At 37.6% G+C, this 144,179-nt stretch overlaps 1 protein-coding gene across 1 annotated transcript; it reads left to right on the forward strand.

The window, feature by feature from the left end:
• The first annotated feature begins 5,830 nt into the window (after positions 1-5,830).
• LOC122005710 (protein ZINC INDUCED FACILITATOR-LIKE 1-like) lies at positions 5,831-105,371 on the forward strand. Its single transcript, XM_042560846.1, has 17 exons — positions 5,831-6,076; positions 8,849-8,889; positions 26,897-26,957; positions 27,083-27,185; positions 27,308-27,410; positions 27,512-27,565; positions 27,657-27,719; positions 33,364-33,413; positions 33,490-33,565; positions 56,149-56,361; positions 57,360-57,447; positions 60,090-60,175; positions 60,261-60,368; positions 81,255-81,299; positions 81,447-81,535; positions 104,551-104,594; positions 105,073-105,371. The coding sequence occupies exons 1-17, from the start codon at positions 5,926-5,928 to the stop codon at positions 105,162-105,164; spliced, it is 1,467 nt and encodes a 488-aa protein (XP_042416780.1). The 5' UTR covers positions 5,831-5,925; the 3' UTR covers positions 105,165-105,371.
• The last annotated feature ends 38,808 nt before the right edge of the window (positions 105,372-144,179 follow it).

Here is a 144,179-nt window from a genome sequence, read left to right on the forward strand (position 1 = left end):
CAGACGACTTGAGGAAATCTCGAAGCACAGCCGAAGGTGGGGTGAATCTGTTTTAAGGAAATTGCGTTCATTGCAGGCCTCGGTTCGCTCGGCTGTAAGTCCTCTTGCCTAGCCGTTAGTTCAGTCCGCTTGGATGAACACTCGCTCGCCCAAGATCTCGCCCCAGAAGTTCACTTTGCCCGCCCCGCCTCATCGCCCGGACGTTCACTTCACCCACTTGGTTGCATCGCCCAGCCGACTACTTCATAAGCTCGGGCTGCTAGCTTGCTCAATTCGCTCGCCCACTCGCCTAGTTCACTCTGCCATTCGACCGTTCGCCTAGTTCACTCAGTCATTCGACTGCTGGGCCTCCAACTCAGTTGGCCTTTTCGTCCAGTCGGCTGCACTCCCATCTGGTCGTTCACTCGCTCGGTCGTTCGACCGCTCGACCCTCTATTCACTCGGCTGCTCCACCCATTCGTCTGCGGCTAGCTCGGTCTGCTCGCCCGGCCGTTAGCTTGGATCGCTCGGCCTCTCTGCCTTTAGGTCGTCTTACCGTCCACTGTAAGGCTAATTGCCCACTCGGTCCGACTGTCAGCTCGACCTGTCTGCCCAATCGACCAATCTACTACTTGCCCACCCGACCCTTAAGTTTGCTCAGACTTTGCTGCTCGGACTCAGAACTCGATCCACACTCAGTAATTAGTAGAAATCAACCTCTGCTGGTAGTCTGAGATTATCTGCCCATTTCATCTTGACAGATAAGTAAATTTAATTTAGTATATTTAAATTCTGCTAATTCTCATAACTCCAACAGATTGTTTGTCCAACAATATACATGGTAAACTTATAAGTTTATGTGAGATAGGTCTTTCAATTTTAATTGAGTAATTAAAATGATTTGTCTAAGGTAGTTTGATCTTGTGTCAAATTTAAACTTAGCTTTGCATCCGTCAAGCAAGCATTTTTAGAATAAACTTCTAGGTTGTGGTGAGCTAAGGGGACATCGCTAAAGTAACCATGTGTCTTAGATAAGATTTTTCCAAAACATCTCATTCAAATGACTTAATACTAAGTATTGGTCTAATTAGTTCAGATTGAACTAAGATAACATTAGCTAGAACGACACAAATCAATTGCACTAGGCAGAATATTCATTATTCAACTTAGACATGTATTGAAAGAGCTTCTTTAGTCTATTAACTATCATCTGAACCCTCTCCGAATTATTGATTAAGATTGAATCCATTTTTTCCCCATATTTATCTTATCTATCTATTCTAAATTAAGTAATTAATATAAGAATAGTGTACATACATGTGAAATATGACATAATAGTTAACTGAAAACATGTATGAGAATGACTGATTACGGCCCAATTTTGTCGCGAATTGGGCATCAAATGATGAAGTACCAAACCCCTCCTACGCTAATGTAGCATAGGAATGACTCGGGTCGTCCGCCAACGAAAGTAACGATAGAATGGTAAACTTAGGATCGTATGTTATTTCTATTTTTTGGGGTTTTCAATATGGAAATGGGGTTTTGGATTTTAATTCTAAATCTAATAAATGAAAAGCAGAACAAGAAAGAAATTAATCTAATGTTGGAATGAAACCTAACTAAGTGCGAATAATTAATCCACAACACATTGTCACTCTACGTTATGGTTTAACTATCAACACAACTAAACTAAGAAATGAAATATCAAAGTATTAAATGAAACCTAATCTAGTAAATGAAAGACAATGCAAGTAAAGAAAATTATATCTATCCTAACTATCCATTGAAGATTTTCCTACATCGCATTGTCACACTACGATACAAGATTACCTATCAATGGGCATAACATGAAATAAAGCATCAACGAAACTAAGCATGTAACAAAACCTAAAGCATGAAACAAAACCTAGAACTTAACAAAATTGAACGAACAAGACAAAGCACAAATTAACCGAACTAAAATGCATCAAAATTGAACCTAACTACTGGTTGAAGCATTTCATCGAACATGTTGTAAGCATTAATCGAATTGAACTTACTACGTGCAACTTAAACATGGAAGATCAAGTTAATACAAGCATTCAACCACAATTCAACACAAACATCAACAATGAACAGAATTAAACTAAGTTAACTAAACATCAACAATGAAAATTAAACTAAATTAACCAAACCACAATCCACACTTCTTCTTCCGATACCAACGACTACCTCCGCCGTCACACTGAGACCCGGCTCGGAACCCCCAAAACTGGTGGACATAGCTCACTGCCGGTTGCTGCTAGCTTCAACGACGATGATGGAATGAACTAATCTTCCACCAGAGAACCCTCTGTTGGAAGTTGCTGGACTGTGATGCACTGCCAAACCTCCTCTGCCGCTACCGCCTTCTTCTTCCTCTACCCGTTAGAACCCCAGAAAGACAGAGAAGTCGGAAGGTGAAGAATCTCACCGAAGAACCCCTCCGGTGAGGTGGATTTGGTCGGAATCGCCGTCGTCGCCTGCTGCTCCCTGCCGTGTTCGCCTCTGCTGTCGCCACTGGAAATCACAAGGAGAAGGAGTATGGCTGTGGTTGGCCGGCCGGCGGCAAGGGAAGAGAAGAGATGCCGCTGGTCGGAGAGAAGGAAGAAGAAAGGTGCGGTGTGGAGAGCTGTGTGCCCTAGTCCGTGGGGAAGAAAACACGTAGAAAGAGGGATCAAGAGCTCTTTCTGTGCAGTCCCCGTGAACATCCTGTTTGGAATGAAATGGAATTCAATTCCTTTTAGAATTGGAATTGAATTCCATGCTTTGGAATGATTTTTTAGCTAAGAATTGATATGAAATTCAATTCCAATTCCATCAAACAAGGAAAAAGTAAATCACACCTCTTTATGTGTGATTTAGATAGGGAATTCAATTCTCCATATTATATCCATTGTGCCCTCATTCTCTCTTCTTTGTAAAAAAAGAAAAGAAAAAAGAGAGAAGGATAAAATGGTAAAACATAAGAATTCCATAACTTAAGTTGCAATTCATTCCAAACATGAGAATTGAATTCAATTTCTTATAGAATTCAATTCATAATGGAATTCAATTCAATTCCATGACTTAAGTTATTTCCAAACAGGGTGGAAAGGAAAAGGAAGAGGTAAGTTTCTTAATGGATTTTGGGTTTTGGGTTTGGGTTAATGAGAAGATCCGGATCCAATAAAAGAAGTGGACTTGGGCTTTTAGATTGGGCTTGAAGATTGGGTTGTGTTTGGATTTGACTCTTCTTGATTCAACTTGGAATAACATGAGCCCTTGGATTATTTGATCTCGATCAACGGCCCAGATTACTTTAAATCATAATGAAGGGCTGGATCACTTGATATGACTGAAGGGGCAAGATCTCTCTGGATCAGGATCAACGGTCCATATTAATTCATCTTGATCTCCCTCATTTGATCTCCAAATAAGCAAAATTTGATCTGGTCTAATCCATGGCTCTTTGAATTTCCTACAAAATCACATAAAAATATAAAATTAAATTATATAAGTTGCAGGAAATTTACAATTAAATTCAAAATGAGTCTATATTCACAAATCATGATATAAACACAATATTAAGTATGTGAAAAGGTATAAAATGCTAAGTATAAGAGCCAAAATAATACAGAAAAATACCTATCATCAATGACCATTTACACATGAAAAATAAAATAAATCATAATATTAGTTTATAATAATATATCAAATACTCCATTTGATATCTCAAATGTGTCAACCTAATTTGACTCATTTTAATTTTTATTAAGTTTGTTATTGGGTAAAAATCAAAATGATATTTTTTTTCTTCCAAAGGATGTACCACTTTGATTTTTTTATCAAAAGGTCACTTCAATGCCTTGTAAAATGACTCAACTATTTTTCATTATACTGCTCTCATTATTATTTTCTAGAGTTGTAGTAACTATGATTTAATAGTTGTTAAAACTAAGCTGCTATATGATTGTAGTGACTATAATTTCATAATTACTATACAATTATAGTTGCTATGAGTTTATAGCTACTACAACGTGAATATGAATAAGTAAACAATTAAATCTGAATAGCTTTTCTAAAATTGAGGCACATAAATAGCTTTTCCTCTCCTTCAATTTCACCAAATGAGTGACAGACACGAAGTGAGGAGAGATCGTCAACTCTTCAATGAGGTCTTCCCTTTATCACTCTACTTCTTTATATGTAATTCTATACATTGTAGTTTTTTCACCTTTATTTTTAAAAATTTTACTGATGATATGTTTACTTGATGTAAAATATATAGGAAAATCCTATTTTGATCTACATGACCACTTTTAATATACAATACAGATTAACTTACTTATCTAATATTATATTATAGCTATTACAACTATATAATAATTATAAAATTATAACTAATATAATTATATAGTTACTATATATTCATAGCTACTATAACATACTCCCGATTTAAAATTTAGATACAAGATAGTAATAAAAATAATATAATAACGTTAAATAATAGCCAATTCATCTCAAGACCAACATAGAGGAGGTAAATCACGGACGACTACTAATCTTTGGAATAATGACTAATACATAAGGGAGACATTTACCTCGATTTTACCGAGATTCGAACCCCAGATCTCATGATGATAACATTTTATGTGCTAATCACTAGACACATCTGAAGAGACATAATACCATTAAATAGGCAAAAAGGCGAATACGCTCGCCCCCAGCGCCCCCCGCCAACCCCGTCCCAGGGCCAACACAGAGGAGCCCCGTCCCAGGGCCAACACGAAGGAGGTAAATCACGGGCGGCTACTAGCCTTTGGAATAGTGACTAGTACATAAGGAATGTATTTACCTCGGCTTTACCGAGATTCGAACCCCAAACCTCATTGTGGCAACACCTCATGCGCTAGTAACTAGACCCATCCGAGGGGACCAAACTAAGGTAGGGTAAACTTTTTAACGTGACTGGCCCATCGCTCTGCGACCCCATACCCCAGAAACCCCCGAAGGGATATTTGGGGAGCCTCAGTACCACGTATCCGACGGATAAAGAGTTGATAAGAGAGTTCGAACGCGACACCTCAATCAACAGTGCCCAAAATAGAGACTTAAATTGATAAGAGCATGCGCAAGTGGGGGCTCGAACCTGACACCTCAGTCAATGGGTAACAACGTCATAACCAGAGTACCCCTAGTTCAGTTGTTTAAAACTAAGGTAGGGTAAACTTTTTAATGTGACTGGGCCCACCGCTCCGCGACCCCATACCCCAGAAACCCTCGAAGGGATTTTTTGGGGAGCCTCAATACCACGTATCCGACGGATAAAGAGTTGATAAGAGGGTTCGAACGCGATACCTCAGTCAACAGTACCCAAAATAGGGACTTAAATTGATAAGAGCATACGTAAATGGAGGCTCGAACATGACACCCCAGTCAATGGGTAAGAGCACCCCAACATAATACCATTAAATAGGGTACTATAAGGCGGTGGGTGATCTTTTCATAACAAATCAAATAATTTGAAAAATATAAGACGCTCTTATCATTTAGCCCTTAATATTTTGTATTGAAACAATTTTCTTACTCTTGTAGAAAGGGTCTCATATACACGATTTATGCTGGTAGCGGAATGCAGCCGATATTTTCACTATATCGAGTGGTGCAGTACAACCGACCCCACGCGGTGTGGTCAGCCCTGTCTTCTGTCGCGATCCCGCTGCCGACGGCATCGCAGTGACGTATGCCGTGAGCGAAGGATTTGCGTCTCCTATGGTCGGTGGTAGAGTACAACTTTGCTTCGCGTTCTTTCCTTTTCTTTTCTTTTATTTAAACCATTGCACCTTGATCTTGTCTCGCCTGCGTCTCGCTTTGTCTGTTTTTTGTTCCTTGGACTTTTGTACGAGGAATAATTTGGAAACGTAGTTGCTTTTCGAGGTGTTCATGGAGGATATGACGGAGAGAAGGACTCCGTTGTTGGAGAAGGTATACTTCGAAGGTTGTCCGGGTTGTAAGCAAGATAGGAAGAAGGCAGCTTCTAGTGGAATCCCCTACACAGAGTTCTTCTATGTGTGGATTGTCACACTCTGCACAGGTACGCATGGATTTGCACACGATGCAATGGTTTCTTGTTCAAGGTTTTGGTTGATGGGTGGAAAACAATAATTTCTTGTTCACTCCAGGGTGTCCTTTTATGCACGAGATGAGGTCACCCTGTCACACGGTCGCTTTGTTTCTTGCTCGAGTTGGTGCATAATAAGGGGAAAATTTGCTTCCTAATTTTTTGTTTTTCTTTTTGATGGTTACCAGAAACTTGTTGATTAACAAAAACAGTCTGACTGATATATCAAAATTTGGCGCATGTCGATTTAATCACCGCTATATCAATAACTTTTCATTTGCGCATCTTAAGTTGTAACAGACTGCATATAAAAATTTGGTACATGCTTTTAATAAATGATGGCTATACGCCAACAACTGTTCTTTTGCACTCTGAAGTTGTAACTCAGCAAAATGGAAAAGAAAGTTGATGAGCGTCCTAATGAGGATAGCTCAAACATTCTCAGAGGTGTTTTTATTGACCCTATCTTATACAGTCATTGGTGTAAGGGATGATCATAGCGATGGTAACTTGAACTTGTTTGTTTTAACAATTATTTGGAGCAATTCTTTCTTTTTTGAACAAAGATATAGCTTGATGGGAAGGTATATATATGCTTTCCATCTGAATAAGTTCTCTTCTTCTCTGCAACAACGTGGATGTCTAATGTAGATACATCTACAATGAGGTCACACCATTCTTTGTGCTTCAATCAAGCAATCTAAAATTTCACCAAGTTGAAGATGTCTTTAATAATAAAAAAGTGAAAGAGAAAAAAGATGTTCATTCTTCCTGCATCATATTTTACAGTGCAACCAAGGTAATATTGCTATCCTCCTATCTTGGTAAACTATAATGTGCAATCATAGAGAGAATGCTAAAGTTAATGCGGAAGATATATCAGATCTTAGTCAATAGAAATTTGTGTCAGCTGAGAGATGGTCTACATTTGCATTTCTTTAGTTTATCTAAATGACAGAAATATCCTTTTCATTTTGATACTTTGTTTCTAGGTTGTTTGGATCACAGAATACATAGAACTAGAACCTCCCATACTGATACGATCGATCTATTTTAGTTAACTTTACATAGGACTTCATTCTTAAAGGAATGGTCTAGTTTGGTAATTTGTTTAACTCCAATTATTAACCTTTTAAAATTTGATCTTATTGTGTTGGAATTAGGAATCTGGAACTTGATGATTCATTTTTTTAAACTTTCAATCAATATAGGAATGCCATGGATTAGACCTTTGTTAGTGTGAAAACATAAGTGCATGGTTGTCGTCAAATAATAAAATATCGTCCTCTTGGACTGCGTTGTTGACTACTAGCTTTGCACAAAACAGGTTATCTAGACGAAATCAAGATAAGGAAGTAGCTGTAATAAGAAATTAAATCAAACTCGAAAAATTGAATAAAAACAGATTAGGAAATCAAATCTTAAGACAAATTTTAGGATTTCGGTTTCACCATGATGAGTATCAACAATTCCATTATTATCTCCTCTCTTACAACGTTAGGTGAATTATCCTTAGGTAATCGATGTTTCCTCATGAAATTTAACGATGCATTTATCCTAATGCAACTCCTATTCTCATAGTACCTTTAAGATCCTTGATATTCAATGTTACCTCGAGAGATCTGAACTACTTTGTGATAAAAAACTCAAGTTCAATTTTATAGTTCCTAGACTAAGGTTCACCTCTTAGTTCATCCCTTAATTTCTAAGTAATGCAAACATATTGAGCACACTAAAATTGAATCAAAGATAATCATAATATTAACAAGAGAAGGAAATCAAAACTTAAATGTCGATATCTTATCGAGCTATTCCCTCATCCTAGAATAGAGAAACTGCTCCGTTGAAGATGCAATCCATTGAAATCAATAATAGCATTCTACAATATGGAAATAAGAACAAGGAATAGAACTCGATTGTAGATGCTTGTCGATGTTTCTCAAAGATCTCCACGTGTTCTTTGATGTTCGGAATCTCTTAGCTCTTTCAATGTCTTGGATGCGACCTTCTCTTTGATCTCTTGTCACCAGATGCCTCAAAACCACCACCCTTTGTTCTTTTTTATATCCATCGAACCCTAACAAATTTTCCTAAATAAAAGGGCAGCACAACCCTAATGATCCACGATAGCGGAACGTTCCACGGGTTGGTCGTGGATTGTGTTGTCTTGATTCTTCAATTTACTCAGTGGTGTCCATGGCAGGGGTGGCTACCACGGGTTGGCCGTGGATCATTCTGTCCATGCATTTCCTCCATTTTGCCATCTCTAAGCATGCTCCAACGTCAAGATCTCTTCTTTCTGTTAATACAAAATGCAAACAGCACCGTAGTAATCTGAACTAAAAAGATAAAATGAATGCAAATGCTAGAAGTTTACACAAAATATGCTCATGTGATGCAACAAATGCATGCTAAATAAGACCAAAAACATATGCATAATTCACACACATCAACCTTATTTTGTGAAACTTAATCTTTATATCTGTAGTATCCTTGCAATTTACTGCATGGATTTCATTTTAGTTGTTTTATCGCAACAAATGCATGCTAAATAAGACCAAAAACATATGCATAATTCACACACATCAACCTTATTTTGTGAAACTTAATCTTTATATCTGTAGTATCCTTGCAATTTACTGCATGGATTTCATTTTAGTTGTTTTGACCTTGTATTTTTTTTTTCCATTTTGAGGCAAGGTTTATAGTTTGATGACTGATCATTTTTCTTTCTTTCCTTTTCAGCTTTGCCGATATCATCATTGTTTCCATTTATATACTTCATGGTATGTCTACTTGTCCACAATTTATTGTATACACTATTATTCATACAAGTTGATAGTTTACAATGAATATGCAGATACCGTTTTATTTATTATTTTTCAAATCCAATTTGTTTGGTTTACTATATCTTTTGTGTCTTCAAGTGGTTTACCATGATTCCTTTGTTTTCATAATAGTCTACAAAACTAAATCAACAAGTGCTTTCTCTAAGATGGAGTGCTTTGAATATACTTATTTACTTTTTTTTAATGATTTTTCTACTTTAATAATTTCACATTATGTGCTTATTGTAGAACCATATGTAAGTATTCAAACTATAGGAGTGTATTATACTATATATATTCACACACACACACACACAGAGAGATAGAGAGAGAGAGAGAGAGAGAGAGAGAGAGAGAGAGTACCTAGGACACCCTTTAACATGAAATTAGAGTGGGTGCTTCTTCGTCCCTCTTGTTGCATAATGGACATTCTCCTTTGTCTATCTGTTGCATAATTAAGTGAGTCCACCTTTGTGTGTATCATCCTCTGCCCGCTCATCTTTAGTTTGTCTTATCATGAGGTCCTCATCCTTGTGAGCATTGCCAATCAAATTAGGGTGTGGCATAGTTATTTAAGGTCCAAGGTGCACTAAAGCGCCATAATGCCCGGGAATCTGAGGCGCAAGGCGAAACACACACTTTATTGAAGCAAAGCGCATTTGGCATAAATTTTGAGAATCCACATATATAAAGTGATTTACTATAATATCACATAAACTAATATATATTTCACAAAGATATCAAACAATGTAAATAGAAAATTCATCAATAAATAATGTAGCGTAAATCGTAGCTAAAGAAAAAACGATTCCATCAGGCATCATCATCATCTTTAGAAAAAAGGTCTATATAGATCAAAAAAGCATTAGTGTGCATGGTATAAATAAGGAATAAAACTTCAAGGTTCAAATATTCTAAATCATCAAATCCATCGACATCCTCCTTAACTATATCATCTTCATCATCTTTAGAATTTCCAGATTTGTATCCTTTTGAATCCTCATTGGTTTCACCAAAATTGATTTCTTCCTCCTCTTCATCAATAAGATGGCACGCAGTAGCTGTAGATCTTCTCTTTTACATGTTTGTAGTACATGTCCTTACTTCTTGTGTAGAAGATGAACCTCGACCTCGAGATCTAAAACCATAGGCATCTTCACCAACCTCAGAAGCTCGTGCAACTTCACTCCAAGTCAAATTATCATCATCAAACACGAGACCATTCTCATCATCACTATTATTATTTAATCCCCCCATCAACCATTCATTACTATCATCTATTTCATCTAAAGAAATAGGATCAATCCTGTCACGCATGTCATATCGACGCCTCAAAGCCCTATTATACTTGATATAAACCAAATCATTCAATCTTTTTTACTCCCATCTATTTCTGTTTTTTGGAATGAAGATGTTCAAATACACTCCAATTTCGTTCACAACCAGATGAACTACAAGTAAGGCTCAGAACTTTCATGGCAAACACTTGCAATTCGGGTGTTGAACACCCATAAGCTGAACCACCATTCAACTGGTGATTTTGTGGTTCTTTGTCTAATGGCCATGGGCATTGCAAAAAGTCCTTTAGCCCTTTCGTACATTGACAGCTGATCCATGATCTCATCTTGCAGTTGATCACTTCCACACATTCTAGATATACACTTATGCAAACCTGCTACAACTTCTGTGTCATTTTCTATATCATAATTCGAATAGAGAACTCCGGGTTTAAGAAATGACCAGCTGCATGTAGAGGTCGATGGAGTTGTATCGACCATCTTTATTAATTATGTAAAAAATATCTTTATACTTATCCTCCCTATTATCGAATGAGGCAGCAATAGCTTCTTTAGCTCGATCCATTATCTCGTAAATATAGCCCATTGGAGGCTTTTTTTCCCATAAACCAATCGAAGAAGTTTTACTAGTGGACCACCTACTTTAATAGGGTAAACAAGTATATTCCAAAATGAAGGCATCAATATAACCTCTGTTGCCCATTTACTTGGTGCCTCCTTTGCAAATCTATTGCTGGTCCATTTCTCAAATGTAAACATTTTTCTCAAACTCGCCTTGTGTTTTTGAAACCGTTTAAAAGTCAAAAAAGCAATTGCAAAACAAGTTTTTCCAGCTCTAACCATATCTTTCTGTTTCGTGAATTCTCTCATCAAGTTTGACACTTGGGGTCTATTATATATATATCCATTAACCATCATTGCCCTTTCATATACCTTCTTGAAGCAAGGAGTTTTAAATAAATCTTCAAACATCAAATCGAATCAATGAGCAGCACATGGAGTCCAATATAAGTGACGATATTTTACTTCCAAACGTTCCCCAACATTTGCGCTTGCATTATCAGTAACAACTCGAACAACATTCTTTTCCCCAAACATTTTCACACCAATGTGAATAGCTCGACCCATCCACAAATTCTATAAACACACTCCTCCCTCTTGGACCATTTATAAAAAAATTAATTAAAGTTCTTCCTTTTTTATCTGTCCAACCATCAACCATTAAAGTGCAGCCATATTTAACATGATCATCCTTGTAGTCTTTCAATAGTATTTTTGTATGCTCCAACTCCTTTTTTGAGTATGTAACTCTAACTTCATGGTAAGTAGAGGCCTTCATTCCAGAACCGAATCGCCAATAAATGGTCCAAAGCTATCATAATTCACTGCATTAAACGGAATACCTGCATCATACATCCATCTGTTAAACCTTTGCATTGCATCCTTCCTCAATTTCTTCTTATTTTCATCAAATAACTTTGTATCTTTTTTCTTTCCTTGCTTCACAATCTCATCAACATCTTGTCGGAAATACAAATCTATTGGGCCAGTTTGTTTTAGTTTCTTTTGAAAATTAGGTGCAAGATTAGAACATTGACCAGATGAAGCTGATATAGGTTGTTTTCCTTTTGCTGGGCCATCTTCTTCAACTTCCCAATACGCTTGTTGTTCAGCAACTTCATCAAAGTGAGGCATCGCATCCACTAGATTTTTCAGTTCTTTCTTTTTAGCCATATAAGAATTTATTTCTTCTTTCACGTACTCCGGACATTTTGAGCAAGTTGTCGTATTTCTGTTGCCTCCAATAAGATGTTGCTTATGTCGATAAATCCCTCCATTAGTTATTTTCCCACAAAAATTGTACTTCACTTTATTGGTATTTTGTGGGTCTACTACTATTGCATAATTCCATGCTGGACCTTTTCAAAAGCCTGATGATTCAGAATTTGACATTTTTATCGGCGAGAGTAGGCTTCAGTGGAGATTGGAGATTAGGAGAATCAAGAATGAAATTGAGATAAAACTGGAAGTAAACGTAATTGCAAATTTGCAATAACAAAAAAAAAAAGAACAGTGAGAAGAAACCTGTTGTTCTACGCTTATTGCTTGGTATTCTGCATGCAACTTAGAGTTTGAAGTTCTAGGGAAATCAAAAGTCTGCCGATACATGCATGCAGGGTTTTTTAATTATTTATTAGTTATGGGCTTAATAATTGGGCTTTAAAAATGGTTGGGCTTGGGTTTATTGGCTGACACTTCAATGAGTTGCACTTTTCTATGCCTAACCATCGCCTTGCACCTGGGAAAAGGCGTGCGCTTAAGCGTGCCTATTGCAAGGCATGCGCCTGGAGGGTTACCCAGGCTCAGCCTGTGCGCCTGGCTGCGCCTATCGCCTAGGCATAGCTAGGCACGCACTTTTAACAACACTGGGGGTGCGATTATGACTCTTCCTGGCCGTGTTAGTCTCTCATCTTAGGAGGAGCTAGATTTTTTCATGCTTCTCCACCAACCTCTCTTCTTTGATGCCCCTTTCGACCCCACCTCATGCACTCAATCCAAAGCCCACGCCTAAATCTTTACCCACTCTTCTTCTTTATGTGGTCTCACTCCAACCAAAGGACTAGAGAAGCTCTTTATGCTTAGGTGCTGTGTTTTGTGCCTACACCTCAGTATGTTCCCAACAGCACCATTCTTAAGTGGTGTTGCCACCATTTAGTTACTTAACAAAGAGAAGGATCACACTAAAGAGAAAGATGACGCCACATCTGGATACTTTCGTAATTATCTAACCATTTTCGTAGCCTATCTTCTACTTTTCAACCTACAGTGACTAATACACTGTTTTATAATGTTGGAATTCTTTGCCACTGTTTCGATGCCTTTTGTTAGTACTTTTCCTACTATTTTAGGTCCATGACCATCATGACAAAATTTAATAGAAGGAATCATGCCTAATGGGTTATAGTTCGTGTATCATTTGTGTCATGGTCAACTAGAATACCTTATTATACGAGTTATCAATTCCACTTGCTCATCGAGGGTACTGAATGATATTGTAGTCAATTGATTCTAGTCTTATGAGCATCTTCTACTATTATTTTGTCTTTTATAAGACGTGCAAGATTAAATATGGCTGACTAGAAGGGGTGAATAGATAACCTTTTTTTTTTTTTTTTTTTTTTTTTAAATACACAAATGAAATGATTAATCTAAATGTGTGTGCACGTCACGACAATAATGCTAATACGATAACATGATAGTTTAATTTGCTTTAAAGATGCAGAGTAACAACGTTGTTGTAACAACAACTGTGTAGTAGCTACTTAGTAACTTTTAAGATTTTGATTAATTTAAAGTGGTTTTGATGATGTTTAAATAATTTTCGCCAACTTGGTAAAGAGTATTTTGATATAATACTGCTCAACGTTTAGGATTTATGTTTCAAAGTTTTAGGGTTTAAGATTTTGAGTTTAGGGTTTACTTATAACTGTGTAGCAGCTACTTAGTAGCTTTTATAATTATGTAGCAGCTACTTAGTAGCTTCTACAACTATTTTAAAGTGTTTTTGACCAATTTAAAGTGATTTTGATAAAATTTATACAATTTTGACTAAGTTGGTAAAGGGTATGGAAGTAAAGTTGTGGAATTTACGGGCAAAAATAGAAGTGCGCACACATGAGGAAGGTCATAGGCATACAACCTTTAGAATAACTCTATCCTAATACTAACAAAAGTCATCTACAAGGGTGTTCACGACGTTGAGGTTGATAGTTTCTTGTACAACCTTTAGAGGTTTATCAATTTCAAGGGCATATGTGATGTTTTGAGGATCAATGGTACATCTATCTACTTACAACATATTGTGCAAATGTGGTGCTGTCATAAGTTTGATGATTAGAATAAGGGTTGTCACTTAATGGACACTTGGGAGGACTTCAAGAGGGAACTTATAATTCAGTCCAACCAAGTCTAAGGAGGCAAATGGTTGTTTATGATGACTGAAGCAAACTTGCTGTTAGGGACAATGCCAATTAGTTCCCTTCATTGTTATTAGTCATTGATGGCATCTTTGATAAAGATTCTATCTTCTACTTCATGGACGGATTGAAGGATTGTCACATGTAGAGTTGAAGAGATGAGGTATCCAAGATCTAGAAACTACTATCATCAAGGCTGAGTCAGTCATTGACTAGTCTTCCCAATCGAATGAAAATGAGTCCAACTATGGTAAAGGTGGGGGAGAGAAGAGTGGACATAAGAATTGTAAGTCCAGCAATGGTAATAGCACTAAAAAGCCTTGCTTCAGTTGTTATGGTCCACATTTGATGAGGTTTGCTTAAAGCGCAAAACCATCAATGCCATAATGAGTCAACATGAAGAAAGCCAACCCTATGCCGAAGAGTCCCAAGTTGACATGAGATCACTTTAAATACTTAGCGCTCTTAAGACAAATTATAACTCCTTCGACCAAGAAGGGTCTTATGTTTGTAAGCGCAACTATAAATGGAAAAAAGGTTCGAGGTTTATTGGATACAAGAGTAACTCATAATTTCATTGCTGAAGACAAAGCTAAACAGTTAGGCCTCAAGATTACTATTGATGGAGGCTCCCTTACCGCCATAAACTCGGTGGATAGGTCCATTACTGGCATTGCTAAATTGATTTTCTTCTACCAATAACTAATTCCCTCAGAAGGGGAGCCTTGACGCAACGACAAAGTTGTTGCTGTGTGACCAAAAGGTTACGGGTTCGAATCCTGCAAACAGCCTTTTGCAAAAAGCAAGGTAAGGCTGTGTACAATGGATTATTCCCCGGGACCCCGCATGGCGGAAGCTTCGTGCACCAGCTATCCCTTTTTTTTTTTAATAACTAATTCCCTCAACACACTTGTAGGAGAAAAGGCATGCATAGTATGGATGGAGTGTGCTACTGTTAGCCCCTTAGACTCGACGGCATGGCTGGGCGCAAGGATTGGCTCGTTGCTCCTTGGATCCAGCAAAGTGGGCATGTTCGCAAGACATGCCAAGCAGCGGGTGGACAAGTGGCAGTGCGCGGGCACTGTCGGAGCACAAGTCGAGCGGGAGGTCGACTTGGCGGTGGCAAACAGATGCAAAGAAGCGGACGCGCGGAATCAGAGCATTTGGCCAAGCATGGCTCGGAGAAATCGTGAGCCATGGCATGCAGCGGGTGCATGCAATGCAGCATACGGAAGGATGCAGCAAAATGGGCTATTTCGGCCCAAGCCCATGGAGCAGAACCATGGACAGCACAAGGGTGCAGGCTGGCTTTGACATGGCGCCAAGGCAGCGACGAGGTGGCTGGCGGTTTGGGACATGTGGCATGGCAGTTGAGCCAACTGCCATGCAACTGCTTGTAAACTGCCAAACCAACCCTGCCTATGCATTATAAATAGGCAAGGGGGTGGCAAAGGCAAGACACAAGAGAGTTTTGTATGAGCATTCTGCCAAGAGAGCCATTGTAATCCTTTGTTTGTGAATACAAAAGGTTGGGAGTTTCCTGTACGTTTGGCTTGTCTTCTTTGTGCGTGGCTTGTGCATTCTCTAGCACGTTGGTGGTGCAACTCGGAGGCTGAATCAAGTGCGGAACTTGACTGCCGCGCAGGAGTTTCAAAGGTGAAAATTTACCCCTGTGACAACTGGTATCAGAGCGCAGATTCATGGCTGGTGGTAGCCACGAACTAAGGGAAAGGCTTTCTGTTGTGGAAGCCTTGCTCGGTGCGGTGCCGGATGGAGAGGACGTTTGCGATCTGGTGGCAAGGGTCCTCAACTTGGAGGCAAGTCTGTTGCATATCCAAGAATCTCTTATGGAAGAGATGGCGACGATACGGAAGAACAACGAGGATCTTCGCTACGAAATCATTGTTCTGCGAAGAGCAATGGCTTCTAGTTCTGAAGCGGTGCCTCAACGTCCGTTGGTGAGAGTTCCCGAACCAAAGTCTTTCGGAGGCACGCGGAGTGCCAAGGAACTCGAGAACTTTCTGTGGGACATGGAGCAGTACTTTGTTGCTGCCAAAGTGCCTGAAACCGAGAAGGTAACAATCTCTAGCATGTACCTTATTGGCGATGCGAAACTCTGGTGGCGGACTCGCATGGTGGATGATGCAAATGCGGGCCGACAGAAGATTGATACATGGGATCGGTTGAAGAAGGAAATGAAGGACCAATTCCTTCCTGGCAATACTTCCTGGATTGCGCGCGACGGCTTGAAGCGTCTCAAACAGAGTGGTTCTGTGCGAGACTATGTCAAAGAATTCAGTTCTTTGATGTTGGACATTCAGAACATGTCCGAGGAGGACAAATTGTATAATTTCCTGTATGGCTTACAACCTTGGGCGCAGGTTGAACTTCGTAGGCAAAACGTGAGGGATTTGCCTAGTGCAATTGCTGCTGCCGACGCCTTGGTGGACCTTCGCATGAGCAAGGAAAATCTGAACGTGTCTTCATCTTCCAAGTCCAATTTTGTTCGCAAGGACAAGAAAGGAGATTGGAAGAAGGAAGGCAAGAAGGATGCTAAAAAGAAGGATCCGGGGAACAACCATGGCAAAGGGAAAGCAGAACATTCGGCGGTTCGAGGGAAAGATAACTCGAAGAATCAGGGTTGTTTCCTATGCAACGGCCCTCATTTTGCCAAGGACTGTCCGAAACGCGAGAAGTTAAACGCTCTCTTGTTGGGTGACCAAGAGGATGACTACGAACAGGAAGTTGCTACACTTGTCAATCCTTTAAAATTGCTCAACACAATTGTTGCCTATGAGCCCCTTGAATTACTAACCAATATGTCAGAGGACATGGTGCGGGCTCATTCTCAACTTCTGCACGTTTCTGTGATGCTGAACGGGAAAAGTGCATATGCAATGGTGGATACAGGGGCTACTCATACCTTCGTATCTGCCAAACTGGTGCAAGAATTTGGGCTGTCACTAAGCAAATGCCCGAAATATATCAAGTCGGTGAATGCCAAGGCGCAAGCAGTTGTGGGTATGGCTTACAACGTACCCTTAACCGTTGGCACTCAGGTGGGGAAAGCGAACATGATGGTGATTCCACTTGAAGATTTCCAAATCATACTTGGTATGGATTTCTTACGAAAGACGAAGACGGTGCCTATGCCTCACTTGGATGGAGTGATGGTAATGCAAGAGTCCAACCCGTGCTTCGTATCGGCTGTGCATCCTTACGGAAAGGGCCAGAACAAGGGGAAAACCAACATCATATCAGCCATATCCTTGGAGAAAGGCTTGAGGCGAGGCGAAACAACTTACTTGGCGGCCTTGATCGATGCAAAACCTGACCAGAATGTTGAACTGCCAGTTGGTGTTCAAGACATTCTGTCGAAATTTGAAGATGTGATGCCTTCGGAGTTGCCAAGATGCTTACCACCAAGGAGGAATATCGACCACAAAATCGAACTCGTCCCTGGTGCTGTCCCTCCTGCGAGTTCGCCATACCGCATGTCTCCCTTGGAACTTGCGGAATTACGGAAGCAATTGAATGAGTTGCTGGAAGCAGGACATGTGCGACCATCAAAGGCTCCTTATGGTGCACCGGTGCTGTTCCAAAAGAAGAAGGATGGCGACTTGAGGATGTGCGTGGACTATAGGGCCCTAAACAAAGTGACGGTGAAAAATAAGTACCCTGTTCCACTAGTGCAAGATCTATTGGACAGACTAAGCAAGGCATCATGGTTTTCGAAGCTTGACTTGCGATCGGGATATTGGCAAGTCAGAATTGCGGAAGGAGACGAGGCAAAGACAACTTGTGTAACTCGTTATGGTTCATACGAGTTTCTGGTCATGCCTTTTGGCTTGACCAATGCCCCTGCCACTTTCTACAACTTAATGAACGAGGTGTTGTACGACTTCTTGGATAACTTTGTTGTTGTTTACTTGGACGATATTGTTATCTACAGCAAGTCCTTGGAGGAACATTTGGAGCACTTGGGGATGGTGCTCGAGCGGCTAAGGAAGCATCAACTCTTTGTGAAGAAAGAGAAGTGCGAATTTGCTAGCCAAGAAGTCATGTTCTTGGGACATTTGGTCAGCAAGTGCAAGGTGCGGATGGATCCAAAGAAGGTGCTTGCCATTGTTGAGTGGCAGACCCCTTCAACTATTCCAGAACTACGGTCATTCTTGGGCTTGGCAAACTACTACCGCAAGTTTATTGCTGGATATTCAAAGAAGGCTGCCCCATTGACAGACCTCTTAAAGAAGAACATGCGGTGGGATTGGTCGGATGCATGCAAGGAAGCATTTGAAAGATTAAAGGCAGCAATAGCATCTGAACCTGTATTGCGACTACCGGACTTCGAGTTGCCCTTCGAAGTTCATACGGATGCTTCTGATAGAGCCATTGGCGGCGTGTTGGTGCAGGAAGGCCATCCCGTTGCCTTTGAAAGCAGAAAACTCAATGCGGCAGAACAGAAGTACTCTGCCCATGAAAAAGAGATGGTGGCAGTAGTACATTGCCTACAGGTTTGGCGGGTATATTTGCTGGGAACGAAATTTCTTGTTCGAACAGACAACATTGCTAACACTTTCTTTGCAACCCAAAAGAAGTTGTCTCCTAAGCAGGCCCGTTGGCAGGAATTCTTGGCTGAGTACGACTTTGCTTGGGAGCACAAACCTGGAAAGCACAATCAAGTGGCTGATGCATTGAGTCGGAAGGAAGTTTTTGCTACTTTCTACTCTATCTCTAGAGTGGAATCTGATATGATGGAAAGGATAAAGGCTGTTGCTGCAAGTGACACAGCTTATGGGAAGTTGGTGCAGCAAGTAAGAGACGGAGTCATTCGGCGGTACTGGATTGAGGACGATCTCCTAGTCTACAAGGGGGGGAGAGTCTTTGTGCCTGCAGCGGGTGGTCTGCGGAAAGAGTTGCTGAAAGAGACTCATGATCCACTATGGGCTGGACATCCGGGTGTCGAGCGGATGCTGGCTTTATTGGGGCGTTCTTACATTTGGCCAAAGATGGAAAATGACGTAGAAGCCTACGTCAAAACTTGTCTTGTGTGCCAACAAGACAAGACAGAAAGGAAAAAGGAGGCAGGACTACTTCAGCCGCTGCCCATTCCGGAGAAACCTTGGGTTTCTGTTTCGATGGACTTCATTAGTGGCTTTCCGAAGGTGGACGGCATGTCTTCCATCATGGTGGTGGTGGACAGATTCTCAAAATATGCCATCTTCATTGCGGCTCCTTCGGCTTGCCCCTCGGATGTCGCTGCGGAATTATTCTACCGTCATGTGGTAAAGTTCTTTGGCTTGCCTAATGACATTGTGAGTGACAGGGACACTCGATTCACTGGGAGATTTTGGACGGCCTTGTTCAATATGATGGGGACCGACCTAAAGTTTTCAACAGCAAATCATCCGCAGACGGACGGGCAAACTGAGAGAATAAACCATGTCCTTGAAGAATACTTGCGGCACTATGTGACAGCAAGTCAGAAGAACTGGTTGGGGCTGTTGGACAGTGCGCAATTTTGCTACAATCTGCACAAGTCCTCTGCAACAGAAAAGAGTCCATTTGAAATTGTGCTGGGCGAGCAACCTACAACTCCTATGGAGATAGCAAAACAAAAGTCTGGAGGAAAATGCCCTGCAGCCTACAGATATGCAAGGGAAAAACAGGAGTTGCTTGAGGAAGCCCAAGACAGTTTGAGGAAAGCGGCTAGAAGGATGAAAAAGTATGCTGATAAGAAAAGAAGGCCTTTAGAATTCTCTGTTGGGGACGAGGTATTACTGAAACTAACTCCTCAAATTTGGAAGAGAATAAGCAGCAAGAATGCTCACCGTGGGCTAATTGCCAAGTATGACGGACCTTTCCAAGTTGTGGAGAAGGTTGGGAATGTGGCTTACAGGTTGAACTTGCCTGAAAGGTTCAAGGTACATCCCACATTTCATGTAAGTTTCTTGAAGAAATATCATGCAGATGACATGGATCCCTCAAGAAGCTGTGCCAAGAGAGCTCCGCCTGTTGTACGGATGCAATTCAGTGATGATGTTGCGGAAATCCTGAACCACAGAACATTTGGCATGAGCAAAAAGAATAGAAGGACAGAATTCTTGGTGCTGTGGAAAGGAAAACCCAAGTCAGAGGCTACATGGGAAAGAGATGTTACTTTGTGGCAATTCGAGAAGCAAATCCAGGCATACTTACAGAAGCAATCGACGAGGGCGTCGACTTCTTCTGGTGGGGGTGGTTTGTTAGCCCCTTAGACTCGACGGCATGGCTGGGCGCAAGGATTGGCTCGTTGCTCCTTGGATCCAGCAAAGTGGGCATGTGCGCAAGACATGCCAAGCAGCGAGTGGACAAGTGGCAGTGCGCGGGCACTGTCGGAGCACAAGTCGAGCGGGAGGTCGACTTGGCGGTGGCAAACAGATGCAAAGAAGCGGACGCGCGGAATCGGAGCATTTGGCCAAGCATGGCTCGGAGAAATCGTGAGCCATGGCATGCAGCGGGTGCATGCAATGCAGCATACGGAAGGATGCAGCAAAATGGGCTATTTCGGCCCAAGCCCATGGAGTAGAACCATGGACAGCACAAGGGTGCAGGCTGGCTTTGACATGGCGCCAAGGCAGCGACGAGGTGGCTGGCGGTTTGGGACATGTGGCATGGCAGTTGAGCCAACTGCCATGCAACTGCTTGTAAACTGCCAAACCAACCCTGCCTATGCATTATAAATAGGCAAGGGGGTGGCAAAGGCAAGACACAAGAGAGTTTTGTATGAGCATTCTGCCAAGAGAGCCATTGTAATCCTTTGTTTGTGAATACAAAAGGTTGGGAGTTTCCTGTACGTTTGGCTTGTCTTCTTTGTGCGTGGCTTGTGCATTCTCTAGCACGTTGGTGGTGCAACTCGGAGGCTGAATCAAGTGCGGAACTTGACTGCCGCGCAGGAGTTTCAAAGGTGAAAATTTACCCCTGTGACAGCTACCATGGTTGAGTCCAAGGCACTATGGGCCCTATAATTTAAGTGAGAATTGAAATCAAATCCAAGGTATCTGGCCACTATCTGGGAGATGAATGGTAGGGAATTCCTTGCTAATTCCAAGGAGCTAGTTTTGGTGGCCATACAATAACGCTTGAAGCATTCAAGGATGAAATGGCACAAGAGCTTCCATAAAACTTCCACAAGGCATGAGGTAGATCACCACATTATGTTGGAGTCAAGTACTAAGCCACCAGTTACGACACCTTACACTTTATCATATGACACCTCCTGAGTTAGCTGAGTTGCAGACACAATACTTGCTAAAGCTAGGCTATGTTCATCCATCCAAAACTCCCTTTGACACTCTAGTATTATTATTTTAGAAGGAGGATGGGTCTCACCGCATGTGCATCGACTATCAAGTATTTAACAGGATCACTATCAAGAATAAGTACCCTATCCCTTTAATAGGCGTTCTTTTTAATCTGTTGGGAAAGATTGTAGCATAGGATGAGCCCAGGACAACATGTGTAACAAGGTACAATGCTTTTAAATTCTTTGTTATGCCATTTGGTCTTACAAATAGTGGCTACTTTTTGCACCCTTATGGATAAGCTCTTTTGCCTCTATCTTGTCTGCTTACAATTCTGGAAGACCATATGTAACACATTAAGCAAGTCTTCTAAGTGCAGTGTGAGAATGTCTTGTATGAAGCTGGAGAAATGACAAGAGGCAGAGTATTTTTACTATAAAATCTGCAATGAGGAGCTCATAATGGATAAAACCAAGGTAAAGGTTGTTCAAGTCTAGGAGCCATCCACCAAGGTTACAGAGTTGAGCTCATTCCTTGGGTTGGTAAACTACTGGCTATGTTTCATCGAGAGCTTTTTACTAGAGCCACACCCTTGATTGATCTCCTCAAAAAAGTTCGCTCATGACAATGAAAAGAGAAGTGCCACCTAGCATTTGAGGAGTTGAAAAAGGCTATCATGGAGGAACTAATGTTGGTATTGCTCGATCATACCAAACCATTTGAGGAACACACTAATGCCTTAGAATTTGCTATTCATGGAATCGTACGCAAGAGGGATACTCTATTCCCTTTGAAGGTTGAAAGTTAAATGAGACCGAGAGGTTCTATACAGTGTCTTTCAACATGGCATCATTACTTGCTGAGTTCTCATTTTGTCCCTTAACCAACAACATTGCCACAAGTTATTTTTAGACTCAAAAGAAGTTCAACCCCAAGCAAGCTCGGTTGCAAGATTTTTTAATGATTTTGACTACCAATTCTAGTACAATCGTGGCAAGACTAATGTGGTGGTTGACACACTAAGTAGGAAAGTGAAGGATGCTAACGTGAGTCAACCATAAGGTACACTTGTTGACCGAATCAAAGAAGGATTAAACCACGATCCCCTTACCTAAAATTTGCTAAAGTTAGCTAGAGATGTAAAAACACGATGCTTTTTGATAGATGATGTAACAAATTTTTTTTGCCCAAGTATGACAAGTTGGAGGAAATTATCAAGGAGTGTCATGATTCCAAGTGGGCTGGTTATGCGGGATACATGGGTATATAATTCCAAGTGGGTTGGTCATTCAGGTACGGCAAGGACCCTATCTCTTATGGTGACACATATTATTTGCCACGAGTGTGAGATGACATCGAGATTTATGTGCAGATTTGTTTTGTTTGCCAACAAGATAAGATGGAGCAGCAACACCCACCGAGGCTACTTGAGCCCCTACACATTCCAAAGCAGTCATGACAAAATGTCTCAATTGATTTTATCATGACCGTACCTAAGTCCAAAGGGTATGGAAGTATCATAATGTCTCATTTCCGTCTCATCAAATTCCACTGTGAATGAGTCAATATGCTTGTTCCTTCGACATGTGATGATGTTTGGGGACCTCCACAAAACGATGGAAAAACTGTTAGTGATGGATTTAAATCTCATTTTGTTAGACAATTTTGGACCGAACTTTTCAAATTGTTAGCGATGGATTTAAATCTCTTTACAAGTTTCCCTCCCTCAAGCGATGGAAAAATTAAGCGCATCATGCTACTTGAGCTTTACTTAAGGCGCTATGTGAGTGTTGGGTACTATGTGAGCACTTATGTGACAAAGTTGCTAAATGTAGCCCAATTCTCCTATAACTTATAGCAAAGTGATGAACAGGTAAGGGTCCATTTGAGACTATGATTGGGCAACAACCTATGACACCCAATGTTATTGCCTCGACTTATGAAGGGAATGTTAGGACCGGTGTAGTAGATGGTCGGATAGATAAGGGAGGAGTGAATAACAATTGATCTGCAAATAAAATTTATACTACTCTTGCTAAGGCTTTTGTAAGGTCACACAAATAATTTGTCTAGTGAAAATAAAAACATCAAGCAAGCCAATGCATACTAATGCTAACAAGGTAATGTAATGTTGTTTGGAATCCTCGTTCTTACTTCACAGCCTATAACTCCTTAGTGAGTCATTCCCGAAGGCCCACTATCTTCTCCTTCGCGGATAACCTTCGGAGGTTGATAAACCTCTTACAAGATGAACTATACAATAAAGATTGAGAGGAAAGCTTTAGAGTACAATAGATCAAGGCTTAAAGGATTTTACAATCACTATTTTACTAGCCTTCAAACGTCTCTCTTGGCCCCCTTTATATATCCATCATAGATTCCTATCTTCATTCGCTTCCCAATCACTTTAGGCTTTTGTTTGCCAATTACTACTTGAGGCAATTGGATTCACCATCAATCAACTATTCCAATGAAACCCTTAAGTTATTTGACTGTTGCAATGTATCTTTATCAAAACAAAAACCCATTTGATTGTTGTAGTGTATCTTTGTCAGAACAATGATTCCTCCCGGGGTTCCTATGACTGCCTTGTTGATTTAGTCACAAATAAAAATATTCTATTCGTTGTCTGATCTTCTCGAATCGACTTCTTAGTCAACTCAGTGCATTAATTGATTGGAATACCTTTAGTTGACTGGAGCCCTAACTATAATCATCTTAATAATCAAGCCTTTGCCTAAGTTCAGATTTACCCTCTCCCAAGGATATATGTCTCTCAACTCTCATAGTTGACACAATAACTTACCTATGTAGTTTGCCTTCTTCCCGCAACCACCAATGCTGTGCCTTAATGCTACTTGTCCTATGGTCCCTCAGATGTCTTATATCATTTTTCCTCTAATCTCTAGGAGATCTCGAGCCATTGAGCCAACTAATTTGGTCATAGCAAGTCATTTTCCACGAGCTACTCTAATACCACCTCAATATTTCTTGTTCTGTGATACCTTGGATGCCTCATTTAACCTTCTTTAAACTCCATTGGAGTTCCAAATCATTGAGCGTGTTGCCTTGGCTGCGCCATCATCCACACACAACCTCGTTGAGTCACAAGCTCCTCAAGCTCTATGTATGTCTCATCAAGTTTCTACATAACATTAACACATCAAAGACAAATGCACGTCTAACTTATACCCTTTGCACAAACATCAAAATTCAAGGTCGAACCCAATCACTTAGGGCACTCTTGCATCAACAGGAAGAGCCTAACAATCCACATGCTAGCCAAGGACTCACATTAGTAATCTACAATTTTGAGGGCTTATTTGGACAAAGATGTCAAGAAGATGAAGAAATAGGCAAATAAAAAGAGGCCATATGTAGAGTTCGAGGAAGACAACATGACACTAATAAAAAACCTGCCCTAACAATTTAAGTCCATATGGAAAGTGCACAAGGATCCTACCCCAACAATTTAAGTCCATATGGAAAGTGCATAAGGGGCTGGTAACACTATATGATAAATCCCTTCCCAATTATCAAATGTGTGGGTAAGGTATCTTACCAAATTTAATTTTTGCCAAAGTTCATATGAGTGCCTTATCACAAAGACAAGGATGGCAAGTTTGATCATGCATCAACAATCATTGTCACCTCCTTCGATAAAGATTTGTACATTGTTGCAGATAGGATAATTAAAAGGAGAGAGGTTCCAAACTACACCAAATAAATTGGAAGAATCTACTAGATAGTGAGGTGAGTTGGGAATGAGAGGATGCCTCGTCGCAATTCACTGAGCATATCAAGCACTACAAGAAAGAGATTGCTCGGGATGTCACACACTTAGGTGGCGGGAGAATTTCACAATCTATCAAATTTCAAGCTCCCAAGAGTGGTTATTATTTCACCCCTTTGGCTGACTCTTGGCTTATGGTTTTGGTTCATGGTCTTTCTCCTAGCTTTTTCCTTGAGATTATTCTAAATATTTCTCTAAAATATTCTCATCATGAAAATATTTTATAGAGTTTTCTAGACCCATAGTATACACCATTAAATCAAATTTATCGCAACATCTATTTGGGAGGAAGATGCCTATAAATAATTTCCTTCACTTGTAAATCATCTTTAAGAATAGTAAAGACTCTTTACTTACTAATCTCTTAGGCCCTCTTAATCTTTCTTAACTTCTCTTTTGTAGATCTCTAAGAAGTTAGACTTAGCGACTTTATAGGGATAAGTTGCTTTAAGTGTTGCACGAGTGGGTGGTGCTAAAATTAAGTCCATAACACTATGTTGGTTTCGATTTTGATGGTATCATTTCAAGTCCAATTCTAGTGGTGAATCAAGACATGTTGATGGACATGTGGAGGAATACATATCAATACCACATACCATATATATCGTGATCTATGAGGTTGATATTACAAAGACATTGCAAGAATCCTTGCTTCCACCAGATACATGACACTCCTTTTGCTATTCGTAAGGTGATATGATTGCTTCACTAAACTTATTCTAATTATTTGTGTGATTTTTAATTAGAGTTAGTTGTATTAAGTTCTTTTTTCAAAAAGAGAAATATATTTATTTGCCTTTATCTAACAATCTCAAGTTGTCCAAGACCTAAAAACTTACATAAAGATAATATAAAACTAAGTTTCGCAAAGAAGTATACATACATATATATATATATATAGAGAGAGAGAGAGAGAGAGAGAGAGAGAGAGGAGTAATGTAGATACTATATACTATATCAATAAGACAAAGCTAATGATCCTTATCCTCTCAATATACAATAGGAAATCTAATTTCATCTATATTCCTAAACTAAATTTAGTGGATACTTCTAAATATTCTTGAAATGTAAGATTTACATTAAATTTCTATGAGTAATTTAAAATTGAAACATCTAAATAAATGTAATATAAGCAATGCCTATGGTCATCAAATTCAAACTTGTGGCAATTGGAATTCATTGCACATCTAAAGATGTTGAACCAGGACCAATTGCAATGACCATTCTAGATTCAAGTTCTCATATTTAATGTGTCTGCAATGAAAGTGCCTAATCAGCACTTGTACCATGACTTTTATTTTTTCCTCTTTAGTCTCTTAACTGTGAGTGACCTCATTTGTTTAATATAGTGAATGAGAAAGGAATAATGCGTTGGCATCATATTGTTTATAGAGGATTGATTAGATTTAACACCTAGATATATGCATGGATGATAAATAGTCTTTTGATAATATGAATGACATTCTTTATCCTCATAATAGAAAATGAGTATTTGTAGCATGGGATTAATGAGGGATAGTTGAACATAATTGATGAAAGTTTAAAAATGCTTTGTACACATCTGAATAAGATTAAATTAGATTTAACTTCTTTCATTTTTGTTTATCCTCTTAGATAAGGGACTTGCATGTTGCCCAAAAAGAAGAAGATATTGGATTTTATGCAGGTTTTGTCGGTGAGTATCTTATAATTGTACAAGGGATTGTTTAATATATTGCAATTGATTGATTAAAGGAAATTGGGATGCATTTAATTTCAACATCAATAGAAGTCACTGAAAGTTTGTATTATGAATTGAAGGAGCTTCATTTATGCTTGGAAGAGCATTGACTTCCTTATTGTGGGGAATAATTGCCGATCAACATGGAAGAAAACCTGTTATAGCAATTAGTCTTGTTGCAGTGTTAGTATAGCTTAATCTCGTTACTGCTGATCATCATCTACCATGAAAGTATTGTGGTGGTATATTTTATTTTTTGCTTTGTAGTTTTTTCTTCCATTTATTTGTAAATCTTTCTACTTCAGGATAGTATTCAACACTCTTTTTGGGCTGAGTACTACTTACTGGATGGCAATTACAACAAGATTTCTTCTTGGATCACTAAATGGTCTACTTGGTCCAATAAAGGCATGTATGAAGAAATACCTTCATGGCTTTCATTATGTTAATTAAATTCTCACTAAAAACTAAACTGTGAATGAGATATTTTTGTTTTTTCTATGTTTTAGGCATATTCTATAGAAGTTTGTAGAGAAGAACATCAAGCTCTTGGATTATCACTTGTAGTTTCTTCATCACTTCTTGATTCATCAAGTATCTTTGCACATGATTCAGGAATATCTATGTTTTATTAATGATTATTATATATTTTAGGTGACAACAGCATGGGGCATAGGTCTTATAATTGGCCCAGCTATTGGAGGCTTCTTTGCTCAGGTGCTTTAGTGTAATTTTATGAGCATCTTAGTGCCCAAGCCAAAGTTTTGTTTACCACTTTCTCAAGTACTTATTGAGTTATTGTCATTGTCAGAATGTATCACTTGAATTTTCTAAAGGGAACTGTTAAGCTATGTGCACTATAAGTTATACTATGAGATAATAAGCACGGTTTTTGGATACTACAATATTATTTCAAATATCATCATTTATGACATTCCTACATTGCTTGGGCAGTGCATGAATCAGTAATTCTAAAGTACCAATGTCATGCATTTACATTAAGGAGGACCTTTTTGTGATTATGTAAAAATGCATAGATGAAGATATTATTTTAATTTAACACATACAGGTAGAGGAATGAAGCCAAGAAAGAAGTGAGTGAAGTCAAGAATGAAACTTTCGAGTGCTTGTATCAATAACTTGATACAAAAGAAGGAGAGAGACATTTATAGAATAGCTAAAGACAAAAAATCTTACCAAATAAGATGCATAAAAGATGAATCCAATAGGGTACTAGTGAAGGATGAATAAATAAAGGAGTGATGGAAGAAGTATTTTCATCAACGTTTTAATAAAAGTTTAGATGACCAACTTAGCTTAGACAATTTAGTAAATTAGAGAAATATAAAAATTTAAATTTGTATTAGAAAATTTAAATTTCAAAAGTAAAATAGGCGTTGAATGAGATGCAAAATTAAAATATATTCTAATAGAGGTATGCAAGTACTTAGGGAAGCAGGTCCCTCTATATAAAAACCAAGGAGATATATAAAATTGTGCAAATTATAGGAACATTAAACTAATGAGCCATATCATGAAATTTTAGGAAAGAGTGATAGAAACAAGATTAAGGAGACCAAGATGATCAAAAATCAATTTTGATTTATGCTTGAAAGGTCGATGATAAAAGTTATACATCTTTTTAGGGAATTGATCGAAAAGTATCATAAAAAGAAGCAAACATATGATATTCATTCACTTAGAAAAAGCTTATGGTAGAGTCCCGAGGAAAATTATGTGGAGAATTCTAAAAAAAGGAAGGTGTCATAGTGTATATTAAAATAATTAAGGATAGATAAGAGAATGTAATGACAAGAGTAAAACTCAAAGCGGATTAATTAAAATATTTCCTATCAAGATAGGGTTTAAAATGTGCCGATGTTTCGACCTCGTACCGGAACGATACGATTTCAGTACCATATAATGCCATGTCGATGTAGTTTCAGTATTTTTTAAATATAACATATTAACTAAAAATAAAAAAAAATAAATTTATTTAAGAAAGAAATATATATTAAATTAATGGGATAGTTTTATTAGGGTTTAATTAATCCTACTTAAATTATCCCTATAGTTAGGAGTTAATTGAAATTATTAACATAAGTTTTATTTAGTTAAAGGCTAATACCCCTCCCCTTCCTATTATGCGTCGCCAGTGCCCCTCATGCGATACGTCCTTGGCGACCACGGGGCCTCGGGACCTCAGAACCTCAGGCTTGTTGATGCTAGTCTATAGGAGGAATGAAATGTTTCGCTCATATATGACAGTTCATCATGAGATTTTAAACCATAGATAGGATTACATCATGAATTAAGTCTAAATCCATATTTTTTTACACTAATCATGTATGAACTCATTGAATACATTAAAGACAAGTTACCATGGTGTATTGTTTGTAGATGACATTGTTTTGATTGATGAGACACGTAAAGGAGGAACTGCTAAGCTCTAATCTTGACGAAAAATATTAGAAATAAAACTTTTTAGGTTTAATAGAGTAAAGACAACATATATAAAATTTAAGTTTAGTAGTAGTAGACTTGAAAAGATAATTTTTAAAATAGGAGATGATAAGTTATAGAACTTTAAGTATCTATGATAGTTTTGCAAAATGATAGTGGGGTCAATAAAAATGTTTTAAACATGGAACAAGCAAGACATCAGATTTTCTTTGTGATCATAAGGTACCTCAAAAGTTTAAAAGGAAGTTTTACAAAATGAGAGCGGCTATGAATCGAGCACATGAACAGAATATGCGATTCGCAAAGATGAGAACATTAAGGTGAATATGCAAACATATAAGGGTGAACAATAAGAAATGAGAATATTAGAGAGAGTCGAAATTATGCCTATTGAGGAAAAACTCCGAGAGATACGTTTAAGATGGTATGAACATGTACTAAGCACCGATAGATGCCCCAGTTAGCCAATGTAAGACTATGATAATTTTGTACATTAATCGAGGAAGAGGGAGACTAAAGAAGACTTGTTTAGTAATGATAAAATAAGATAAAGTTTATTTAAATATAGATAAAGCTATAATAGGGGATCAAACAGAATGACGAAGAAGGATTCATATAGCCGACCTGACTTAGTGGGATAATGGCTTGGTTGTTGTAACACATACAAGTAGAGGGCTCAGGGATAACTATCTATTTTTTCCCCATAATTCACATAGTATCACATCCCTAATTCTAGTTTTATTAGATCTCCATGACTTAACCTTGACCAAGCCGCATCTCTACATTGCGACTCTTCCTCTACTTGGATCATCTACTATAGATGTGTACTATTAATAGGTCTTTCTTCCTAGTGGTGCACCTCCTTCCTTATTCTTAGCGCGGACACATTCCATTTGCTCCCTGTTTTAGAAACCTCCTGGTTATTAGTCATCGGAGAATGTTCTTGTATGTAACTTTAGAAGTTCTTTTGTGGATTGAAGCAGTCTTTGAAGAATTGTTTTAGGAAATTCAATTATATTCTTATATATTTTTGCATGATCAACAAGTGTTATAGATCATTTAGTGTTTCACATCACCTCTCAATTTGGGAAGCTAATTTTCATCATCATTGTTTATAGAGATTATATAATCATCATATAGGTGATCACACTACAGGATTCATAAGGTTGAAAGGTTTTTTTTAGCACTTTTAGATTAAGAGCTTAGGAGACTTATTGTATATTCTAAGCATTGAGGTTGTGTGATCATGGTGGTCAGACTTCTATATATCGTGATTGATGTGATAAACGTGTCACATCTAATCGGTCTCAATATTTGAGATAATTATATTATCTGCATGCTTTTTTGGTAAAAATTCAAAATTAGAATTATTTTTCTACTTGTTTAGGAGAATAATTAAAAGAAACTAACGGTGATGATCAAGGAAGCTTTGTGACCTCAAGCTCCTTTATGAGAAGGGTAATGTTTACATGGTTTAGTGAGAAAAGAACAAAGAAAATTCTCCTTCTATGTATCTGTGATGCTGCCTGCCTTGCACCACCTTGCTATTGCGTGCATGCCACCCTATTTCTACTCATATGTCACAATCACAATTTGGTCTGCACACTGTACATAGTAAGTAGCGTAAGAAAACAATGAGTTGTGCTATTTCTCATAGTCCATGCTTATGCATGAATCTGCTTTGATGTTGTGCCTGTCCACTCTGCCCAAACTGCCTCTAACAAAGCCTAACTTTTATGTAAGTGACACTGTATAAGCAGATTTTGCTACACCAATCTTCACTATTAAATGCTATGTTTACTGTCTGTCCTTCGTCTAATCTGTGGATATTTGTTAGCATGAGGATCCTTAGCATGGAAGACATCTTGCCTTGTATGGACTCCCCTAAAAGGAAATAAATTTTAGTCTCGTTTGTAGCATAACATATATATGAACTGATGGAAAAATATTCTTTTGTGGTTGTTTTTCTCCACCCCGTTTCGAAAAACTTTACAAAAGGAAGGTAAAGAAGTTACCGAATTTTCAGGGAAAATAAGGCAAAAGGTGTTATCGAATGCATTGAATGGATTAAATAAAATGGAGAAATATATAACAAATGAGGTGTTAAATACAAGGTAGAGGGATGGAGAAGTATATGGTTGAGAGAAGTTATGGCTCCATTGATTCCATAGGAGATCTGAATAGGCAAGAAATTATTGTATGTGAGGTGTCTATTGGAAATGTGATTGTTTATTTCCCACTAGGTATGTCAGAGAATAGAGATACTTACCACTTGTTTTGCTGCTCTATGTCCTGTGGAGAGTGGTGATGTGCATAAGTCTCTAGGTATCTACTTCAGATTTTGCCAAAGAAGGGGAAGCTTGAGACTAGTAGTAATCGTGACTTCCAATTTCATGTCTAGTCAGCACGGGCAAATTTTACGGTTCTACCGGCAGATTGGTACCACGATTGTGAGGCCGTCATGACCTTGCAGCGGCCTCATGAGGTCGCGAAGGGTGCTGTGACCTTCGTGGTGGCTTAGGTGGGGGTGCGGAGGTCGTTGTGACCCTCGTGACCTTGTGGTTGCTCTGCTGGGGTGCGACACTAGCGCTAGCAGTCATGCTTTTTTATTTTTAAATTTTATTATTTTAATTGTAAAGGTTATTTTTTATTTTTTAAACAAATATTTTACTTTCCCTATTAAAATTTTCCTTTCTTAATTTTTCTCCTTTATCTATTAATTTTTTTCTTCCTTACTATTTTTTTCCTCTTTCATTCATTATTTTTTTCTCCATTAAAATAAATAAAGAGAAAAAAACCCTCTTAACGTAAATAGAGGGAAAAAAATCTCTTAACCTCTTTAAAGATGGTTATCCTTTTCCCTTATTAAATAAAAAAAATATAATATAATTTCTAACTTTATAAAAGGTATTACTACTAATAAACTAAATTATTATATATAAATTAGATTTAATTTTAAATTGATCAAAGTATATCTAAATTAAATATAGTTTAAACCTTTTTGATGGACTTAGTTAACTTAAATCGACTAACATTTCATAAGATAAGATCAAAACATAAACTCAACTTTCAACATCTCAAATATAAGTTAATAATAGATATCTACATCGATCAAATATTAATAAAAATATTTTATTAATAAATTTTATATTAAAAATATGTCGAAACAGTATTGACACGATATTATACCGAAACCGTATCATTCCGGTCATATATCGAAATACCAGCGGGTCGAAATTTTAAACCTTGATAGTAACTAGTAACCATTGAGGCAAAAGGATCTAAAGACAGAAGGGCAAGCAGATGAACAATACTTTGCGTGGATCTAAATGGAATGGTAACATATTCTTTGAATTAGAGCCCGCCAATCTCGTGTATGTAACTAGAAAGGACTGGAAAGGGAGAATCACATTTGGAGGAAATAGAGGAATCAAATATGAAGGTAATTTCCTTAGGTCTCGTAATATGCCATGTGAGACAATCCTTATTCTGGTTCAATTATTTCGATCCCAATTTACAAATGTAGATGTTACAGAGATTGCCACTTTGATTGTTGTCATCTTGTTAAAATATCATAGTAATAGTATTGAGTCATATGGTTTATTTGTGTGGTATCATAATGGAAACCATGCCAAGCATGTCTTGAAGTTCGAAAATGGCATGACATAAAGATCTTTTGTTAATACAACTAATGGGTTGATGACCAATAAGTGAACTCCAATACCTTAATTGTATTTATTTTTGTCCACTCATATGAAAAGTGATCCAAAATATGAATGGATTTAATCCCAATAATTGGATTATGATTTTTTTTGTTATAAAAAACATATTTATCAACATTATACTAGTATATTGTGTAATTAATATTATTGTTGTTTTCTTCTTTGATGTCTGTCAGCCTGCAGAAAAATATCCTGAGATATTTTCACAAGATTCTTTATTTGGAAGGTACTAGTTCTGGTTCATTCTAAGTTATATACTTCTATGCCTTTAATTGTAAGTTTTGTTTGTTTGATATTTGTAGGTTTCCATACTTCTTGCCTTGTCTTTGTATATCCGTCTTTGCAGCTGCAGTTTTTATAGCTTCTTTGTGGCTTCCTGTAAGTTACTTGATTATTCTTATTGTACTTTCCAACTCTCTTTTTAGAGAACAAACTTTTAGTAACTATTGTAATCAGATTTTGCAAACAAAAAATTTTCCCACCATATTTTGTCAGTTAAACCTACATCTTTATCATCTCATCACTTGAACCAAAAGTAAATCAAGAAGAGACTTTTGTCCTTGTCACTAAACTTGTCAACTACTCTGTCTTATGAATACACACATTAAGAAAGATATTTAATGAAAATGGGATGGTAAAAACTTACAGTTTTTGATATGTCACAAAATAATATGCTTTTGAGAGAACTACATTCTTGAATGTTGTTATATGTGTGGTTTTTTGATCATTGTAAATGAACTTTGAGTCCTTCAACATGAACTTTGTAGTCTTCTTGGTTATGGTGATGCTTAGAACTAGTTAGCAATACACTCCATTTGATAATTGCTATGAGATTATATTTGTAGCTCCAGAAGCAAAGGGATACGAATTTGGGAATAATAAAGAATAAATAATCAAAACAATCTTTTAGGCATTTTGTGATAGGTAAGGGTGTTTACAGGTGGCATGACACTATTTCTATCTTGGTTTGTTAATCATAGCTTGATACACCTAAAACTTGTTGAAGAATCTGGTTCCAGCAATTGTTATTTGTTTAATCACGTGGCTTTGATATTTGACAACCAATTTGAGTCAGTTTGGACTAATGACCTTGTCTTGTATACAATGTTTTGTCTTCGATGCAATGTTTTATCTCGCATATTATGTTAAATTTGAATGAATCTACTTAAAGATTAGTGTGAAGCTTCTTAAAATTTTCATCTTGTTGATATTGTTTTGAGTTTATAGGTAGACCTAAAACAAGCATCTATGATCAGTTATATTTACCTACAAAGCTTATTCTTGAAATCATCACACATATAGAATGGTAGTGGTTAAGTTCCTTGTTTTCTATGCTAAATATCGAGAACCACTCATGTTTAATTTAGGGAGTTTTAGACCCTTGTTGCAGATTTGAACAAATACACTACTAAGTGTTTTTGGAGTGTCTTAGAATTCTTTAGGAACTTTAAAGAGATATTTTGGGTGTTTCAGATTAAGCGACCAATACTTTATTTTGATCAATCAAAGATGAAATTGAAACTAGTCTCCACCTTGTATCACGCTTGGTTGACTAAAACTTTTGTTCAGTCAACTAAATTGGGAGCACTAGGAACTAGAATCTTATTAATAAATTTTTACGTGACTTGCACTATTTTAGGCAGCAAAGTTTACTCTTTAATGGAGAGTGGTTGACCCAAACATTTGTCAATCAAAAATTTCTCTTTGTTGGATTTAGGACTAAAGGTTGGTCACTATAGCTATTTGGTTAGTAGAAAAAAAGGACACATTTAGTTAAACTTCTCAATGAGAGAACAAAATTTGAATTCTAACTTGCAATGGACATTTATATTCGACTTTGGTGGCACAAAAATTTGCATAGTTGACTAAAAATGATCTTTGTTTAGATCAGATTTTTTAATAACTTCAGAAAATCTTTTCTATAAAACCTCTAGAAATCCGTGGGGCCGACACTAGGGGGGCCGCTAAGGTAGCGGATCTACCTTAGGAAAAGTCATCATTCTCATATGAAATTCATATTATGAAAAAGATTTTTGACCATATTTGGATAAACTTTTCTAAAAATCCTTGAATATTTCATCTTTAGATAAAACTATTATTCTCATTATAGAAAAAATGGTGCTTTTCAAGGTTAAAATCTTATGATAATCTAAGGTTCAAAATCTCAATCCGTGTCAAAGTTTCGGCCTTTACTGGAATGATAATTGTGCCAACATTAAAAATACATGGTGTTGGTGATGGATTGGAGGTTGAAGGAATAAAGAGATGATACATGGGAAGGAGACATTATTTGTGCCGAGCGAGACAATCAAAGTCATGAAGACTTTCAACCTCATATATAATTGTCAAACCTAAAGGACCCAAAGTGTCACGCCCCGGAGGTATATATGTTTGACAAAACGGACGACATCCCCTTGTGACAATGGTAGATACAATATGATACATAAATACATAGTTATACAAGTACAACCACGCAAGATAATAAGATCCAACTAACAATTGTAAAAATATACAAAAAACCATTCAAACATAAATTTAATAGACTACGTGCCAACACGACTTAAACATAAGTACATAACAACTACCGTAACTAATATAAAAAAAAATCCAACAAGACCATAATCCACACATAAGTCAATTATTATATGAAACTAGTTTGAAAAATCTAAAGTGCAAGCAAATGCAAAACGAAACAACATGAAAATCTCTCGAAGTGATGTGAGACTAGCGGACATGACCTCCAAACGACTCCTTTTATCCTCTATATGCTACTTGTTGGTTGCTACTCAGAATATCGTACTGGTTCTCTGTACAAAAATTTTGTACAAGTCCCGAACCTTTCCTAACAACCTATTGTGTTCTTTAAAAATTAAACTTGGAATCGCAAACAGAACTTAACATTATTGATTCCAAGTTCAACTTATCTGTTCTTAGAGGTTTAGACTTGGATCGCAAACGATGCTTAACATTATTAATCCAAATCCACCGATGTTACAAAGTTGATTAAATATTTATTTCAAAGATCGGCTTCTAGGGTAAACATGGCGAGGCACTAGGCCTTCTTGGTTATGGGATCATCCACCACTTCCTAGACAAAACCTTCCAAAGAAATTTAATATTTAATCCCCTTATAGTAACTCTAGGTTTCCACTAAAAACAATCAAATCACAAGATCGAAAAACAAAAGAAACACAAAATCGAAATATAAAATTGATTGCCTAAAACCAATAGCCTCTTGTGTTTGGTATTTCAAAATCCATACAAAGCAAAACTAGTATGATGCGGAATAAAACAACTAGTTATACCTTTCTTTGTAAACAAAAACCTCTTGATCTTCTATTGTATTCCTCTCCTTCTCTTGGACATCGTGTGGGCGACGATCTACCAAGAAGAAATCCACCAAAACCTTCTACTCTTTCAAGTTTCGGCCACCACCACAATGCTCAAGGGATGCTAGAAAACAATGCCTTCTTTCTCTACTTCTTCACCTCCAAACAACCGGCCACCAAGAGCTCCACAAGGGTTGATGCCGCCAGCCGCCAGCCACCAAGAAGAAGAAAAGGAGAAGAAGAGAGGGCCGACCACCAAGGATGGAAGAGAGGAACAATAGAAGAGGGTTGTATCTCTTGAAGGCATCCTTTACCTCTCTTTTATAATCCTTGGTGAATCCAAAAAAGGAAAGTTTTATAAAAAAATAAAACTTCCTTTTATTCCTCTATATGACCGGCCACAACATTTTTAAATAATCAAGAAAAGATTTTAAACAAAAATTAAAATCTCTCTTTTAAAACATCCCTTATGCGGTTAGCTATAAAAGGAATGTTTTATAAATTAAAATCTCTCTCTTTTAAATCCTTTTATGGATATCTATAAAAGATAAAATTTTTTAAAAATAAAATTCCTTTTATATCATGGTTACAAAAAAGAAAAGTTTTCTTAAAAATTAAAATATTTCTTTTAACATTATAGATATCTACAAATTAGGAAAAATATCTAATCTCTCTTTTAATCCTTTGTAGAAAACCTATAAAAGGAAAGATTTTAAAATTTAAAATTCTCTTTTAAAACCATGTGGATAAAAACATAAAAGGAAAGGTTTTATCAAAATTTTATTTTCAATAAAATTCCCCTTTCCTTTCCTTACTTGGCCGACCCCTTGCTTGGGCACCAAGCGAGGCTTGGCCGACCTTAGCTCTAGCTCCAAGCTTGGCTTGGCCGGCCTCTTGCTTGGGCTCCAAGCAAAGATAGGGGCCGGCCCCTAGCATGGGCTAAGAGGCTAGTCTTTGGGTGGATATAAGACTTCATATAAGAGGCTACAATAGGGACCGAGAGGAGGAATTGGTTTTGGTCTCCCGATGATCTTGAATTTCCCGTGTTCGCCTCGAATACCCAACTCAAGTTCATCAATAATACCTCATACCACTAAAGAGCTACTATTGAACTACCGCACCAATCCCAAATTACATTATGGACTCTCTCTTATCATGAGTGTGTTAATCAAGTGTTTAAGATATCGAATGTCCATTAATTAAATGAGTTACTGACACTCACTCAATTAATATCTAGCTCCAAAAATAGTACCACTCAATTTTATTGTCATGTCGGACTAAGTCCAACTGCAGGGTTTACATGACAATCCTTATGAGCTCATCTTGGGAACATCATCAACTTAGATCACTAGGACACAGTTTCCTTCTATAACCAATAACACATCATATAAATAATATTATTTTCCAACCTATCGGGCCTTTTGACTTAATTAGCTAAATTTCACCCATTGATAAGTCAAAGAAATAAATACTAAGTATACGTGCTTGTTGTTATATCGGGATTAAGAGTACATACTACTATAATAACTGAGGTTTTGTTCTTTTATGCAGTCAGTATAAAAAGAACAACCTCAAATGATCCTACTCAATGCACTCTAAGTGCACTAGTGTAATTTTATAGTCAAGATAAACTAATACCAAATTACACTACGACCATTCCAATGGTTTGTCTATTTCCATTTTGGTCGTGAGCTACTATTTATAATTTATAAGAAACTGATAACATGATCTTCTGTGTCACACCAAACACCATGTTATCTACAATATAAATTAAATGGACAACTACATTTAACATAAATGCATACATTTGACCAATGTGATTCTTATTTCATAAAATAAATGTTTACAAAAAGCTAGACTTTTAATATACACTCTAACAATCTTCCACTTATACTAAAAGACTATGCTGCCATATACACTACCATACATCTGATTCCCATCCCCTCAACATGCCGATCAAAAGTTCTCACCGGAAGGGCCTTAGTGAAAGGATCTGCCAGGTTATCTGTTGATGTAATCTTGGCGACAACAACTTCTCCTCGCTTTACGATGTCTCGTATTAGATGGTACTTGCGTTCAATGTGTTTACTTGCCTTATGGGCTCGTGGTTCCTTCGAGTTTACTAGTGCACCACTATTATCACAATAAATTGTGATAATTTTGGGCAAATCAGGAATCACATCTAAGTCCATTAGAAAGTTCCTAAGCCATACTGCTTCTTTGGCTGCCTCAGAGGTTGCCACATACTCAGCTTCCATGGTAGAGTCCGAAACGCATTTCTTCTTAACACTCCTCTATGATATGACTCCACTTTCCAAAGTAAACACATAACCTAAGGTAGACTTACTATTATCCCTATCTGATTGGAAGTCCGAATCCGTGTAACTCACAGAGAGCAAATCGTCTGCTTGGTAAACCAGCATATAATCTCTAGCCCTTCTCAGGTACTTTAATATATGCTTTACCGCAGTCTAATGTCCTTGTCTTGGATTACTTTGATATCTACTAACCATGCCCACGGCAAAACAGATATCTGGTCTCGTACATAGCATTGCATACATTAGGCTTCCCACAGCCGAAGCATAAGGAACTGCCTTCATGTCTTCTATCTCCTTTGATGTCTTAGGAGACATCTCTTTAGATAAGGGTACTCCATGCCTAAAAATAAGGGTACTCCATGCCTAAAAGGTAAGAAACCTTTCTTGGAGTTTTGCATGCTAAAACGAGCAAGGATTGTATCAATGTATGAAGGTTGGGATAAACATAATATTTTTTTCTTGCGATCCCTTATTACTTTGATCCCAAGAATATGTCCGCATTCTCCCAAGTCCTTCATATCAAATTGCTTGGACAACCATACCCTTACGTCTGATAACACCTTGACATTGTTGCCAATTAACAAAATGTTATCTACGTATAGTACAAGAAATACCACGACGTTTCCGTCACTCTTTTTGTATACACAAGACTCATTCGGACACTGAATAAATCCATAAGACTGGATTACTATATTAAATTGGATGTTCCAAGATCTTGAAGCTTGCTTCAATCCATAAACGGACCGTTTGAGCTTACAAACAAGATGCTCTTTGCCCTTTGTAATGAACCCCTCTGGTTGCTTCATATGGATGTTTCTTCAAGTCTTCCATTAAGGAAAGCTGTCTTGACATCCATTTGCCAAACCTTATAATCCATATGAGCAGCAATAGATAAGAGTATCCGGATAGACTTAAGCATAGCTACTGGCAAAAAAGTTTCCTCATAATCGATTCCCTCTTTCTGAGTATACCCCTTCGCAACAAGCCTTGCTTTGAAGGTTTCTATCTTCCCGTCTGTCCCTCTTTTCCTTTTGTAGACCCATTTACATCCAATAGCTTTTACACCATTTGGTAGTTCTACTAGCTCCTAGACTTGATTAGAATACATAGATTCTATCTCAGAGTTCATTGCTCTTTGCCAAGATGCTGCATCTTTATCTTGTAGTGCTTCATCATATGTTCAGGGATCAGGTTCATGTTCACTAGGGATCAAGTCCGAAGACTCTCCCAAAAACATGAATCTATCAGGTTGCCTCACAACCCTCCCATTACGACGAGGCACTGTCTGAAATTGTGCATCATTTGTGATACGTGTTGCAGTTTCTTGTGGTAGTTCATCTTGCACTGTTGGTACTAAGTTAGACGTATCCTCTCTAGTTTCCTCGAGAATAATTTTACTCGTGGGCTTGTGATTTATTACATAGTTTTCTTTTAAAAATTGGGTATTAGTGCTAACAATGACCTTCTGATCTTTAGGACTATAACATAAATCACCTTTCGTTCCTTTGGGATAACCCACAAACAAGCGTACTTCTGTACGTGATTCCAACTTATCAGTGTCTCCCTTCAGCACATGTGCTGAACTACCCCAAATCCGAATATGTTTCAGACTAGACTTACGCCCATTCCACAATTCTGTGGGAGTAGAAGGTACTGACTTAGAAGGTACCAAGTTTAGAATATACACTGCTGTTTCCAGAGCATATCCTCAAAACGAATTTGGTAATTCTGAATAACTCATCATCGATCTAACCATTTCCATAAGAGTCCTATTCCTTCGTTCTGCCACACCATTTTGTTGGGGTGTACCAGGTGCAGACAGTTGGAATTGAATCCCAGCTTCTGATAAGTAACTCCTAAACTCTCCTAAGAGATACTCACCACCACGATCAGATCGTAGTGTCTTGATACTTTTACCATGACGTTTCTCCACACCAGCCTTTATTCTTTGAACTTATCAAAGCACTCAGACTTGCGGCGCATCAAGTAAATGTATCTGTATCTCGAATAGTCGTCTATAAAAGAGACACAATATTCGAAACCACCTCTCGCCTGGATAGTCATAGGTCCACACAAATCAGAATGAACCAATTCCAATACATCTTTTGCTCTATACCCCTTGGCCTTAAAAGGTCTCTTGGTCATTTTTCCTTCCAAGCAAGATTCGCAGGTTGAAAAATTTTCCACCACCAATGAACCCAAAAGTCCATCGGCTATTAGTCTTTGAATCCTACTTAAGTTAATATGTTCAAACCTTAGATGCTAAAAATATGTTTGGTTCATTTCCAAAGGTTCCTTTCTCTTATTAGAATTAGAGGATGTGCTATTAATTTTCATTTGTTGCTTGTGGGAGTTATTGGATTTAGATTATATAAATTACCCAGAACAGATAACAACCCTATTTTTCCTGATAACCACTTTGTGATCAAAAGAAACAGAATATCCATCCAAAAATAATTTAGAAACTGAAATTAAATTCTTTCTAAAACTTGGTACATAAAAACAATTTCTCAAAATCAAAGTTCTATTCCTATCAAATGATAAGTAGACGTCTCCCACTGCAACAGCCGCCACTTTCGTAGCATTGCCCATGTAGACGGTAATCTCTCCTTCATATAGTCGTCGGGTTTCCTGGAATCCCTACAATGAATTGCAGACATAATCAGTGGCTCCCGTATCTACACACCAGGTACTAGTAGATAACACCACTAAACATGTTTCAACAACTAGAGAATAAGATATACCTTTATTGTTCTTCTTTTTACGAGGATAGTCCGCTTTCCAATGTCCTGCCTGCTTGCAGATAAAGCACTTGCCCTTTGGCTTCTTCACTCCTGCTTTTAGTCCAGTACCTAGAGATCGATTCACTTTCTTTGCCGAACCAGCTTGTTTCTTTTTCTTCTTCTTACCTTTCGATTTAGAAGTAGAAACATTTTCAGCAAAGTGAATTTGAGAGTTTCGACGAAATATTCCTTCTGCTGCTTGAAGTTATGTCAAAAGTTCCACCAATGAATAGATCCTTTTATTCATATTGTAGTTCAGGCGGAATTGCTCAAAACTTTTGGGCAGCGTTTGAAGAATAATATCGAACTGGGTTTCCCCATCGATTTTAGCTCCAAGGATTTGTATCTCGTTCAAGTAAGTCATCATTTTGAGAATATGATCCCTTACGGGTGCCCCCTCTAACATGGTAGCTATCATTAAGTTTCTCATAATCTCTTGCCTAGCAGCCCGATTCTGGTGTCTGAAGAGTTCCTTGAGATTGTGCATCATGTCATAGGCAGTGGGCATGACCTGATGTTGATGTTGCAACACATTTGACATAGAAGTCAAAATGTAATACCGCGGCATCTCATCTGCCTTAACCCATTTTCAATGATGCTCAATCTCCTCTTCACTAGAATCGCTATTAGGCTCATTAGGGCAGACCTCTAACAGTACAAACTTATAGTCTTCAGTAGTTAGGACAATGTCCAGGTTTCTTTTCCAATCTATGTAATTGGGACAGTAAGTTTGTTCTCTTTCAGAATAACAGCAAGTGGGTTGAAAGTCATTTGAAATCCTAAGAATCACAAAATAAGTTTTGGTCAAAACTTAAGAATTTAGAATAATATTGATTCCTCAAACAGTATCATTTAAATTCACCAACACCTCAAAACATCGTGAATTTTGTATGCCATGATAGTGTGGACGTATACAAATTCAAACATTTGTAAGAGGAGGTTTTAACCATTAATTTTATTCTTGTCAACCTAACTTTATGACAAATAAAATTAATAGTTGGTATTACTTTGGTCACACAAATAATAGCAGTGACTCCGATGGGGAGGATACTATTAAATGTGCCTAAGTGTATACCATTACTTGATACTTAGTCCATTAAATAAGATTGTACCCCTTCAGATGGAGAAAATCACACGCTCCTAAATAATTTTCTATAATCATACATAAAGGAAGTTTGATCTAGTGATCCGTAAACAAACTCATCCGATGTTAAGGAAGACACTCAGAGCCTACGCACAAGTTTATTTGCATCACTTACAAACTAGTAATGGAGACCGTTGAATTTATTTAAAATCCCTCTCCCACTTAGTTATTTAAAATGAGGAATTTTATCATGCAAGCACACATGCACAGATCACAGCAAATAAAAGCAATAAATATGGAAAATAAATTTTCAACTATTATGATCTCTTTTATCACTGTTCTTCGTGTGCCACCAACCCTAGTAGTCGTCAACCCTAGCCGCCAGTCCTAGAGCTCATGTCGTCATGCCCATCGAGCTTCATTTTCCGCTGCGCCTCTGGTCCTCCAATAGCACCACGCCTCGCAAGGATATGATCCGCGACAAAAATAGAATTTTACATTTATCGATCCTATATTCACGAGGGAATGTACATATAATCTAGATCGAAAAAAAATATAAAATCCTAATAACTAATACAACTCCTGCTGTATTTAATATTACAATCATGCACACACATAAATGCCCTTGACATACCCAAGGGTCCAATCACACACAAAACACAATAGGCCATAATAGTTGGATCTAGGATGCCTGCAACCATAGAGTTAATATATTTGCATATCCTACTATTATTATGCCTAAATTATGTATGACATGTGCATAATTAAACTGAAAATCAAACACACAGAGGAAAAGTCCTAACTCTGATATCAATTGTTGGTTGCTACTCGGAATATCGTACTGTCCCTGTACAAAAATTTTGTACAAGTCCCGAACCTTTCCTAACAACCTATTGTGTTCTTTAGAAATTAAACTTGGAATCGTAAACAGAACTTAACATTATTGATTCCAAGTTCAACTTATCTGTTCTTAGAGGTTTACACTTAGATCGCAAACGATGCTTAACATTATTAATCCAAATCCACCCATATTACAAAGTTGATTAAATATTTATTTCAAAAATCGACTTCTAGGTTAAACATGGCGAGACACTAGGCCTTCTTGGTTATGAGATCATCCACCACTTCCTAGATAAAGCCTTCCAAAGAAATTTAATATTTAATCCCCTTATAGTAACCATAGGTTTAATCACTAAGAACAATCGAATCATAAGATCGAAAAACAAAAGAAACATAAAATCGAAATATAAAATCGGTTGCCTAAAACCAATAGACGCTTGTGTTTGGTATTTCAAAATCAATACAAAACAAAACTAGTATGATGCGGAATAAAACAACTAGTTATATCTTTCTTTGTAAACAAAAACCTCTTGATCTTCTATAGTATTCCTCTCATTCTCTTGGACGTCGTGTGAGCGATGATCTATCAAGAAGAAATCCACCAAAATTTTCTACTCTTTCAAATTTCGGCCACCACTACAATGCTCAAGGGATGGTAGAAAACAATACCTCCTTTCTCTACTTCTTCACCTCCAAACAACCGGCCACCAAGAGCTCCACAAGGGTTGATGTCGCTGGCCACCAAGAAGAAGAAAAGGAGAAGAAGAGAGGGCTTACCACCAAGGATGGATGAGAGGAACAATAGAAGAGGGTTGTATCTCTTGAAGGCATCTTTTATCTCTCTTTTATAATCCTTGGTGAATCCAAAAAAGGAAAGTTTTATAAAAAAAATAAAACTTCCTTTTATTCCTCTATATGACCGGCCACAACATTTTTAAACAATAAAGGAAAGATTTTAAACAAAAATTAAAATCTCTCTTTTAAAACATCCTTTATGTGGTTAGCTATAAAAGGAATATTTTATAAATTAAAATCTCTCTTTTTTAAATCCTTTTATGGATATCTATAAAGATAAAATTTTTAAAAAATAAAACTCCTTTTATATCATGGTTACAAAAAAGGAAAGTTTTCTTAAAAATTAAAATCTTTCTTTTAACATTATAGATATCTACAAATAAGGAAAGATATCTAATCTCTCTTTTAATCCTTTGTAGAAAATCTATAAAAAGAAAGATTTTAAAATTTAGAACTCTCTTTTAAAACCATGTGGATAAAAACATAAAAAGAAAGATTTTATCAAAATTTTATTTTTAATAAAATTCCCCTTTACTTTCCTTACTTGGCCGACCCCTTGCTTGGGCACTAAGCAAGGCTTGGCCGATCTTAGCTCTAGCTCCAAGCTTGGCTTGGCCGACCTCTTGCTTGGGCTCCAAGCAAGGATAGGGGCCGACCCCTAGCATGGGCCAAGAGGCTAGACTTTGGGTGGATATAAGACTTTATATAAGAGGCTACAATAGGGACCGAGAGGAAGAATTGGTTTTGGTCTCCCGATGATCTTGAATTTCTCGTGTTCACCCCAAATACCCAACTCAAGTTCATCAATAATAACTCATACCACTAAAGAGCTACTATTGAACTACCGCACCAATCCCAAATTATATTATGGGCTCTTTCTTATCATGAGTATGTTAATGACCCTGTGTTTAAGATATCGAATGTCCATTAATTAAATGAGTTACTGACACTCACTCAATTAATATCTAGCTCCAAGAATAGTACCACTCAACTTTATTGTCATGTCGGACTAAGTCCAACTGCAGGGTTTACATGACAATCCTTATGAGCTCATCTTGGGAACATCATCAACTTAGATCACTAGGACACAGTTTCCTTCTATAACCAATAACACACCATATAAATAATATTATTTTCCAACCTATCGGGCCTTTTGACTTAATTAGCTAAATTTCACCCATTGATAAGTCAAAGAAATAAATACTAAGTATACGTGCTTGTTGTTATATCGGGATTAAGAGTACACACTACCATAATAACTGAGGTTCTGTTCTTTTATGCAGTTAGTATAAAAAGAACAACCTCAAATGGTCATACTCAATACACTCTAAGTGCACTAGTGTAATTTTATAGTCAAGATAAACTAATACCAAATTACACTATGACCATTCCAATGGTTTGTCCATTTCCATTTTGGTCGTGAACTACTAATTATAATTTATAAGGATTTAATAACATGATCTTCTGTGTCACACCAAACACCATGATATCTACAATATAAATTAAATGGACAACTACATTTAACATAAATGCAGACACTTGACCAATGTGATTCTTATTTCATAAAATAAATGTTTACAAAAAGTTAGGCTTTTAGTATACACTCTAATACTACTGGGGGAAAGAAAACATCAATGTGTTCAACCGTGTATAAAACAATGAGCGATGATAAGTAATGATCAACATGGGAACTACACAACGTAAGCATATACAAGTGTAAATATCATAGATAAATCATCATATAAGTGAGAAATTGCTCTATCTCAATAAATATAAATGACCAAGACATCTAACTATTTAGTTATAAACTACGGGAGAACGCTTTACCATAAATGACCTTGTGAGCAGTTTGAAATGTCAGATCCTTGTCTGCATGAGAACGCTCTACCACGAATGACCTCGTGGGTAGACAAGATGTAGCTATCTAGCTACGGATTGCAAGAGAATGCTCTACCACGAATGGTCTCGTGGATAACCCAGGATATAACAATCACAGTCTGGGAGAGGAATGACAACCACAGACAGGATATATACATTAAAGCAATAAACAAGTAGTACACATGTGATAATCATCACATAATAATAATAATAATAATAATAATAATAATAATAATATATGCATTTCCATACAGTGTATACAATCACAACTAGCAAGGTAAACTATCAACCATACACATCACACGTGTGTAAACTACAAAATATGGATAGTCAAAATGGGACTGCATGGATATCAAATTGATCAACTCAAAGATCATGCAACCATGTATTAAACTCTAGCAAAGATAAGAATAGAATCAAGGTAGTAAAGCTACCAATCCAACATAACTCATGCACTAAGGAAAGAAATACTCGCCTGATATGTAGATCGTGCTGAATGTCTTCACGTCTAAAAGTCTGCTTCAAATCAAAATCCTACAATGTAGAACACAAATTATAGTTAAATTCTATTATAAGTCTAGTAGTAGCATCAACCGATTTATTAGATAGGCTAATCGATATAACCAATTAATTGAACCAGTTAATTATTGAAATACTAGCTTAACCATTAAACTGATTAGCATGGGATCACTCATCTAACTAAGCTTAACTAACCAATTTAATTTAATGATTCTGGTTAACAACAATCAAGGAATCATCTAAGTCAAACCAATCAACTAATTACTAACCTTGATTAATTCGGGTTAATTACCTTAATCCTTCTCTTCTATTAACAATCGAGATTGGCTAGTGGTGGGGAACAAGAATCGACGATCGGCTACCGAAGGCGACAGCGACATTCAACTATGTCTGCCTTCTAGGACAGTAGTGTAAGAGGGAGGAAAGGTGCGGTCATAGCCATTGGAGGCTGGTAGGGATGTCAGAAAAGGAGGCAGGTAGCAACGACATTGGAGGTGGCTAATTGGTGATCCTCTTTCAAGTTCTTGTAGAGCTTGGCGACGGTGGTGAAGCCGATTTGTCGAACTCATCGCAGTAGGTGATGGTGAGGTTGTGGAAAAGGGGGAAAATGAGAGGGGAAACGTTGCGCTTGCTTGTGTGAGCAAAGGGGTAAGCCAGGGCACCGACGCCTCATGAGGTGGTGGTGACGGCGCCACAAGCACACATGAGGAAGGAGACTTCAGCCGACGACGGTGACTGGCTGCACGACACCGTACACGAGAGGGGAAGGTAGAAATGGTAGGCGCGGTGGGAGGAGAGACTGGGGAATAGGGATGCGAAGAAATGAAACCTAGGTTTTTATATTTATACTTAGGTTAATTAATTATAACCTTAGGTTAATGAAATCAATCAACTCCCAAGTTAAGTGATATTCTAAACAGGCTCACTCAAAGCCCAATATATTTATCCCCTTAAAAATGTCATATGAATTAGGTTTAAATCCCAAAAAATTCCTAAAATGTCCCAAAAAATTATATAAAGTTATTTCTTAATTAACATTTATTATTTTATTATTATTTAATTGTCGTATCTAGCATTCTCTTCCACTAATAAAAATTTAGTCTCCAAATTTCCTGCTTAAGTGCGATAAGTAAGCAATACCATGTTCAATCAGTCCAAGTACTGAAGGAATTACACGCACCTTAAGTAAATAGGTGAGAGTATCGAGCTTGGATCATTTCTTCAAACTCCCAAGCGGATGGTTTTGTTCCGTAATTGACGCTTTTTGTGACCCAGAATCCGCACAGCAACCTCTTCATAAGTTGCATCTCGCTGGAGTGGGATCAACACACCCTTCAAAATGTGAGTAGGATGCAACATATACTTCCTCAACATGGATACATTATGTATACCGGCAAGGGTAGGTGGTAGTGCCAGTCGATAGGCTACTCATCTATCCTCTTCAATATCTGAAAGGGCCCGATGTAGTGAGGGGCTACCTCTCAGTCCAAACCTCTTAACCCCTTTAATGGGTGTAACACGCAAAAACACATGGTCATCTATTATAAACTCCAAAGGTCTCCATCTCCAATTTGCATAACTCTTTTGTCGATCCAGGGCTTCCTATATTCTTCGTCTAATGGTATGTACTAATTCTGCATCATGCTGAATGCTTTGTGGTCCCAAAATTTGTTGTTCTTCAACTTCTTCTCATAAAGTAGGGGATCGACAAGCCGCCATATAAAGCTTTAAAAGGCGCCATCTGAATAACAGAATGATAGTTGTTCTATGCAAATTCCACTAAATGTAAATGATCTTCCCAACTGCCTCCGAAATCTATTACGCACGCTCTTAACAGAACCTCCCGTGTCTGTATGGTGTGCTTTGATTGCCTATCTGTCTACGGGTGAAATGTTATACTAAAACGGAGCTATGTACATGGCTTATTAGAGACTTTGTCAGAATCGCGAGGTGAATTGCAAATCTCTATTAGATATGATACTCGGAGATATATTGTGTAGTCTGGTAATCTAACGAGTTCGTTTGAGCAGATTTGGTTAATTTCTAAAAATCCTTGGATATTATATCTTTAGATAAAACTATTATTCTCATATATAAAATAGTGATTTTCATGGTTAAAATCTTATGATATCCAAGGTTCAAAATCTCAAATCATGTCAAAGTTTCATCCTTTAAATGGAATGATAATTATGCCAACATTTCGATATATGGTGTTGGTGATAGATTGGAGGTTGAAGGAGGAAGGAGATGAAACATGAGAAGGAGACATTGTTTGTGTCGAGCGAAACAATCGAAGTCATGAAGACTTTCAACCTAATGTATAATTGTTAAACCTAAAGTACCCAAAGACTCATGCGGAATGTGTTGTTGTAATCTAGGATCTTTTTTAGGTAGATTGATTATATGGATATTTGATAACGTAGGTAAACATTACCTTGAGCTTATTATTTTCAAGTATTGTCATTTAGGTGTGTTCGTGAGTTATGTCTTTATCAATGGATCAGCTCTTGAACTATTGGGTAATTTAAGGAGTTCATAGTCTTACTAAAGGCTGCCTAGATTGGATTAAAGTGATAACCAATTGGAATAATTGTTTCATTCAATAGGAATACTAGTTTTTGGAGAACAAGATATTTTTATTGGAGTTGCAATTGACAAGATTATTTGTGCAGTCAACTAGGAGACGATAGACAACTTGGAACTCTTTTCAATCAATTAGAATATTGCTATTGGATATAACCATGCTTAAAAAACTCGTGCTGAATTGCTCGGTACGGGCGAAACATTTCGTTTCGTCCGCCGATTGTCATTCTCGAGGTCCTGAGCCTCATGGTCACCACGGAGGGGTCACGTGATCCTCGCGGCTACGGTGGACGCGTCGCACGAGCCCCGTGATTGCTGGCGACAGAACGGGAAGACGCAAGAAATTAGCTTTTAATTAAATAAAACTTAGATTAATAATTTTAATCAACTCCTACCTATAATATGGATAATTTAAATAGTCTTAATTTAACCCTAATAAAATTATCCATTATATATATATATATTAAAAAAATTATTTTATTTTTATTTTTTAAATATTTAGATTAATTTTTTTATTATTAGTTAATATATTTTATATTTAAAAAATAATGAAACCATATCGGCACGGCACGATACCATATCAAAATCATATCGTTCCGGTCCAAGACCGAAACCTCTATATGGGTCGAGATTTTAAACCATGGATGTAACATTTATATATTTTTAATATTTAATCTGGACGATGTTTTCATTCTACTAGAGTAGTCATTTTTAGTTCTATGTGAACATTAGATCATTGTATATAAAGCTTTGGATGGTGTTTTGGACATTTATCCATATTTGTTTATAGCTTATTTTGACCATGCTTCATTGCTATTGTGCCCAAAACATATCCAAGAACTTGTATCAAGATTAAAGTTTTGATTTATTCATCAGCTCTATGGGTTACTCTCTTCTCTTCCTTGTGTTTCATTTTATCTCTTAAGGAGAGATTGATGATTTTGAGAGTGTGCTTGCTTGTAGAGGGCATCTAGAAGCTTTCCTTTGTATTGGATTGTAATTGCTTGTTAGAAAATTTCTAACAATGATGACGGGAGTTCTCCCAAGATGACCAAGATAGGTTGTGAGAAATGAACAAAGACTCCATGGTTCGTTTTGGTATAGGGTATCTATCTTAAAGGTTTCTTAATTTAAAGAGGAGTCTAGACCAAAGGCTAACTTGACCAAGGAGAAGTCTCGTCAAGCGTGTCATTATTAGGAGTTCTAATGCTCTCTCATACTTATTGTAAGGGCTTACTCCATCAACTCATTTAAATGAGTGGATTTAGGGCCATGCACTGGACTTGTTGTCAAGAGATATGGAGTAGGGAGAAAGATCTCTTAATTATATTATATCAATTGTTTAGCAGACATTTCTTTTTTGTTATTAATTACACTGCATATTATCACTTGATATTGTTGACAGACACATACTTGCAATTTTAATTTTTTGTATTTAGGTTTCGTTGAAAAGAAAAGTTAGCCAAACCATCAATGTTGGCAATTTTTTGTATTTAGGTTTTGTTGAAAAGGTTTCGTTGAAAAGAAAAGTTAGCCAAACCATCAATGTTGGCAATTTTTTGTATTTAGGTTTCGTTGAAAAGAAAAGTTAGCCAAACCATCAATGTTCCAACAATAATTGTTTTAGAAAATATTATTACTTTTCATTATTTAGTTGATTTCATTTAGAAACACTAAAATTCCATGATTCCATTTTAAAAAAGGGCCAAGTCCAACTATTTTTTTAAAAAAAGAAAGAATAAATAAATCAGAATAAGAAATATTTACAAATCATGTAAATTCTTGAAAAAAATATAAAAATTAAAATAGTAGATTATACCCCATTAACAAAGAGGAAGAGTAATTAGTGATGTGGATGAGGAGTTGGAAATAAAAATTGTAATTTGATAAGGATCATTAAAGATGAATGAAAAGTGGGGTATTTATAGCTGTAAATGACCAAACGTTCATGAACAAGCTTGGTGTTCGACTTGGTAAGAGCTTGCTTATGTTCCTTCAATGCACAAGATCGATTAAATGAACCTACTTGAACAACTCATTAAACTCAGTGTTCTAAATGACGTTGTAGGCGATCGCCTAGGAGGGAGGCAGAGCTCACCCGCCTCGCTTTTGTCGGAGGCGACCTTAAAAGGCAGGGTAAAACACAGGTTAAAAAAAAACCTTTGTCGCCTTCTGCTTTCTTTCGCCTGCTGTCGCTTCGCAGTTGCCACCCACCGTCACCACGGCCCGTCGCCTACCGCTATCATTAGGTAAGGTTTTCAAACACCTAGATTTCGAAGTTTCTCCGTGCTTCCATCCGAGGCTCGCGTGAAGGACGCTTTGTCGGGCATAGACGCGTTGCTCAAGCTGGCGACTGGCGACTGGCGAGGCATCCGTGCACGCGCGACAGGACTGGCGAGTGTCCGTCGCGTGAGCCTCTTACGGGCAAAAACGTGATCATTTAGGATTTGTTTTGTTTTGTTTTTAAACTTAGGATTTAATTGAATTTAATCGAATATTTTATATTAATAATTTTTATCAACTCCTACCTATGATTGAGATAATTTAAATAGACCTAATTAAAGCCTAACTTACACCGCATACCCCTAAAATATTTTTTTAGTTTGAAAATTTTTTATGCTTAATACTATAACCCAACTTCTAAATCCTAAAGGCAAAATCCTAAATGACATATTTGTAAGCTAAAAAAATAAAAAATCTTAAATGCACTGATCAAGTGGTATACCTATTACATATTTAATTTTTTTTAATATTTAGATTAAATTGTTGTTCTAACTTTTATTTTTTAATTTTTTATTTGATTATTGAGGATTAATGGCAAAAAATGAGAAACAACCGGAGGTGGAATTGAAGCGGAAGTCTAATGGTATTGTTTGGAATTATGGGTGCAGTATTGCAAAGAGGAAAGAGATTGGATCACATGCGAATTATGTAAGAGACTTTTTAAGGGAGGAGTTTATCGAATGAAATATCATATTGCGGGGATTGTAGCACAAGCTGAAGCATGCCCTAAAGCATCTGATGAGAGAGTTAGAGCTTATCTTGAAAATAACAAGACTAAGAAGTGAGAAAGAGTGGAAAAACTAAAAGAAGAGAGGGTGGAAGTAAATATAGGTGTTGATGTAGAGGATGAGGATTTTCATGTGGAGGGAGATTTTTCTTAAAAAAGCCAAAGCATCTCAGGCCTTTTGATAAGTGGACATCTGCAATCGATCCAACAAAGGAAAGACAACAAAACATAAATGATGCATTAAAGTTAAAGTTTATAAATGATGTGCATGAATACCTTGCAAGATGGATTTATAAGGCGGGGATTCCTGTTCATGCAATTGACAACCAAGGCTTTAAACAATTTGTAGAGGCAGTTGGCCAATTCGGTCCAAACTACAAACCTCCAAGTTAATATCTTCTAAGAGAGCCACTTTTGAAACAAGAAGTTGAGAGAACCAAATTATCTCTAAAAAAGCTTGAATAAGAGTGGATGAAAAATGAATGTTCAATTATATCCGATGCATAGGTGGATCGCAAGAGAAGTATTATGAATTTATGTATTAATTGCAAACTAGGTACTTCATTCTTTGGTTCTATTGAAGAATCCATGTAGGTATATACCGACACTTACATCTTTGAGTTTGTGGAAAAATACATCAATGAAATTGACCCTCAACATGTGGTTCAAGTAGTGACAGATAATGCGACACACAATATGGCGGCCGCGGAGTTATTGAAGGTTACACAACCTCGAGTTTTTTTTTTGACCTTTTGTGCGACTCATACAATCAATCTCGTGCTTGAAGCAATTGGAATACTTGAAAAAGCAAAGGCTCTAACAATATTCATCTATGCATATCATAGAACTTTGACTATTACGAGGAAATATATCAATAAGAGGGATATTATGAGGTCCGGGATGACTAGATTTGCTACTTCATTTTTTAGAAAGTCTCAAAGGCAAGAATGATTAATTGAGACTTATGTTTACATCTTAGGAGTGGAGCAAAACAAAATTAAGGAGTAGTGCGAAACAGAAAGCGGCGGAAGCGACGGTAACAAGTATCTCTTTTTGGAATGGTGTTTTTTTGACTTTGAATGTTTTCACCCCATTAGCGAAAGTTTTACGCTTTGTTAACGGCGACAAAAAGTCCTCAATGGCCTTTTTATTCGGTACACTTAAACAAGCTAAGGAAGAGATTAGAAAGACTTTTAAAAAAGAAGAAAATGTCATCCCTATTTTGAAGATTATTGATGAGAAGTCTAAAGGTAGAGTTGATAGTCCTTTGCATTATGCCGCTTACTTGTTGAATCCAATTTTTTTACTTCAAAGATCCAAGCATATAAAATGATATCAATGTTATGAATGAGTTCTTAAATTGTGTTGTGAGAATTTTTTCCGCTGACAAGAACATACAATCTATCATTTCTAATGATGAATTGTTGAAGTCTAAGAGTAAATCTAGAAACTTCGGAAGAAAAATGGCGGTCATGACATATTAGAAGGTGGATGGGTATCATGACTTTGATCCGTGTTTTTATGTTACTTATTCTTTATTTTTATTATTTTTAATAATTTTCTAATTGTTTAGATACATTCTAAGAAGAGTAATAGGCTCGAGACATGAAGATTGAATGATCTTACATATGTCAATTCAACGCCAATTTTACGAAGAAAAAGAGATAGAGAAATGGGCGGACATTTGCTTTTATCCTCTCAAGCTAGTGAAGCTCAAGGTTGGCTTGTTGATGGTGGTGATGAAGATGAGGTCGTACCGGGTTCGAGATTTACTTTGAGAATGGTGGCGGAGGCCTTGGGAATGGATGAAATGCTACAACTAAGGAGGAGCACAAGGAACATCTTCATTAGAGAACTTGATGAGGATTTAAATACATCGGAGGAGGAGAATGAAGAAGATGTTGATTTTGAGTCTAATGATGAGAGGATTATGGATGTAGTTGCTGGTGCATGTGTAGATGATTTAGAAGATTAGTTATATTTAGTCTAGTCCTTGTAAACTTGTTGTCATATTGAATTGAAACTTTGAATTTTAAACTTAGACTTTTGGTATAAGTAGTTATATTACTTTTTTATTATTAATAATGGTGAAGAATTTTTTTTAATTATCTTGTTAGGTTATCTTTTTATATTATAGGAACCCTAAAAAAAATTTCAATCGCTTAGGCGGCTGAGGCGGTAGGCTGTCACTGACCACCCCGCCACCGCCTACTTCTTTTACAAACTGTCTATAGCTCGTTAATGATCGTGAAGAATGTTTATTAATAAAACTCTTATCAGTATACTAAATAAACGAAAATAAAGTTTCAAAATGAATAAACAAGTTTGCATTATCAAACTCAATAACCAATCAAACAAGTTTAAAATGTAAAAGTTTCAAACAATCAAACAAACTTGAATTGAGAGCTCGATAATATCTAAACGAACCAAGCTCCAGTCAAGTTTAAGCCAAACTCCATTCAAGCTTAAGCCAAGCTCTAGTCAAGCTTAAGCCAAGCTCAAGCTCGAGCTAAGCTCAAACTCATAAAAAATGAACCAAGCCAAGCTTGAACAATCATTTCAACGACTTGGTTCATTGGCCTCGGCTCAGCTCGGTTACCTTATCAAACAAGCTTGAACACTATAAAGCTTGGCTCGGCTGGGCTCGTTTATAGATTCATAGGTAATTTTCTATGTTTTTGTAAATTCAAAGTGAATTCTATAATTTTATAGCCAAATAACCATTATACCTCTATGTATGTTTCTAATTTTTTCGTTGTTTTGGAATACAACAACAACAACAACCGAGCCTTATCCCACTAGGTGGGGCTGTTTTGGGATAGAAGGTCAATATACCCATTCTTAGGCTATCTTGTGGGTACATTGTGTATCATGCTTAGGTCAATTTTAGTCATACCAATTTTGGCACAAGTTTAGTGTTCCAGCTCGAAAAAAGTCAACAAATTATTCTATGTTGATCACAACTCAACCTACAACATATGACCGACTTATCCTAATTGACACATCTATTTTTGTGTCAAATCTTTATAGACTACATGTTACCAAAGTTGTTGTCCTTATATTCGTCTCATGTAATTGAACTCCATTTCCGACATCTCTCATACTCGTTTAATTTCTTCCATCGTCTTTTTATATGTCTCTTTGGTTAAATAATTTGTTTGAATCCATTGTATATATACAGGAAGGTTTAAAGGCATTTTCTTATACTATTAGCTATGAGATTTACTGATGTGAATACTAATTGTGAAATGGTATTTCATTCATGCTTTGAAATCTCACACAATACTAATCAACATAGGTAATTTTTGTGCCACAAGTGCCAATCATGTCTATTGGTATTATGTTGAAACTACACCATTTTGGTCAAGATGGAAACCTCTACATGAAGGATAATTTAAACCTTGCCCTAGATGCCCCAGATATGTAGTTGTCTGTTTTTTTTCTCTATCTCCTTTTGTAGTAAAAAATAAACTCTAGCAAGGTTTGAGATTTCAAAGCTTGCTTTCATTATAGTGTTGAAGTAATCTTATTGACTTATATAACCTAAAATAATTTTGGCTCAAATCATCTTTTGTTCTATATATTTTGTTCTAGGAAAGTTTAAGTTATATTGGTCTCTTCAAATTTTATCACTGCCACGTGTTAATGGATGCAGAGATCCTTAATTACGCACTCTCAGTCTCATGATATTTCGTGTACAGAAGTATCCTTCTATTCTTTCAGCTAATTTATTTTCTTAGTGACTAATCCACTAAACCGTTAGCATGAAACCTAACTTCATCTATTTGCTGAGCTGACAGTATTATTGATGTGGTTATGTAGGAAACAGTGCATAAACATGATTCATACAAATTGGGGGATGCGACAATTGAACATATGGAGTCTTCTCCATTTAGCTCTGATGTAAAAGGATATGTTGATGAATGTGAAAAACAAGATTCACATCCAAAGAAGAGCCTTTTTAAGAATTGGCCATTAATGTCATCTGTCATCGTCTATTGTATTTTTTCACTTCATGATATGGCTTACACTGAGGTGTCACTTCTGACATTCAACTGCTTCTATCTATCTTTTTTCTTCAAATTTTTACTATGCTTGTTACATGTGCTAGGAATTTTTTTTTCACATAAATTTACTAAAAAGAATTGGAGCATATGAAATTTCCAGTTACTTTCCTCTGTTTCTTACCAAATATTTGCTTTAAGCTGGATGTTAAAGTTTGTTAGAAAACATTTTATTATAACAACCATTTAATATAAAAATTTGAAAATCTAGATGATTACTATGAATGTTTATTATTTTGTACAATCAATAATTTATCTTTATTCTTTGTAAACTAGTGGTTTAAATTTGTTGAAACGTGCTCAAATTTACTCTTAGATAGATGATTAGATTTAAATGTGCCTGATTGGGAAGAACAAGTCTTTGTTGGCACATTCAGGTTGTTCTTACAAGAGACAAAAAAATTGCGTCAAGCTTCCTAAGTGGAGGGTAAACTTTTTGAAGACAGTTGTTCATGTTAAAAATTTTCATAGAAAAGCAACAAACTGATAGCTGTGCAGAGATTTAATCATGCCAATCATATAATAGGAACATGATGCTTGTCTGGTACATGCATAACTTTAAAAAGAAATAAAAAATGGAAAACGAGTATATTGTGTGTATTCTTGTTCTGTGTTCGCTTTCCCACTTGTACAAATACTTGCATGTTTTAGTCAGTACATAAGATTCTAAATCACTTAATATACACGAGATGTTGAATTGTTAGGTTTCCTCAACAAATTAACCATACATTTTTTCTTCTTGCCTCTTTTATTGTATGTATTCTCATTTTGTGTCGGCTGTCACTCTTGTAGAAATACTTCTTGCTTGTTTTGGTCTGTACACGAGGTGTTGGTTTTCTATTATTTTCTTTCATCTATTGGTTAATTTGTTGGATTATGTGTTTCCAAACTAGTTATTTTATATAATTCTAGTGATGCCACTTTTTTCTCAAATGTTTTCTCATCATGGGTGTATTGAATCATTTTCAGATATTCTCTTTATGGGCTGTTAGTGATAAAAGTTATGGAGGATTAAGCTTTTCATCTCAAGATGTTGGTGAAATTCTTGCTATCTCAGGTTAATATGGATCTTGCCTTTTAATTCCAGTGACAGTTTATTATTTTGTTGTTATAATTGGTTGTTTGACAAACATTCACCTCAAATACAAGGTGATGAAATAACCAATGAGTTTTAGGTAGCTTAAAATTGAACAGAGAAGTGAAGCATAGAGGTTCAAGAGATTGATTAGTTCCTATCCTAGTTTATCACTTGATTGGTATTTGAAAATGAATGATTTAATTAATCCAATTTGAGGCACTTGTCCTGACTGCAATATATTAGCAAAATTATGCCTACATGTTCGCAGGGTGATATTGTCAAGGAAAGATGATTATTTGATTCTTATAGGAGACATTTGAAGTTTGTTTAGCAGATTCTAGTATTTTTTGATATTTTTAAAAATATTCTTTAGATATTTAGATAAGTGATCACTGAGTTAAACACAATGTGATATACTAGGAGATTATGTGCTAAATTCTGCACTTGTCTCAGTATTTTAAAATAGCACCCAACTAAGTTAAAGTCAGTCCATGTGATGGACTTGGTCTATCTTGTTCAGTCCAATATGCTCACCCATACTAGAAATAAATTGAGATTTCACTGATTGCTTTTATAGTTTTTGGGATTAGCACTCATCCAATCAAACTCAGTAGAAGCTAACCTGTCTATTGATTTCTTTTCTGGATAATAGCATGTTCCTTATATTTCAATTTCCAATACATGATAAGTAGTTTCCATGTAATTATAATATCGATCAACAACCTTGTGCTACCACACTTACATGATCGATTGAATCTGCACAAATTTGACATGCTGCAAATTTCAATTTTTCAATGAAGTGTTAAATCAAATCATGTCTTTCACCTACGTGTTTTCTTTTCTATTTATCCAATATTTTTGTGTATGTTCAGTTGGTAACTGGATATTATTTCTTGTAGTCAGATTAATTCTCTTTAATTTATGATGGCGATGAATCTTATTTATATCATTTCCTTATTTAAGATAAGATTCTAAATCATTCCCTTATGTTGTACAGAACAGCAGATAATGAGATCCTATATCATGTGCCACCTGTCTTCACTTTGATCTAGTTTTGTCAAAAATGAAAAGAAAAGAAAAGAAAATTCCTCCCTTTTAATAGAATTCTCAAAGAGGGGTTCCATCTTGACATACCATCAAAAGGACGGCCTCTTTTACCTTTTTCTTTGTTTTAATTTTTGTTAAATCTTAAAGAATAGATTCTGTTGAAGTGAATGTGTACTATTCTTCCTCTCCACTTCTGTTAGCACCAAATAAATCAAATAACAAATTCGTTTTGGCAGAATCTAATGTTTAAGTTCTAGACGCATTCATACAAGTTTAGAGCCTAATTTATAAAGTTTCCCACAAGTTGTATTTTTTTCATTTTGCTTCCAAATTGAATTGATTTCATTCTTGGTCTCTCTCAACAAGTAACTTGTATACTAATTAATTCAATTTGAAGTTGATTAGCAACTCTTCAATAGTTTTGAATTGGGTTCCAATTTTTTCTTTCAAATTATTTTCTTGATCGCTTCTGTCATCCGAAGGGGAGCCTTGGCGCAACGGTAAAGTTGTTGCCATGTGACCAAAAGGTCACGGGTTCGAATCCTGGAAACAGCCTCTTGCAAAAAAGCAGGGTAAGACTGCGTACAATGGATCCTTCCCCGGGACCCCGCATGGCGGGAGCTTTGTGCACCGGGCTGCCCTTTTTATCACTTCTGTCATCCAACAATTTTTTAAAACAAAACTGAACAATTTTTTAAAACAAAACTGATTTGAATTGGATCTCAAATATTTTTTTTATCTTAAGGTAATTTTTGTTAAAACAATTTAAAAAGTAAATGATAAACATATGTTCGATGGGTTTAAGGGAATCTTTTTTTATTCGCTATATCAAATTTTCTTCATTTTTTACCTTTATGCTTGAAAGCATATTTTATCTACCTTTTTATCTACCTCTATATTCTATATTGTCCCATGCTTGTACCATTTATTTGGAGACCTAATTGCAATTTAACAGGGACCTGATCAATCAGTTCTGGTTGTGAAGAAGGTATTGCTTGAAGGCTAAGAAAACTAGGTTGAGGAAAATCCTTTTTGGCTACTGTTTTAGGTCACAGAAACTTGCAACATAACTTTCTCTAACCTAAAACAGAGTCAGAGGAGAACAAGGATCAGCGTGTAATACTCATCTAATCTATTCATCCAATATAGTAAATGCTTGGGGAATTCAGAATGATAATATAGCCTCTGTCAGCCACTAGTTAAGTCTTGATACATTTTTTTTTATTATTCAAAGTTTGTTTCCAAACACAGTGGCTATATCTCTAATGAGCGATGTATTAAAACTCAGTTCTCAATAGTTGACAAAAGTCCTGGAGTTGAAAGCTAACAAGATATATTTAAAAGAATATATTTGATGCACTAGGTGACTTTCCTATAAGCATTGAATCAATTATACTAAGTTACTGACCATATTAATTCTAATCATCTCTTGTTTTATTTCTTCTAACTTTCAACCTATGATTCTGGCATTGCTTCTTAACAATGCTGCTTTATGAATAAGGACTCGTTCTTCCACTTTCTAAGTTCTCTTGCAGCATTGGAACATAATATGTGAGTATTTGTTGTATTTAAAGGACTTGGTCTTCTGGTATACCAACTTCTTGTTTATCCTTCAGCTGAGAAATTGCTAGGACCAATCAAATTAATGCGTGCTGCTGCAGTAAGAACCAACCTTTTCTAGCTTCTCTTTTCATAACTGGTATATACTTGCTTTTATTTAATCCGTTCTATTCTGTAATATTCAGGCTTTATCTATACCTTTGCTTGCGGCTTATCCCTTTATGGCTAAGTTATCAGGACTTCTACTTACATTGATAGTGAACTGTGCATCTTTGATGAAGAATGTTCTTTCTGTGAGTAAATCTAAATTTAATCTCTCTCTCATACTTATATTGACGCCAATAATTTCAATGCTATCTCCTCTTCATGTTGATATTAAATGATTTTCATACTATGTCCTTTTTATATAGCAGATTATGTTGATATAGGTGGATGTACTGGTGGTATCTGATGTGACACGATTAGGATCATTTATAGATCTAATAAGAGTTTTCTTATTACCACTTGTCTTAGTGTAATCTATTAAATTTTTAAGAAGATTGATAAAATCTACTGTGATGCCCTACTATAGTAAAGCTATTTCCTTAATGAAAGGGGATAATAAGATCTAATTTATTTTTATTATATGACAAAATCATTCTACTTGGAACTTTCAATCAATGGATGTTTTCTATATAGTATGAGGTTCTAACTTGCACCTTATCCTAGCAAAAAATTAACGAGCAGGCCCATGCACACAACTATCCTCTGAAAATGAACAAATTAAATCTCAACAAAGCGATGCATCTTCAACTACACATCATATAAATTCAAATTTATTTGGAATACCACAGACAATGGTGTTGCTGCTACATGGACCATTCTCTACGTATTCACATTTGTTTTCTACTTTTCTTCTTATCTAGGATGTCTATCTGGAAACAAGAGGCATTTGTAGGATCAGGTTGTAAGATTGTAGCATAGGATCATAAGATCCAAAAAAATTAATATTTTCTAAATTGTATTTGTCATTTATTACTTAGTATAAGTATTAGTTTTCAGTAAGAACATTTCAAACTTTTCATTGAGTGCAATTAAACTTCATTTACACAATAAACATAATGATAAAGCCTAGTGCACCATAATATCAATGTCATATAATTATTGAGATTGGCATTCAATTAGTAGTTTAAACCTAGAATGTACTACTATTTAGATCTTACTAAACTCTAGTCATCAAGGCAGTCAAGCATATATTATTATTAATAATCAATATTAACAATTTTTATTATTGAAAAAATTACATACCTACCAAATAAATATATTTTTCCCATTTTATTATCATTTCTTTAGTGATTATATCAACATAATGTAGATGATTGATAATTCTAGATGTGTCTCGATTTTTTGTTGCTTGCTTTGTGAATAAATGGTAAATGTTACCTATTTGTAGCTTTTTGTCCATGTTGTCCTTAGAAAGAACAACTTATATATATGGGCTTTATTGCTATAAGCACATCTATAATGTAATCTTAAAATCTGACACATATTATAATTTTTATGTTTGGCTTTCCAATCCTCAAAGGTGACATAATCCTTAATCAGACATTATTTGGGATGTCTTTAATAAGAGGAATGGAGTTGTAAATGTAGTTGCTCCTAGTTATAAAATACTTCCATTAACAAATTTCCTCATCAATCAATGAATCTAATGATGATTAGAAAGGAATTTTAGGAATGATTGCCTCTTTTTTACTATTTCACCATATTGAGTGTATCAATATATGTCATCATTGAATTATTACAGTGTGTTACGCAAGGTTTAAAATTTCGACCCGTGCCGAGGTTTCGGTCTCAGACCGGAACGATACGATTTCGGTATCGTATCGTGCCATGCCGATACAGTTTCGGTATTTTTTATTTATCTATATTAATTATAAGATAAATATATTTATTATGTATATAAAAATAAATTGTATATTGATTTATTATAAATTCTCAATTATTGAATAATTTAATATTGTTAGAAAAAATAATTAAAAATAATTTTATTTAAATAGAATTGATATATTAATAATTCAAATTAAAATGGAAGTATCTATAATAATAATAATAATAAGTATATAAATTAATACAAGATATTACTTTATATTAATAATAATTATATAAATTAACTATTTATTCATTTAATTAATTATTAATTAAATAATATATATTTTAAATAGTAAAAAATATCAAGTAAAAAAATTTTAAACAATAAAAAAAAAATCAGAATATAAATATAATTTATTAGAATTTTTTAAAAAATTTTTTAGAATTTTTTTAATTTTTTTTAAAAATTTAAATGAAATTTAAAACAATAAAAAATATATTAGAATATAAATAAGAATTATTATATATTTTTTAAAATTTTTAAATGAAATTTAAAATATTATTTTTTTTAGAATATTAATTAATAAAATTTATTTAATTTATTTTAATTTTAAATATATTTTTTATATATTTATTACTATAATTTAATTAGGGTTTATAAAACCCTCTTCGAAATATCACACATCTTCCATACATCCTCCTTGGGAATTCTTTAAATTAATAAAATAAAATAAATAATTATTAAAAACAGAAAAAAAAAATCGCGGCAGTACGCGAGATCGCGCCGCGATGATCGCGGGCGATCCCGCGAGGGGCGTCCGGCGGTCCGGCGGAACGGTAAAAACCGTTCGTGCCGGGCGGCACAAAACAACATTTCAAATACTGGTATTACGTTTAGTGTCCAAGATAATGATAAAAGTTTTCACTATAATAACTTTCCAACACTTTTAAAGTTGACATTATTATTTGTGACCATTTACACTAAATCTTCTAAACCTATGTCTAGAATTATACTATTTATTAGATAATATATGTTGGATACTAAGACCAGACTTTTAGATGTTGGACACTATATATGTTATGGACGTATGTCTTTGTTTGTTGTATCAAATGGAATTTGATTAAAGTGAAAAAATTGGCATGATTGTTGGATATCTTATTCTCCTTTTTGTGGCCATGCCTTTGTCCTATGGATGGTGATACGGTATGTTGTGAGCGGACCGATGTGGCAAGTGATGTGGTAGTCAAAGTTGAGATGAGGTGGTGGTCAAAGTTAGGGCGAGGTGACAGTCAGAGTATATACATCTGAACGAGTTATTCTTACCAGGGCTTAGCTCCTCACCCTCAGTGCTATAACCCTCAGCATGAAGTCGGTGGGCCCAGAAGTCGGTCAAGCTAGGAGCCGGTTGGGCTTAAGGGACTTAGTGCTCTACTTATCGATATCAAGGTACCTAACATATAGCCGACCAGCCCTAAAGCCGGTCGGACTTTATGGGACCAGTTCCCTATTCTTTGAGCACAAGTCTCACAACTTATGGTCGGTTGGCCCTAAGGGCCTATCGGACTTGAAGGACTTATCGTTCCACTCAGCACCAAGATATACAGAATAAACTTGAACGACTCTAATGTCGGCCAGATATACGGGATTTAGCTCCCCATCTTTTAGAAGCAGTCTCCCAGCATAGCAAAGGCAGTTTCCCAGTTTCCAGCCGGATATACTAAGATCCGGTCAAACTTACAGTGCTAAGACACTCATCATATAGTTGGTTAGCCCTACAATATAACTTTCAGCATATAGCCGGGGTGAACCTTCGGAGCTCAGTTTCCCAATCATGTGCCAGTCTCCCTTCATGCAACCAGTCGGGTGTGCATACAACCGGTCAAACTGCCTCCAGGGGACAACATTGTCAAGGAATCGTAACAACCTGTCAGAGAATAATAGCTAATCACCAGGTAATATTATGATATTATGACACATACCTGCAATGGAACCTTCTTATGAGGGTGGCCATACAACTTTCATCATTATTGTGGAAGTTACAAAAGACTGTTCACTAAAGATTTCTGGGAGGATGACTACACATCTTCTAGACTGTACAATTTTCATTACCAAAATCTTTTGATAGCAAATATTCCTTACCATCTCATTATTACGGAGGTTATGAGAGGTTGTATAAAAAGAGGGGTCTTCTTCGGTGGCGAGATATGCAATACATTTTACAGACTTTATATCATGCACACACATCTAATGTTCATCTTCTCCACCTTTTGCTCGGCTACCGTACTTACCTCCTCCCCGGTTCTCACTTTAATATTCCCTTTGCTCTCTCTCTTTAGTGTGTGCAAAGAGGAAGGAGGTGCCAGGAGTCCTTTTCCCTCCAGTTCGAAGTCTTATTCCAATCAACAACAGAACCACGTGCCCAGCGCGCCATCTCTCCCGATTTTAGATAGGATCAAATTTGGTGCCGTAGAACTTTTGCCTGAATTTGAAATGCAGAGATGGAAGAAACTGGATGATTCACCACTGCCACCTTGTCACCAGAAGATTTGGAGTTGTTAATAGCTATCCGGGTGTAGAAATTGGTAGAGCAACAACAAGTAGCAGCCGACGGTACTTTATCGCATAACCTAGCTGCGCTAATGATGGGCCCTCACATTGAACGGGGAGCCTGAGTGGAAGGCCTAACAGGGCTCTAGGCAATTCTTCCGACGGCTGTCTTTATACAGTCGTCTATTCAACCAATCAACCTCCTGCCCGTGCCACTTTCACCGGTTGCATATCACCGGGCATTATTCCGCACTCCATTTGATGAGGCGGGCTGAGTGGAAAGACCATAAGTATCATCTTATGGAGACGCACCCACGCGGGCTTTGTGCAAGGGGAAAGCCCTAATGGCTAGCGGCTCCGTTGAGCGGATAAGCATGTTGTTCTCCCATGAAATATTAGAGGATAAATTGCCGAGCCACTTCCAACCCCTGACAATAGGGGCGTATGGACGGGCGGTGGACCCAGAAGACCACTTCCTCAAGTTGGAGAATGCAACCTTCCTTCATCAGTACACGGATGACGTGAAGTGTTGAGTGTTCCTCACCGTCTCCTAATCGCCAGCATTATCAACGATCGAATGGACCACCTAGGAGGGATCATCGAGACGTCGAGTGGCGCTAAAGAACGCCCCGTAGTAAAAGAACTGGGGTTAGGCCCTCGCCCTGGTACAATAGGAGCATCCCTCGATGTTGCAAGAAGAAAACTGCAATAATGCCGCTTGGGGAGATATTGGTATGATAGCAGGAGGCTCCAACCGGCCTCGCAAATTGCATGCTCGCCAGTTGGAAATTCATATGGTCAAGTGTAGCTGAGAACCAGCATAGGGCTTGAAATCAGTTTTGGGCCCAAGGATTTGGAAGGGGTGAAAGTGTCCCATGATGATACTTTAATAATTAAGCTTGTTGGTCAATTATAATATACACCGTACCTTTGTGCTCAGTCAACATTATCTTCAAGAAGATGTTCGAGCAGCTGCAGATTGAAAAAAGCAAGCTCCAACCAATGATGACGCCTTTATATGGATTCATTGGTAATGAAGTCTAGTCGCTCGGTCAGATCAAGCTGGCTATATCCTTAGGGGAGGAGTCCCTAATGAGGACGCGTCGGTCGACCTTCATCGTGGTGGATGCGCCCATAGCATACAACGTAATATTGGGCTGGTCAGCCTTAAATGAGTTCTGGACGGTTGTCTCAACTTTTTGCTAGAATATCAAATTCTCCGTGAATGATCAGGTCGGGGAAGTCAAAAGAAATAAACTAGTAACGCGTAAGTGCTACGTTGATATTATCAAGACTGAAGCTAGTACTGCTTGGAAGAACCAAAGAATGGAAGTTAACCTCATTTAGGATGCACCCCCCACATTGGTTTATAAAGAAAAGGAGGTATAGATTCAGCTAGGCCGGCCGGAGGCTACTACTCAGATAGCTATTGACCTAGCTCCAGAGCCTAAAGCTGAGCTCAAGATTTAAAATTTCGATCCTTGCCGAGGTTTCGGTCCTGGACCGGAACGATATGGTTTCGGTACCGTATCATGTCGTGTCGATATAGTTTCGGTATTTTTTAAATATAAAATATATTAATTAAAAACTAAAATATTTAACATAAGTATTTTAAAAATAAACAAGATAAAAAATAATCTTTTAAAAATGAAAAGATATGAAAATAGATAAATAAATAAATAAAAATTTTATTATAATTTTTAAATTAAAATAAATGAAATATAAAATTAATTAGATAATTTTATTATAATAAAGTCTCTTTAAATTATCTCTAACATAGCTAGGAGTTGATTAAAATAATTAATCTAATTTAATTAAAAAAAATCTGAAATCCGACACCACGAGGCAGCACGACTTCGGAGTTGTCGCGGGGTTGCGCGACCAGCCATGGCCGCGGGGATTGCGTGACTCCTTCGGCGCGACTACGTTGGTCGTGCGACCCCTCTGCAGTGACCACAGGGTCGCACGATGCCTCCGCGACGGCAACGGAAAGGTTATGCGACCCCTCCGCTGCTGTTGCAGGGTCGAGCGACCCCTCCGCTGTGACAACGGGGTCGTGCAACACGTCGCACCTGTTGTGAGTCTGGTGCTGGGGTCGTACCGGTGGCGGTCGCCGAGCGGAACGAGACGTTTCGCTCGTTTCGGCACGACACTTTAAACAATAGCTGAGCTTGTCGTGTGCTTAACGTGTAATAATGACCGGCATATCATCTGCGGCCATGGAACATATGCTCTACGTCCGCCCGGATGCCCGACCTGTCAACAGAGGAAGCGGGATTTTGAGGCCGAACAGAATAAAATCATCCGGGCTAAATCATCCGGGCTGAGGTGGATAAGTTGCTAGAGGCCGTCTATATCCGGGAAGTACAATTCCCGAGTTGGTTGGCCAACGTGATCCTAGTGTCTAAGCTAGGGAACAAATGATGAGTCTGCATTGATTTTAGGTATTTGAATAAGGCATGTCCCAAAGATTATTATCCCTTGCCTCATATCGACCAAGTGGTGGACTCGACATCCGATTGTGAATTGATATGCATGTTGGATGTATACTAGGGCTACCATCACGTCTCGTTGGCCAAAGAAGACCAAGAAAAGGTTAACTTCATAACTACTGAAGGAACTTATTATTATAATGTTATCATGTTCAGACTAAAGAATGTAGGAGCAACTTATCGACAACTCATGAACAAAGTGTTCCGGAAGTAGATTGAGCGGAATATAGAGGTTTATGTGGATGATATTCTTATCAAATCTCTTCAAGCGATCGATTTATGCGCTGACATAGATGAAACCTGCCAAACATTAAGGGAGTACGGACTCAAGCTCAATCCCAACAAGTGTATGTTCGGAGCTAAAAGTGAGCACTTCCTGGGCTATATAGTGATAGAGTGAGAAATCAAAGCTAACCCAAACAAAGTATAGGCTCTTTCAGAGATGGCTCCCCCATGTAATCTCAAGGAAGCACAACGTCTGATCGGGCGAATCACTACGTTATCTCGGTTCCTATCGAGATCGGTTAACTGGAGCTTGTCCTTTTTCAAGATATTCCGTCGGGCGACCAAATTTCAATGGGATGCTGAGTGTGACAAAACTTTAGAGGAATTAAAAAATTATTTATTCGTCCTGCCTGTAGTTGTCAAACCCATAGTCGGCGAGCCCTTGTGGGTGTATTTGTCAGCTAATGAGAATGTCGTCGGATTTTAGTACGGCAAGAGGGGAAGAAGCAATAACCCGTGTATTTTTTAAATCATTTATTAAAGAATGTCGAGTGTTGCTACATCACACTTGAAAAATTGGCTTATGGACTAGTTTTAGCCCTTGGAGGTTACACCCCTATTTTCCCTCACATTCAATCATCGTATTAACTAACAACATCTTAGGCCGGGTGATCATTAACCCGGAAGCCTTTGGAAGATGGATTAAGTGGACCACTGAGCTTAGTGAATATGATATACAATATAAACCCGAGCGGCCATCAAAGCTCAGGCCTTAGGATATTTTGTAACTAAAATACAAAGCATAGAGCCAGAGGAAACCTGGAAAATATATGTGGATGGATCGTTCACTCCGTATGGAAGTAGAGTGGGCATTCTCATGATATCACCTAGGAGGACAGAATATAATTATTCTTTCGGCTAAATTACCGAACTATCAATAATGAATCAGAATATGAAACATTAATGGCCAGCCTGTGGGTCGCAAGGCATGTGAGAGCCGCTTGGGTCTTAATTTATTTAGATTCTCAGTTAGTTATTCAGCAATTGGCAGGTAATTTTGAGATTAATAATGAATGACTCAAATTATATGCGAAGACATTCGAGAAGTTAAGGACGGGATTTCAAGAAGTTATTCTACGGAAGATACCTCGAGCGGAAAATCAGAAGGCAAACGAGTTAGCCAAATTGACTGGTTCTTTAATCGCATGGACTCTGGACAAGCATGTAGAATCTAACAGCTCTTATTGAAAGACCGAGCTGGAATTACAAACTGGTTGGAGAGTATCATTAATTTCGTTTCTCCAGCAGGGGGTCTTGCTAGCCGATTGGGAACAAACATTTATGATCAAGAAAAGGGTCGATCGGTTCACTCTAATTGGGGATCAATTATATAGGAGGGCTTTCTCTCGCTTGTTACTCAAATGTGTCAGACCGGATGACGTATAATTTGTTTTACAAGAAGTTCATCAAGGTTCCTGAGGAAGTCACTCAGGCAGTCAATCACTCGCTCGAAAAATCTTACTGGCTGGGTACTTTTGGCCTACTCTACGGGCTGTTTCCTCTCAGTTGGTAATAACTTGCCTATCATACCAAAAGCATCAAAACATTCAACATCACGCTACTGAGCTATTTAAAACTTCAAATTTTTCCTTCTCGTTCGATCAATGTGGTATGGATATCGTAGAGCCCTTTCCTATGACGCTCGCTCAGAAAAATTCTTGCTAGTTGCTGTGGACTACTTTTCCAGGTGGGTGGAGGCTCATTGGCCAAAATAACTGAGCGAATGGTCATCAAGTTTCTCTGGCAAAGCATTGTGTGTCAATTCAGGATTCTTTACAAGCTTGTCTAAGATAACGGGAGGTAGTCCCAGGCCTAGAAGATCCAGGAATGGTGCTCAAGTTACGATATTAAACAAATGTTTACATCTGTGGCATATTCTCAAAGCAACAATCATGCTGAAGTCATTAACAGAGAAATTATCAGAGGACTCAAGACTAAGCTTGATCATGCCGGATGAAGTTGGGTTGATGAGTTACCTAGTGTGCTGTAGGTTTACCGCACTACTCTACAAGAAGCAATAGGTATAACCCCTTTTATTCTTGTTTATGGTGGTGAAGTAGTTGTCTCGGTCGAAGTGGTGATGGAATTCGATTGGAGACAACTCTACGATGAAGATAATTTCGGGCGGCGCCTCATGGAGCTCGATTTGATATAGGAAATCAGAGATAAGCAACAACTTGGCTCATAGCATACCGTCAGATGAAACAAAACTACAATAGATGAGTTGTTCTAAGATTTTTTCAGGTGGAGAACTTAGTCTAGAAGTGGAGCAAGCCGGTCGGGGATGTTAGCAAGATGGAGCCACCGTGGGGCAGACCATATAAGGTGGTGTAAAAGCTCACCTCGGGCTTCTATTATCTCCAGGGTACAAATGAAAGGAATTTGGAGCAGTCTTGGAGTGTGAATCATCTACAACCCTATAGGATTTAAGAGTACACTTGTAATGAGTTAATGTATCGTATTGTATATTTACACTCAATGAAAATATAGGCAAATTTATCTCAAAAAGCCCTATGTCCCAGACTCTCGAGTCGTTCGGTCGAGTTATAAGCAAGTGTGCTCTTGCGCTATGGCCCCGACTCTCGAGCCGTTCGACTGAGTTATAAGTGAGACTCTCGAGCCGTTCGAACGAGTTATAAGCGAGCGTGCCTATATTCCAGACTCTTGTGTCGTTCGACCGAGTTATAAGCGAGCATGCTCTCGAGCCGTTCGACCGAGTTATAGTTGAGCGTGCTCTCGTGCCATATCCCAGACTTTTGAGCTGTTCGGTCAAGTTATAAGCGAGCGTGCCGAGTTATAAGCGAGTATGCTCTCGCGCCATGTCTTAGACTCTCGAGCTGTTTAGCCGAGTTATAAGCGAGTGTGCTCTCGCCCCATGTCCCAGACTCTCGTGCCGTTCTATCGAGTTATAAGCAAGCGTGCTCTCGCGCCATGTTTTAGACTCTCAAGCTGTTCGGCCGAGTTATAAGTGAACGTGCTCTCGTGCTATGTCTCAGATTCTAGAGTCATTTGGCTGATTATAAGTGAGCGTGCTCTCGCGCTTATATTCCAGACTCTCGAGCTGTTTGGCCGAGTTATAAGCGAGTGTGCTCTCGCGCGGTCGTGTCCATATTCCAGATTCTTGAGCCGTTTGGCTGAGTTATAAGTAAGCGTGATCTCGCATCTATATTTCGACTCTCGAGCCGTTCGGCCAGATTATGAGTGAGCATGTTCTCGTGCCTATATTCCAGTCTCTTGAGTCGTTCAGCCGAGTTATAAGCGAGCGTGCTCTCGCGCCTATATTTCAGACTCTCGAGCCGTTTGACTGCGTAATAAGTGAGTTACTCTCGCGCCTAACTCTTGAGTTAGATCGAGTTATTAGCGAGCTTGCTCTCACGTTTAAGTGACATATTCTCACTCCGCCCGACCAAATTATTCTGCCTGGACTAATTCCACTCGGCCAAATTATTCTGCTCAGCCGGTCTATCAGTGTTATCGCTTACTTGTTTAAGTTCCTGACCGGCGAGTCACTGGATATTGCTTATAAAGTGGCTTCACTTGGAGCTCATCTTAGAAACCTAATTGCTCAATCAACAATAAAAAGCATGAGAACATGCAAAAATAAGGTATGACATAGTGAATTGTCAATATATGTTTACAATTTAATTTTTTGTTCCCCCAGAGGGCTCAGGGCATAAATATGGCTACATTGTACAATTAATCAAGCTTCCTGAAGAGGTCTTTTGGGAGACCATCTATAATTTGTTGGTGATTTATGAATCGCTTAGGAGGATCGACCGTTAGATATCCTGCTTCGCGAATCTGCTCGATCGTTCCTTCGGCTCCATATGTAAGTATCCTTATGGTGCGTTGGTTGCATTGCAAGCCAAACTCGTGAGACTGGAAGTAGGCTTTTTGCTTAGCCTTAAAACGTTCGTCTTCTCTTACTTTATAGGACGCCAGTTCGGATTTGGCCGATTCTAGTTCACCTTGTATTGAATCTATCCGAGCCTCTTGTGTTTCCTTTATTGCTCCAAAATATGCAGATCTTTGGCTGATAACTCTTTAATTTTCTCAGTTGATTCTGAGGTATGAGAAACCTTCAGTTCCTTAGCAGAGTGGTTTTCTGTGCTAGGTCGGATATTGCCTCGTCTTTTGCTGCAGTTTCTGCTCGGAGTTTGGCTTCACTAGTTTGCAATAGGATTTTCAGTTTCCCCTTTTCCGCTTGTTGGAGATCCTTGAGACTGCCTTATAGTCTTCTCTTGCTCTAGAGAGCAGCCCGACCTGAATGTCTACTTCTTTTTGCAGGTTGACCACCTCGGGGATCGGGACAGACGTAGAAGGGAGTTCTAACTCCTCTACACGCTCTTTCAAGATCTTGTTATCCCCCACTAAATCCACCACCAGATGACTCAGGCTCAGCCTCAACCCGGCAGAAATAAGCTAAGGAATAAGCTAAGGAAAACAATGTTAAGAAGTTTTACTTGCTAAAGGGAAAAAAATTAAGAACTTACTGAGGTCGCGTCCTGAGCAAATTCATCTGCACGCTCAAAAATAGAGAAATCCTTCGATCGTCTTGTCGCACTCGTCTAAGATTCGGCCAATGACCCTCTTAATTTCACCACCCCGAAGGGCGGCGGGGGATTAGAACCCATCCCCTGTTTGGATGGCAAGCCAAAGGAAAAGCAGAATTGACACTCAAGTCTAGGGAGTGTGCCAGGCCTCGAAGAAGAGATGCCCGAAGTGGGATCCGCTGCCTACGGTGGGTGTGTGGAAGACGATGGTTCATGAGTTGGATCGGCTAGCTGGGGCGACCGCGTGGATGTAGATGGTGCGGAAGTAGGCCCAGTCGGTCGTGAAGGAATAGGCTCGGTTGAGGGACAGTTAGTTTCAGTCGGGTTTTTTCCTCGAGCGGAAGGAGCCTGGGGTGTATGATAAGTCACAACTGTCACTTGCGCAAATCAAATTAACAATTTCTAATCAACCGAAACCCCTCAACTTACACTAAAGTAGTATAGTAAAGGCCTGGGTCATCTCTCACGTGGAACCAATGACAGGACATTTGTTTTCAGACAAAATCGAATAAAGAGATTTCTAAAGTTGCTTTTGTAGCTCGCTCAGTTGGTCGATTAGGGTCTGAGCTTCCTGGGATGATAAAGCGGGGGTCGAAAAAGATTCCGCTTCTTATAGTCGCCCCTTCAAGGTCTCGTTCTCTCGGGCCAGGTCCACCAATGATTGGGCTATGTTCATCCCGACTCCCTAAAGTTGCATTCGAATCAACATCAGAAGTGTGCTAGATAAAAAAGGATTGGCCAGCTGTCACTTACCATGGCTAAATCATGGGTAAACCCATCAACCTTCTCCGCTATCGTATAGTCTTCTGGTCGGCTTATGGCTAGCTCCTAGGCCTCTGTTAATTAGCCCTTTAGTAATATTCGGTCGTAGGCTTATAATGGATTCGAGGGAGACGCTACCACTTGACTGGAATAAGAAAACCCCCGGCTCTAATTTCTTAGGATAAGAAAAATAGTGGAAGTTATGTGGGGTCAAAGGAATACCATACAGACGGAACAAATGGTACATTCCACACATGGTGCGGAAGGCATTGGGTGTAAATTGTTGGAGTGGAAGGTTAAAATAGCGATTTATCTCAGACAAAAAACGGGAAAGCATAAAGCGTAAACCCGCTAGAAGGTGATGTAGCTAGGAGGAGGACGAAATGCGAATACGAATGCGAAAGTTTTTAGGTATTTCTAGAGCTAGACGAAGCATTTCTAGGTCATAGTTATCAAAATCAGAACAAGTAAAGGTGTACCGAGGAGCAAATGTTTTTTGGGCCATGGATGGATGAGGGAAAAAGAAAGGAAGATCGGAGAAATAACTTACTAATGCAAGTCGCAAAAGAGGGAAGGTCGTTGACAGAAATCTCCAGAAGAGAAGGTTGAAGAAGATGAAGCACAAGTGATTTTTTTCTGGGACGCTTAGAGTTTTTAAACATAAGCCATAAGAGGTTTTTCATTTCAACCATCCAATTGAAACGACTTGAGTAATTGGTAACCGTTGGATCGGAGTGGAGGGAGGGCAGCTGGTTTGTACGAGAAGGCATGCGACAGCTGTCGCTTCAGAGAATGAGGTAGTGTGACACGCGGCAAAATGGGCATTTGTGATGGATAAGACAACCACATCATTGCTGAAAAACACCCTCTTGTGTATCATAAGCGTATTACCTGGCATATCAAGCGTCTGACATGCGTTTTTCCAAGAAAGATAAAATTGACTGCTTCATTAAGCGAGAAGCATGGTTGTTCAGTGTTGATTCAGTGGAAATAAGATTTGGGTCTAGTTAGTTGGCCACGAACCTCCTCCGACTAGACTTGAGAGGGAGGCTAGTGATGCGGTATGTTGCGAGCGGACCCAGAGGTGATGTGGCAGTCAAATTCAAGATGAGGTAGTGATCAAAGTTAGGGTGAGGTGGTGGTAAGAGTCAGAGTATATGCATCTGAACGAGTTATTTTCACCGGGGCTCAGCTCCTCACTCCTTAGCAATATGACCCTCAGCATGAAGTCGGTCAGCCTAGGAGCTTGTCTAGCTTAAGGGACATAGTGCTCCACTTCCTGACATCAAGGTACCTAGCATATAGCTGGCCAACCCTAGAGTTGGTCGGACTTTATGGGACCTAGTTCCCTATTCTTTGAGCACAAGTCTCTTAGCTTACAATCGGTCGACCCTAAGGGCCGGTCGGACTTGGAGGACTTATCGCTCCACTTTGTGCCAAGATATACAAAATAAACTTGAACAACCCTAACGCTGACCAGACATACGGGGTTTAGCTCCCCATCTTTCAGAAGTAGTCTCCCAGCACATAGCAACGGCAGTTTCCTAGTTTCCAGCTTGACGGACTAAGATCCGGTTAGACTTACAAAGCTAAGTCACTCGACATACAGTTGGTCAGCACTACAATATAACTTTCAGCATATAGACGGGCAGACCTTGGGGCTCAGTTCCCTAATCATGTGCTAGTCTCCCTTCATACAACTAGTCGGGTATGCATACTGTTTAAAGTAAAACCTAAAATCTCGTGTCATTGGAACCCCACGAGTTAGGCCTTTATATAGAAAAGAAGATATACACCAAAAGACACAAATACCCTTTTACTTATTCTAACACTCCCCCTCAAGCTTGAGAATATAGATCATATATACCAAGCTTGTTACATATGTAGTCAATCCGGGGACCTCTAAGTGATTTAGTGAATATATCTGCTAGTTGATCATTTGAGTTGACAAAACTAGTAGATATTTCTCCAGATATGACTTTCTCTCTGACAAAGTGACAGTCAACTTCAATATGCTTTGTTCTCTCATAGAAGACTGGATTTGAGGCAATATGCATAGCGGCTTGGTTGTCACATATGAGTGACATTTGTGTAACCTCTCCAAACCTTAGTTCCTGAAGCAACTGTTTTAACCATATAAGTTCTTGACTAGCAATAGTCATAGCTCGATATTCTGCCTCTGCACTGGATCTTGTCACAACATTTTGTTTTTTGCTTTTCCAAGAAATAAGGTTACCTCCGACAAATATACAAAATCCAGAAGTGGACCTTCTATCAGAGGGAGATCCTGCACAATTTGCATCAGAATATCCTACGACTTTAGTATGTCCTTTGTCTTCATATAAAAGACCCTTTCCTGGTGCACCCCTGATATATCGAACAATGCGAGTCACTGCATCTCAATGTTCTTTGCATGGAGAGCTAAGAAACTGACTTACTACACTCACTGCAAATGAGATATCCGGACAAGTGACAGTAAGGTAGCTTAGTTTCCCTACCAATCGCCTGTACCGTTCAGGATCTGAAAGAGGCTCCCCCTGATTTGGTAGGAGCTTGACATTAGGATCCATGGGATTGTCGACTGTCTTTGAGTTTAACATTCCTGTTTCTTCCAGAATATCCATTGCATACTTTCTTTGGGATATAATGATCCCATCTTTAGACTGTGCCACTTCTATCCCTAGAAAATATTTGAGTTTGCCGAGATCTTTTGTCTGGAAATGTTTGAAAAGATGTTGTTTTACTTGTGAAATTCCAAGATGATCATTACCTGTGATGACAATATCATCAACATAAACCACTACATAGATGCAACCAGTAGATGAGTGGCGATAAAAAACAGAGTGATCAGCCTCGCTTCGAGTCATGCCAAATTGTTGAATTATGGTACTAAATCTACTGAACCATGCTCTGGGTGACTGCTTGAGACCATATAAAGATTTCCGCAAGCGACATACAAGACCAGAAGACTCCCCCTGAGCAACAAAACACGGAGGTTGCTCCATGTAGACTTCCTCGAGCAGGTCACCATGTAAGAATGCATTTTTGATGTCCAACTGATGAAGGGGCCAATGGCGAATTGCAGCAATAGACAGAAAAAGACGCACAGAAGACATCTTGGCAACAGGAGAAAAGGTGTCGCCATAATCCAATCCAAATACCTGAGTATAGCCTTTAGCGACAAGACGAGCCTTAAGCCGATCAACCGTGCCGTCTACACCAACTTTCACCGTAAACACCCATCGACAACCAACCACTGACTTCCCAGGAGGTAGAGGAACGAGGTCCCAAGTCCCACTGCTCTGTAGGGCACTCATTTCATCAAGCATAGCCTGTTTCCATCCTGGATGGGCAAAGGCATCACCTGCAGTCTTTGGAACAGAAACAGACGACAGGGAAGACAGACAATAATAATAGGATGGGGAAAGACGATGATAGCTTAAAGAAACATAGTGAGGAGAAGGATTACGAGTGAAACGCATACCCTTTCGAAGTGCAATAGGAACATCAGAGTCAGGAGATGGGACCGGAGGAAATGACGAAGGACTTGGCTCCACAGATGTGCCCACAGCAGTGTCAGTGTTGGTCGGCGGCAAAGCAGAACGAGGACGACGCTGATAAACCTGCAAAGGAGGAGACGAGGCAGGAGGTGATAGAGGCGCCTCCGGAGGATAAAAGATAGTCATTGGTGCAGGTGGAGTGGGAGAAACTTCGGCCTGTGAAGCGGAAGGACCAAAAAAAGAAACCGACTCAAAGAATGTGACATCGATGAAGTACCGACGAAGAGTAGGGGAATAACACTTGTACCCTTTCTGAGACCGTGGGTACCCAAGGAAGACACACTTATGAGACCGAGGAGAGAGTTTGTCAATGCCAGGATCAAGAGCATGAGCAAAACAAATAGAACCAAAGACCCGAGGTGGTAGAGGATGAAGGGACTGATGTGGATAAAGCACCTGATGAGGTATTTTACCCCGGAAAGTGGATGAAAGCATGCGATTGATGAGATAACACGCAGTAAGTACCGCATCACCCCAAAACTGATGAGGGACATGAGAATGGAGAAGAAGAGTCCGAGTGATTTCAAGGAGATGACGATTCTTGCGTTCTGCAACCCCATTCTGTTGAGGGGTATAAGGGCATGACGTGCGATGCAGCACACCATGAGATGTCAAGAAGGTACGAAACTGAGTAGACAAATACTTGCGTGCATTATCACTTTGCAAAGTTCGAAGGGAAGTACCAAATTGAGTTTTTATTTCAAGGAAAAAGGATTCAAAAATAGAAAACAATTCTGAACGATCCTTCATTAGATATAACCATGTACAACGGGAAAAATCGTCTATAAAAGTAACAAAATACCTTGACCCCATTGTAGAAGAAACACGACTTGGACCCCAAACATCAGAATGAACCAAAGAAAAAGGAGACATAGTCCGACTCTCAATACGAGGAGAAAAAGAACTACGAACATGCTTACCTAATTGACACGACGCACAAGATAAAGACTCTAAATGAGAAAAACTAGGATGTAAATGTTTCAACTTATTAAGACCTGGATGTCCCAACTGAGCATGAATAAGAAGTGGAGATGCCGCCGCCGAACCAACAAAAGAGGGTTGGTGAAGTCGATATAGGCCATGAGATTCACATCCGAAGCCAATCATCCTCCCCGTACTCCGGTCCTGTAAGGAAACAGACGTGTTAGTAAAAGAAATGACACAATCAAGAGATCGAGTAAGTTGACTTATCGACAATAAATTAAAAGGAGTGTCGGGAACATAAAGAACATTATGAACTGAAAGAGATGAAGAAGGATGAACAATACCAATACCCTGGGATTGAGTTTGGAAACCATTGGCCATGGTGACCATTGGTAAATTACCAGAAGTAGTGAGAGAGGAAAAAAGAGATTTATTACCAGTGATATGATCGGTGGCCCTAGAATCAAGGACTCGAAGAACGAGATATGCCAGCAAAGGAAGTACCAGCGTTTGCAATGGTAGCAGTGGAGCCCGAAGCCTGTCGATCCTCAAACCATTTCAGAAAGTCAGTATAGGAAGGTGTTGAAGTCGAATCAGGTGTTAACTGTGAAGTGGAAGCTGAAGGAGCAACAGAACTCTGAACAATCTGAGCAGCACGAGGAGGACGACCATGTAGACTCCAGCATTTATCAATCGTGTGTCCCGGTCGGTGGCAATGATCACACCAAGGGCGTCCTTTGCCACCCTTGCGAGGTGGAGGTCCTTTGTGTCGAGAGACCAAAGCTGACGAGTCAACAGGAACAGTTGAAGGCATCGTCAAGACTTTGGCCGGGACACGGAGAAGAGTCGCCCAGGTGTTTTCCATGGTGGCTTCTGTGGGGCTGCCCAGGATCTGGTCACGGACATGAGAATAATCTGTGGGCAGACCATATAAAGCCAAAGACATAAAAAATTTCTTTCGATTTTCAAGCTCTTCAACAGGATCAGCCGCAGGTGGGAGCAGTTCATTGAAGTCACAAAGAAGGTTAGAAACTGAACCCAGATAATTTGACATTGAATCCTTAATCTGATTGGCGCTGAGGATAGTCATGAGATCTTCACAAACTTGATAGAGTCGCCGAGAGGTGTTTGTAAAGAGTTGTTGAGCTTGTGTCCAAACAGCTTTGCAGGTTTTGTGAGTACGGAATACATTCCTAAGAGATGAATGGATGGTGGCTCGGATAATACAACACAACTGAGCGTCAACCTTCTTCCACAGAGGACGATCGGCGTCTTGAACATCTTCTTCAGTTTGAGTGAGATGTGTCTCATATCCCTATCCAACAAACCAAAGTTCAATGTGAGATGCCCAGGAGATATAATTTTTACCATCCAACTACTCGGAAGAAAGGGGTGCAGTAATATGGTTGGTAAAGATTGAGGTATCTGGCTTTGGGGCGCCCGATGTAGCCATGAATAGAACTGTGAACCGGACTGCGCTTGCTTCTTCTGCCCAATCGGATGAATCTGGAAATGAGAACAGCCACTGGAAAACTCGCAGCAGGGTCGGATGAGATGCAGAAGCTTCTTCGGAGATGCCCTACTCCAGCAGGAACTCTTCGAAGCTTGCTGATGGACGGGGAGGAACTGGAACGCCACTGCCGGAGTAGAGGATGTACGGAACCTCACTGTCGCCACCGATTCTTCTCCTGCCGCCTAAGAGTTGAGCTTGAACAGGGAACGTCGCCGCTGTCACTTTCAGCCCGCAGCACTCGTCGCCGTCCGTCGCCGCTGGAGAAATCGCGGAAGAGAGATTCCGGCGTCTGGCGTCGGGCGTCGGGCGTCGGGGAGAAGAAGAGAGAACAATGCGGAAGAAATCGCAGAAGAGAGATTCCGGCGTCGGGCGTCGGGCGTCGGGCGTCGGGGAGAAGAAGAGAGAACAGTGCGGAAGAAAGGCGCTTGCGGAAGAGAAAGGTGCACTCGTGCGGCTGGAGAACTCGCGCGGTAGAAAGGCGCTTGCGGAAGAGAAAGGCGCCGTTGAAGATCTCGGCAGAAAGAGACGACGCGGGTAGAGGAAAGAAATTAGGGTTTTAACCTCGCTCTGATACCATGTTTAAAGTAAAATCTAAAATCTCGTGTCATTGGAACCCCACGAGTTAGACCTTTATATAGAAAAGAAGATATACACCAAAAGACACAAATACCCTTTTACTTATTCTAACGCATACAATCGATCGGACTGCCTCCGGGGGGCAACATTGTTAGGGAATTGCAACAACCTGTTAGAAAATAATAGCTATTTACTAGGGAATATTTTGATATTCTGATACATACCTGCAATGAAACCTTCTTATAAGGGTAGCCATATACCTTTCATCAATATTGCGGAAGTTAAAAAAAGACTGTTCATATATATGTAACGGAAAATTCCTCGGAGGATGACTGTACATCTTTCAGACTGTACACCTTCCATTACTCGATATCTTTTGACGACAAATATTTTTGGTCATCTTATTATTGCGGAGGTTATGAGAGGTGGTATGGTATAAAAAGAGGAGGTCTTCTCCGGTGGCGAGGTACGCAATGCATTTTATAGACTTTGCATCACGCACACGCATCTACTATTCATCTTCTTCACTTTTCGCTCGGCTACCGTATTGACTTGAACAGAGTTCTTGCGCGAGCCCCTCCTTGGTTTTCGTTCTAACATTCCCTTGCTCTCTCTTTGGTGTGCGCAGAGAGGAAGGATATGCCAGGAGTCTAGTTCGAAGTCTTCTTCCCTTCAACTGAAGAACCACATGTCCAGTCCGCTTTCTCTCCCGATTTCAGATGAATTAGCAACAATTGAGCCACTTTTACTAGCACTAGCTGTCACATAAGCATGCCATATTTGTTAAACGATAGTCATATTCAGCTCGATGCATGAAGAGTAGCTAAAAATATTATTGCCACATCTTTCAAATTCATTGTAGATGGGTTCTCCAAAAGTTCGTCTATCAAACTTTTCACATTTAGTTCTTTGTATTCCACATTTCTTTGCATTTTGTTGCTCCTTGATTGCACGATGAATTGTTTTAAGAAACTTTGGAATTTCTGAATATCAACTAACAAAAGATGTTGCTTGAAGCATGCGTTGCACCCAATCATATCATATAATATTTTTTTTCTTTATATTAATTAATTAGATAAAATTTGCATAAATTAATTATTGTTTTTTAATATTTTATATTATTTAAAATTTATTATATAATTTAATTATTATATTAATTAATATAGTCTATAATTAATAATATAAGATTATGTATATATGTTTTGTTGTATTCTCTAAATTTTTTATTAGTTATATAAAATAAGCAAACAAATATATAATATAATATAACAAATATATTATATATGCATAAAACATATATTATATAACATATATCTGTTTATAATATATATAATATATTAAATTGTATATAATGCATCCCACATGGATGGGGCTATCCTCGTGAGATGTTTGTGATTTCTATGCAGCTCTTCGCTCCCTCTCCCCCTTTGCCAAACTGAACCACTTGCAAGGCCCGAAACTTTGTTAAATTCCCTTCGACTACCTTGCTTTTTGTTCTTCTCTTTCAATGCCATTGGATTTCGACCTATCATCCACTGTGAATCTTCCTTCAATGCTCTAAGCCTTCAACAATTTCATCTGGACCAAAATGTCTGCTCTCCTTGATTTTGAGTTTATAGTCTCTCCCTCTCTCTTCTCTTCCCGTGACCAAAAAAATAATTGTGGTCATTATGAACAAATTTGTATAGTTTATATTCATGCTGATTGAGGCAAATGACTGTACTACCTAGCTCTACTGAGTAGGGTGACACTATTCCATCATGAGAGAAATGGTGATTAAACCCTATGTTGCATACTTTTGTGTCTCAATCTTTCAATGAAACAAAATATTTCAGTCATGTTGTGCAGCACAACTCATTATTTCAAACATTTGTCCATAACGTTGCATGAGTTGAATTATCATTATATAAGACTGTTGAGGGACACTATATAAATGGTTAATCATCTCAATCCTATTGTTAACAATGTGACTTCCACCTTGCAATTCGCAAGTGTAAAGTAATTTCTATTCTTTTTGAATTTTAGGTAGGATTGTTGTGAGATTCTTTAAACTTATTTTTAATTGTAAGTATTTACTTTCCTTGTTTGATCATAAGTAATTCCTTGTCTTATCAGGTATCTATCATAATTGGATTGTTCATTTTGCAAAACAATGCTGTGGTAATTCTCTCAGATAATTCATATATATGTTTCCTGAATGTTGCTAAATTTTTCTTGTTTTCTTATTTGAAAACTTAGCCAGTATAGAATTGAACCATTTAATTACTTATGCATTACATGATGCTCTCATATCACAAATTATTACAGTCTCAAGAACAAAGAGGTGCTGCAAATGGCATAGCAATGACTGCAATGTCCTTGTTTAAAGCAATTGCTCCAGCTGTTGGTGGTGCTATGTAAGTACTAATCTTATAAGAAAATACTTGATGCGTGAATCCAAGATGCCATGTAGCTTAGTGAAAATATTTATTTGCAAGTCATCCTCAATAGAAAATTTGGTCATCTTAGGCTTGAAATATTATCTAAATAGTAGCTGATGGAGAAAATAAATTGAACGTTCCAATCTCTCTCTAAACCCTTCGTGCTCCAAATGAATCCTCACAAAAAGCACACAAAAGCCCCCGTTTTCCTATTACTGGACCATAACCTATGTTTTTAAAGTCTAAACTCCTCTTGGAGTTTGGCTTGTAGATGCTAGGATATTGGCCCAACATCTTGTGGAAACCAACAAAACTCTTTCTTAGTAAGATGCTTAATACTGCTTGAATGTTGGTATTAACTTAGATGTTTTTAAAAGAATAATGTTTAAAAATTTGAAATTTTTTATTGTCAAGAGATGTTTAAAGTTTGTGATATTCTTTAGCAATAAATTAGGCCATCAAAAGTATATTCTAATTTTTAGAGAGATAATTAGCCTTTTTATGATTATGTGGTTCTATTTTGATCCTATAAAAGAGGTTAGAATCTCATATAATATTCAACTTCTAGTTTAATAATATTTTCTCTTTGTTGAGTTGAATTATTCTGGGTGCTATATCAATTAGTATCAGGGTTGGATATTTAATTTGGTTATACAAGTTCTCATCTTTGTTGTGTCTCCCAACACATTCAATGTGACTTGGCATTGTCCCCTAGTGTAAAAGTCATGAACTCAAATCCTCGCCCTCCATCTTTTTTTACCCATGACATCTTTGTTTATTCCTTGTTGACCTGCTTGGTATTATTGTTGATCTTCTCTCTCCATAGCTTGCAACATCAAGATTTTTTTTTTTTTCAGATGAGATTTATTGTCTTCTTACATTGGCGCGAATGCTCGAGACCATCACCTTCCTATTGCTCAGGAGAGACCTATCATCAACGTCATTCTCTTAGTGTTGCTAGAAGCCTTGTGATTCCCCATCCATGGTAAACTCGTGTTATCACCCATCCCACTACAACACTATAACGATTCTTGTCAATAAAGTCGTCTGCTTCTCCACTTAACGAACCACAACACCTTTGTTGAAGATCCTGGCCCCACATGCCTTTTGATTGTCATATCCACTCCACCCAGCATGTTCCATTCATCTTCTACATAAAGGGATCTATAGCCAAATAAGTGGAGATTGAGAAGACTTGCCATTGTCATTCATAGCCAGATCCACTACACTCAAACTCATCGAGTTTCTTTCATCTTGCTATGTACATCAGCCATAGAGCACCCCATGCATTACACTCCTAAGGCATGCATCTAGGGTCGTCTCAAGGTTCCATGAAACCCTAAGCAAAAAAAAAAAAATTGTTTAGGCCTTTAATATATTTTTTAAAAAATCAAAATTTTCCCTCACCCCTTTTCATTCGGACTTGGGACCGACAACGGCTGATTTAAAATTTTTATGATAAAAAATAAAATATTAATTGAAAAATAGATTTTTATATAAAATATTAGTTTTCTAGCTTTTTGCAATACAAAATTATTAATCTTCTTGATCTATTAAGTCGTCATCGTCTTCTTCTTCTTCTTCTTAATTACTATTATTTTCTTTATTAATATTTGATGAATTAGATTTGTAATCAAGTTCTTGACCGATTTTTTTTTATCCTGAAGTATTATCTTATGGTGAAGATTTAATTAGTTTTTTATTTAAATTTTCAATTGTATTATTTTCTGAGTTTTGATTTTGAATCATATTTTTTTAGTAGACATATTTATATTCTAATAATAATAATAAAGAAAATATAAGTCCCTACTATTATCAAAATAAAATTGCTTAAAATTAAATGAACAATAAAACCTGATTTATGCTGTGCAGTTTCTATTTGTAGATATCCTTCAGACCTTCACCCTCCAAAGCTGCAGAATCCTCGAGAAGAAGAATAGAACAAAATAATAAGAGTCCCAATCAAAGCCAAATGCGCAGTCAAGCACCGAAGACAAAGAACATAGGAACTTGATATTCATTGGATTAGGTAATGGGTCTTATAAATTAGTGTGGTCTAATTACAAAATATGGTGGAAAGTGACAAATGTATAATTAAATTGTAGCCATTAAAGACATAGGTGGAAGGTGTAAATGGGGCCAGGAATCGAAGCAGCATTGCATGCCCCCATGCAACATTAATGACTTGGCAATTAAATATTTTATAAAAATAATAAACAAATATTTGTAACCATAATGGCCCCAATGGAAGGTCTAAATGGGGCTGGGAATTGAAGTAGCATTGCATGGTCCGCATGATGCAATTGCAATGTTAATGCCTTAAAATAATAAACAAAGATTTGTAATCTAATGGGCCCCGATTTTATTGGGACCCTAGGCTTAGGCCTTAATGGCCTATGTCTTAAACCGGGCCTGTATGCATCTCCTTCCCTTAAAGAAAACAATTGCATGAAGGATGGACTATTAACACCTACTAGTTCTCTTAGCGTGTTAGCTTGTGAATCTCAAGCAAGAGCAAGAAAGGGTCCAACTCAAAACTCTATCGAAAGTACTTCCGCACTGCCTTGTGCATTAACCCAACTGACAACAAAACCACTAGTTGCCCACCCCTAAACCATAGCATCCGCATTACGTAATGACACCCACCTAAGAGGCCCTATTATATATCCTCTTTGTTGCAATTCCCAGTCACTACAATGACTATATGCAAGATCAACTAGGTTTCTATTCTAGACCTAAATGGTTTCCCTCTACAAGAAAGGCCACACCTCTATCAACTAAAGCCTCTTTGAGAACAAGCTCAAAAGAAGCCTCCCTCTCTCTGGTAATATTAAATCATTTATTTGTAGCAAAAGGTTGCATTTTGATTGTTCTTAAAGGGAAAGGAGTTTTAAGTGAGGCCCCTATCAAAGTTGGTTTTATTGCAACACTATGGATTTGATCCAATATTCATTGCAAAGAGAACTTATAAATATATTTAATGCAAGGATGACCCCCATTGATTAAATCTCATTGCAACTTCATCATTAGATTGGTTTACATGGTTTGAAATCTCATACCATGTTGGGTGGTATGGTCAAAACTTACATTCTGATATATTACAAAAATTTGATAATATTTAGCACGCAATATCTCCTGTTATTGTGCAATTATGTCGATGAATATCTTGTTATGCCAACAGTTGAAACCCCTTTACATGCTATAACACAAATACAAATCAAGATGAATTAAGATAATGTTATTATTATTTTGTAGCTTGTGTCCATACAAGATAATATCAAAACCATATCAATTTTACAAGGAACACAAACTTCGAACTTATGTGCATAGTTGTCTTATCTTCTTTTTTTCTTCTTCATTTTCTTCTTCCTTCCACCTCTAATTCAGCATCGATGTTATACATTTGAATGCCAACATGATATTGAAACAATATCATTTCATTGAAAGAATGAAACTCTGATATATCTCAAGATTTTGGACATTGGTTTACATAATTCTAGAAAATAATTTTCGCTACTTTAAATGACTCTTATTTCATTAGTTGGATTACTTGCTTGCATTTATAAGCTTAAATTGTCTCAGTTACTCTTTTAACTGAAAGATTTTCCATTTTACCTGTCTAAACTCATGAGGTATCTAAACACATGACATGCTTAACACCTCATACCTCATGTGTCCTTAGTATGTTTGCAAACAATAATTAACCTTCCTATTATTAGCTACTTGTAATGATAACCCTCTAAATCTAATTGGCTTAGTGACGTCAAATTCCTTATCTTTGGAACAAAGATCTATTGCATAATCCCTAAGTCCCTATGTAACTAAGTTTAATTATGGTGATGTCTTGGGCCTGCACCTTGAGTAATGACTCATGCTTGAAGTCATGCTTGCATTGAATGTCTCAAACCACTCTTTTAGTTTAGACACACAGCAAAAAAGTTGAATCCAAATACTATACTACATTCTTTTCCTCCAAAAGGGACAAGAGCAACAATGACTTTAGCCTCAGTTGTCATATTGCCCTAAGTGTGTGCCTTTTTCTTAGGATTTCCCTCCCCTCCTATAGTGGCCAAATGCCTTGCACTTGAAGCTCCAAATATATTAAACATATGCTGGATCTAAGTCTGCAGTGCTGAATTCTTGACACAATGACTACCTTTCTTTGTCCAAGCATCATATAGCAATAGCTTCATTTGTTACCTCTTGTAATTATCTTGTTTCTTTGCTTCTTCTGCCAATTTGGAGAGTCTCCACAAGATAGACAAATCATATAGCAAAATAATCAACTTTTGAGCCAACTTCGCTATTTAAGATTTTCTCACAACCATGTTTGAAATCTCGTACCGTGCAAAGTAAAATGGCCAAAATGTATCGTTTCGGTAAATCATTGAAACTCAATACCACTTGGCGCTAAGGTTCAAAATCTAGAGTTGTGCCATAGTTTCAGTCTTCGACTTGAAAATATTATTCCAGTATCGTGTGACGTAAGGTGCTAGTGACAGATGGGAGGTTGAAGGAGGAAAGGAGATGAAGTAAAAGTAGGAGACATTGCCTATGCTTAGTGGTATCAAGTTTCGGTAATTTACCGAAATGATATGTTTTAGATTGTTTCGCCCAAAATGATATAAGGTTTAAAATCATGCTCAGCATAGACTCCTTCCTATTCTTCATCTCCTTGCTTCTTTAACTCCAATCCATTACCAACACTATGCATCGAAACATCCGCACGATATTGAAACAATATCATTCCATCGAAACTTTGGTACAGCTCCAGATTTTGATCCTTGCCCACAACCTAGTTAATTCATCCACAATGTTCGAGAATATCTTTGTGGGCTTCATTAAGTCTTAGAGATCTGCCATATGTAACCAATACACGCTCCTCTAATCATGGATCTAACTATGACATGACTCGAACACTCATCTCATCTTTTAATGACGATAAATGTGGTTGTCTGACAAGCCACTGAATATACAACTTTATGTGTAGTTATAATCAGACATAATCTTGATGATGTTGAATCTTTTTTGCTCCATCTCCCAATCGCTCTATCTCATATATGATGGCTGGCTCTTCTTTCTTCAAAGTTGAGTTCCAAGCAATCCCTACTATGTCCATATATTGGCATCCTTGTTCTTGATGATGGGAAATTGTAACCTTTAAATAGATAACCCTTTGATATTTGTTTAAAGTCCTTACTATCCTCGTATCACTTGTCTCTTGTACTAATTGTGTCATCCACTATCAGCCCTTGATACACCAGCTAAACATCTGACAACTTGAGCTCCGTTACTAATTAGAATCACAATTATCCAATTACCACTTGTTTGGGTTAAAGGCAACTTTAGCATTGTTTATTTAAATCAGCACATCAAATATAAAACCTTGTAGGTTCAAAGTAGTGCTTAGATCTAGTGCCTTAGCCTCACTCCCACAAGATCAAGATCTAATATTTTTATAATGTGGAATCTCATCCACCTAAAATCCACATAGTGGAATCTTCATCTTCCATGCATAACACACAAAAAGATGGTGGAATCTTCCACTAAGAAATCAAGTATATATCATATGATAATAAAAGTACAATGAAACTTAGACAAATCACTAGTCACACCTTATATATGAACCTTTTAATCAACCTTAGACTCCTCTCTCAATACACCTTAGACTCCTCTCTCAATACTAATAGAGAAAATAAGAAAACCTGCGTCTAATATTTCCACCAAAAGTTCTTGCCTAAAAGAAAACCTTTTCTCTATAAGGACTTTGGTATTTTTGGTTTCTACACTCTCTAAGTTATCCTCTAGCCTTGGGTGAAGGAACCCACAACCTCCTCTTGTTCCAACTAAATTTTTTACAAAAATTCTCTTAAAATCTTAAAATAGGGTTTTGGACCAGTACTAGGTGTTTCAAGGTATAACCTAGTCTATCAAGCCTCCTATCAATAGGATATTGGCTAAAAACTCATAAAACCAACCTATCTTGCAATATTTTGTACTTAATACTGATTCCAAATTCATTTTATCAAGGTCAGTTAGTTTCAATTTATTGTCTGTGAAATTTATTTTGGTCTCTTGGACTTACTACATGCATACCTAGCTATGTCCTTAATGAGTTTTAAGAAAAGAAAACATCAACGATCTTATAACATCATGCACTTGATGTTACTCTTTCATTTAGGTTTTATATGCTTTGTTACTTGAAGTCTGTGATAACTTTCTCATACCCATGTTGACATGACACCACATGGATACATGAACATTGAGTCCAAGTTGCCATACTTCTTTGGAAGAATCAGAGGAAGCTTACTTGCCTCTTATTGGTCATAGGTAGCACACATCACGGAGAGAGGTAGAGGATTTTGATGGCATCACACATTTTGATGGTGTTGCGCATGAGGAGGAATAGGAGTTTGATGACATTTCCACAATAAGGGAGGGGAGTTTTGAACTTGACAGCATCATGCAAGAAGGTGGAGTCTCATGCCCACATCATTGGGTAGGAGGAAGATGACCCAGCTTGGGAGAGGGAAGGTGGATTTGCTCATTGGAGGAAAGAGACTGCAATTAGGGTATTAAGTTAATAATTAAGTCTATAAGTTGTGGAACTTATATTTATAAATTATATAACTTAGACTATAAGTTATATTATACCTATATTGTATCATCTAAATTTTTAGGGGTTATATTATAAGTTCTATAAATGTACATAACTTATATTATACCTTGAGTTGGGGTTAGATTCATGACACTATGTTATATATATTATAAATGGCATTAGATTAATAGGTAATATACCTTAGGTTATATTATCAAGTAAATAAATTAATTTTAGTTATATTGGATTATATTATCCAATGTTTAGACCCTTCTTCAACAAAAAGAAGAAACATATAAGGACAAAAACAAGAAAAAATCTGATGTATTATCTGATATTGGGCATATTTGTGGCATAGCCACCACAATCTTATAAATACACATACATAATTCTAGAATGACATTAGTTAATACCAAATTAATTTGGTCATCATTTACTAGGTTCATGAAACCACACAATACATGCATATGCATTAATCTAAAATTTAATTTTTAATACTTTCTCTTAATTTTGAGAGATCTAGCACTCCAAGCTTTTCACGTAAGTACAGAAACTTTTCAATTGAAATTAGCTTGGTGAAGATATATGCTATTTAATCTCTAGTCTTATATAAAGTTTGTACGACCATGAAAAAAGGTTCTTGGCCATTGCAATGGAAGAAATATTGTCACATAAGAGTATGGTTGGTGCAGATTGATTTTGCTTCATATCCTTGAGAAACTTTTCAATTGAAATTAGCTTGGTGAAGATATATGCTACTTAATCTCTAGTCTAATATAAAGTTTGTACGACCATGAAAAAAGGTTCTTGGTCATTGCAATGGAAGAAATATTGTCACATAAGAGTATGGTTGGTGCAGATTGATTTTGCTTCATATCCTTGAGAATTCTCCTCAGCCAAACAACTTCACACATTATGCCAAATGTTGATATATATATTTAGCCTCGATAGTCAACATACCCATAGTGTTTTGCTTCTTTGATGACCAAGAAATAAGTTTCGTTCCTATGAAGAAAACATAGCTTGATGTACTCTTGTGATTGTCTATTGAACCTACCCAATCAAACGAGTCATGCAATTTATTATCTTCATCAGCTTCAAATATAATTCCATATTTATTAGTTGCTTGCACATATCTAAGAATATGCTTAGCTGCTATAAGATGAAGTTTGGTAGGTTCACTCATAAATCTTGAAACAACACTAACAGGATACACAAGATCCGGTTTTGTATTTGTGAGATAAATGAGTGACCCAACAAGTGTTTTGTAGATAATCTCATCAACCTTATTTACTCCATTTTTTAAAACTTATCATTGACTACAATAGTAGTATAAGAGTCTTTGCATCAAGTCATGTTGACTTTCCTCATTCAATAAACATGTTTTTCTTGAGAGACATATTCTCCAATTTGTTTGCTTCACTTGCATCCCAAGAAAATATCTTATAAGCCTTAGATCTGTCATCTCAAATTGGCTTATCATGGCTTTCTTAAAATGTTTAATCATCATATTATTGCCCCATATGTATCAGATCATTAACATAAATGCATGCTATAAGGAAATTTGTTGTACCACTCGTCTTCACATACAATGATGGCTCACTTAGACTTCTCTAGAATCCATTTTTTGAAAATAATTGTCAATTTTGCTATTCCATGCTTGTGGGGCTTGCTTTAACCCGTAAAGAGTCTTTTGAAGTCAATACACCATGTTTTCTTGGCCTAAAATTATATATCGTTGTGGCTGTTGGATATATACTTCTTCAATTTCTCCATTCAAAAATGTTGATTAACATCTAGTTGATTAGCAACTTGAGTTCAGTAGCAAGAGTCATGAACGTAAGAATAGTTTCCATACGAGTGATTTGTGCAAATGTCTTGCTAAAGTCAATTCCAAAGTGTTGAGTATATGCCATGGTGACAAGGCAAACTTTATGCTTTTGAATATAGCCATCTTCATTGTACTTAGTCTTGAATATCCATTTTAAGCCGATAATCTCTTTGGATGGTGGCTTTTAAATGAGCTGGCAAGTGTGGTTCTTCTCAATCATCTTCATTTCTTTATTCGTGGCTTGTACCCAAACTTCTTCTCCGATGGCTTCCTCATAGCTTTAGGGCTCACTAATAGCAAAAACAACATCACATGCTTCATATAATTCGTGCAATGAACGAGTCTTTCTTGACTGTGAGTCGTTGTATCTAAAACCAAATGATTTGTTGATGATGAAGAGCTTGGAGTTTTTAGATTTTGAGAAATCAAATGAGTGACTTCACTAGCTTGAGGAGGTGTTAGTTGTGAATCCAGTTCCTTGTGTTTCCATTCCCATCTACTTCATCAAAAATCACATCCTTTGAAATGATCAACTCTTGAGTGTTGGGATTATGCAACTTGTAGCATTTTGGAATGATCACTTTAGCCAATGAAGGTGTGTTTCTCTCCTTTTCCATCAAACTTTTCTATGTTTTGAGGAAGATATGATAATAAGCCAAACAACTAAAGATTGTAAGATAATCCGTCCTTGGTTCTTGTTGGAACCATGCTTCATAAGCGTCTCTGTTGGACAACCTTTGTTGGAGATGTGTTCAAAAGGTGTATAGTTGTATTAATAGCTTTTGCGTAGTAAGTGTTTGACAAACTTTTGACTTTCAACATACTTTAAATCAAGAAATGAAATATCGTGTCATGCCGCTTGAAACGAGCAGTTTTTACTGTTATGACACAGGACCGACACCGACACAACGCACGCGATAATTTTGCATTCGTCATCGTGTGTGTCATGCGTGCACAATAGAGGGAAGAAGGAAGTAAATTGGGTGACATGCCTTATGTTGTCAAGCATCAGAGAGATCACTAGTAAAAGATTAGAGGTGAGCGGCGGTGTGGCGATTGCGCGATTGCGAGGCGGCGACGAGGCGATTGCGTGACGAGGTGAATAGTGCGGAAGGGGAGGAGGCGGTAGGAATCGCGTAGTTTTGAGGAAAAGTAAGGTTTTATAAAAGTTTTAATTAAATCCATATATTATATATATAATTTATAATTAATTATTATATAAATTATAATTATATATTATATAAATTAATAATTAATTAAATAAACTGTTAATTAATTAATATAATTATAATATATTATTTTATTATTTTATAAAAAAATATAAAAAATTAAAGTAACTAAATAGATAATTTATATAATATATAGTTATATAATTTAAAATCAAACTTTAAATTATTTTTATAAAATAAAAATAGATTAAAATTTTATAAAAAATATTTAAAACAATTTTAAAATTTTATAAATAATTCTAAAAAATTTAATTGTTATGAAAATTTAAAATATATAAATTTTTTAACTAAATTTGATTTTAGAATGCAATATATTTAGAATATTTATTAACTATAATTATATAAATAAATAAATAATTTATATAATTATTATATATAAATTAGGATTTTGTGTTAATTTATATAATTATTATAGATACCAAAAATACAAAATCTTAGAATTAATTTGAGATTTGGAACCAATATTAATATACTTAGCTTTCTACTTTTAGATTCTTACTTCCTAAAGATATGAAATACATATATTTGTTGATATGAATATCTGATCTTTACGTGTAGGAAATATTTTAGATTACCTATCCTTTATTTTGGAAGTTTTAAGAAAAGTATGTTGAAGGTACATAAAATTAATATACAACTTATTTTTAAATTATATATAATAAACACACGTGTATATATATATATATATATATAAATCTCAGCACGAGTCGAAATTTTAAACCTTGCTTCAAACCATTTCCACAATGTTGCGATTTGTACACTCCGTAATGCCATTTTGTTGAGGATTTTGTCGAACGGTAAACATCCTCTTTACTTTTCTTTGCAATAGTTCCAAAATGGTGTTTAAATGAATTCTCCTCCATGATTTATTCTCAAGCCTTTCTCTTTCAACATAAGCCATGTATTGAAGAAATTAGAGAAAACTTTAAATTTCTGCTTAAAAAATAGACTCACATCATCCTTGAATAATCATCAACTAACAAACAAAAGAAAATATCTTCTATTATTCTAAGAACAAATTCTAGTTGGACCACATATATCCATGCAATAATTCCAATGGATCTATAGCTCTCCATGAGAATCTTTGACTCATTTATGACTTTAGATTTCAAAACCAAATTTTCTTTATGAGACACATTGGGAACACTTTATTTGATATTATAGGTACTATAGTTATTTCTTTTAATCCCTTTTCTTGTCAATAATTTTGCATTTATCTTTGTCAAATGTGATCATATAACCTGTTTCAACCAATTGATTGACACTGGCACTTGGGGCCAGCATGGGGTCACTGAGGCGTTGCGATCCCAAGGGACCTTCGTCGGGTCGAGGAGGTGTCATTCTGCAGTGACCTCCATGGGGTCGCGGAGGTGCTGTGATCCACCGAGGTCGCCCTAGGGGAGCAACAATCCTATATATTTTTTTAATTATTTTTGTATTGTTCTAAATATTTAAGTTAACTTTTTTATTTTTAATTAATATATTTTATATTTAAAAAATATTAAAACTATATCAACATGCCATGATATAGTACTGAAACCATATCGTTCCGATCATAAATCGAAACTCCAATATGGGTAGAAATTTTAAACTATAGTGATATCACCTTTTACCTTCACGTACTTTCCATCTCTAAGATTCACTTTGGATTAAAATGAATCATCGAGGTAGATAAAACTGAACTTCATTCTTGTCATGATGATTGCACGACTATTAAGGTACCATGTGCCTTGATTTTCTTGTATACTCATGCAACAGTAGAACAATTGTTCTGAGAATTCATTATTTTTAGTGAAGTTGGCTTGACTCTTCTACTTCTTTAGGCAATTGATGTAAGGATTGCCAATGTCTTTACAATTGTTATATGATCTAAACCAATAATTTTGCTTTCATGATTGCTCTTTTTGCATATATGGCATCGTTTGAAATCATTGTTGTTAGATTGATTTTTCTTCCAATGTTTGCCTCTTGAATTACCTCTTGAATTGGAATTCCGATGCTAGTACTTTAGTTATCTCGGTCGGTCTTCATTCTTGCTTCCTATCACATTCATCTTGGATTTGAGGGCTTGCTCTATTGGTTCATATTTAGCCATTTAATTTTCATGAGCTTTAAGGGAACCCATTGGTTCATACATAGTGAGTTTAGAGAAGTCTTTAAATTCCTCAATAACAATAACATGTTAAAATTTTTTTAGTAAAATCCTCAAAATTTTATCAACTATTTTCTTTTATCAAACTCTGCCCATAACGAATTACTCTGCCATGGTCAGTCCCAAGCTCGGATAAAGGAGGATGGTTGTGTTAGGTTGCTAGCCAGCGTTAAACTATGACAAATGTTCAATAAATGAATCTATTAAACTATTGTGCTAATGTTAGGTTGTTCTCCGAAAGGAATGAGTTGTAGAGTTTGACATATCTAGAACTCGGGTGTAGTGTTAAATATACAAGAATTCACGTTGCGGTGTAGTGTTGAATAGACAAGAGTTCTCACACCATAGGTTGGATAAAAATAAATATTATAAGAAAATTAATAGTTTAAGATTTGGAACATGGAATATAAGAACCCTCACTCGTAAAATAATGAAGGTAGTAGATACGGTGATTAAGAGAAGAATTAGTATTTTGTGTGTACAAGAGATAAAATGGGTAGGCGAGAAGACAAAGATGATAGAGAAATGAGGTTTTAAGTTATAGTACACATGAAAGAGTAAAACAGAAAATAGAATGAGTATTGTTGTACATAGTTTGTTAAAAGATGAAGTTGTAGGAATAGTTAGAAAATGAGATAGAATTATAGTTGCCAAGATAGTAGTGGTGAACGAAACTATGAACGTAATTAGCATATATGCACCTAAGTAGGATTAGATGAAGATACCAAATCAAGATTTTGGGACGACCTAGATGAAGTATTACAAAACATTTCGTCAAATGAAATGATTTTAATAGGAGATGATCTAAATGAGTATGTTAGAGTGAAAAATGTGGAATATGAGAGGATGCATGGAGTTATGAGTTTAGAACAAGAAATGAACAAGGGAAAACTATATTAAATTTTACGATAGCATATGACCTTACATTAACTAATACGTTTTTTAAGAAAAAAGAACACATTCAATAAGGATATGTACGGGGTTATGAGTTTATTATAGAGTCCCAAGAGAAATTTTATGGAGAATTCTAGAAAAGAGATGTGTTAGTAGATATTGAACTAATTAAGGATATGTATGAGGATGTAACGATCAAAGTGAATACTTTAGGCGGATTAACTGAAGCATTTCTAATATAGATAGAGTTACATCAAAGATCGACTCTAAGTCCCTATCGTTTTACACTAATCATGGACGAATTCGCTGTACACATTCAAAATGCAGTATCGTGATGCATGTTGTTTGCAAATGATATATTGTTTTGGAAGATGAGATACATGAAGGAGTAAATACTAAACTAGAATTGAAAAACTTTAGGCTTAGTAGAATAAAGACAGAATATATAAAATTTAAGTTTAACAATATTAGACATAATGAAACAATTGTTAAGATAGGAGATAATGAATTGTTTTGAGAACTTTAAGTATTTAGGATCATTTTTGTAAAATAATGGAGAGATTGAGAAAAATTGAGAGAGATGTCTTACATCGAATACAAGTAGGATGGTTGAAATGAAAGATAGTGTCGGGTGTTTTATGTGATCGTAAAGTACTTTTAAAACTTAATGAGAAGTTCTACAAAATGACGATTAGACCTGCTATGTTATATGACGTTGAATGTTGGGCTATGACTTGAGTATATGAGTAGAAGATAAAGTTACAAAGATGAAGATGTTAAGTGGATGTGTGGATATATGAGGATGGACAAAATAAGAAATGAGAGCTCTAGAGAGAAAGTCGGAGTTGTATCTATTAAAGGGAAACTTGGAGAGACACGTTTAAGATGATATGAACATGTACTTAGGCAAACAGTAAATGTCCAAGTTAGACGATGTGAAACTATGACAAATATGCACATCAAATGAGGAAGAGGAAGATCAAAAAAGACTTGGTTAGCAACAATAAAATAAAATAAAATTTATTTAAATATAGATGATGATATAGTAGGGATAGAGCTCAATGACGCAGAAGGATCCATATATCTGACCCCACCCAATGGGATAAGGATTGGTTGTTATTGTGGTTATTATATTTTCTTTTATCAACTATTTTCTTTTCTTTTATATGTCACCATAACTTCTAGTTAAATTAACTGTCTCAGCAACTTTTGAGAAAAATCATACCCTTTATTTTTCTTTATAAATTATCAAAATTGGTCCATATATTCCGGAGCTTGATGGCAGTAACTTTCTCTAAGACTTAGAACTCTTTTTTGTAGAACTTCCAAAGCATTCTTAGCCTTTTTTTTGCGCTAAAGATTTGAGGGCAAATTAACTTAATTCCTGCTCTAGATGTATTATAGTGCATTGGCATCCTTTTTCACATTTTCTTTATATTGCCTTTGTAGAGCATTTGTCCGCACCAAAGGGGTTTCCATTGGTGGTTCTTCATAACTTTCTTCAATTACTTCCCAGAGATCCTATAACATGAAGAATATTTTGTCTAGCTACTCCAATAATTAGGATTTGACCTGCACACTATTGGAAGAGGGTATTTGCCATCCGAAAACAAAGAGAGTATCTAGAGGTCTAATGTTGTGATACCACTCATGCATATTTAAGCAGAAAAGGAGAAATGTAGGTCAAAAAATAGGGGAAGAAAAATTATTGGGCATATTTGTGGTAGGATTACTGCAATCTTATAAATACACCATAGCTAATTCTAGAATGATGCTAATCAATACCAAATTAATTTGGTCATCACCTACTATTTTCATGAAACCACACAATACATCATTTACTAGGTTCATGAAACCGTGGCATGGTGCAGTGGTAAGTGACGGGGTATTTCTCTGGCGAGGGTTCAATCCCTAGCAAGAGCACTTGTAGCGATTGAATTTATAGTGTGCATGGGTGCCACGTCAAAGAGCTGGCGCGTTTTTTGGATTTACTTGGTGGACGGAATGTGGGGTCAGACCGTCCATTCTAGGATTAATTGTGTTGTAAGATCTGGATACCTGGTATAAAAAAAATGAAACCAAACAATACATGCATATGCATCAATTCTCAAAATTAAGTTATATGCATTAATTCTCAAAATTAACTTTTAGCATATATTATACTTATACTGTGTCATTTAAGTTTTTAGGGTTATATTGTGTGTTCTATAATATATGTACATAAATTATATTATATCTTGAGTTGTGGTTAAATTAATAGCATTATGTTATATATATTATAAATGACATTAGATTAATGGGTATATAGAATTAATATGCTAAGCGACTCTTCATGCATGACCGTGAGCGTAATCCGACGTGGGCAAAATTCAATTTTTTTAATCCCTCTTTTTCATATGTATGCAACAACTTTTCTCTCTTTCTTCTTAAATTAAAATAAACAACGTTTCTCTCTCATATGATTGTATGCAATAATCACTGTAGTGCTGATTTTTAAAAGTGGTGTAGCTGCTACAACATTGTAGCAACTAGTACACAATAACTGCTACACATTGTAACCACTACTATATTGTGCTACACATTGTAGCAGCTGCTACATAGTAGCTGCTATAATATGTAGCAGTTATTGTATAGCTACTACGTTGAGCAGCTATTATGTTATAGCTGCAACAATGTGCAGTAGGTATTGTGTAGATACTGCGTTGTACCAGCTACTGCACCGTCGTAGCAGCTACTGCACGGTTGTTTACTGCACAGTTGTAGCAGTTACTATAACTGTTACAAGTTATAGTAGCTACTGCATAGTAACTGCTATAAATTGTAGCGGCTACTGCACAGTTGTAACAGCTACTGCATAGTAACTGCTACAAGTTGTAGCAACTACTGCATAGTAATTGCTACAACGTTCTAACATCAGTACCACAATGATTGTTGCATGTAATAATAGAAGAGAGTTGACAAAATTTTATTTTAATTTAAGAGGAAAGAGAAAAGTTGTTGCTTGAAGATGAGAGAGGGATTAAAAAAATTGGATTTTGGCCACATCAGATAGCCCACGTCGGATTTCGCTCACGGTCGCACACGAAGAGTAGCTTAGCATATCAATTCTCAATGGGTATATATCTTAGGTTATATTATATTTATATGTTTATAATTTATCATGGTCCTATACTTGTGTCCAATATTTGGAACCTTCTTCAACAAATGCCCTTGCCTCCGTGTTAAAAAAAATCAATACATATCTATGTTGGATACTCATATCCAAATTCAAGTAGCCTAAATTGTGTCAATTTGTTTTTGATCTTCTGTATATTGGACCATAATCTGTAAATTGTTCTGGACCACTAATATAATTGTTACTTCCTATATTCATATTCACTTGATGTATCCATAAATATCGCCACATTAGATTTTAATTTGTAACTTAAAGAAAAGAAGAAGATACGTATTTCTATCTTTCTATTAGTCATTGATGCCAAACTTATTAGGACTGACAAGGCTCAGAGTAGACTCAAGGATTGCTTGATGTCTTACAATGAGATATGACTTGCATATATAAGATTACAAAGAGGAACCGGGTGCTCATTGGGCCCCATCGCATTACCTCTTGTCCTCTTAAAGCATATTCTTTATGATATGAAGCACATTGACTAACATAAAGATCATAAAGCTAAAGCACGCCGACTGACATAAAGCTAAAGCATAACTTAAGTATGAAGGTAGTGGTGGCAGTAATTCCCCCCCCCCCCCCCCCCCCAACCCCGCGTTGCGAACGTCGGAAGGTGGCCATCAGCGTTATTGCATCTTTGATTAGGTTGACAGTTGTTTCCAACTGCGTATCAATTTGTTGCGTAGCTGGATACCAATCTCTCCAAAAATTATCGGATGTGCTTAGCCTTCGACAGACCTCTAGTTTCAAGTAATGGAGTGCCCGAAGCTGTTGCAGGGCTTGTACGACATGGTCTGCTGAATGTTGCTGGATTTGGTGGAGTTGGCCTCGAACCGTGTCAAGTTCGGCAAGGGACATGGGTAACTGCGGGGAGTGATGCAGGAGGTGTTTGTATTGTTCAATAATTGTTGGAGCGTGAGGAATATTTGTGTGATCTGATCTCAAGCATATTTGCTGGGTTTGTCCTGCACCTGTTGGAGTGATATTGCTGCCAGCTCGATTTTGTTCAGGTCTTTCTCCTTCGGCCATCCTGTAATAACCAGACAGGAAATTAGTCGTGATAGGGCATCAGCTAGCTGGTTGTCCTATCCATTAATATGTTCGAAATGAACAAGAATTCCAATTCCAGTACTATACTCAGTGAAGGTTAGCCAACGGATTCTGGATGGCTTGTTGTTAGGGGATTTATTAAAGAAACTAATAATGACTTGACAATCTGTTCGGATTATTAAGTCCTCTTTGTCCAAATAATATATCTTTAATGCTTCAAGGGAATTCATTACTGCATAAATTTCTGCGTCAATAGTGGACTTGGGTGGGTTGAACTTGCCGCTAGCATATGCACAGATCCTTTCTGTGGTCTTCGAATCATACTTTTGCCTTTTCCATTTACAGATACCTCCCCATCCTTCCATACATCCATCAGTTTATAAGACAATATAGCATTGTTCTGGAGAAATTTCTAAGTCTGGGAGCTTCTGGATAACTGTTTTAATCTGCTTGACTAGGTCTCAGTCTTGTTGATTCCACCTTCTTTCTCCTGTAGGACTTGTTTTTGCATACAAGGAGCCTAGTAATTTTCTTAGATTAGGGATATAATTCTTGGCATAGTTGAGAATTCCAAGCCATGATCTGAGGCCCTTGAATAGTAGTAAGCTCTTGCTTTGTAAATTCGGAGATTTTTTTTTAATAATATGGGGTTGGAGCTTAATTCTTCGATTGGCAATAACCGCGTCAAGAAATTCCAATTTGGTAACAGCAATCTTCATCTTAGTAGGACTTAGGATGAGTCTGTTTTCTTCACAAATTTGCAGCATTACCTTTAAATGCTTCTCGTGGTCCTCTTCATTCTGTGAAAAAATTAAAATATCATCAATGTATATGACGATAAATTCTTCAATACCTTTGAAGTAGTTATCCATCTTTCTCTGAAATATTGATGGTGCATTCTTTAGCCCAAATGACATTACAAGTCATTCATATAATTCTTCAGGAACTCAGAATGCAGTCCATTCAATAGAGTCTGGGTGCATGGCTACTTGGTGAAAGCGACTTTTCAGATCAAACTTGGAGTAGATTTTGCTTGAGCTGACCCTTTTTAAGATAGTGTTAATTCTAGGGAGACTGTACTGATCTTTGTTGGTGATATCATTAAGGCGCTTATAATTAAAGACCATCATTTCTTTCCCTTTGACTTCTGCTCCTGTTCTTGGGTCTATGCTGGTTCCCGAGTTAACAATGTTCGTCGTTCTACGATGTCTGCTCTTACTGGGCCTAATTACTCCAAGATCTAACAAGGTCTTCACATGTCGTTTAAGGGCTTTCTGTAATTAGGGAGTAATGTGTTTCAGGGGTTTGTCTGAAACTATAAAGTCAAGATTTTTTATGTCTAGTTGACAGATGACTTTATTTCTTGACCAGTGCTTCAGGAGTTCACTTCCAATGAACCCTGCTCCCTTCAGCTCCTATATTAAAGGGCTAAATTTTTTCCAAAAATCTGGCTTGGTTGCTTCTTCATTGTAGAATACTGCTTCCTTGATATTTAGGTATTCATCCTCTTCTAGCTCCATCTCTTCAATGGCTGCTGACGAAGCTGCAGGAGCTGTATTGATAGTTGTTAGGTTTTTATAGAAAGTTACAACATTACCTTCTATTCGAACACCTCCTTGCATGGCCTTGATAAAATTGCATCCTATAATCATTTGGATTCCGTCTCCAAGTTTCATTTTGAAGCTGTATGTATATGGGATTCGAAAGATATTGTCCCAATATGTATCCTTCCATTCTTCATCCTTTTGTTAGTTGTTTCCTTAGAGTTGATGCCGCTAAACTGGACAATAATATTATTTCGTTTTAATGCCTCCTCGGGTATCGAACCTTCATCAATGCAACATGTAATAGCACTCGTATCCAGAATTGCACACACCTTGAACCTGGGCACATTAGGAATGATAATTTCAACATTCATGTTATATAGCATATTTTTTACCAGCCTTGGACTATGCTGTTGTCCTGCTATTTCTTCAGCGACTACTTTGAATACGCTTTCTTGGTAAAGAACATTTGCATACTCATCCTCTACCAATACTGGAGTTGGATTGGGGTCCTCCATTTGAATTCCTTTGCCTTTGTTGAGGCTCGCAAAGTCTTCTATTAGAGCCTTTTTCATTTTCAATTCTTCCACTCGCCTTTTATAGTGCTCAACTTCCTTTTTCAATCTTTCCATTTCTCCTTCACACCAAGTAATATAATATTGTTGTTCTTGTATCAGTTTTTGTGGGAAGAAGGGCGCTGGAGGGGATGGTGCAACTGGTACTTCCTTTTTAAAATAGTAAGGTCCACATAGATTACAGGCCGTTACCAAGCACTTGGAACAATGAATCCTTGCCCTCTGCATTGACTTTCTTTTGCAGCATACACATATCTCATCTTGAGGCTGCGCAAAGATGTTATGCTGCCAATCATGTAAGCAATTCATTTGATGGTCAGGCAACCGTACCTATGGTTGATATCCTCCATCAATTTCTCCAAGCGTGAAAATATATTCTTTCTGGATACATGTCTTGAGAGATTTTCTCATTCCTTCGTTGCCTTCATCTTCAGAGACGCTGTAAATGGCGTCACATTGCTCTTCCTCTTCTTGTACTGAAAGAATATTAGTCTTCAGAAATTTCCAGTTGCTCAAAAATAACAACTCGCTTGATGCTTCTTTTGTCATTAGGACATTCTCTGGCAAAATGTCCTTCTTGTCCGTAAAGATAACATTTACAGCGCTTATTGCGCACTAAATGTTTTCTCTTTTCTATTCGTACATGCGCCATAATCGTGTAAGTTTTGTACTCATTGCCATATTGCAACTTCCATGGATCCAGTGGCGCATGCAATATGGCAATGAGTGACAGGTGCTACTTGAATCCGATGATGGAAGAGAAGGAACACAAAATATTTTGTCTCAGATGAGACGAGTATTTTCCCTAGAAGATCCTACACAGGGTTCTACTATCATCCAGGACGCTGCTTATCGTGACCGGGAAAGATTATCATGTGAGAATGTTAAAAACATTATCCAATACATGAACGAGTATATGAGGCTAGCTGCAAAGACCGGAAGAATCTACATCGGCAGTGAGCTATCCGAGAAATTCTGGCTAAAAATGCCAGGAGATCTTGGCCGAAGAATGAAAGAAGCCTTTGAGCAAAAATATCCAGGTGTAGTAATCGGGGTAATGCCACGAATATTATTTGCTTACCGATATTTAGAGAATGAATGCAAAGATGCCGCTTTCAAAAGATCCCTAAAGGTTTTTATCATTCTGTAGCAAGATTCCCATCCCGGGCTATTACAAAGGAAAAAGAGGTATGGAGTTAGAAAATCAAAAACATACAGAGGTAAGCCACATGATACCCATGTACGAAGAGAAAACATTTAGTGCACAATAAGTGCTGTAAATGTTATCTTTGCGGACAAGAAGGACATTTTGCCAGATGCCCTAATGACAAAAGAAGCATCAAGCGAGTTGTTATTTTTGAGCAACTAGAATTTCCTGAATGTAGAAGGAGAAGAGCAAAGTGACGCCATTTACAGCGTCTCTGAAGATGAAGGCAACGAAGGAATGGGAAAATCTCTCAAGACATGTATCCAGGAAGAATATATTTTCATGCTTGGAGAAATTGATGGAGGATATCGACCACAGATACGCTTGTCTGACCATCAAATGAATTGCTTACATGATTGACAGCATAACATCTTTGCACAGCCTCAAGATGAGATATTTGTATGCTGCAAAAGAAAGTCAATGTAGAGGGGAAGGATTCATTGTTCCAAGTGCTTGGTAACGGCCTGCAATCTATGTGGACCTTACTATTTTAAAAAGGAAGTACCAGTTGCACCATCCCCTCCATCGCCCTTCTTCCCACAAAAACTGATACAAGAACAACAATACTATATTACTTGGTGTGAAGGAGAAATGGAAAGATTGAAAAAGGAAGTTGAGCACTATAAAAGGCGAGTGGAGAATTGGAAATGGAAAAGGCCCTAATAGAATACTTTGCGAGCATCAACAAAGGCAAAGGAATTTAAATGGAGGACCCCAATCCAACTCCAGTATTGGTAGAGGATGAGTATGCAAATGTTCTTTACCAAGAAAGCGTACTCAATGTAGTCGCTGAAGAAACAGCAGGACAACAACATAGTCTAAGGCTGGTAAAAAATATGCTATATAATATAAATGCTGAAATTATCATTCCCAATGTGCCCAGGTTCAAGGTGCACACAATTCTGGATACGGGTGCTACTACATGTTGCATTGATGAAGGTTCGGTACCCGAGGAGGCATTGGAATGAAATAATATTATTGTCCAGTTTAGTGGCATCAACTCTAAGGAAACAGCTAACAAAAGGATGAAGAATGGAAGGATGCATATTGGGGACAATATCTTTCGAATCCCATATACATACAGCTTCAAAATGAAACTTGGAGACGGAATCCAAATGATTATAGGATGTAATTTTATCAAGGCCATGCAAGGAGGTGTTCGAATAGAAGGATGGCCGAAGGAGGAAGACCTGAACAAAATCGAGCTGGCAGCAATATCACTCCAACAGGTTTGGCAAACCCAGCAAATATGTTCGAGATCAGATCACACAAATATTCCTCACACTCTAACAATTATTGAACAATACAAATGCCTCCTGCATCACTCCCAGCAGTTACCCATGTCCCTCGCTGAACTTGCCATGGTTCGAAGCCAACTCTACCAAATCTAGCAACATTCAGCAGACCAAGCCGTACAACCCTACTACAACTTCGGACACTCTATTACTTGAAAGTTGAAACTAGAAGCATGTCGAAGGCTGAGCACATCTGATAATTTTTGGAGAGATTGGTATTTGGTATCCAGCTACGCAACAAATTGATATGCAGTTGGAAACAACTGTCAACCCCTAACCAAAGATGCAGTGACGCGGATGGCCACCTTCCAACTTTAGTATGCAACGGAGCGGCGAGGGGGGGGGGACCACCACTACCTTCATGCTTTAGTTTTGCTTTATGTGTATGCTTTAGCTTATGTCATCTTTGTGTTAGTCGGCGTCCTTTAGCTTTATGTCATCTTTATGTCAGTCAACGTGCTTTAGCTTTATAATCTTTATGTGAGTCAGTGTGCTTTATATCATAAAGAATCTGCTTTGAGAGGATAAGAGGTAATGCGATGGGCCCAAATGAGCACCCGATTCCTCTTTGTAATCTTTATAAGCAGGCCATATCTCATCGCAAGACATCAAGCAATCCTTAAGTCTTACTCTGAGCCTTGTAAGGAGTCCTGTAATAAAAGTTAGTTGTACACATGGAATGCGGATTCACATAAATTTTTCTCTTGGTCAGAGCTTAAACAAGCCCATCAGGTTTTATTAATGGAGCCAATCATAAAATGTCACATTTTCCCCTGGCTCTCAGCGTCAACAATGACCTGAGCTTTGAGATCCATTGGAGGTGACATGAATTGTCGATTATGCTCTCTAGCCTGCCAATCAGCATAACAATTGGCTTCAGTCACCAGCCACGAATGTAACAAGTCTCTGATATGACTGATTGCATGTTTACATGATTGGGGATGCCTGCACACTCCATTGATAATGTAGCAAGCCTCCTTGCAGTAAAGTTCTTCCTGCACTTTCTTAACTCTGATTGACCAATAAAATTCCAGCCCCTTCAAGCTAATAAGTTCGTCTTATAAAAGTAGGATCAATCATGAGCGGTACCCTTCTGCAGCGTGTTCCAGTGCTCCATTTCCTCTTTTTCTGTAGGTTTGACTTATTTCAAGAGTCTAGTATCTCTAGGCCTCAAGTTATTTCTGGATTAAATAGCTTCTGATGATCTGGATCAAAACACCACTAACTCTCAACATTTTTGTGATCGCGAACACAATTTGCAGCGCAGAATTACTGACATTCATGGAATTTTTGGTACATTGATAGATGTAGTCCTTTTCTTGTTCTAGTTTCAATGTCAAAACAAATGTCCTCCTTATACATCAGAAATAAAATCTTTGTTTCTTTACTACTATTATTATTATCAATTATTATTTCCCTAACTTGTGTAGCTATCTCATGTTTACAGATTTTCTTGGGCTCAAAAGCGGCAGCGGGCATTTTTCTTTCCAGGCAAGTAGTTTCAATATCTGACAAGCCACCATCATGCATAGTCTAACAGTTTCTTTGATTATGGAACTTAAACTTCTTAAATGTGTTGAGAGTGATTGAAGTTTTCCCATACTGGTTTTACTTTGTTTAAGTATGTTTATGCACCTTGGCATTCCTTTGGAGGCTCGGATTTTCCTTGTGTTCCCCCTTTCAAAGCATTAGGCTAAGGTATCAGTGTGATAAGAAAACTTCACTTATTGCAGAAGTCGAAGAGAAAACACCATAATTTTTCCGAAACATGCATCCAGCTTTGTCAAATGCAATGTAACAATTGCATAGAATCAAAGCATGAATTATTTGTAACACTTGTTAGAGTTAGTATCTCTGTGATGTGCTTATTTCACGATGTCTTCTCCCACTAATCCTAATGGCTATGAATTTCATTTGCTCCTGTTTTCTTGAATTTATCATCGGTAATGATTGCTCAAGTCTTTTGCAGGCGACCAGATGGTGTTCTTCCTGTTGCTCATTATTGAGTTGATTGGATTCATTTTTTGCTTCAAACCTTTCCTAGCTCAACCCAGAAAATAGAATGGTGCTCTGCTATAACAATGCGGAAGTGTCAATTTTGGAGTCGAATCAACTCCTTGTAAGGAATCTATACTTTTGATTCCTCACCAAATCCATATATGATTTAAATAACTTCGAATTAGAGTCATTTGTTCCTATTGATTGTGAAATACATTGCCATGACCAATTCATGGATACTGATAATTACAGTAGAGTATAAATTTGAATAATTCCTAACTCCGCAAGCATAATTGCAGTTTACCTCAGTGTTATAAATACAATCAATTTAGTGTAGTACTACTACATCGTTATCGTCTTTTTCTCACTTCCTTGGACCTTTTTTTTTTTTTTTTGTGACTTTGCATAGCTTGCTTTAGATCGGAAGGAATGAGATTCCAAAAGGGAAAGATACAACAGGAGTATGAAACTTGGACAAATAATGCAAACATTGGTGTACAAGAAACAACTCTCGCTTGTCCTGTATTTCTCTCCCAAAGTTAACGGGAAAAAAAACTGCAATAAAATGTCAGTAAAAAGTATCCATTAGAGAGTAATTGCCAGTCTTATGGTCCCTAGTCAGAGCCAGCACTTGCACCCATGATAAGTTTAGAAAGTATATCAAAGTTCAGAATTAATTTTGACCCCCAAAAAGTTTGAATATAATAAACCTTTGAAAATTCTCTAGTATCACTTCATGTACTTACAGATATTTATCTGATCCCATTACAATGCTGAATAACCTCCACTGCATATGATAAATTTAATGTTCCATAAATGGTTAGAGTATAATCCCATAGGACGCTGCACTACTTCGTGTAACATGCAGTCTGATACAAATAGCAGAGAAATCCTAAACCTTATTTCTAGGTGCACTGCCAAGAGAAAATCTCCAAGTACGTAAACTGACATAATAAATCTCAGCCATCAAGATGTCTAATTTTTGACATTACCTGTGGGCATCCGAAGATTATTTAGTTTCTTCTCCACCCAAGAATTAAAAAGGAAACATGAGCAGGATTAACTTAGCATAGCCCAACACACAGAGAGCAAATTTCTACCAGGGGCTAATCTTCCTAAAACCCTCGAGACAATCCTCAACCATATCCACAATCAATATTAACATTAATCCAATCATCGATAATGATTAAAAGAAATAAACTTTCTCAAAATGAATCACAGATTTTTATAACAAGTATATAGATTTATAGAGCGCCCTGTAGTGAAGGTAAAATCATATTTCTATAGTCTCTATTTGATGGTGATTAAATTTACAATCACATACAACAACTTTTATATATATCGTGAAAGTGGGTGGAGTGATGAGGATGTGCTTATGAGAGCACATAAAATGTAGCAAGAAAATCATTGTAACAAGTTCTTCAATTATGAACATGTTTGGCGAGTTCTCGGAGGTTGTAAGAAATATGCTTCACATAAAGTTGGTCATCATGCTAACAAACAATCGAAGACCTCAGAATCAAGGGGGCACACATCCTCATCCAATCCAGATACTCCTATCGACGTAGATAATTGTGAAATTCATACTCATACATAATTAGTGATATGACAGAAGATCACTATTCCAAAGGTTAGTAGTCGCCCGTGATTTACCTCTTCCGTGTTGGCCCTGGGACGAGTTGGCGAGGGTGCTGGGGGCGAGCGTATTCGCCTTTTGCCACCATTTATTTCAAATATCTCACGATCCTAATTGCTCTAGGCATTTTATTCTCAGTGATTAATGGAGAAATTTTTTGGTTGATTCAAATGATGACTTGGATCAAATGATATTGATGCTACTGGAGCATGAGAAAATGAAAGTTCTAGAAGGTCAAAGTTCTTTCGACAGAATTCATATAAGGTATTTAAATCAAGATTATGAAGTCATACATGATTGCCTCTTGAATGATTACTTCTTTGATCAGTCGATATATCCAAATGAAGTATTCTGAAGATGATTTCAGATGCGAGGGGTTATTCCTTAGCATAGTTAATGTCTTACAAAATCATTCAAAATATTTTAAATGGAGAGTTGATGCAGCAGGAAGACATGGTTTGACACCATTTTAGAAATGCATGGTCGCTATTCATCAATTGGTGTATGGATCCCCTACCGACATTTGTGATGAGTACCTACGAATGGGTGAAACAACTGCTCTAAATTGCTTTGTCAACTTCTGTTGGTGTATGATTGAAGTATTTGAGCCATAATACTTAAGAAGGTCTAATATTTCGGACATCCAATGTTTGTTTAAAATGTATGAACAGAGACATGCCTTCCTTGGCATGTTGGGTAGCCTTGATTGTATGCACTAGGAATGGAGATATTACCCTGTTGCATGGAAAGACTAGCTTACTCAAGGTGATCTTGGGATCCCAACAATTCTACTTGAAGTGGTTGCATCTACAAACTTATAGATATGACATTTTTTTTTTTAGAATCGCAGGATCACGTAGTGATATAAATGTTCTTAATGAATCACCTTTAGTCAACAACGTTTTTATTAGAATAGAATATTTATAGGGGTATTTTTGTCTATTATTGTATATCTTCTTTCCTATATAAAGGCTTAACTCGTGATCCTAAGACATGAGATTTTAGGTTTTGCTTTGAACATGGTATCAGAGCCAAAACCCTAATTTCTTTCTCTTCCCCGCGCCGTCTTTCTACCACGCCGAATTCCTTATTGTGCCCTAGTTTTCCTTTTCTCCCAACGCCTTCTTCTCGCGTTGGCCCCCCCCCCTCCCCGTGATTCGTCCGCATGGTCTACGGCATCCCCAGGAGACTCTGTGAAGGAGTCCTACGTTTGCGCCACCCTCGCCATCGTCCTCGCAGCCGGCTTCGCCACTGACGCAATCGACATCCATGCCCTCTTTGGTGTTTTTCTGGTCGGTATCTTCGTACCTACTGACGGTCCATTCGCCGGAGTCCTTATCGAGCCCTCTGGGTCCTCCTCACTGGCGTTGCCATCTTCATCAACTCCTGTGCTCTCTCGGACACCAGAAGCTAGCCGCTGTTCCCATGCCCTAAAGCTTCTCCTCCCTCGCCGCTAGTCCCGTGCCCTCTCGGACACCAGAAGCTAGCCGTCGTTCCCATGCCCTAAAGCTTCTCCTCTCGCGTCGATCTTCCGCCGCTCTCTTCCCTCTTGCGGCACCGAGCTTCCTTTCTTCCGAGCAGCCTCTGCCGTTGTTAGTTTTCTTCTGCCTTGTCACCAGCACCCAACAAGTTCTATTCATGGCTACCTCTGGTGCCCCAAAGCCAGATACCTCAATCTTTACCAACCATATCACTGCACCCCTTTCTTCCGAGCAGTTGGACGGTAAAAATTATCTCTCTTAGGCATCTCACATTGAGCTTTGCCTTGTTGGACAGGGTTATGAGACACATCTCACTCAAACTGAAGAAGATGTTCAAGTCGTTGGTCGTCCTCTATAGAATAAGGTTGACTCAGTTGTGTTGTATTATCCGAGCCACCATCCATCCATCTCTTAGGAATGTCTTCCGTACTCACAAAACCTGCAAAGCTGTTTGGACGCAGGCTCAACAACTCTTCACAAACACCTCTCGGCGTCTCTATCAAGTTTGTGAAGATCTCATGACCATCCTCAGCGCCCATCAGATTAAGGATTCAATGTCAATTTATCTGGGTTCAGTCTCTAGCCTTCTTTGTGACTTCAATGAACTGTTCTCACCTGCGGTCAATCCTGTTGAAGAGCTTAAAAATTGGAAGAAATTTTTTTGTCTCTGGCTTTATATGGTCTGCCCACAGATTATTCTCATGTCCGTGATCAGATCCTGGGCAGTCCCACAGAAGCTACCATGGACAATACCTGGGCGACTCTTCTCCGTGTCCCAACCAAAGTATTGACGATGTCTTTTTCTGTTCCTGTCGACTCGTCAGCTTTGGTCTCTCGACACAAAGGACCTCCACCTCGTAGGGGTGGCAAAGGATGTCCTTGGTGTGATCATTGTCACCGACTGGGACACACGATTGATAAGTGTTGGAGTCTACATGGTCGTCCTCCTCGTGCTACTCAGATTGTTCAGAGTTCTGTTGCTTCTTCAGCTTCCACTTCACAGTTAATGCCTGATTCAACTTCAACACCTTCCTATACTGACTTTTTGAAATGGTTTGAGGATCGACAGGCTTCGGGTTCCACTGTTACCATTGCAGACGCTGGTACTTCCTTTGCTGGCATATCTCGTTCTTCGGGTCCTTGGGTTCTTGATTCTGGGGTCACCGATCATATCACTGGTAATAAATCCCTATTTTCCACTCTCACTACTTCTGGTAATCTACCAATGGTAATCCAAGTCCTTCGTCGTTTCCTCCAGTCCCATCTTCTAACTCTGATGTTCCTATTACACTTCGAAAGGGTATGCGTTCCACTCATAATCCTTGTCCTCACTATGTTTCTTTGAGCTATCATCGTCTTTCTCCATCCTACTATTATTGTTTGTCTTCCTTGTCGTCTGTTTCTCTTCCAAAGACTGCAGGTGATGTCTTTGCCCATCTAGGATGGAAATAGGCTATGCTTGATGAAATGAGTACCTTACAGAGCAGTGGGACTTGGGACCTCGTTCCTCTACCTCCTGGGAAGTCAGTGGTTGGTTGTCGATGGGTGTTTACGGTGAAAGTTGGTGTAGACGGCATGGTTGATTGGCTTAAGGCCCGTCTCGTCGCTAAAGACTATACTCAGGTATTTGGATTGGATTATGGAGACACTTTTTCTCCTGTTGCCAAGTTGTCTTCTGTGCATCTTTTCCTGTCCATTGCTGCAATTCGCCATTGGACCCTTCATCAATTGGATATCAAAAATGCATTCTTACATGGTGACCTGCTCGAGGAAGTCTACATGGAGCAACCTCTGTGTTTTGTTGCTCAGGGGGAGTCTTCTGGTCTTGTATGTCTCTTGCGGAAATCTTTATATGGTCTCAAGCAGTCACCCAGAGCATAGTTCAGTAGATTTAGTACCGTAATTCAATAGTTTAGCATGACTCGAAGTGAGGCTGATCATTCCGTCTTTTATCGTCACTCATCTACTGGTTGCATCTATATAGTGGTTTATGTTGATGATATTGTCATTACAGGTAATGATCATCTTGGGATTTCATAAGTAAAATAACATCTTTTCAAACATTTCCAGACAAAGGATCTAGGCAAACTCAAATATTTCCTAGGGATAGAAGTGGCACAGTCTAAAGATGGGATCATTATATCCCAAAGGAAGTATGCAATGGATATTCTGGAAGAAACAGGAATGTTAAACTCAAAGACAGTCGACAATCCCATGGATCCTAATGTCAAGCTCCTGCCAGATCAGGGGAGCATCTTTTAGATCCTGAACGGTACAAGTGATTAGTAGGGAAACTAAGCTACCTTACTGTCACTCGTCCGGATATCTCATTTGCAGTAAGTGTAGTAAGTCAGTTTCTCAACTCTCCGTGCAAAGAACATTGGGATGCCGCGACTCGCATTATTCGATATATCAGGGGTGCACCAGGAAAGAGCATTCTATATGGAGACAAAGGACATACTCAAGTTGTGGGGTATTCTGATGCAGATTGGGCAGGATCTCCCTTTGATAGAAGATCTACTTCTGGATTTTGTATATTTGTCGGAGGTAACCTTGTTTCTTGAAAAAGCAAAAAGCAGAATGTTGTGACAAGATCTAGTGCAAGGCAGAATATCGAGCTATAGCTATAGCCAGTCAAGAACTTATATGGTTAAAACAGTTGCTTCAGGAACTAAGGTTTGGAGAGGTTACACAAATGTCACTCATATGTGACAACCAGGTCGCTATGCATATTGCCTCAAATCCAGTCTTCCATGAGAGAACAAAGCATATTAAGTTGACTGTCACTTCGTCAGAGAGAAAGTCATATCTGGAGAAATATCTACTAGTTTTGTCAACTCACATGATCAGCTAGCAGATATATTCACTAAGTCACTTAGAGGTGTTGGTGCGGTTTGCACTAACGATTTAACCCATGTTTTGATGAATGACAAATCAGGTTAAGTTAGCTTGTTGTTGTCTAAACACTCTGATCGAGTGTGCAGGAAAAGTCCAGACAGGTCGACGGGCTGACCGGATAGCTGGCGAGAAGTCCAAGCGGGTCGACGGGCTGACCGGACGCTTGGCGAGAAGTCCAGCTAGGTTGACGGGCCGACCGGATAGCTGGCGAGAAGTCCAGACGGGTCGAAGGGCTGACCGGACGTCTGGCAGGTAAGTGAGGTAAGTCACTGGAGGGGAGTGACTGCGAGGACGCGTTCCCGGGAAGGGAACATTAGGCGTCGATCCGGCTTAGATCCATTTCGGATATCTAAGTCTAGATCGTGACTAGATTCCGGTCTCGGAAAGACGGAATCTAAGTCATACTCTTTGCTATTACTTTGTTGAACTTTAATTGTGCTAACAATCTGTTTTACAGGATATATATTTGCCTCGGACTAACTCTATTTTGCAGGAGAAGGAGTTCCTGGAAATAGGAGGTCCGGGCGCCCGGAGGTCCAGGCGCCCGGAGGTAAGTTTTATCCAAACTCGCGCGTCGCCACGTGGAACTTGCTGGTTGGACCTGCCACGTCCCACCACGGCGCCCGGAAGGGATCCAGGGCGCCACGAGTCTCATATAAAAGGAGGGTCAGAGGGGAGCTTCAACACAACAACGAAAAGAAAATCTTCTGCTGCTCTGCGCTCCAGCGACGCTAACAAGAGATCCGACGATACACTCCTTTCCTGTTCTTTAATTCTTGTCGGTATTTTCTTTATTTTGCTAGCATTACTGTACCTTAAATTGTAATCATTTTCAAACTGCTAGTAATTGCCAACGAAAGTACTCACGGAGTACGGGCTTTCGAGTAGGAGTCGTCACAGGCTCCGAACGAAGTAGAATTCATTGTGTTCAATTTTCTTATTCCGCTGCGTTTATACTCGTTGTTTTTCGAATCGATATTCACCTCCCCTCTATCGATGTTTCACGATCCAACAAGTGGTATCAGAGCCAGGTTCGGCTCTGATTTGGTGCAACCACCAATCAGACAGGGGGTGAAAATATTTTTTCTTCTTTTGCTTTACGCTTAATTCTAAGTTGATATTATTATTAATTTAGAAACTTTTCTTCTTGTTGCAATTAAATCTAAATTGGTGCAACACCAATTTAGATACAGCTATTATTTTTTCTGCACTACTAATCCAAGACCAAGTCTTGGAATATTTTTTTTCCTTGTTTACTTGTGTGCAGGATGTCTCAACTAGAAGGATTTAGTACAGTACGACCTCCCCTATTCAACGGGGATGACTTCTCGTACTGGAAGAAAAGAATGGAGGTGTACCTAAAGACAGACTACGATCAATGGTTCAGCATTATAAAAGCGTACCGAACTCCAGTCGACAACTCCGGAAATCCACTAGACCCGGTGTTAGGATGTATACTAAAAGCCTAGCTTTTGGTATAAACCATTTATCTAGAAATAAGAATCACATTGGTCAAATGACTACATTTGTGATAAATATAGTTGTTCAATTAATTTATATTGTAGATAACATGGTGTGTGGTGTCACACACAGAAGATCATGTTATCAGTACCTTATAAATTATAAACAGTAGCTCACGACCATGATGGAAAGGAACAAACCATTGGAAGGTCATAGTGTAATTAGGTGTTAGTTTATCTTAACTATATCATTACACTAGTACACTAAGAGTGTATTGAGTAGGACCATTAGAGGTCGTTTCTTTCATACTGACTTTATAAAGAAACAAAGACCTCAGTTATTATGGAAGTGTGTGCTCTTAATCCTAATATAATAACAAGCACATATATTTGATATTTATTTCTTTAATTTATCAATGAGTGAGATTTAGTTCGATAAATCAATAAGCCCGATAAGTTGGGAAATGATATCACTTATAGTGTGTGTTGTTGATTATAGAAGGAAACTGTGTCCTAGTAATCTAGGTTGAGAATGTCCCCAAGAGGAGCTCATAAGGATTGTCATGTTAAACCCTGCAGGTGGAATTAGTCCGACATGACGATGAAGTTGAGTGGTACTACTCTTGGAGCTAGATATTAATTAAGTGAGTTGTCAGTAACTTACTTAATTAGTGGACATTTGTTATCTTAAAGACTGACACACTCATAATAAGAAGGAGCTCAAATGTAATTTGGGATTGGTGCGGTAGTTCAATAATAGTTCTCTAGTGGAATGAATTATTATTGATAAAATTAAGTTGTGTGTTGGGGGAGCACGGATGCTTAATTTTATCGGGAGACCAAAACCAATTCCTCCTCTCGGTCCCTATCGTAGCCTCTAGTATATAGAGATTTATACCCACCGCATACCCACCTTCTTACCCATCCAATGGGGCCGGCCAAGCTAGCTTGGAACCCAAGCTAGGGCCGGCCAAGACCAAGTGGATGAGCCATGTAGGTGGTCGGCTAAAGCTTGGGTGTCAAGCTTAGGTGGCCGACCACTAGAATATTAAAAAGGATTTTTATTAAAATTATTTCTTATGTGGATATCATGATTTTAAAAAGAGAGTTTAAAAATTAAAAATTTCCTTTTATAGCTTTCTACAAAAGATTAAGAGAAGAGATTAATCTCTTTCCTTATTTGTAGTCTAAAAGGATGGTTTTAATTTTTGGTAAAAATTTTCCTTATTTGTAAATCATCTACATGTTTAAAAGAGAGTTTAAAATTTGAAATCTTTCCTTATTTGTTGATTAAAGGAGAATTTTAAATTTTAAGAAAACTTTCCTTTTTAACCATGTTCATGATTTAAAAGAAAGTTTAAAAATTAATAATTCTCTTTTATTAGTTTCTACAAAAGATTAAGAAAAGATTTGATATCTTTCCTTATTTGTAGATTAAAAGAGATTTTAATTTTTAGAGATAACTTTCTTTTTATCCACATGTTTAAAAGAAAGATTTTAATTTATTAAATTTCCTTTTTATAAACCAATCATGAAGGGATTAAATTATTGGAGAAATTTTTATAAATTTCCGGAAACAAATTAGGAAGTTTTAATTCTTTGTTTTAATTAAAACTTTCCTTGATTTGGGGCTTGAGGTAGCCGGCCATTGTATTTGAAAAAGAAAATTATTTTTAATTAAATTATTTTTTTCTTTTCAATGGAAAAAGAATTAAGGAAATTTTTATTAAATTTTCCTTATTTGCCAAGACCAAGGATTATAAAAGAGGGGGTAGAGGAGACTTCAAGGCTAACGACTCTATTCTATTTTTCTTCCTCTTTTCCTTGGTGGTGTGGCCGGCCCTTCCTTCTTCTCTTCTTCTTCTCTTTGTGGCCGAATCTCTTCATGCTCATGGAGTTTTAATTGGTGGCCGGATCTAGCTTGAGGAAGAAGGAGAGAAAGCCTACATCCCTTGGAGCTTGGTTGGTGGAAAAGATCTTCATCTTTTGGAAGCTTTGTGCTTGGCCGAAATTTGAAGAAAGGAGAAGGTGCTTTGGTGGTTTCTCATCTCAGAAGATCGTTGCCCACACAACGTCCGAGGTTAGAAGAGGAATACAGTAGAAGATCAAGAGGTTTTTCTAAAAGGTATAACTAGTATTTTTTCTTTCCGCATCATACTAGTTATTTTTGGAAATAATACTAAATACAAGAGGCATACGATTCTAGTGTTTCGAATTTGTTTTCGATATAGTGTTCTTTTGTTTTTCTTTTCCTTGTGATTTGATTGTTCTTTTCGGTTGACCTAAAGTTATTTTAGGAAATTAAATATTAGCTTTCCATAAAAGGTTTTGTCTAGTCGGTGGTGGTTGTTCCCATATCCAAGAAGGTCATGTGCCTCGCCACGTCAGTACTGGGAACCAATTATGGAAATTAATATTTAATGGAATTAATAACATAGGTGATTTGGATCGAACGTGTTAAGTTCCGCAGGAGATCCAAGTCAAAACCTAAAAGAACAAATAGATTAAGTTTTGGATCAAACGTGTTAAGTTCCGCAGGCGATCCAAAATTTAATTTAAAAGAACACATGGTAGCTAGGAAAAGGTTCAGACCTTTGTACAAAATTTTTGTACAGTGGAACCTCTAGGTTTTCCGAGTAGCAACCAACACCCGGAACAGTGGACTCCGGACATGAGGAAAAAGGCATTAATAGAAAACAAGGCAATCAACACGCTACATTGCGGCCTAACACAAGAAGAGTTGAATCGCGTCGGACCACATCAGAATGCTAAAGAATTGTGGGACAAACTGATCGAGTTGCACGAAGGAATAAGCGACGCGAAGGTAACAAAAAGAGACCTACTTTTAAATAAAATATTTAATATAAAAATGCAGGAAGGGGAAACGGCAAGTCAACTGCATGCAAGAATCAAGGACGTCCTCAACGGACTCCACGCGATAGGCCACCAGATGGAAAACAGAGATTTAATAAGGTACGCACTAAATGCTTTTCCTCGTAATAGCTTGTGGGCATCAATCGTAGATGCCTACAAAATTTTGAAAAAAATTATCTAAGTTAAAATTAGCCGAGCTTTTTTGTGAGTTAGAATTACATGAACAAACTAATGCCGGAGCCGAGAAAGGTATTACTTTATTTGCAGGCTCATCCAAAGAAAAGAAGAACAAGCCTGAATCTGAAGAAGATTCTGATCAAGATACCGAAGACGAAGAACACCTGGTGAACCTGGTAAGAAAAATGTTCACCAGGAGAAAAAGAAGCTTCAGCAAGAAGGACCTTCAAAAGATCAGTTCTCCCTCGGAACAAAAGAACGTGACGTGCTTCGGATGCAACAAAAAGGGGCACTACAAGAACGAATGCCCAAGACTGAAGTTCGACAAACCGAAGCCAACCAAAAAGAAGGCCCTCAAAGCAACGTGGGACGACTCCTCGGACGAATCGGAGGCAGAAGAGGAGAAACACCAGAGCCACCTCGCGCTGATGGCCCGCGAAGCTGAAACGGAAGACGAGTCAGAAGATGAAGACGGGTCTGAACCCGAATCAAGCCACGAGTCCGTACTCATTTCTGAAGGCCCGGATGAGGTATATTTTAATTTAAACAAAAAATTCTTTAAAATTATTTTTTGCTTAAATAGTAAGTTAATTAAAATAGAAAATGAAAACAAATCCTTGAGGAAAATCAAGACCTCAAGGAACAAATAAAAATTTCAAATCCAACTCAAGATCCAATACTTGAAGAGAATTCATCATTAAAATCAGAAATTAATAACTTAAAAGAAATACTAGAAAAATTCACTACAAGATCAAAAAATCTAGACTTAATTCTGAACAATCAAAAAGCATGTTATAATAAAACGGGACTTGGATACAAGTCGAACTCAAATAAAACCTTTAAGTCATTAACAACCCAATACAAATTAACTAATCAAGCTTGGGTTCCGAAAGCATGTTTGACCACGCAAGTAGGAATTAATCAATATTACATACCTAAAGAAAAAATATATTATATAAACTCGAATAAACTAAATCAAAAACCAAAACACAAATCAAAGAAATCAAAATTTAAAAATATTAAAACTCAACAAAATATAAATTATCACCAAGTTAATTATAACTATAAAAGGAATCGACACAAACCTAAAACGAAAATTTAAATTAAACACCAATAATTCAGGGGGAGGCTCCAGAATAGCTGGCACCTCCAAAACTAACTTACTCGACAGGGTAACCTAAACAAACTAACCTGGAAGGGTAATTAGGATTAGTTAAAAAGAGACCAAGTTTAACTTGAATCATGGTACTGGTGAAGTTTTTGGATGATAGCACGTTAGGGAAGCTTGGGCATCGCATGTCTAGAAAGATATGATTTCGATTTGGTGCATTTGGCCAAGTGGAACTGACCGAAGCTACCCTTAAATGAATCATAACCAGTTAGACCAAGGTTTAGTACTAAGCTCCGTGGATAGGACTATTCGGAAAACCTCGAAAGGTTGGTTACTTCTAATGACGTTCATGTGACTCACCAAGCTTAGAAGTTTATCCGAAAAATGCCTGTTTGTAGAGACCAAAGCTAAACCTGAATCTAACACAAGTTAAACCAAAACTCCATAATTAAAAATCCAATCAATCTCACAAAATTATAGGATTCCCTGATTGAAAACTTAGATCGGGTGAGATGACTAAGGATCAAAATCAAATTAAATTAAATTTCGAATTAAATTAATTAAATTAAATTTGAATTAAATAAATTAATTAAATTTCAAATTAAATTAATCAAATTAAATTTCGAACTGAATCAGTTAAGTTAAATTTTGAACTAACCAAATTTTGAATTAAATAACTAAAATGAATTACGATTAATTTACTTTTAATTTTAAAACCAAATTAACCTCAAAAACTATTTTAAAAATTATTTTAAACTTTAAAAACTATTAAATTAACTTTAAAAACTATTAAATTAACTTTAAAAAACTATTTTAAAAATTATTAAATTAACTTTAAAAACTATTAAATTAACTTTAAAAACTATTTTAAAAACTATTAAATTAACTTTAAAAATTATTAAATTAACTTTAAAAACTATTTTAAAAATTATTAAATTAAACTTTAAAAACTATTTTAAAAATTATTAAATTAACTTTAAAAACTATTAAATTAACTTTAACAATTATTTTAAAAAATTATTTTAAATTAACTTTAATTCCTACTCATTGTAGGAAACCAAGTGGATTTTCGACAGTGGTTGCTCCAAACACATGACTGGAGATCACACCAAGTTCACTCAACTCACTTACAAAAGCTTAGGAACAGTTGCCTTTGGAAACAACGACAAACTCAAGGTAATCGGAATAGGTAATATTGAATTAAAAATAGATTTCATAATTACAAATGTTCTACTTGTCGAGAATTTTAAATACAATCTCCTGAGTATAAGTCAATTGTGTGATACTAGGTATAAAGTTAAATTTCTATCCACAGAGTGTTTAATCAAACATCTAGATAACCCTACTATAAGTCTAAAAGGTTTTAGAAAAGACAACATCTATGCTATCAACTTAACCACCTCTTCAATTAAATGTTATTTAATACAAAAAGAAGAAACTTGGTTATGGCATAGGAGAATGTCTCACACCAACTTTAGAAATATAAGTAAATTAAATGGACTAGTGAGAAGCTTACTGAAATTACCTAACCTAGATTCAACCATATGTAATGCTTGTCAACAAGGTAAACAAACAAAATCCACTCACAAACCAACCAATCAGCCACAAACCAACTCGATATTAGAACTTCTACATTTAGACCTTTTTGACTCCCATGGAGTCAAATCCATAAATGGAAACTTATACTGTTTAGTAATAATAGATGACTATTCTAGATTTACTTAGGTTAAATTCTTAAAACATAAAGACGAAACTTTTGAAATCTTTGCAAACTTTTGCAAACAAATTGAAAACGAGAAAGATATTAAAATTAAAAGAATTAGGAGTGACAACGGGGGAGAATTAAAAATCATAATTTCAACAAGTTCTGTCTTGAGAATGACTACCATCACGAATTTTCGTGTCCTAAAACCCCCCAACAAAATGGAATTGTAGAAAGAAAAAATAGAACTTTATTAGAAGCCTCTAGAACTATGTTAAATGAATATAACTTACCTAAATATTTTTGGGCAGAAGCTGTTAGTACAGCCTGCTATGTGCAAAACAGAACAACATTAAACAAAAGACATAATAAAACTTTGTTTGAAATATTTTACAACAAACAACCCAACATAAAATACTTTAAAGTATTTGGGTGTCCAGCCTACATCTTAAATACTAGAGAACACTTAGGAAAATTTACCTCCAAAATAGAAAATGGAATTTTTATAGGATACTCTCTAAACAGTAGGGGTTACAGAATATATAATAAAATAACATTAAAAATCGAGGAAACCACAAACGTAAAATTTAAAGAAACCCAAGGACAAAATCAACTTCAACCTATTGAAAATAATAATCCTGAAGAAACCAATCAATCCCTAGATCATGAAGAAGATGAACACACTCAAGCAAATCAACCTCCAAGAACTATAAGAATTAACCCTAACCATCCAACTGATCAAATAATTGGTGACCCAGACCTAAGGGTTCAGACCAGATCATCCTTTAGGAACCTAAGTCAAATTTCCCTGATTTCAAAAATTGAGCCCAAAACAGTAGCCGAATCCCTACTTGATCCAGATTGGATCATCGCTATGCAAGAGGAACTAGCTCAATTTGAGCGTAATGATGTTTGGGATCTAGTACCACCACCTAAAGATAAGAAAATAATATAAACAAAATGGGTATTTAGAAACAAATTAAGTGAATCTGGGGAAATTACTAGAAATAAGGCTAGGCTAGTTGCCAAGGGGTTCAGTTAAGTTGAAGGACTTGATTACGATGAAACCTATGCCCCGGTAGCCAGATTAGAATCCATTAGAATGTTACTAAGTTATGCAGCCCATAAGGGATTCAAACTATATCAAATGGATGTTAAGTCAGCATTTCTCAATGGACTGATAAAAGAAGAAGTTTATGTAGGTCAGCCTCCTGGATTTGAACATTTAGAACATCCTGATTATGTCTTTAAATTAAAGAAAGCATTATATGGACTTAAACAAGCACCCAGGGCATGGTATGAAAGGCTAACATCTTACTTAACATCCAAAGGATTCAACCAAGGTCAAATTGACCCAACCTTATTTGTTAAATTACTAAATAATGACATATTTATAGCACAAATATATGTAGATGACATAATATTTGGGTCAACTAACTCAGATTTTTTAAAAGAATTTATCAACCTAATGAAACAAGAATTTGAAATGAGTTTAGTAGGAAAGTTGACATATTTTTTAGGATTACAAATTAAACAAACAAATGAAGGAAATTACATTTATCAACATAAATATACTAAAGAATTACTTAAAAAATTCGGAATGGAAAATACAAAAGAAATAAAAACACCTATGGCAGTAAACACAATCTTAGACAATGACCTAAATGGAAAACCAGTGGATCTAAAGTATTATAGAAGTGCAATAGGTAGTCTACTTTACTTAACTGCAAGCCGACCTGATATCTTATTTGCAGTTAGTATGTGTGCTAGATACCAAACTTGTGCTAAAGAATCCCATTTGACTCAAGTCAAAAGGATTTTTAGATATCTTAAGGGAACAACAAACGTAGGAATTTGGTATCCTAGGATAAATAACTTTGAATTAATAGGATATTCTGATTCAGATTATGCTGGATGTAAATTAGACCGCAAAAGCACAAGTGGTGGATGCCAACTACTAGGCCCCTCACTTGTCAGCTGGTTTAGCAGAAAGCAACATTGTGTTGCACTATCTACAACTGAGTCAGAATACATAGCCATAGGAGAATGTGTAGCCCAACTATTATGGATGATGCACACTTTAAAAGATTTCAACTTAAAAATCACAAATGTCAAAGTTTTAATTGACAATATTAGCTCAATAAATTTAACAAAAAATCCAGTGCATCATTCAAGAACCAAACACATTGAAATCAGACACCACTTTATCAGGGATCATGTTACTAAGGGTGACATTGAACTCAAATACGTTGAGTCCAAGTCAAACTTAGCTGACATATTCACTAAACCACTCCCTGAAAGTGAATTTAGCAATTTGCGTAGAAAACTAGGAATGTGCTTAATAGACTAGGAGTTTCAAATTTCAAAAATATTTTCAAAAATGGTTATTCTCAAATTATAGGTTAAAACATGTTTCGTTTTCAAAACTTTCCTATTTTTAGATTTTTAAATGAATTTTTAGCTTTAGACTAGTTTAAAATCCTTAGAAAACATGTACCCATAGGACTAGTTTTGAGCATCTCACCAAAACCCTAGGCTTACCTTGCTTGTGTTTGACGAACATAGAAAGGGGTGAGATGCATAGGCCACTTGCCTAAGACTTAAGATGCTTATTTCAGTGCATCGACATAAGTCTGGGCGTTAAATACAAAATATATATATTAATCAAGTTAAGGTTGACCTTAACTTGACTAACCAAGTGAAAGCTGCTATCTTTTGATAAGTTAGTCAGTAACAAACTGGTTAGACATTTGATTTAATGTCAGGTTCAGGGGGAGAAATAAAACTACTTCAGTTTTTCAAATTAAACTTTAAAATTATTTTTGACTCAACTTGACTAAAAATATGCAAAGTTTTTTAAAAGTTGATTCTGAAAAAGAATTTTACAAAATTATTTTGAAAACTCCTTTGTCTACTTTGAATATTTTAAAACCATGTTTGCAAACTAACTCTTATACAATCAAGTTGTTTTGGGTTTCACTTTTTATTGAAAATTAATTTTGAATATTAGATTTAACTTAGTTTTGAAAATTAAAAATCTAGTTCTCAAAATTTGATTGTACTTAATTTGAAAGTTAAATTTTGCAAATACTAGTTTTAAAAAATTGCTTTGTTATTGAAAATTGTGAAAATGAGATTTTTCAAAAACTTAAGTTTACAAATTAAATCTTTTACAAACTTAATGTTGAAAAATATATTTCAATCAGTTTTGAAATATAATCTTTTTCAAAGCATTTCAAAATTGAAACTTGTGTTGAAAAATTTAAAATTGATCTTGAAATTTAGAACTTATACACTTGTGTGTGAGATTTTGTCTAAACTTAGCTATTTTTTTAAAATCTAAAAGATAATGCTTTAAACAAGTTTTCAAAAGTTTAAACTCCCCCAGATTATCTTGACATTTTTTTTTGGTCTAAAGTCTATGCTTAGTTAATCCATGCTTATTTTTTGATGAATGTCAAAGGGGGAGGGTTAGGTGGTTAAGTTAGCTGAACCAAACTGAAAATACAAACTAACTAAAAAATCACATTAAATGCATGTTGTTTTATGCATATATTTACACTAACTTAACCAGATTGTCATTCCATCAAAAAGGGGGAGATTGTTGGTGCGGTTTGCACTAACGATTTAACCTAGGTTTTGATGAATGACAAATCAGGTTAAGTTAGCTTGTTGTTGTCTAAACACTCTGATCGAGTGTGCAGGAAAAGTCCAGACAGGTCGACGGGCTGACCAGATGTCTGGCACGAAGCCCAGCTAGGTCGACGGGCTGACCGGATAGCTGGCGAGAAGTCCAAGCGGGTCGACGGGCTGACCAGACGCTTGGCGAGAAGTCCAGCTAGGTCGACGGGCCGACCGGATAGCTGGCGAGAAGTCCAGACGGGTCGAAGGGCTGACCGGACGTCTAGCAGGTAAGTGAGGTAAGTCACTGGAGGGGAGTGACTGCGAGGACGCGTTCCCGGGAAGGGAACATTAGGCGTCGATCCGGCTTAGATCCATTTCGGATATCTAAGTCGAGATCGTGACTAGATTCCGATCTCGGAAAGACGGAATCTAAGTCATATTCTTTGCTATTACTTTGTTGAACTTTAATTGTGCTAACAATCTATTTTACAGGATATATATTTGCCTCGGACTAACTCTATTTTGCAGGAGAAGGAGTTCCTGGAAATAGGAGGTCCGGGCGCCCGGAGGTAAGTTTTATCCAAACTCGCGCGTTGCCACGTGGAGCTTGCTGGTTGGACCTGCCACGTCCCACCAGGGCGCCCCGAGCCTCATATAAAAGGAGGGTCAGAGGGGAGCTTCAACACAACAACGAAAAGAAAGTCTTCTGCTGCTTGCTCTGCTGCTCTGCGCTCCAGCGACGCTAACAAGAGATCCGACGATACACTCCTTTCCTATTCTTTAATTCTTGTCGGTATTTTCTCTATTTTGCTAGCATTACTGTACCTTAAATTGTAATCATTTTTGAACTGCTAGTAATTGCCCAACGAAAGTACTCACGGAGTACGGGCCTTCGAGTAGGAGTCGTCACAGGCTCCGAATGAAGTAAAATTCATTGTGTTCAATTTTCTTATTCCGCTGCGTTTATACTCGTTGTTTTTCGAATCGATATTCACCCCCCCCCCCCTCTATCGACGTTTCACGATCCAACAAGAGGTCCCCGAATTGACTACATATGTAACAAGCTTGGTGCATATGATATATATTCTCCATCTTGAGGGGGAGTGTTAGAATAGAATATTTATAGGGGTAATTTTATCTATTATTGTATATCTTCTTTCCTATATAAAGGCCTAACTCGTGATCCTAAGACATGAGATTTTAAGTTTTGCTTTGAACAATTTTATAAGGAAACACATTGGAGGTTAATTTTACATCAAATGATACATAATATTCAAAATGGTACTATTTAATTGATGGAATATATCCAGAATAGACTACTTTTGTCAAGAGCTTTCTGTGCCCCCGGGATTCCAAGAGAAAGTTTTTCAAGAAAAGACAAGAACCTGTAAGAAAGGACATCGAGCATGCATTTGGGGTGCTCCAATCTCATTGGGAAATAATCAGAGGTCTAGAACGATTTTGGTACAAGAATAATTTAAAGGATATCATGTATACGTGTATTATTTTACACAACATGATTATTGAGCATGAAGATGATGCAGTAATAAATTGATCGAATAATGAAGAATATCCTCTAGAATAGATATTTTAGGGCTTTACCTAAGAATTTCAATAATACCTTCAAAGAAACTACGAACTATGTGATAATCAAGTACATTATCAACTTCGAGCTGACTTGAATGAGCATATTTGGGCAGGCTACGAGTGTGATTAGTAAAAGATTAATATTTATAAATTATTTGTAATAATTTATTATTTAAGTTGTAGGGAGGTTTTTATATAGTGGAGAGAAGAGTGAAATTTTTTACTTTTGATGTGGCACGTAGAAAATGGGAAAAACCTTACTTTTGAGGTTTTTCCATTGGAGATGTCCTTAAACTCCCAGAGTTTTCCTTTGATTACTTAGAGCTCCCTGAACTCTCCCCATCGTATGCGTGGGACTCCCTGAGATCTCAGAACTCCAAGGGCCCTCTTATCCAAGCCCCCTAGTCTCTCTAAATTCCCTGAGCTCTTTGTCCCACATCTTTGATGCTGCTTAGGGTCATACCTAGACATGGCCTTCCATTCCCTCCACTTCTAAGGTTACCAACCATTTATAGACACGACCTAATGTTGCCTATCACTATAGACCCATGTCATACTATGACATGGGCTCGGCAGATATAGGTTATACCTAGGCATGGTCTCTTGGTCACCTACTTATGTTGATAACCTAAGTATATCCACCATGAAATAGGTTTCCAATCTTAACACTATATTGCATTCTCTATTCTTCCACCTTTATGTGATTGAAGCATTAACTTTGAAGCCCTTTCATGCTCTTTCTAGTGAGGGTGAGTTAGACATCGTCAACTTGGGTTGGATGACCTCCATCTTAGTAGAATCCACATCATCTGACCTTCGCATCGTCGTAGTCAAATTTAATATCCAACCCTAGTGGTAGATTTCTACCATATCATTTTGGTATAATTTGTGGAAAACTAGATTAAATAGGGCCAAGACATTGAGATGGTGACTATTAAAAGAATTAACCAAGAAGATCCTGAACTCCATTTCTAGGTGCAACTAATCCCAACCTAACAACCTCAAAATCTTAGTGGTGCTTATTAACTTAGCATAGTTGACCAGCTGATCACTACCACTATGGAGGAAGTCGGGAGGACTATATTCTTGAATCTTGTAGAAATTAGGGTTGGAGAGACGAGTCAGTCGTCCTTCCAATCCATGACCTAGGGCACTCGAGGATAGCATGTTGGCCTAGGAGACCTAATGTACTCCTGGGATGACTTCCAAGATGTTAGAAGGTTGGATAAAGGAATTGTCCTATATTAGGGGATACCATCCTAGATTGGACTTTTAGCCGAAAAACTATTAGCTAATTTTTGACCTTCCTATGTGGGGGGATATAACAAGTGTTTTGACTTAGAAAATCATTTATGTTGTTTCAAGAATGTCGCCCTCCTACATAATATTTTGATGGGTGAAGTGTGTAAATCCTTTTTATCACCATGGTAGGCCCGACTCAATAGCGGTTCAACCAATTGAAGCTAGATGTAATCTTTTCCTTCAAGAACTTTAGCTTAGTATTCCTCCACCACTTTATCAATAGTAAGAAGGACCAAAAGACCCATTTCAACTTGTTTAATTTGAATTGGAGAATGTATCCAACACTTCATCTAGGTGGTTCTTGAGGTACCATGGCTATCCGTGAAGTCTTAACTAGCACTTTCTCTCTGTTAGCACTTCAAACGGTTAAGGAGAAGATTATTAGTACCTTGAGTGGTGTTGACCATGGTTTAAATGTTTGGGAAAATGAGTTTAAGTTAGACCTTACTTTGCGATTTAATATATGTGTCAAGAGATTTAGAAGAACACACAAGACAACTTGGGTAAGTTATTTGCGAGATGAGTTTAGTGAACTTGTATTTGGGGGTAGAACTCATCTTAGATGAACTCGATCGTAGTCAACTTAATTCAAAGTTTTGGGTGATTGGAATTGGCGCTAACACAAGTACTTTTTTACTTGGTTTGGAGTTTTCGACGACTCTTACTCCATGGTCTATACTCGTTGAGTGCTTTCGTTGGACAATCACTATTAGTTCAAAAATAAGTTACAATGATTTAGTACAAGAATTAAAATATAAATATTAATGACAAATAGAAAGAAAATTTAAACTTCGGAGCAGCCTTTCAGTGTCGTCGGAGCCTTTTCAGAATAACACGCGAATATGAAAGTCGTAGTAGATGATTGTTTGAAGTTACTGGTCGAAGGCCTTTATATAGGCCTATTCCAGGCGCCTAGAACCCCTCTGGGCCCTTGGACCATTGCTGACATGGCGATCTATTGTCAAAACTTGATCCATCAAGTTTATCCACCTCTGGGCACCTGGAATCCCTTCGGACGCTTGGACTGTTGACGAGGGTTCGGCTAGTCATTGCACTCCCACTTAGCTTCTAGATAACTTTTTTGGTCTGGGCTCCTAGACCAGCTCTGGTCACCCCGACCACCCGGGTGCTTGCCCAAGCACCCGTTGCGAAGCTTGCTTGGGTGTCCGTACCACTTTTTGTCTCTTTCTTTCTGCAGCAAAAAGTTAGCCAAGGTATAAAAGATTGCCCTATAAAATAGAGTTAGCTCAACACAATAAGGTAGTAGTAGTAATTAGATCTTGTCTCTTCGAGACTATGATCTAGTCAAGGTCTTAGCTTAGGTTTCCCAAATGGACCTAAGCTGGATTGACGCCTACTGTTCCCTCGATTGGTACCGCGTTCTCACTGGATCTCTCCTCTAGTTGCTTACCTCTTACTTACCAACTATAGTCATTTGACTTGTCTTTGTTGTTAGGGTCGAAATGTAGCTAGAGAGGAAGGGGTGAATAGCTCGTCGCGCTCGTCGTTGCTTGCTTCTTGGTGATGATATGCAGCGGAAAGAACAAGAAACAAAAATACAACGCTAACATAAGGATTTACTTGGTATCCACCTCAAGAAGAGGTGACTAATCCAAGGATCCACACACACGAGCACTCTCCACTAATAAAAATACACATTTACGGTAACTACCGAAGGTGGAGAAGCCTTATACAAACCCACACAACAAATACAACTCACGCAAGAGGAAAATACAAGAGATACAAATAAAAACTTCTTTTTCTTATTTACTTGTTGCTTGTTGTTGCCTCTTGAACCTTGGAAGTGTGGCTACACTTGTCCCCAATAGCTTTCAAGATTTGGCTATGAGAGTGGAGAAAAACTCTAAAATCGTCGTTGTGCTCGTGTGGAGAAGAAAGCGGAAGAAGTGCACAGAAAATTGTTCGCTAACGGCTATAACCTGCGCAACAGTCTAATCCCAATCGATTGAATGACTCTCAATCGATTGGGGAGGCTTTGGATCGATCGATTGATCGATCCAGAGCGCCTCTGTGCTCTCTGGAAAGCGCTTGAATCGATTGCCCGATCGATTCAGCCTTCATCGCGTGATTTCCAGCTTCTCAATCGATCGATTGATCGATTGGAGGTTTCAATCGATCAACTAATCGATTTAGAAGCTCACTGTTCGCTCAGAAAGTCTCCCAATCGATTAACCAATCGATTAGAGAAGTTTTGATTGATTACCCAATCGATCCAGATCATTTCTGCACGAAATCGCGTCAACCAATCGATTGAACCCCCGAATCGATTGGCCAATCGATTGACAAGCAGAAAACTATGTAGAGCTTGAAATGAGCTTCGTTTCGCATCTGAGATCACCTCATTCCGATATCCGAGTCAAAATTTATGGCCTTCGGAAGTCTATTATGTCCGAACTTCCTAGTAACATGCCAACTCCCTATTGGACTTATGACCGCTAAGTGTTCGATCAACTTTTGACCCATCTGGACTTTTTCTCCTCGTGCCAAGTGTCCGGTCAACCTTGACCCACTTGGACTTACCAACTCGTGCCAAGTGTCCGGTCCTCCATGACCCACTTGGACTTCCTTCCACTAGATGTCTGGTCACCCTTGACCCATCTGGATTTTCTCGTGCCTGACTTTACTCACCAGGTCTTTCCACTGCCCGACTTCACTCATTGGTGTTGGTGCAACCTTAGGTCAAGGTTGACCTGGTTGACCCGACTCGAGTTGACGTGACTCGAGTTGTATTTTGATGTTTGACTTGGGAAGATTGTCGGTGCAACCTTAGGTCAAGGTTGACCTAGTTGAGTTGTATTTTGATGTTTGACACTCGTGGAAGAGTTGTATTCTTGATATGGGACAAGAATAGATGTTTGGGAGATTATTGGTGCAACCGTAGGTCAAGGTTGACCTGGTTGACCTGATTCGGGAAAAAGTCCAAGTATGGAGACTTGGCACTGGAAAAGTCCAAGCAGGGAGCTTGGCACGCGAAAAGTCCAAGTATGGAGACTTGGCACGGGAAAGTCCTAACTGGGATGTTAGGCAGTTGGAAAGTCCTGGTGAGTGAAGCCAGGCAGTGGAAAAGTCCTAACTGGGATGTTAGACAATGGGAAAGTCCTAACTGGGATGTTAGGCAGTTGGAAAGTCCTGGTGAGTGAAGCCAGGCAGCGAGAAAGTCCTAACTGGGATGTTAGGCAGTGTGGAAAGTCCTGGTGAGTGAAGCCAGGCAAGGGAAAATCCAGATGGATCAGGGATGATCGGACATCTGGTGTTGAGGAAAGTCCAAGTAGGTCAAAGGGATTGACCGGACACTTGGCGGGAAATTCTAGCAGGTCAAGGAAGTGACCAGATGCTAGGAATGAAGTACCAACATGTCGAGGTTGACCGAATGTTGGTTTGGAAGGCTTGGGACTTGGTTTGGGCAAAAACCAAGTCACTAGTTATCTGATCGGTCTGGTGACCGATCAGTAACCGATCAGTGTGCTACTGATCGGTATCCGATCGATGCGTGGACCGATCGGAGCTCGACGGTCGTGGCGACCGATCGTGAGACGGCGTCGCGAAGGAAGGCGAGTTGGGATCGGTGCGTGGACCGATCCATGATCGGTCCACATCGACGAGTACGCATGTCTACGTACCGATCGATCGGGGGACCGATCAGGCCTGATCGGTCGGGGACCGATCGGGCTTCGATCACGACACCGATCGTGGGGACCGATCAGGTGACAAACAGAAGCTTCACGCGCCTAGGCTGATCGGTCTGCAGACCGATCAGGGTTCTAGCCGTTGCGACGCAACGGCTAGTTTCTTCGCTGTCTTCTTCGCAGGTATAAAGGGGTCGAGAGCTGTAGCTGCACTACTACTTCTTCCTCTTCTCTTCTGCTACAGAGCTGCTGTTCTGGTGCTTGAGCTTTGTTGAGCTCTTCTTCGCAAGCTTCGCGTGAGCTTCTCGACTGGGATATCCTGCTGTTGTAGGTGTTCTGAGGAGCTGCTGCTTCAACGAAATCCAGTCGGCGAGGAGGCAAGAAAACCTGTGTTTTTACATTCATTGTTCTTGTCTTCTTGTATTTCTTGTTGTATTCCTTTCTTGCTGTTGCAAGAATATTGTGGCGAGGTTTCTCCACCCACAAGGAGTATATTGTATTAGCCGGTTTTCCGGGGACTCATCCACCGACGGATTGATAGGCTTCGTCCACCTTACGGACACGCCGAGGAGTAGGAGTTTCATCTCCGAACCTCGTTACATCGACGAGTTGAGGTTTGGTTTGTTTTGTTTTCGTTTCCTTTTGTTATTTCCGCTGCTAACCTAATTTGTAGAAAGAAACGAGCAAAGATTTGGGGTCGGCTATTCACACCCCCCCTCTCTAGCCGTACAAAGGATCCCAACAAGTGGTATCAGAGCGAGGCCACTCTTCGACGGATCAACACCCGGGGGAGCACGGGCTAGAGATGGATCTCTATGGAGAAGATATCACGATTCAACCCTTCTACGAGTCTCACGACAACTTCACGTATTGGAGTGTAAGGATGATGTATTTTCTTAGGACTAATATGTTAAATTGGTTTTGTGTACAAGAAGGATTTTCCCCTCCGATGGATGAGGAAGGAAAACCTATCAAGAAGAAGGAGTGGACGAAAGAGCAAATCCGACAATCCGAAATCAATGACGAGGTAACAAAAATTATTGAATTTGCGTTACCTAATAATGTTTTGTGCAAGATAGATAGGTACAACAACGCCAAGGAGTTGTGGAACAACTTGGCCAAGTTTCATGAAGAGAGCTCCACTTCAAGCCATGAAGAGGAGCCTAGTGAGCCAAGTAGCTCACATCATGAAGGGAGCAAATTGGAAGTTGAGGGTTACTCAACATCTAAAGAAGAAGAGGAAGTGAGTTTTTCTTCAAGATCGGAGCACGAAGAAGAAGCTTCTACCTCCGGGAGGGATGAAGAAGAGAGCATCCATTCATCCTCAACCCTAGGTAACTCAAACACTTTAAGTTCAAGTAAATTGCATATAATGTGTTTTGAGTGTAGGGAATTTGGGCACTACAAGAGTAAGTGTCCAAAGAGGGTTAGAAAGACTCCACCGGCGCCAAAAGTCAAGGAAGCCGGAGTCCCGATACGCAAGGGCAAGGAGCACGTGGTGTGTTTCCAATGCTTAAAGGGGACACTATAGGAGCCAATGTCCGAGGGGGAGGCAATCTCACAAGGACAAGAGACCGAGCACATCGATAGGGGGAGCTAAGGCAAACCCTAAGGTAATCTCTAAGGTTCATTATTGCAATTCTAATAAAACTCATGCTAGTAGTTTTGTTGCAATTATTAATAATGATAAGCATGTTAACTTTAGGAACCAATACATGTGCTTAGGAGCTAAACATGTTAGCCTAGGTAAGGATAACACTAGAAATACCAACCCTAGGATTAACGCTTCTAAAGTTAAGGAAAACCTAGGTAGAAATCCCAAGAAAACAAGACACATGCCTAGGAATATCTCAAGAGAAAATGACAAATTAAAACTTGAGGTATTAGAGAAGGAGAATCAAGTCTTGAGGTCAAGACTTGATACTTTGGAAAAGGCTCTTAAGAACTTGGAGAAGTCATCTCTAGGGTTTAAGGGTCAAAATTCAAAGCCCAAGGACAAGAAAGGTTTGGGTCACAAACCTAAGTCCCAATTGGTCAAGCCCACTTATCATAATGTTCCATTCGATTATGGAACAAAATCTAGGACTAGGAAGACCACCACCAAGGTCACAAGGGAAGTCACCCCTATAGTTGACCTTGATGAGACCCAAATGACCAAGGCTTTAAAGCCTAAGAGGGTCATTAGGAGGGTTGCTAGGGAAGTCATCCCTAGTGAATATTTAGTGAACCCAATGAGCTCAAATAGGTATTGGGTTCCTAGGAGCATCTTCTCTATCCCATAGATGGGTTAGAGAGTGTCAACTCCAATTAGAAGGGTATTTAACCCAACTTTGAGGAAATTGACACTCAAGGAGCATTTTCAAGGTTTTGAGAACTTTTGAAAATGAAATGGAATTATCATTTACTCCTTGAAGAGTAAATTGTGCCATAATTGGAAAATATCGATTTTAATCTTATTTGGCACAATTTAAGAAAACCTAGAGAAATACCATAATTGGGATTTTGGTTTTCTCTTAGGGATATATGGGCAATCTAGGGTTAGATTTTAAGTTAGCTAAGGCTAAGGATACTTAGATAGGGAATTTAGGTATTTTATTTGTGCTAACTTGCCATGATTGGTTGCCATATGTCATGCCATGACATCATATTTATTTTATTATCATTTGAAATGTCATGATAATGCTTAGGCTAGTTTATATGTCATGCTTTATTTAAGTTTTCAAACTTTATGCCATGACATCATGACATTGGCACATGTTTTTACTTATGATATCATTATATGCCATGTCATCATCTCTTGCATTATAATCAATGAAATTGATTTGAGGACAAACACATAATTTGATATTGAGATCAAATTGGTGTTTAGAAAATGCATGAGAACTTAGCCTAAGTTGACCTTAATCCATGTCTCACATCAAATTGACTTGAATGTGGTTTGATACACCTTAGATGTGTGTGAGATATTAGGATCATGAGTTAGGATCAAGGTGCATAGTCCTTGTACCTAGATGACCCTAATTCAAGAAATTAAGGATCATAGGGAAAGCTTGTGTACAAGTCATGTACATCTAGCCCTAAGATTATGGTCCTAAATTAAAAGGTTTAAAATCATTTTAAAATTGATTTGGAAAACCTTGATGAAGCCATCTTAGTGATTGCATTCATCATTGAACAAAGTGATACAAAGTTTTTGAAACTTTGAGCTATTTCAAAACTTTTCGAACTTTGTATCAAGATTTGAAAATGGAAGTTATTTTCATCTAAAACTATTTTTCCATGATAGTATATGGTATGAGGAGTGTATCCTCAAAATTTTACGATTTTTGGAATTTTCTGGAATTTATTAGGAGTTTCTGAATTTCCGGGAAGGGAAATCAGAAATCTCTGATTTCAGAGTGTGGATCGGTCACCGGACCGATCCAGGGAAGTTCTGATCGGTCTGGTGACCGATCAGTGACGATCCAGTGAGATCAGTGAAGCGTGGATCGGTCTGGGGACCGATCCAGGGGGATTCTGATCGGTCTGGGGACCGATCAGTGCGTGCCAGTTTCTGATTTTCAGCTGTTAGTCTGAAATTTCAGCTGGAAGTTGGGTTTTGTGGATTTCTAAAGGTTTGAAACTCGCCAAGACATTGTTGGTGCAATGGTCAAGGGGGAGTTGACCTTTAGGGGAAGTTTTACCTAATTGTCAAGGGGGAGTTGACTTTTAGGGGGAGTTTTTACTCCTTAAGACTTTTGAGGATTAGTGATATGGGATTATCACTAAGTTGATTGTTGAGTTTAGTATCAAGGAGGAAATTAAGAGTTTCAATGGAAGGTATGGGACTTTCATTAGGAAGAAAATCTTGACCTTGATACCCTCCTTTTTCTTTTTGATGTGTGTCAAAAAGGGAAGAGTGTTCATTGGAGAATTATTGGAGAACCCAAGTTAGGTTATCGGGTTAACCTAAGCTAGGGGAGGAATGTTCAAGGAAGAACATTGGAATTCTTTTTGATGTGTGTCAAAAAGGGGGAGAATTATTGGAGAACCCAAGTTAGGTTATCGGGTTAACCTAAGGGGAGAATGTCCAGAGAATGTTCAAGGAAGGAACATTGGACATTGGAAGATGATTGAAAACCTAAGTTAGGTTATCGGGTTAACCTAACTTGATTATGGTTTTGTCAAACATCAAAAAGGGGGAGATTGTTGGTGCAACCTTAGGTCAAGGTTGACCTGGTTGACCCGACTCGAGTTGACGTGACTCGAGTTGTATTTTGATGTTTGACTTGGGAAGATTGTCGGTGCAACCTTAGGTCAAGGTTGACCTAGTTGAGTTGTATTTTGATGTTTGACACTCGTGGAAGAGTTGTATTCTTGATATGGGACAAGAATAGATGTTTGGGAGATTATTGGTGCAACCGTAGGTCAAGGTTGACCTGGTTGACCTGATTCGGGAAAAAGTCCAAGTATGGAGACTTGGCACTGGAAAAGTCCAAGCAGGGAGCTTGGCACGCGAAAAGTCCAAGTATGGAGACTTGGCACGGGAAAGTCCTAACTGGGATGTTAGGCAGTTGGAAAGTCCTGGTGAGTGAAGCCAGGCAGTGGAAAAGTCCTAACTGGGATGTTAGGCAATGGGAAAGTCCTAACTGGGATGTTAGGCAGTTGGAAAGTCCTGGTGAGTGAAGCCAGGCAGCGAGAAAGTCCTAACTGGGATGTTAGGCAGTGTGGAAAGTCCTGGTGAGTGAAGCCGGGCAAGGGAAAATCCAGATGGATCAGGGATGATCGGACATCTGGTGTTGAGGAAAGTCCAAGTAGGTCAAAGGGATTGACCGGACACTTGGCGGGAAATTCTAGCAGGTCAAGGAAGTGACCAGATGCTAGGAATGAAGTACCAACATGTCGAGGTTGACCGAATGTTGGTTTGGAAGGCTTGGGACTTGGTTTGGGCAAAACCAAGTCACTGTTATCTGATCGATGTGGTGATCGACGTAACCGATCGATGTGCTATCGATCGGTATCGTCGATCGTGGACCGATCAGAGCTTCCGATCGGTCGTGGCGGCCGATCGGAGACGATGTCGCGGAAGGCGAGTTGGGATCGGCGTGGACCGATCCAGGTTGTCTGATCGGTCCACGCATCGATCGAGTACGCATGAATGTCTTCACGATCGATCGACGGGGGACCGATCGTAGGCCTGATCGGTCCGGGGACCGATCGGGCTTCGATCACGACACCTGATCGGTCCGGGGACCGATCGGTGACAAATGCACCTAGGCTGATCGGTCTGCAGACCGATCAGGGTTCTAGCCGTTGCGACGCAACGGCTAGTTTCTTCGCTGTCTTCTTCGCAGGTATAAAGGGGTCGAGAGCTGTAGCTGCACTACTACTTCTTCCTCTTCTCTTCTGCTACAGAGCTGCTGTTCTGGTGCTTGAGCTTTGTTGAGCTCTTCTTCGCAAGCTTCGCGTGAGCTTCTCGACTGGGATATCCTGCTGTTGTAGGTGTTCTGAGGAGCTGCTGCTTCAACGAAATCCAGTCGGCGAGGAGGCAAGAAAACCTGTGTTTTTACATTCATTGTTCTTGTCTTCTTGTATTTCTTGTTGTATTCCTTTCTTGCTGTTGCAAGAATATTGTGGCGAGGTTTCTCCACCCACAAGGAGTATATTGTATTAGCCGGTTTTCCGGGGACTCATCCACCGACGGATTGATAGGCTTCGTCCACCTTACGGACACGCCGAGGAGTAGGAGTTTCATCTCCGAACCTCGTTACATCGACGAGTTGAGGTTTGGTTTGTTTTGTTTTCGTTTCCTTTTGTTATTTCCGCTGCTAACCTAATTTGTAGAAAGAAACGAGCAAAGATTTGGGGTCGGCTATTCACACCCCCCCTCTCTAGCCGTACAAAGGATCCCAACAATTGGGACTTTCCCCTGCCTGGCTTCACTCACCAGGACTTTCACTCTGCCTAACTTCACTCATTAGGACTTCCTATCTGCCTGGCTTCATATACCAGGACTTTCATCTAACTTCACTCACTAGGGCTTTCACCTGGCTTCACTCACCAGGATTTTTCCAACTGCCTAGCTTCACTCACCAGGACTTCCCAGTCAAGTATCCAATCAGTCTTGACCTACTTGACTCTTATTCACATCTAACTAGTCAACCTTGACCAGAGGAGAATTGTACCAACAATCTCTCCAAATGAGCGATTGCACCTGCAATCTTCATATATTGTTGAACATCGAAATACAAATATCAAAACTCAAGCTTAGTCAACCAGGTCAACCTTGACCTAGGGAATATTGCACCAACAATCTTCCCCTTTTTGATGTTTGATAATACCTTTAAGTTAGGCTAATCCTATAGCCTCAACTTTCTTCATGCCAATGTATGAATGAGGGTTCTCTTCATTCTCCCGCTTTCCTAGAGGGAAAACTCCCTCTTTAGGTAATGAATACCTAACTTAAACCCTACATTCTCCCCCTATTGGCGCACATCAAAAAGAACTCTCATCTTGAAGAGTTACTCACCGTTGGTCACAACTTCACTCGTTGGATACAACACTACAATGAAGGTCCATACCCTTCATCATATCCAATGCTCACCCTTGAGCATTAACCAATCCAACAATGAAGGTCCCATACCCTTCACTGTATTAAATGCTCACCCTGGAGCATTATTCCACATTATGATGCTCATCCTAGAGCACTCACAACGACACACTGAAGATATCCACCTCCATTGTGTTTCAGTGCTCAACCTTCGCATTGTTTGTCTAAACGAAGGTTTGACCACCTTCAATGGTTTTGGAAAATAAATTTTCTTATCTTAAAAAAGTAACTCCCCTTAAAGACATGCCCGCAACTTCTGTCATTGCACCAATAATGACTTGGAATCCCTAAATCTTTAGGAAATCCAAATTTAGAAGTTTTGAGGTTCAAAAATTCAAAATTCAATAATGAAATCAAACCTCAACCTAAACTTCTACTTAGTCTTCCTTAACCAATACAATCTTATTTTCATCATGAAAACTCCCCCTAAATGTAAACAAATGTGTTTTGAGGGGTTAGGAATGGTTACCTAGACTCAACATGGTCTAAAATGCTGAAAATAGACTTTTCCAGCCAAATTCAGCACTTCAATCAATCAATGGATCGATTGAAGCAGTGTGGATCGATCCAGCGAGTTTCTGCTCGCGAGAAAACCCCTCTCAATCGATCGCCCGATTGATTGAGGCACTTCAATCGATCGGGTGATCGATTGAGGGTCTGAAAATATGAAATTCAATTTCAGTGATTTTCAAAAACTCCCCAAAAATTCTACAAAATTCTAAAAATCGTGAAAATTCGTGTAGACATTACTTAGGGTATACACTATCAAGGAAAAATAGTTTTCTATGAAAATATTTTCTATTTTCAAAGATTGACACAAAATTAGAAACTTACAAAAACTTTAGTGTTTTCTTCAAGTTTGTGTCTAACTTTTTAATGATGATTACTATCAAAAGATAGTCTTCACCAAGGTTTTCCAAAGTGTATTTGAAATCATTTTAAAAACCAATATTCAACCATGTTCTTTGGGCTCAATGCACATGACTTGTACATTAGCTTTCCTAATAATTGGAAAACACATAATTATATGTTTTGATGAAACCAAAACTCAACTAGATGCACTAAATCAACATCTTGAGTTTTGTTCATCATCCTAACATCTCACTTGTATATAATGTGCACTAAAACACATACAAGTCACCTTATAGGTCTTTGTGAGTTGTAAATTTGGTTTTGCCCTAAACTATGGATCATGCATATCTATCTAGGCATTTTAGAATTATGAACATCCACCTAGGATGTTACTTGTTAGTAAATGTCATTGTCCTTATTACAATGAAATTGAACTAATGCATGATGATTTATGACATACATCAAAATAAATAATTTTCAAAAGAAAATTTTCTATAACTACATGATGTATATATGACATGACATGATATTTTTTGTATTTTTCATAATAAAGCATGAAAGTGAAATCAAAATGAATATTTTTCAAAAGAAAATTTTCTATAACTACATGATGTATGTATGACATGACATGATATTTTTGTATTTTTCATAGTAAAGCATGAAAGTGAAATATGATGTCATGTCATATGATGGGAAAACAAAGCATGACAAATTAGCATAAGTAAAGTACCTAGATTATTTATCTAAGTATCCTTAAACCTTAGCTAACTTAAAATTTAAATCCTACATCGCCCTCATTTTCTCAAGAAAATACCAAAACCTAACTTGACATTTCTTATGTTCTTTCCTTTTTGTGCCAATTTAATTTATGTTTAATTCCTTAAATTTTGACACATCTTACTCTTCCAAAAAGTAAACATTTAATCCTTTACATTTTCAAAGGTTAACAATAGCATTGAAAATGCTCTCCGAGTGTCAACTTCATCATGGTTGGGTTAACTACCCTCCAAGTAGAGTTGACACTCTCTAACCCATCTAAGAGGTAGAGAAAATGTTCCTAGGAACTCAAAACCTATTGGTGCTCCTTGGATGCTCTAGGTACTCACTAGGGATAACTTCCCTAGATACCTTTCTAATGACCTTGTTAGGCTTCTTAGAAGCCTTGGTCACCTTCTCTAAATCAATTATAGGGATTACTTCCCTTGTGACCTTCTTAGTGACTTTCTTAGGCTTCTTAGAAGCCTTGGTCACCTTTTCTAAATCAACTCTAGGGATTGCTTCCCTTGTGACTTTCTTAGTGACTTTATTAGACTTCTTAAAAGTCTTAGTCACATTTGTCATTGCAAAGATACTCCTAGGGATAGCTTCCCTTGTATCCTTGACTTGACTCCTAGACCTAGAGTTGATTTCATAGCTATATGGAACCCTATGGTAAGAAGTTACATCCTTCTTAACCTTAGGTTTGTATCTCAAACCTCTACGACCATTGGATAGCTTTTGTACTCCTAGACCTAGGTTTTGCTCATTTTGCCCTTTTAGGATATTTTCCATCCTTTTTAGGGTCTTTTCCATTTTATCAAGTCTTAACCTCAAGATTTGATTTTCTTTCTATAAATCTCTAGATTTTGGTTTTTCATTTTGTCCTTGAACATTTCTATTTTTAGGCCTATACCTAAAATCCTTAAAGTTATTACCTAAATTCTTATCTACCTTCATAAACCTAGGCGTGGTAGTCTTAACATGAAGAGCTACATGATTTTCATGTATTCTATCATGCCTCCTATTTTTATGGTAAATATCATTAAAATGATATAAGTTCGAACTAGCATGATTTTTACCATTAGTCAAAGGAATAGGTTCAATAAATGATACCTTGGGTTTTACCTTGGAAACTCCCCCTTGACTTGCGCTTCCTCCTTTGACTTTGACCGCTTTCTTCCCCTTTGGACATTTGCTCCGATAATGCCCTTTTTGGTTACACAAGAAGCACACAATGTGCTCTTTTCTCTTCTTTGTTGTGGGGGTGGTCTCCTTGGGCTTCTCTTTTCGCTTTAGTGTCACTTGACCCTTCTTCTTAGCCAATTTAAGGCACTTACTTTTGTAGTACCCATGTTCCCTACACTCAAAACATATTGTTGGATCGAGAAGTGCTAGAGGGGGGGGGGGGTGAATAGCGCTTGTGGCTATTTCATTCGATTTAAAACATATCGAGTACATAAATGAAGCGGAAAGGAAAAGAACAAACGCTAACACAAGTTGGTTACTTGGTTCGGAGCCTGTGGCGACTCCTACTCCAAGACCCACGATCGTTGATCACTTTCGGTGGGCAACAACTATAAGCTCGGAAAATGTTATTACAAACTACGTACAATGTAAAAGCAGTAAAGAAACTTTATACTGACAACAGTATACTGAAAACTAAAGCTCCGGGTTGTCGGGATGTTATTGTAGTACTTCAGGATCGTCTTGTTAGCAGCTTGTAGCAGAGGAATAGCTTAGGATGTGATGATCTCTAGCTGCTGGTCGAGACCCTCTTATATAGGGTGTTCAAGGCGCCTCCATCAAGCTTCAGGACGCCTCCAACCCGAAATCATATCCCAAAATCAACTCTGCGATAAACCTCTGCTCGCTGCTCATTATCCACCTGAAGGCGCCTCCAACGCCATTCCAAGGCGCCTCCAAGCAGCGGTTCAAGACGCCTCCAATCCCAATAAAGGAGCTTCCAGTTCCACTTCGCAGCTAGCTTCAGCTTTGCACCCAAGGCACCTCCAAGCTCCATGGAGGCGCCTCGGACACTGTTCATCCGAGGTGTGACTTTCTCCTTTGTTCCTGTAAAATGTATTAGTCCCAAACACATACACTGCAAAACAAAGTTAGCACATAATAGTCATAGTAAATAAAATATTGACAGCCTCCGGACTGTCGGATTTCTGACCAGAAACCCTAGGTCGACCCGACGCCTACTGTTTCCTCTACAGGGAACGCACCCTCACCTACTCCTCTCAGGAGAGTTACCTGTTGCCAGTGCGATCTTCCAGATCGACTGGACTTTTGCTCAACGCTCGATGCTTCCGGACTTTCTGCTAGACTCCCGCTCCCCAACCCGTCCAGTCTTCCACCTGGTTCACGACACCAGGACTTTCCACCTAGGGTTACCACCCCCTATGACCTAGGGTTACCACCCCCTAGGGTTTTCCACCTGCCTAACCGCAGTTAGGACTTTTGCCTAAGTACACTTAGGACTTTCCTGCAAGCTCATTCAAACTGTTAGAAAACAAGTAATCTTAATTTTGAATCCCTATGCCATTATCAAAACTTGGGTTCGATCGTCGAATACTTCCCGTATCAACAATCTCCCCCTTTTTGATTATGGCAACCGAAATTTAAAGTTAAGTAAAAGACAGTAAAGAAAAGATAGTTATTGCACAAGTATAAACAAATTTATTCAAATTGACAGCACAAGCATAAGCATAAAGATATATAAGGCTCCCCCTATATAATAGCTCCTTAATTTGAATTTATGAATTTTTTAATTTTTATTTCTACTTGAATTTTTACTCTCCCTCTTTGCCATACATCAAAATACAAGGAGAGTAAAAAGAGAAACTAGAGTACTTAGGTATATTTGAAAAAGATTTTGAAAAAAATGTTTAGTCATACCTTGAAAAATACTTAGTTTTTTAGAAGAAATGTTCTTGTAAGACTTTTAGCTAAGTGAAAAAATATTTGTCATAAATCATTTCAACTTTGAAAAATAACTTAGCTAATTTTGTGATATCAAAGACTTAGTTAATTTGAAAAGCTTTTTGCTTTTTGAAAGATACTTAGTTAAATTTAGAAGTACATAAACACAATCACTTAGAAGAAATTTTCCTTGTAAAACTTTTAGCTAAGTAAATGTTAAGGATTCAGAGTAGATATTTTAAGATAACTTTAAAGGATTAAGTTTGAAAAGTAGCTTAGCAAAATTTGAAAAAGTACTTACGTAACTTTTGAGGAGCCTTTTTGAGAAAAGTTAGTTAGATTCGAAAGACTTTATGTTTGAAATAGAACTTTTCTCAAAATTTCCTAAGTTTGAAGACATTTGCTAAAAATATTTGAAAATGGCTATAGAAGTCACTTAGCTAAAATATTAATAAGCCTTTGAAAAATAGCTTAGCTTGATTTTGAATTGAAAAATATTGAATTTTAAAAAGTTCTTAAGAAAAGATAAGTTTTGAAAGATATTTAGTTTGAAGGACTTAGTTAAGTTTTAGCTGCAAAGAGGGAGGAGCTTAACTTGAAAAAATTTGAATTAATGTCATTCATTCAAATTCAAGTAGTCCTAAAGTCCAAGCATGAGTAATTTTGAAAATTAAAATTAATCATTTAATCCCCTGGGCTGAATGTCTAACCATTAGCTACTAATTGCTTACCTAGAAGGTAACAACTTTCACTTGGTTAGTCGAGTTAAGTTGAAAATCCAGTTAGATTTGACTAAGTCAGGATCACTTAACTTGATTACTGAATTTTTAGTATTTAACGCCCAGACTTACTGCGATGCACAAAAATAAGCATACTAAAGTCTAGGCTGTACCCTATGCATCTCACGCCGTTCTATGTTTATTTCAACCACAAGCAAGTTAAGCCTAGGGTGTTTGTGAGATGCTCTGACTAAAATCTAGGGGACCATGATTTCTAGGGTAAGCTCCTAGGCTAAGTCCAAAATTTGAAAAATCTAATAAAATTGGGATTTTGAAATCAACATTTTTCATAGATTTTTTTTTTTTGAAAAATACAAAAATCAGGCTGAATACGTTCTATTCTACTAAACACATTCCTATTTGTTTTCTAAGTGCATTGAACTCAAGTTCAGGTAAGGGTTTTGTGAATATGTCAGTTAGGTTTGATTTGGACTCAACATTGTTAAGTACAATATCTCCCCTAGCTACGTGATCCCTTACAAAATGATGTTTTACATCTATGTGTTTAGTCCTTGAATGGTGAATTGGGTTTTTGGTTAAATTAATTGAACTTATGTTATCAATTGATATTTTATTATTTTGATATTCTAATTGGTAGTCTTTTAGGGTATGCATCATCCATAATAATTGAGATGCACATTCTCCTAGAGCTATGTATTCAGCTTCAGTGGTAGATAGGGCAACGCAGTGTTGCTTTCTACTTAACCAACTTACTAGGCACTGACCTAGAAATTGACAACTGCCACTTGTGCTTTTTCTATCTAGTTTGCACCCAGCATAGTCTGAGTCATAATAGCCAGTTAGTTCAAGGATGCAAGTCCTAGGATACCATAGGCCTACATTTAGGATTCCCTTAATATACCTAAGTATTCTTTTAATGTGAGTTAAGTGTGACTCTTTTGCGCAAGATTGATATCTTGCACACATACCTACTTCAAAAAGAATGTCTGGTCGACTTGCAGTTAGGTACAGTAGACTTCCTATCGTACTTCGATAGTATTTCAAGTCTACTGGTTTTCCTTCTATGTCTGAGTCAATTTTAATGTTGGTGGCCATTAGTGTATTAATAATTTTTGAATTTTTCATTCCATATTTTTTTAATTAGTTCTTTAGCATATTTAGTTTGAAAAATATAGATTTCATCTCTGGTTTGTTTAATTTGTAAACCTAAGAAAAAATTAAGTTCCCCCACCAAACTCATTTCAAATTCATTTTTCATTAATTTAACAAATTCTTTTAAAAGTTTAGTGTTGGTTGAGCCAAAAATTATATCATTAACATAGATTTGGGCTATAAAAATATCTTTTTCTAAGGTTTTGATAAATAGGGTCTGATCTATTTGACCTTGGTTAAAGCCCTTGGATATTAGGTAATTAGATAATCATTCATACCATGCCCTAGGTGCTTGTTTTAGTCCATATAAGGCCTTTTTCAGTTTAAATACATGGTTTGGGTTGTCTAGGTCCTCAAATACTGGCGGTTGGCTTACATATACCTCTTCTTTAATAAACCCATTTAAGAAGGCTGACTTGACATCCATTTGGTATAACCTGAATCCTTTATGTGCTGCATAGGCCAGCAACATCCTAATGGATTCGAGTCTAGCTACTGGGGCATAGGTTTCGTCATAATCTAACCCTTCAACCTGGCGGAACCCTTTGTCTACTAGTCTGGCCTTATTTCTTACTATATCACCCTGATCATCCAATTTGTTCTTAAATACCCATTTGTTGTCAATTATGGACTTATCTATGGGTTTAGGTACAAGTTCCCAGACTTAGTTTCTATCAAATTGGGCTAACTCTTCCTACATAGCAATGATCCAGTCTGGGTCAGGAAGGGCTTCTTCTATAGTCTTCGGCTCAATCTTAGAAATAAGGGCAATCTGACTCAAGTTTCTATAAGAAGATCTAGTTATAACTCCTAGGTTTGGGTCATCCAAAATTTGGTCAGGTGGGTGAGAAGTACTTATTCTTGTTGGTCTTATACTTGGGCCAGTAATTAGTTCGTCTGGTTTACTAGTGTTAGGTTGAATTTCATCATCCTCTATGATTCTTGGGATGATGTCAACATTTTTATTTATATTAGGTGGGTTATTTTCTTCATCAAAGATTACATTAGTTGTTTCTTCAACTTTTAGGCTATTTTGGTTATAGACTCTATAGGCCCTACTGGTTGAGGAGTGCCCTAAAAATATTCCTTCGACTGATTTGGGTGTAAATTTTCCTAAGTAATCTTTAGTATTTAAAATGTGAACTTTACATCCAAATACTTTTAAATAGTTCAAGTTGGGAATTTTATTATAGTAGATTTCATAGGGGGTTTTATTGTGTAATTTGTTAATCAGAATTCTATTTTGAATATAGTTTGTTGTATTTATTACTTCGGCCCAGAATTGATGATTTAAGTTATACTCATTTAACATGGTTCTAGCGGCTTCTTGTAGGGTTCTATTTTTTCGTTCCACTAGACCGTTCTATTTTGGGGGGGGGGGGGGTTCTAGGGCATGAAAATTCATGTTTGTATCCATTGATTTTACAAAATTGGGTAAACCTATGATTTTCAAATTCACCCCCATGATCACTTCTTATTCTTTTAATTTTGGTATCTTTTTCATTTTCTGTTAACTTGCAAAAATTATTAAAAGCTTCAAAGGTTTCATCTTTTATTTATAGAAACTTTACCCAAATGAACCTAGAGTAATCATCAATTATGACTAAACAGTACTGGTTCTTGCTTAGTGACTTGGCTCCATGTGAATCAAATAGATCTAAATGTAGGAGCTCAAGTAAGAAGTCAGTTCTATCTAGATTGGTTGACTTGTGGGTTGATTTTGTTTGTTTACCTTGTTGGCAAGCTTGGCAAATTGTATTTTCTATCTTTCTTAATTTGGGTAGCCCTCTAACTAAGCTATTTCGACTCATTTTTGAAATGAGTTTGACATGAGTGTGACCCAGTCTTCTGTGCCACAAGTTGGTTTCCTCTTGTTGTGTCAAGAGACACTTTGTTGAGGATATAGGCAGGTCAATTGTGTAGATGTTATTTTTCCTAAACCCCTTAAGTATGATTTCAGGATTATAAATATTTTTAACTAAGCACCCAGAATTATCAAAAGTAACTAAGTAGTCACTATCACACAGTTGACTTATACTTAGTAAATTAAAGTTAAAATTTTCAACTAATAAAATGTTTCGAATAATGAAATCGGAACTAAGTTTGATATAACCCTTTCCGATTACCTTAAGTTTACCGTCGTTGCCGAATGCAACTGATCCTAGGTTCTTACATTTGAACTTAGTGAACTTCAACCTATCTCCAGTCATATGTCTAAAGCATCCACTATCCAACATCCATTGATCTAATTCCTACACATAAAATATTTGAATTGGATTCTTTTTGATGGATCAAAAGATAGTTTGATTGAAATAAGCTCCCTAATTTTCCATCTCACTCAATCTATGTTAACACTCAGTTATTCCTATGAGTGATTGTGAGATGGTTGAGTTTGTTTTAAGTTAAGTACCTTTTGAAGAATAATTAAGGTAATTAATTTTGAGAAATTTTAAGTAATTTTTTTTTAAAAAAAAACTTTAAGTTAATTAATTTGAAAAACTTTAAGTTAATTAATTTGAAAAACTTTAAGTTAATTATTTTGAAATTTTAATTTAATTTACT

The sequence above is a fragment of the Zingiber officinale genome, chromosome 7B (genome assembly GCF_018446385.1).
Source record: "Zingiber officinale cultivar Zhangliang chromosome 7B, Zo_v1.1, whole genome shotgun sequence".
In the NCBI taxonomy this organism is placed as follows: Eukaryota; Viridiplantae; Streptophyta; class Magnoliopsida; order Zingiberales; family Zingiberaceae; genus Zingiber; species Zingiber officinale.

Bases quoted from the DNA above. Each gene is read 5' to 3' on its own strand.
- LOC122005710 (XM_042560846.1), top strand. From the start codon at position 5,926: ATGGAGGATATGACGGAGAGAAGGACTCCGTTGTTGGAGAAGGTATAC. The intron at 6,077-8,848 runs GTACGCATGGAT...TTTCCTTTTCAG, and splicing joins GATTGTCACACTCTGCACAG to CTTTGCCGATATCATCATTG. The intron at 81,536-104,550 runs GTAAGTACTAAT...TCATGTTTACAG, and splicing joins CCAGCTGTTGGTGGTGCTAT to ATTTTCTTGGGCTCAAAAGC.